The 144,179-nt window shown below is 38.9% G+C and overlaps 1 protein-coding gene and 1 pseudogene across 1 annotated transcript; one reads left to right on the top strand and one right to left on the bottom strand.

The window, feature by feature from the left end:
- Positions 1-4,330: 4,330 nt before the first annotated feature.
- Positions 4,331-5,182, bottom strand: LOC149232135 (uncharacterized). The gene has a single exon (XM_089381838.1). The coding sequence runs from the start codon at positions 5,180-5,182 to the stop codon at positions 4,331-4,333; it is 852 nt and encodes a 283-aa protein (XP_089237964.1).
- Positions 5,183-29,609: 24,427 nt separating this feature from the next.
- LOC149232134 (palmitoyl-acyl carrier protein thioesterase, chloroplastic-like) lies at positions 29,610-93,006 on the top strand (annotated as a pseudogene).
- The last annotated feature ends 51,173 nt before the right edge of the window (positions 93,007-144,179 follow it).

Raw genomic sequence — 144,179 nt, 5'->3', positions numbered from 1 at the left:
TGTTATTATTTTTTTTTTTTTTTTAACATGATCGGATACTCATATATTATAAAAAACTGATGGGACCAAGTCCTGTTACATCTGGGAAGAGAAGAGAAAGAGAAGAAGGAGGATTCCAAAATGGGTTTGCAGACCCTGGCTCCTTGTTGCTTGAGTTGAAATACAGATTGAAAAGGAAACGGCTATATTGCCTTACATATGAGCCTGCTAATAGACAAAATTTACAAGACATTAGACAAATTACTCATGCTGGTTGACCGAATCATCATACTGCAGTTCTTGCTTTGCGCTGGCTCTGGTAGAATTCTCCGCTTGCATACTTTGAGTGAGCGTTTTGATGTGGGCGATTGCCTCCTCCATGTGTTTACATTTTTCCTTTAATTCTTCAATTTCCGCTTTCTGTTTTTCCAATTTCTTTCTCTTAGATCTACAGTCAGCCTGAAAATCTTCTTTGAGCTCATTGAAATGTTTCACAAACCGGGCTATCATAAAGCAATGAGCCTTACAGAGCGTACAAGAGCTGTTCGTGATTACTCTGTCCAAGGGATTCTCGGCATGTTCATCATTTTCCGGATTTGAGGCCATCTCAGAGGTGATGTTAAGAGAAGAGGAACGGAGAGAAGGAGCTCTGAGAGAGAGAGGAAAACGAGAAATGGGAGAGCAGAGGGGATGAAGGCGGGAGTCGGCGCTAGGAGAGATCGGCCAATCTGTGAAAAGAACCAAAATACAGGACTGGTTATGATAAAGCAACCAAAGATGTGAAATGCTGAGTATACCTTTAAGGATTGCAGATGATGATTTCGCTGAAGAGATGTGCTGGAATCGACCACTGTTGCTGCCAAACTCCTGAGGCTGAATGCCAGGAGCTGTTTCTTTCCTTTGCTGCTGAAGAGGAGGTGTGAATCTGAGATGGGCAAGGAGGGGAAAGATTTGAAACTTAGGGGAACAGGACTGCTGTCCACTACTATTGCTGCGGGCTTCCGGGAGCAGAGAACCAAACACTGCTCCTCTGCTTTGCTTCTGTGAGGGCGAAAGAGATCTGGGATGAGCGAGGGGAGTGAGGAATATATAACACATCAAGGTAGGCTGAGCAAGCAGGTGGTACAGGATATGCTCATGGATTTGGGCAGGCTCTAAATCATACATAGTATCAGTGATGCAGTCGATAAGGATTGTGAAGGGACACAAACCTGAATTCCGAGAGGTGGAATCACGTGAAACTTGGTGTGATCGGGTCTCTAGTGCGAGCCAGAGTGCAGACTGGGAGAGAGATGAAACACAATTCTCGAGGGGGCGGATTGAGATCAGCTTGCCAAGATTGAGGCAGAAAAAATCTAGATATGAATGATGACTGAAGTGACTTGGTTTCAGAAGCGTACTGATGTTGCTGTTCAAAGACTTTGGCGAACAGCTTGGTCTGCTATGGGATTGCTTTGACGTAGATGTGCTCATTTTCTCTGATTTGTCCACTCTGTCTGTTGGTGGCCTTAGAGGCGTAAAAGTCCGCTTCGGTGTTGTTATCTCTTAAAACGTGCTTGAACGTCGTGTCTCCCATATTTCTGAGGTTATCCTATATCCTGAGCTTTATATTGCTAAGGGTTGCTTTATTAAATTCTGCTCCCGAGACCAAGGCTGCTCTAATGATGGTCGAGTCCCCCAAAATGATTGGATTTCTGATTCCCAGCCTATTAAGAATGGTGGTGCCTAGAAGGAGGCTATACGCTTCAGCCACATTGTTAGATACTTTCCCGAGACCCCATTCATAGCTTACGATAGTTTTCCCAAGATGGTCTTTTATGATACCCCCTGCTCCAACGTTCCCTAGGTTGTTCTTAGAAGCGCCATCGAAGTGCAGAGTAGGGTGCTTCTGGTCTAAGATCCACTGAATAACTTCTTCCTTGGATCCTCTGAGTTTCCAGTGCATCCTTTTCTTGTGTGCTTTTGTTTGGGAATGGTAGTTGTTGGCATAACTGAGGCTAAATTTATTGTACCAATCCATCTCTTCTTGATGCCAGCTTGACTGATCTGGGAGGGCGATGAGATTTGTGCTTATTGTTTCTGAGATGATGGCTGTTGTTTTAGCTAGGATACTGGCCGGATTGGGCTTTTTATTGTTGAAGACGTAGTTATTCCTTGCTAGCCAAATTTGCCAGCATAGGGTGGCTGGGATGCATTTCCACAATTTGCTGATATTATGATTGCCTTTCTTGGGGAAGGGATAACATTTCCCCCAATTTTTCTGAAGAGAGGAGATCTGGTCAAAATTTTCGCCAATTTCCATGGGGCTTATCACCTGCTTCCAGCAGCTTTGGGCAAAGGGACAGAGTAAGAAAATGTGCTGAATGCTTTCCTCCTCGGCTCGACAGAAGCAACACATTGATGGGCCCAAAATTCCTCTTTTCCTTAAATTCTCAGCAGTAAGGGTCTTACCTTTAAGAAGAGTCCAATTGAAGTGTTTGATCTTTGGGAGACACTCTGAATTCCAGACAGTTGTGTAAAGGTTCCAGTTTGCTGTTTGGGTAGTGGCCTGTAATGCTTTGTACCCCTCTTTTACCGTGAATTTTCCTCCACTGGGATCCCAGATATACCTGTCTTCAACCCCTATATTAGTGGGCGCAGAACCAGAGAGAGAGGACTTGAGATTGGACCAGAGATCTCTAAGATCGTTGGGGATTTGAAGGTCCTTCCAGTCTTGCCAATTGTTATGATTCCATATTGATATATCAAACAAGGTGGTTAAGTTTCTTTCATCCATCCAGATCTGCAAAGGTCGGAGAGCTTGGAGTAGATTTCTCGGCTTAGAGCCCATAATTCTGTCTGACCAAATGTTAATATCCTTGCCGTTTCCAGGGAGTTTGGATGTGTTTTCTCTGAATTGGGGGAGCACTTTTTTAATGAGTTTCCACACCGGGGTGCAAGGTCTTTCGGCTATTGGTTTAGAGAGAAGATTAGAGTTCGGGCCTCTGAGATATTTCCTTTTTATGACCTCCACCCACCACGATCCTTTGCCAGTAAGGATTTTCCAGATCAACTTAAAACCCAAAGCCCGATTGAAGAGGCACGAAATTTTGATGGATAGCCCTCCCTTTTCATATGGTAGGGTTACCTGATCCCATTTGACAAGGCTAAATTTCTTGGTCTCCTGTTTTCCTCCCTGCCAGAGGAAACTTCGCAAGATGAGTTCCATGTGTTTATGGATGCTGGTCGGGGCCATAGTGACCGCATATTGATAAATTGGAAGAGCAGAGAGGATGACCTTAATAAGAATCGATCTGCCTGCCAAGTTTAGCCAAGGCCCTTCCCTAATCTGCAGGAGGCCTCTCATCTTTTCTATGTGTTTGACCCAAATCTCTGCCTTGACTGTTTCTTTAGCTAATGGCAGACCTAAATAAGAGAAGAAACTCCAGTTCCTTTGCACTGGAATGTCCAGTATCAAGGATATTCTTTGCCGGATTTGGAGAGGGACATTCCAGGTATAGATCTTGCATTTTCTGTTGTTCAACTTCCCTCCTGAGACTGCTAGAAATGCATCCAACACTTTCTTGAATCTTTTTGCCATTAAGCTTGAAGCTCCCCCAATGAGTAGGGTGTCATCCGCGAAGAGCGAATGATTGATCTCTTTGGTCCCTCTTTCTATCCGTATTCCAGTGATCTCTTTTTGCCTGCGGAGGTTTTCTAGGTGAATGCTCAAAGTCTCTGCAATTATGATGTATAAGAAGGGAGAGAGAGGACAGCCTTGTCTCAACCCCCTAGAGCTTCTAAAATATTTGCTGGGGCGACCATTAATCAAGGGAGCGGTCCAAGGGTTGGAGATGCACCCATTGATAATGCTTATGAAGTTTTTTGAGATCCCGAATTTTTTGAGAACTGCTATTAAAAAGGGATGGTCGACTCTATCAAAAGCATTTGCCATGTCGAGTTTGATTATCATTCCTCTTTCTCTTCTGTTGAAGCTGCTGTGGATAGCTTCTTGGATCAAAATGACATTATCTGTTATTTGCCTGCTCGGGACAAAACCTCCCTGGTTCTCAGAGATTAAGTGAGGAAGAAGTTTTTTGAGCCTGTTGGCTAGAATTTTGGTTACAATCTTGTAAGATACATTACATAGGGATATGGGGCGGAACCGGTCAAAAGAGAGAGGATTCGCTTCCTTAGGGATGAGAGCTATGTGAGAAGACTTAGTATTTTCTCCCATCTTGTGATTTTTGAATATATTCTTTACCATGCGCACAAAGTCTTTTTTGATTGTTTCCCAATGATTTCGGTAGAAGGCGACCGTGAACCCATCCGGACCCGGGGCCTTGTCTTGCTGCATACTGAAGGTTGCTGCTCAGATTTCCTCTTCTGAAATGTCCTGATCCAACTCCTTATTTTGAGAATCTGATATTTTGCTCTCTATTGCACTAAGAAAGTCAGAGCTGTCCGTTTGCTGAGGAGCAGCAGATAGTAGAGATTTGAAGTGGTTATATGCTGCTTCTTTAATTTCTTCTTGGTCACTAATCTCTTTTCCTTCAGCCTCTATTTTGTCTATCTGATTTCCAGCTCGCCTGAGCTTTATATTGTTATGGAAAAAGGATGTATTTTTGTCTCCGGCTTTCAGCCAAAGACATCGGGATTTCTGTCTTTGATCCTCTTCCTCTACTCTATTTTGTCTAAAGAGTTCCCTGTACATTTCTTTTTCATAATCTAAGTCTTCACTTGTATATTGAATGTTCTCTTTAACCTTATTCCACTGCTCCATCTTCGTGAGCAGATCTGATTTTTTTTTATTTTCCAAAATTGCTGCTTCCTTTGCCCACTGTTTGATGACTGCTCTTAGAGATTTTAACTTTGTTTCCCAAATGTAGTAGGGCGATCCATATACTTCCTTGGCCCACTGATTTTGGATGAGAGTGCGAAATTCTTCTTTGAGATCCCATGTTTTGTTATATTTGAAGGGGAGAGGCCCCAAGTTTCTGCCTTTGTCCAGATTTAAAACCACAGGTTTGTGATCGGAGGCCGAAGCATGAATTAATTTGCTCTTAATAGACTGGAAACTTGCTGTGATTCTTTCTTGAAGTAGAAATCTGTCCAATCTCTCTTTAATATTGTAGGAGCCAGTTCTTTTGTTACTCCATGTATATTTCCCGTTGGATAGGGGAATGTCAATAAGATTGTGTGTCTGTATTATGGATTCCAGCATGTCTCTTGAAGGGTCTGCGTGGTAGTTTCCTCCTAACTTTTCTTCCACGTTTCTTATTACATTCAAGTCACCTCCCAAAATTATATTCCTGTTTTGCACGGACTGAAGATCTGAGGATATGGTGTCCCAACAGCGGCCTTTGTCCCTATAATGGTTTGGGGCATATATGTTGTATATAGAGTAGATTTCCTGAGATCCTTTGTTTTTTAGATCTGTTCTTACCCACCAGTTGCAAAATTGTGAATTAGTGATATCCCATTTATTCTTATTCCATATTGTTCCTATTCCTCCTGAGGCACCTTCTGAGCCTGTTGATACTCCTGTGAAGTTTTTGAAGCTTTGGATTTGATTTTGAAAGTCTTGTTCAGAAATTTTGGTCTCCTGGATGAGAAGAAGGTCTGGCTGCTCCTGTTTTAATAAATCCCTGATTGCTTTTATTTTTAAGGGAGAGCCCATCCCCCTACAATTCCAAGAGACCAAGATCATTATTTACCAATTGTTGGGTGAGGTCCACTCCTCTCCTTTGCTTTTTCTCCGCTTCCTTTTAGTTTGCCTAGATATGAGTCCATTGGTTGCTGTGCTCCCGTTGCCATCTCTTTTGCCGCTGTTTCATCTCTGAGCTCTTTGTTTGACTTTCGGCCAGCTTTTCTCGGGGGGTCTGTGGATTGACTAGCTTCTTTCGATTTGTTTCTGGTGAGGATTCTCTCTATGGTTGGAGGGGGGGAAGGGAGGGGGATCACACGGGAGGGAGAGGTAGCTGCTCGGGGGGAAGAGGGAGGGGAAGAAGGTTCTTCAACGGACAGAGATTCGAAGGGGTTGGAGGATGAAGGGAAAGCTGAGCTGGGAGGGGGAGGGGGGGATTCCGGAGGGGGTTTAGAGCTGGGTCCTTGGGTGGAGGAAGGTTTTTTCCTTTTTACTGGTTCCCATGCACCCTCAGGGTTTTCCTCGTTATCAGTAGATTCATTTATTTTTGACTTACTACATCTATTTGCGAAATGACCATACTCATGGCATACCTTGCATTTGAAGGGAAGCTGCTCGTAGTCCAGCTGCTGGATATGCATCCATTGGTCTACCTTGATCTTGATAGCTTCCAGCAGACATTTCCCTAGGTCTACTTCCACGCAAATCCTGGCGCACGCGTGCATGTTCTCCCTTGGCTCAGATCTGTCGATGTATTTGCTTACTGCGTTCCCTATTGCCTTTACTGATTCGTCTCCCCAACAATGAAGCGGCAAATGAGGGAGCCGGACCCAAACTGGTACTGCATTTGGAATGTCCATTTCCGGATCAAAGTTCGAAGTCCATCTATTCAAGTAAAGACCTCTTGAATCCATGAAGTAGGGGCCGTTTCTGAAGATGAGATTCTTGTCTTCTTTTGTTTCAAAGAGGAATGTGAAATAGCCTCTTCCGCAGAATCTGATGGCTATTTTCCCTTGTAACATCGCGCTTCAGTTGTGCTCTACCCATTTCTGGACTGATCTCGGAGAGGGCCAGAGGCCAGTGAACTGGCCTATTAGCCCTCTTTCCGCGAGTATTATTGTTGACTTCCTTGGAAGGGATGGAGGAAGATTAACCTCAGGGATTTCATCGAGTTTTTTGATGAACTTGGTCACTGTGGGACGGGGACGGGGATTAGCCGATTCAGAAAAGAGGGAGGCGAAAATTTCCTCATTGTTCTCAGAGTCTGGAGGGGGGGGAGCGAGCCCGACCATTCAAGAGGTGAATGGCCAGCGGGAGATAGCGTGAGGAGACCAACGCGGGACGGGAGGTAGAGGCTGGGCCCCAACGGGGGACCTAGCAGGGACCAGCAGAACAGTCCAAAGCGAGAGAGGGGATCGAGGTGTGCAGCAGCCCTGCCAGGCAGGGCCTGGGGAGCAGGAACAGGCGAGCGCGGGAAGCAGGTTCAAAAATTGCCAGAGCTCTCCGGAATCCTTTTCAATCTAGTGTGTTATTATTTCTTACACATGTAAGAACTAATATATAAAATGTAGATTCTAACAAATCTTAGTATTCATGTAGATATGTAGTTTTGTAGATAAGATATTCAAGATAATACTAACCATGGGTTTTCCTTTTATACATTTCCTTTTTCATACCATATAATCTTTATGATATAAGGTTGTAAGTTCAAGAATTTATGTTTTGAACGTCAATATAATCTTCAAGTCCCTCTTTCTCTTTCTATATATCCTTCTAGGCTTTGGTGGATGGTGAGTAGTCTCTATATATCCTTTTAGGCTTTGGTGGATGGTGAGTAGTAGTTATAGATGGGAGATACTAGGAAAGTTGGTACTTTATCAACAAGTATCCATGGGTAGTTTTTTGTGTTATTATTTTGACTCATGTAAGAACTAATATATAAAATGTAGATTTTGAATTTGTATATTCATGTATATAGTTAGTTTTGTAGATAGCATATTCAAGATATTACTAACCCCTAGGTTTTCCATTTTATACATTTCCTTTTTAATATCATATGATCTCAAGCTTGTAAGTTTTGAACCGTTAATATGTTTTTGTCATTCCCCTCTTTCTATATATAGAAATATACCCTTTTGGGCTTTGGTGGATGGTGAATCGTAGTTATAGACTGGAGATACTTGGAAAGTTGGCACTTTATCAACTTGTACCTATTGTGTTATCTTTTTGACACATGCAAGAAGTAATATTTCGTCCTCTCTCGCACTCTACTACAATCCTCCATTTGAAGCTCCCTAGGGAGCTTGACAGGAAGGTAGAGGATGGATTGGATTTTGACTTGAGCATTAGGTTATTGATCACATTCTCACAGTTGGGGTCATCATTAAGGAAGCACGATGCCGATTTTTGAAAGTTTATTATTGGTGTTTAGACTTTTAGAAAGCTATTGGTTCTGTCTCCAAGGTGGTTGTTCTAAAGACTCAATGAAATTGGCATCTCAAAGGCCTTATTGTTAGCCATCATGCCCTTTTCTAGGCAACCTTTTTTCAATTGACAATTAGCTTAGGTAAAAACAAGGCCACGATCTTTTATGGGTTGAAGAAGATCATCTTTAATCACCTCGCTTTAGTTTGTGGAATGCACTTCAACCCTGAGTCAACAATGGCTATGGGTCCTTGGCCCTTCTTGAGAGGCAACATTTCTAGAACCATTTTCAAGACATATCATCCAAGATGTCGCTCATGGGCACTCTTATTCGGCTCACAATTCTATACGATTAAAAAGTTTGGGGGCTTGCTTTACTAGATCTTTATTGTCCTTCAATAGAGAGTAAAAATCATCCTCCTTTGCTGCATCATCCTTGTAGAATTTGGTGCTTGCCCCTAGTACCTTCAAACAATGTTTGCACTCCTCTCACTTCTACATCACATTTAGCACTTTGCTTATACAATGAAGGTGTGGGACCGATATCCGTACTTGGCTTGTTGTTTATTATAGTCCATTACAACAGCTAGTTCTTTAGCTTGGTCTTGGTGTTGGTACAACGCGGTTTTAAATCTTCTAGGGTATTACAATGTACGTACACCCTCCATTTAGATATTCATTGTTTGCACTTGGCCACATCTTTAGGTCAAATAGGAGATAAATACAATCATCCAAGAGGATATCTACAAGCAATTTGTATAGGTCGCTTGGAAGATGGCCTTCTATGTTGAGCATCTCATGGTTATGAGGGATGGACTTGTTGTTTGACCCCATTGCACACTTTGTCATTGGATGCATGCTCTTCAAATACCCTTGGGTCAATTCGAAGTTGGCTCTCGTAGACTACAATTTGAGATCAATCACCATATTGGATTTGCTAGTTGTGCCATCTCCAAGAGATTGAGATCGATTATTTTGTCTTCGATTACCTAGTTTACTACAAGATTCAAGGATTGTTCCATTGTAACACTTAACATTTCAGGGTTGGCAACGGCTTTAGGTGCTCTACTAGATATGCCTAGCCCTATACATGTAAGGAGACCCTTCATCCTCGCTCTCTAATCTCTAGCCACATCCACGTCCTAAACCAACTCTCATACAATAGATCACTTCCTTTTGTTACGGTGTTCCCATCTAGGGGAACCAAGTAGTATATGGATAGAGATGATACTAGATCAGTGAGGACATAGGGTATTATTTCTACCTCCTTGAGACCCTAGTAGTGTTGCCAGAGAAGGCCTCATATTAACGGTCAAACCAATCACCAGTTGATGTTTTCTAAACCATAGTGTTAGGATCTTCCTTCCAGACAACGACACATAATTGTACTCGAGTCATAATGTAATGTATTTATAGAAAAGAAAGATTTTATTATTATTATTATTGAAGAAATTGACTTATTAAAGCATGGGTTTCATGTTTGGCTCAATTGTTTATAGGTCAAAGCCTCCACTGCAGGCGTCTAGGGTTTATATCAAGTGTCTTTGCCCATGTCATATTGTGAAATACCTTTCTTGGTCTCTATTTAGAAAGAAGAAATTTATTTTATTGTAAAATAGGTCAATTAGGCCTCCTCCACGAAGTCGACCTCAAATTGGACAAGTTGACCTAAATAGAGGGGTAGAAACACCTATATAGAGGTAAGTAAAATATTGATAAGCATGATGAAGGGAGTTATGTGAATGATCATGATCAAGATAACCTTGATATCGTAAGAAGGAATATAAGCCATGGAAGGTTCTATGATGTTATAAAAGAAGGAAGTGGTTGATCTCCCTAAACTAAGAGGGAGTCTGGATAGAAGAAAGAGTATATCTCCCCAATTAAGAGGGAGGGCATATTATGACAATGAATACTTTGAAGTAAGCAAAAGTATTATCAATAAATGTTCATGAAGTTGCCAAAAAAAATACAAATCTGAAGATGTATTTGGTGTTGTTGAAGAAATGAAAGAAGAAGAAAGCTTTCGACAAATTATATATAACTTTATGATGAAAATAGCATCAAAATGATTGAGGGCCTCGAAGGTTTTTATTTGCTTGTATGTATATTTGAAAGTTTATTATTGATTGGGGTTCGTGTTTGTACAAGTAAATCTATCCATAAAAAGGTTGAACACTTTGGAAGCATGCTTGGACAAATGGATATATCTAGTTTGATAGGGAGAGTTGAAGCACCTAATGGTGAATGTTTGGGAGGACATTTGACCAGCCTATGTGTTGATGTCCATATCTCGAAGAGGGAGGGTGGCATTGGTCATGGAGCTCTGACCTTGTATACGCACTTAGATCCCTGGGTTGATGGTTAGCTAGTAAGCCTAATGGTACCTAATGGCTAAAAGCTTTAGTCCATCTTAGTTCCACTCGAATAGATTACCCTGGTCAGGTATCTGGTCCGCAACACTGAGTTTGCTAGAACTCTTCATAGTTCATTTTGAGATCTTCCATGTACCTCTATATATATATGTAATTATAAATAACTCCTTAGTTAAGAGAGAGTGTTGAAGAATGTAACTAGTGTCAGTCTTCATAATTGTATTTGAGTCATAATGTAATGTATTTGTTGAAAGAAAGAAAAATAAATTTTATTATTAAAGAAATTGACTTATTAAAACTTGGGTTTCATGCTTGGGTCAATTGTTTATAGGTCAAAGCTTCTATTGTAGGCTTCTAGGGTTCATACCAAGTGTCTTATCCATTTCATATTGTATAAGACCTTTCTTGGTCCTATTTGTCAAAAAAGAAATTTATTTTATTGTAAAATAGGTAAATTATGCCTCTTCCACCAAGTCGGCTTAAACAAAGGGGCATCATGAACACCCATATAAAGGCAACAATTTGACCTCATTTTCCACACACACTCATCAAGTTCGATTTGCAACTTTTGGGGCCAGGAAAAGTGTGAATTTTAAGGAAAGAAAAGGAAAGGGCTAGCGAAGAAGGAGGTCCCTCTCAAGCATAAGAAGTCAAAATTATCTCTCTCTCTCTCTCTTTCACACGTGTGAAGTTACTGGAGGGGCCAAAAACTGTAGAGCTGAAGCTGGGCTGAAATTCTGTAGTTGGGGTTGAAATTTTGTAGTTAGGAAGTCAAATTTCTGGATTGTTGATGGGTTGAAGTTGTTGGATAAAAAGAGACTACTAAATCATCTTGGAAGGCTGCCTTGGTGGAGGAGGAATGTCTATTGGTCTAAGGTCTTGGTCTATCTCATTTTGAATCTACTGAAGTAAGAGTTTTTGACTGGGTTTCCCCTATATAGGGGTTTTAACCTTGGTTAAGTGCCTGCTTTTGGTGTTGTTGATTTTCATGTTTTTGATTTGATAATTACTGGATGAGAAGAAGATAAAGAAGGAACGTAAAGAAGTTAATAAGAACATAATAATATCACAAGTAATTATCAACATAAGAAAATCTTTTTGCCTTTTTGTTTTAATAACAAATCAGAGTATCCTTATATGATTAGGTACATATCTTTTTGTTGGATTGCCTCTACATTTGTGGACTTGACTCTCTAGGTTTTTATGTTAGACATACATTATATTTTATTTCATGCTACTTCCTTTGAACAACCCCATTGAACATTAATACACTTATTTTATGCCCTTTCCTGAGTCCCAATAATGGAGTTTGGTCACTCCTTGAGAACAATATTAATGTAAGTTTCCATCCAATACAACCTTTGTCACTATATTAATTTTTTTTTAACATAAATGAGTACATGTTTTAGTTTCAAATCCGTGTTTGGCTCATGGAAAATACTCGGGTAGTACAACATGGATATTTGTATCTTTGTTGTTTTCCCTATAGCAACTGTCCATTAGATTAAAAAAAAACTACAAAATTTGATAAGACTACAATACTAGCTTGTAGGTATAGAACCTATAATATTGTTTTGCACTCTTCCATATCTCAGGTAGTCTTTGTTTCCTCCTCCTTTGGAGGATTGTTCAGGTTTGGGCCCCTCATCCCTTTTGAGAATTCAATAGGGCAATGAATATGTTAATTATCTTTAACTTGATCACTGTTTGTGTTACCTTTTTTCTCTTAATAGCTTTGTTCCTTATTATTGTAATGCGAGATACATCAAACAAATACCAAAAATAATAAGAATAGTGATACAATATATAGGCTGCAAACTAGGGCCAAAACCCCTTCTCTTGAGGGGAAAACCCTTAAATCTTCTCTTCTTATAGATCCTTCAATTGATGAATACCAAGACCGTGTGACTCAGACTAATACCCTCCAAGATCAAGATCAGTCACCAACTCGACCTCTAGTTGCAAGAACTTCGACATCCTACTACAAATCAGAAATTTTCTCTCCCCGACAACTGCTGCAATTGTTGTTGCCACATTAGAAAACTTTGATCTTCCTCTTAGAGCCACCTTCCCTTCACTTTCCTTTCCTTGTGACTTGGGACTAGAGAGAAACCCTTAGTGACCTTCACTTGCCTTCTTTCTTCTCTTCCTTCCAAGATCGAACTAGAGATAACCCTTGTGCAAAAACCCTAGCTTTGTCTAGCACGTGGGAGAGAGAACTAGCCCAAAAACTAAGACTTTCTTCGACCTCTTCTTTGTCCTTCTTCTTCGACCTCTTCTTCACATAGAATGAGAGATGAGTGAGTGTTTCTTTGGAGGACGAGTTCCTCTCTTTGTATAGGCCTCTTCAAGGGGTAGACGTGGCTTTTCCATTAGGCCGAATTGACAACTTCTAGGCTGACTTGATCTTGGAGGGTATTTCAACACTTTAAAGACATATCATTTTCCTATACAAGATGGAATGTGCCCATTGGGGTCTTCAATATATGACAATAACTCTTAGAGCTAGCACAAACCCTAGAAGCACTCAATGGGTGATTGCCCTATAAAATAAAAGAACTTGAGCATGAAACCCATGCTCCAATAATAATTTCTTTTTCATTTTATAATTTAGAAGAATACATCTCATACTTATGAAGACCAAACCTAGTTACACATTTTTCAACACTTCATTTTAACTAGGGAGGTATTCATAAGAGGTACATGGTCATTTTCAATCTGAACATATCTCATAAAAAGAGTCGGATTGATAACCCATTTGTCTAGCATCATGTTAACCAACATTTTCATATAGCAAGGCCTTGACTAATAGCTCTATCTCTCCAGAAGATCAGAACACAATGTTGGCGAGACCAATGATTTATAGACACCATCATAATTGACTCTCAAGGTACATACTCCCCCGGGTGTTCACCGAGTATGACCTTCTTTGGACTATTCTTATCTTGGATAGCCAGTCCTCGAAGAATATTGTTCCACGACTACCCTTGTCTTGAATACCCTGCCACATTCTCAAAGATTATCGAATGACAGATGGTTACCCAATCCTTCATTCTTTCTTCTCAAGTGAAGATGAGAATGTTTTGTCTATCTCTTCTTCTCAATTAGGGAGGATACATCAACTAAGCCAAGCTTGTCTCTCAAGTACACAAGATTCTTGTTTGGAAGAGATTTTGTCAATATATCAACTACCTGATCATCAGTGGAGATATATTGTCGCTGAACACACCATTTTGCACTAGCTCTCAAATATAGTGATACTTGTTGTTTATATGCTTTGTCTTTCTATGAAACATTGGGCCTTCAAACAAACATATACCACTGGTGTTATCACAAAGTATCATTGTAGGGTCCATCGGTCCTTTTAACAGGTCAGATAACAACTTCCTTAACCAGACTGCTTCTCTGCTTATTTCACACGCTACAACATATTCGGCCTCAGCACTACTCAAAGAAGCTGTGCCTTGCTTTCTTCTCATCCAACAGATCATGGAGGATCTCAAATTGAAACATCTTCCAGTAGTGCTCCTTCTATCCTGCTCACTGCCTCCCTTATCGGAATTTGTATATCCCATCAAGTGGACATCATTCCTTCTATCATACTTTAGGCAATAGTGGATGGTTCCTCGCAAATATCTTAGAATATGTTTTGTTGCTATCCAATGATCATGCTTCGGCTCCACTTGGAATTGACTGAGAACATTTACTGCAAAGCATATGTTTGGTCAAGTATTCACCAAGTACATCAGTAAGCCAATTAGTTGCCTATACTTGGAAGGATCCAGAGGGCTAGATTGAGAATTCATTAGTCTTTTCAAGTTTGTGATCATCGGTGTGGTCAAGGGTTTGTAGTCCATTATGTCAAACCTCTTCAACATCTTGATCACGTACTTATCTTAACTCAAATAAACTTCATCTTCTTTCAATTCATGTATTCCATCTACAAGTTTGTCTTCGGGCCTAGGTACGATCTCCTAGACTCCATTCTTCATTATACATTATACTCTTCATTCATGGCATCTTTCCATTCATGATGATTTACAACCTCTTCAAAAGAAGATGGTTTTGCTTCAATTAGTTTTGTCATGTATGGAGCATACCCAAAATATATCTTGGGTTTCTTGCTTTCTTTGAATGAGCCTTTCACTGCCCCATGACCTTCTGCATCAAGTATTGTAGAATTCAACCAATTAGGTCTTTTCCTTGTTTCACCATAGGTTGAACATGTTCACTAGGACCTTCTTCTTCACGGTGTGATTCTTCTTCTCCCTTGTCAATTTCTTCCTCAAATACCGGAAGTTCTTCATCATCATAGTCTACGAAAAGTTCCTTTGATTTCTTGAATGCTATGCTTTCATCAAATATGACATCTCTGCTGACTTCTATGTGAGGTCTTTCTTTTATGTAAATCCTATAAGCTTTCGATGAGTTGTTATACCCAGCAAACGTTCCCTTCATATCTGAAGGATCCAACTTCTTTCTTTTGCCCTTTGGTATGTGGATATATATAGGACAACCAAAGATCCAGAGATGATCCACATATGGCTTCCTTCTAGTGAACACATCTTCTAGAGTTTTGTTGTCTAGGGACTTGTGTGGACTTCGATTTTGAATGTAAACAATTGTCTTCAAGGCTTTTCCCAATAGAAACTTAGGTAGATCTTAATTGTGCAACACTGATTTTACACTTTTCTTTAATGGATTGATTATTTCGTTCTACAACTCCATTTTGCTCAGGATTATATGGGACTATCAATGCTCTCTTAATCCCAGACCTTTTTATAGAATGCTATAATCTCCTTGGATTTATATTCTCCTCCATTATCAAATCTTAGAATCTTGATTCTTCTTTCTGTAAGGTTCTCCACTTCAGCTTTGAATTCTTGAAATTTTGTAAATACTTCGTTCTTGGTTTTCATTAAGTAAATCCAAGTCTTTCTTGAATGATTATCTATAAATGTGACATAATATAGATGACCTCCAAGTGATTTGGGAGTCATAGGGCCACATTCATGAAAGTGAATAAGATCAAAGATTTCTTTTGACTGTGAAGCACTGCTTCCAAATAGTCTCTTGGTATTCTTACCCAATGCACAACCCTTACATACTACTTCATAATCTTCTTTCAGTTAAGGTATTCCATCTACTATGGAACTTAGAGTTGGAAGGATTTTGAAATGTAGATGACCAAATCTTCTATGCCGGAGTTCACACAGACTAATTTCAATGTGAACTAGGGCTTGGGTCAAAGGGGATATTAGTATGTAAAGTCTTCCTTCTTGATTGCCAATGGCTTTAGTTTGTTCTATACTTGAGTTTTTACTCCATAAAACAACCTTTCCATCAATGAAAGTTGCTTTATCACCCTTATATTCTAAGATTGAAATGGAAAGTAAGTTCTAATGCAAATCTGGAACAAATAGAATGTTGTTGAGGTGGATGTTGCTTCTACTATTCAACTTTATAGAGGTCGATCCAGTACCCTTTATGGGATAGTTCTTGTTATCTCCAAGTTGCATTGAATAAGTGGATTTTCCTTTTGATAAGGTCTTTAATTGTTTGGAATGGCCAATCACGTGTCTTGATGCACCACTATCAATTACCCAAATGTCTTCATCTTGGAATGTGCCAGAGAGAGCCGAGAAGATACCTTCATCCTTTTCCTTGATTGATATTTTCTTTGAAGAAAGTAAGAGAATCCACGCTTTCTTGATACCTTCCTTGAGATAGCTTGCTATCTTGGAACACTTGATGAGCCTCTTCATTATAGAGGAGATCTTCATGATGCCCTGAGCTAACCTTAGTTCTGATACCAGGTCAAGAATTAAATAGGGCAATGGATATGTTAATTCTCTTTAACTTGATCACTGTTTGTGTTACCTTTTTTTTCTTAGTAGCTTTGTTCCTTATTATTGTAATGTGAGATGCATCAAACAACTACCAAAAAAATAAGAATAATGACACAGTATATACACTGCAAGCAAGGGCCAAAACCCCTCCTCTTGAGGGGAACACCTTAAATCTCTTCTCTCCTTATATATCCTTCAATTGACGAATACCAAAACCTTGTGACTTAGACCAATACCCTCCAAGATCAAGATTAGTCACCAACTCGGCATCCTGTTGCAAGATCTTCGACCTCCTACCGCAGATCCAAAATTTGACCACTGTTGCCACACTTGAAAACTTCGATCTTCCTCTTAGAGCCTCCTCCTTCCCTTCGCTTGCCTTTCCTTGTGACTTAGGGCTAGAGAGAAACCCTTGGTGACCTTCACTTGCCTTCTTTTTTCTCTTTCTTCTAATATTGAACTAGAGATAACCCTTCCGCATAAACCATATCTTTGTCTAGCACACGGGAGAGAGAACTAGCCCAAACACTTTGAAAGTCCAAGTCTTGGTTTGCCTCGCTTTCGAAGGAGGCGAAGAACCCTTTCCCACAAAAGGAAGAGGAAATTTCCCCTTTGATTAGTGGTATCTAATTATTTTCCACTCAGGTCCTTATTGTTATTGGGGAGGGCCAAATCCCCATGAACTGACCCACCAATCCTGCTAAGCGAGCTACAAGGTCCTCAATCTGGTCTCGGGGGCGAAGACTTCCACCTTTAGAATCTCCAACTTTCTCACAAATTTTGTGGGTTTTCACATCTAGAATTTGGATACATTTGCCACTTGGAGATTGAACACCTCAATGTTTGGGGCATGGACCGAGGAGGAGACGTAGGCCCACAAGAGTTGTGAAACATATCGTTGCCCTACAGGTCTGATGATCTGTTGATGTTCGCGTCAATCCAATCCCTCCCTCGCTCTATCGCGACTATGAAATGACATGATAACTCACTATATTATTTAGCATGCACTAACTTCATTGTTTCACCACCCTCCTTGCACGCTCACCATTTCTACAATAATAGACTTCTCTTCTATATTTCCAACCCATGGACTTTCACCTTTATCATTCTCCTTATCATGTTACTTTTGAAGCATATGTTTTTTTGCCTTCCATTATCTTTATGCATTTTTTCTTTACATTTCAACTCATCATTTATCTATGTCCTTGAGTCAACACTTCATTCTTTGAGAGCACTTTAATTGAAGATTGAATATTATTTAGGTAGAAGTAATAGAGTAGGAGATAGTTTGGGTAATGTTAAATAAAAACTACGTACAATGATTAAATTAAAAAAATATATTACTAAAATGAAGATGTCAAAATGAATTCTTAGTTTCAAAAGTTTTTAAAATTGATCTTAGAAGGGAAGCATGGTTGAAATTGGATACATCTGCACATAGTTTATGATAATACTTAAAAAGCAATAAATGATAATTGTATTAATTATATGTCATTGTCCTAAGTTATCAACATTGAGTTAAGTGGTGTTGAGTATTTAAATGGTCTTCAATATCATCATTATTTGGGTTTATATTTTTACTCAAACCCTAGTCTTTATGCCTTGGACAAATCATCAATAATCATGGATAATTTGCCTAAAAAGGTTTCATCAATATTTGGTACCACCATAACAATGGCCCAAAGTTTAAAGGAGAGAGAGTAACTACTATCTAACGTTTTAGTATACAACCTTACTATTCCATGTCTTTGACAATTGAGGGTTCAACATTGAGTTCTTTTTTAGCTTAACGACCATGACCGCGAAATATCTATCTTACCAAAATCAGTGAGTACTTACCCCTAGCCTTTTCTATTAGTCACAAAGTACCCTTGACTTGGCCATATAAATTGCATGAAATAATGTGGTCGTAAACAATTCTTGCATATACATCTTAAACCATAACATCTGCATTGACGTTTGTAGGAAGATTTATGATTTTAGAATCAGTATTACAAGAATGTCCATCTTATAAGATAGAATAAGCATTGTAAGGGTCAGTGATAAAGAAGGAAATTTTAGATTCAATATACTTTTCCTTTGGACAACTTGTGTATCATTAGCATTTATTATAATCAACATCCCCTGTGTTCCATAAAGGGTTAAGAATATGGTTTTCATTTTTGAGTAATTTGGAGACCATGTGTTAATGTTTAACCTTCTCAACATTTCATTCTTAGTAGCTCAACGCATTATTACGAGACAAGTTATTGAGGCTTAAGAGTGAGGTAACTAGCTATCATAAACGGTAAGAACCAATGCTCAGTGCAAAACTAAAATCCAGGACAACTAATTAGGCACCTTATATTATTTAACAATAATGTTGCCCTTGTTTTTAATATGGGTTATGACAGGGTGCCAAATTTTGCTCAATCTCCAATCATCAATCTTGTTAATGTTGGCAAGGTGTTTCTCCATTTCCATTTCCAGGGTGTTTAGCAATGATACTTGTTTTTGCAAGGCAAACATGATATATTGAATTATTTGAGTATTACATGAGTGCAAAATTTTTGTGCATCCATACGAGATGTCAACCCCATGCAAGAAACTGTAATAAACAATAATAGCTAAGACAACCACTGAAATATCAAAGTTATGGTTTATCCAATAGCTAATAAAGCCACATCTCTTAATCAAGGGATGTTGTGGAAAAATGGGGTACAATTTCATTATTGAGTCCATTAAGTCCCCAAGGTTATGAAATGAAACCATGTACCATCACCTCTAATTACCATATGTTTTAACATCACCCAAATCAAACCTCAAGCATATAGATGGGGTTTGAAAGTACAATCTCCCCCTCCAATTCACATGCTTGAATTAAACACAATCATATTTATTGAATTCTCCATTGGGGTTTAGCAGTTATGAGGTTGGCTAATGAAGTATTGCCATTATGTTATAGTTCAAACTTAAGAGTGTGGTCTCTTTGCATCGCTTTTTTTGGCGGTTTCTCTTTAGTTCTTTTGTGGTACTCATCTATAATTTTGTAAGTTTTACTTGTATTCAACTCTCATCACTCAATGCTCTTATTTCTGAACTCTAGTGATATGACTCTCTAGTTTGATCGGTCTTTGAATACATTGATATTTTTAGATTTGGTTCTAGAAATATTTGGACTTCTAGTGCCCTAGTAGTGTTGTTTGGTTTGTGGAGTATGAGGCCTTTCCCGTGTGTTGGATCTAGGGATTTCTTGCGATGGACTAGTACTAATTTGAATTCAAATTTTCCATTTTCAATCTCCTCTATTATGGGTGTACCATTGATAGATTACAGGGAAGTTTAGGAGATTGAAAGACATGAAGAGTTTGTTCAATGCAATAAAATTTCTCTTTTCTCTGTGGCCTCTATGGTTAATGAAAGTGAACATCAATGCACCTCTCAAAATGAAATAATTATGAATGCTCGGGTTTAATAAAACATAAAATTGATGTCTTGGAAGCATAATGAATATTTTAAGGAGTATGTCCATCAACCTTAACACCACTCGATTGCTTCAAATCAGAGGATATCAACCAACTTTGTTCAAGTAGATTTCAAGGAGGGGGAGATAGTACATCAAATGTTAGAAGACATGAACATTGGACAATAAAGCTCTCTTCCTTCCAATATAGGGTAGGAGGAAGCTAAGAGACATCATGTATTATATTAATTTATATCTTTTTTAAATAAATTAAAATATTAGGTGTCTTTTTAAAATAGTATACCTACAATAATAGTTGGGATGTAATAATTATGAACCTTGGCAAACTCTCTCATGCGGCTTATGAGAGTTGACAAATTTGTATGAAATCTCAGGACAATAGTGCTTGCATGTTCATTGTTTAGTTGGGATGTAATAACTATGAATTTTGGCAAACTCTCTCATGCGGCTTATGAGAGTTGACAAATTTGTATGAAATATCACGACAATAGTGCTTGTATGCTCATTGTTTAGTTATACAACAATTTTTTTTAATCTAATATTTCCCAACATTGATAAAAAAAAACAAATAATTAAACTAGACCTTAACACCAACCACTTTTTTTCCAAAGAAAATTGATCGCATTATTGTAGTTCTTCACCAACAATGGCTACAAAAGTTAATGTTACACTTCTAACTATGTTGTCATAGGGTTCATTAGCAACAATTGATTTATTAATATCAAAGGAAAATGTCAAAAAAGTAATAGATAGAAGCATATCATTACCATGCAACTCACCACAATAAGTTGTGTGGAAAATCTAATTGTCTCAAACATAATAACTAAAATGTACAATATAGGTGCATAGGGTTACAAATTGGTGTTTAGTCCTTGCATTCCCACATTGCATCACAAAAGTTGTCACTCAACAATGCTAATAACTCTTTGGTTCACTATACATTCACGTTGAAAATCTTACAAGATAACCTCTCACTCAAATTGGTTTCTTATGCCACATTACTATTAGTTTTATGAGATTCAACCTTTATGCATTCTTTGTAAAATGTAGATTGTTCTAAACAATAAAGGGTTATGCAATTTATATAAGTACTTGGGTGATCGTCTCTAACCAAGTCATTAATCCTTAGGTTTTGTGCTCAAGGGTAATTACACAACTCTAAAATAGTGATCAACTTTGACTTAGACAATAAACCTTGAAATCAATTATATACTAACAATATTGGTTTTCTCCATGTCATTATAATGTGCTTGACTCCTAAAGTCTTCCCATGTTGGCATATGTACCTTTGTGTGAATAAATTTGTGCCTCATTGACGTATGCATGTCTACACAATTATGCTCTTGATTAGCTTCTACTCACCTAAATTTTTTATTAATATTTCCAATCATGGCTTGGGAGCCATTTGGAACTAAGAACTCCACATCAATGATCTACTTATTTCTAGCCATGGCTTGGGAGCCATTTGGAACTATGATCTCCACATTAATGATATGTCTATTTGCCCGCTATATTGTTACAAGGTTCAATACTAACAACAAATTATTAATTTTGGAGGAATTTGTAAAAAAATAAATAGATGGCAGTGTATTATAACCATTCAATTCATTACAACAAGTTGTGTAGAAAATCTAATTTACTTTAACTAAAACTATAATGTATGATAGTTAATAAGGTTACATATAAGTGTTCAACATTTGCATTCTCAAATCATCTTAGAAAAGTTCTCACTCAACAATGCTAACAACTCTTCATCTCAATAAATTAAGAACGAAAAGCTCACAAAACAACTTCACTCAGATTGGTCTATCATGGCACAGTACCATCAATGCTATGATCCTCACATTTACACATTCTTTCTAAAGTGTTCATCATCTTTTATGACAAAGGCCACCTTCGTCCCGCCAACAAAATTATATAGTGTGCCATGTGTCCAATTATTTATATTTGGTTCTGAAATTTTTACTTGAGTTACTTCAGTATGTCTCCCCATATATCTGAAAAAATTCATAGAATTATGATGTCTTCTCGATTTGCTCCAAATTTCATGGTCTGAAGCATCCAAAAAAAATTATAGTGAAAATCTTGAGAAGTCTTGTTTGAAATACATTTAAGAACCAATTACAAATCCTAACTTCAAGTGCATGTATCTCTGAAAATAAAGTGAACCAAAATTTGAAATCTTAACTAGATGTTCCCCTGATCTATCTTCAATATGCTAAAAAATTCACAATTTGAAGCATCCTAGAAAACAAGTTATAGTGAAAATGTCAAGATGCCTTGTTCACACCACAAATTACAGTTGTACCCACACACATTCCTTCCAATATTTTTTCCTTTTATATACTAGCAATTGCACCAAAAGGTGCAAAGGTACACTGAAGGAATAAGAAGGCTTGATAAATTCCATCTTGAGAAAACAAAATGATTAAATATAAAATTTCTTATTTCTAAATAAAAATAAAAATTTATATTTTTAAATAAAAATAAATAATTAAAAGAACAAGGTGATGTTGGGTTGGGTCGTTTGATTAAAAATAAATAATTAAAATCTGGAGGATCATTCCTAATCATCCTCCCAAACTCCTCACATTTCTCCATGTGTTTTTTGCTCAGCACATTTGCAGCTCGACTTGAGATTCTTGTAATATGTTGGAGGAGGCTTGGGCATCAACTCAAATCCTCCAATCTCATTGCAAATGTACATCTCCTTAAATGTAGAACATATTTACATATATATATTTCACCTTGGAAAAATTCGTAATTTTATTCATATGACAAAATTACATGTTGTAAATGCCAAAAAAGCATATGCATATGGTATGTTCCTATTTTCACAGGAAGTAGACAAAAAATAAAAAAATATAACTATTATTCTTTTCTCCCTTTCTTTTTTTCCACTTTTCGCCAACCTCCGGTGTTGGGACTGGTTACAATGGAAAGCTGATGAATGGGAGAGTCTTTGTCAGAATCGAATCCTTCTGATCCATGAGTTCACTTGATGTCAATTATTTCCATTCATGTTGGTTGAGTTTCTTGGTGCTACAAAGGGTTGTTGGGGTCTTTCTCCTCGTTTGGTGTGTTGTTCTGAATCTTTTGTTCCTCCATTTCTGCTTTTCCTGCTTCTTCCTCCAGGGGGGCTATATATTGCCATCCTTTTGGCTGTTTCTGTTGCTTCTTGTTCCATTTGGGAGCTTGTTTGGCTTTCAGACATGCACTGTGGAGGTGTCCTATTTGTAGACATCCACGACATTAGAAGGCTGTATTTTTGTAGTCTAGATGTTGTGTCCACTGTGTATTATTGAAATTCAATGTTATGCTTTTGGTAGTCCCTCATTGAGATCTACCTCAACACATATCCTGGCAAAAGTAAATATCCCTCTTGTAAGTCTGTCCTCATCGATTAAGGAATTTTCCCAATGTATTCCCTATGGTGATTAAAACATTGCGATGGCAGAAATGTGACTGGAGGTTGTGCAACCTGACCGAAACTGACATGTTTGATACAACCATTATGTTGGCGTTGAACTCCGGAAACCAAGGGGTCATAAAGACTCCTTCGTTGCCCCAGAACCATGGTCCCTTATTGAGTATATGTACCCTTTCCTGTATTGTTTTGAATCTAACTATAAAGAATCCTTTGGGGCATAAGTATATTTCACAGTTTGGTGACCAGGTATCATATATCCTTTGATGCAAAATATCAGATTTAGGCCAGAACCCATTGAATCTGCATATAACTGATTTGGAATAGAGATCTGTGTACAGGTTGTTTACCTCAGGCATTGCGATGGTGAGAGTAGGATTCTTAGATTTTTGTTCTACGATGTAGGGTCCTGGTAGCTCGGGCAGTGTCGCTGTTTTGGCTTGTGCTTTTTCCTTACCTTTGACTGCGTCCTTAAAGGATCCAGCGCTTTTTGAGCCGTGTCTAGCGCATCCACCCCTTAGACGTAGATTAATCATGATGGTCGAGTCTGTGGTAATGCCATAATCCTGGAGTGTGTGGAAGTCCTGTAAACTGTGGCTTGAGTAGACTAGGTTTTGCCAGCATGCTGGTATACTGAGGTGGTTCTAGATTTTAGACCTTAGCTCCTGAATCCTCCTCCCCTTCCAGATCCTCCAACAAATAGTCTTGCCTTCCAGTGTTTTAATGAAGATTTGTATCAAATCCACCTCAGTAGGGTGTATATTTGTTAGAGGAGGGGCTCGATCTGTTGCCCATGTGCCCGGAGATGATAGATCTGAGTATATCGATGCTCTATCTGGTTCCTTTTTTGCCAAATCCTATTCTCGGTGTGGTTGTAGGTCTGTATAAGGCGCGCCCAGCCAGGTGCCCCATACCTTCGCTTACGTTTCCATGATCGTCATAGAGGGTTTCCCTTCCGCTGTTGTCGCAGGGTCTGCTAGCCAGTGGTAGGCAGAGGAGATTGGTCTGTAGACAACCAGATTTGGCTCGTGTCTGAGCCGGTCTGCTTTCTGGCTACCCTCATCATCTTTTCCATGACCAGATCTATTAGGAATGTTGTGTTTCAGGTGAGGGGAGGTCCTTCGTGTCCGTTGTGGAGGTCGTTCTGTCGGAGGGGTTTCATACCCTGATATCTGGTATCGGCAAGCGTTGAGCACCGCTGCTAGAAAGCCCTTGTTTCCAGGACCCGTGAGCTGAAAGACGTCCTTGGCCAATTCTGTTGAAAAAAACGTTATGCCAGAGCCATCACATAACAGAAAGGCGTTTAATTCCTTTGGCTCTCCACCATTATTGGTCTTTTTTGCGGGCTCTATAGTGCCTTTTAGCTATTTCCAGAGAGAGGCCTGGAGGAGCAAGCCAATCCCATCCGCCAAAATCCGCACAACCTAGTCTGTGCCATAGACATGGTTGCTTAGCTTTGCATTGGCGAGGTTGTCCAGTGTGTCGGCGACCTATTTGGTTGATGAAGGCTGGTAAACCCTAGCGCTCACCATTTCGTCTTCGATCGTGGGATATATATATATATATATATATATATATATATATATATATGCAACGGCTAATTATAATATATTTAGATAAATATGAAATTTGTTTTTGTTTTTGTTTTTTGTTTTTTGTTTTTTTTAATTTTAAATTTCCAAATAAACATAACTTAATATTTTTTAACAAATTTTTAATAAAATGTGGGGCAATTAAATTCTCTACCCATCCTTGAAAATCAATAAACTCAATTGGGAGTGTTAAAAGCCAATTGGCGACTCAAAAACATATTTTTATAAGTAAATAGACATTAGCACATAGTTTAATTTTTTTTTAAAGGTCTAGTTATTTAAATCCGCTAAACATTTTTTTTGGTCCAGTGAATTAAATTCCCCACCAATGTTGGAAATTCAGATGAATGCTTTCTTCGCTGGAGAAAGCAACTCGTTATCATTATGGTATTTTGAAGTCATGGTCCCCACCTATTTTTGGTATATTTAGTGTTTCTTTGGCTGTTGCAATATGATTCATACCATTCAGTTCTAGTCTTGCATCAATCCGTCATCATTATGGTATTTTGGAGTCATGGTCCCCAACTATTTTTTGGTATATTTAGTGTTTCTTTGACTACTACAATTTGATTCATACCATTCAGTTCCAGTCTTGCATCAATCCACATATCTCACTTTCATTTATTTTCATTTCTACAATTAGCGCAATCGTTGAAGCTCAGTTTATCTGTCTTTATCTCACTGTGTTTTAGCCTATTAAAAATTGTATTGCTTCTGTGCACGTTCTATTATTATTATTGTTGTGTTGGCTACTACAATGTCTGTAAAAACTACAAGTCGACCCTTTTTTTGTTTTGGGAGAACTTACTATATCATTATAATACTATGTATCTCGTGTTGGCCATTTCAAAATAATGGCAAGCAGTCGAAAGAACCATGTTGTGGTATGGGAACCATCACCCCCTGCACCCACTAGTTCACCTGACAAGTTGTCCTTCCAATGACTAGCTCACAAACGCCTTCCAATTTGATAGTTATACCTTCTACTATGGTATTTCAATTCGATTATTTTTAATGTTGTACAGAAGAAATGGCAGAGGCTGGGAAAAACGTAGCAGGGGCTATTAGCACACTGAAAAACACTTTGAATCTTAACACCATATCCAAAGATGGATCCATAAACGAACGTAGGAAGGTGGTTTGCGGAAGTATGTTCAAGAATTATGTTCAAGAATTTGACGCAACTATACCTTGGGAGGCAGCTTCCAGAGAAGCTCATCAACAATGTCAGAAAGCATTTTGATTCAATGCCTCTCAGGTGGGTACTCTGGTCTTCTATGATTTCACATAATTTTTGTAATTTTTATTTTGAGTTGGCAACTATGGACTGGGAAGTTATAAATTTCAATAATTGCAGTTCACCTTCTTGTAACTTTGCTTATCGTGATCCGGCTGAGCTGGGGCACTCTATAAATCACCTTCCTCCCCTATATGCATAAATTGTAAAAGGAGCCTAATGACATCTGTGAAGAGATGTAGTGTTTTTGCAAATTCTGATTTATAAAGTTGCAAATATTTGATATTTGGTGTTATCTTTTCTAGATCTTTTTCAATTGGTGTTCTTGTTCTTTGTTTGAATCTCCAGTTTTTTGCAAGTGCAACACTTGTAGTGCATATGTTTATACTGCAATGTTGCACCCCTCGTCAAAGCAAATTACAAATTCATGCTGCAAACAAGATTTCGTAGAGATATGTACCATGCAAATTGAATATCTCAACGAGATTCACCACAAAGTTAAGATCTAAAATGAAATGGTCCATATTCAATATCTCAATGAGATTCACCAAAAAATTAAGATCTGAAATGATGTGGTTTCAAAATATGAATATGTAGTCCTTTTCCCTTAATGTTCTTTGGGATTGCCAATGAGGCCTTGGTTTACTATCGAGGTCGATGAAGTATTAATCCATTCATCAGAGTTCTATTCTTGTTGTGCTCTTCCTCACCCAAATGGAATGAATTTCAAAGGGATGAGTTTGAGCGCATGTCACCTACAATGTTGGCATTGTAGTTGCCCCTCAGAGCCAATACCTAAGCCAAAGGAAATCCACTCTATGTGGTTTAGCCCCTTGGGCTGTGTTCCTTAAAATGTTTTCCTCAAATCATTTAAAAACAATGTTGGATGAGCATATGGATTAGGGTTTGGTGGATTTTCAACTGGTGTTCATATCTATGAAAATATGCAATTATTGCTAGTCCTTTGACCTCTAAAGAACCTTGTTTTATGATTTTAAAGTTAATATCTGACTCTTCAATTTTTTTGTTTGTATATTCTTTGTTTGGTCCTTCTCTCTGAAAATTTCAAATGTGCTCTTTGGTATTGCTTTTAGGCAAATCTGCAATTTTTATAATTGTTTTAACTTTTGGGAGAGGTCTTGGGCTTTGTTTTTTAACATCTGCATTTGTTTTTTACTTTTATCTCGATATCTGAATTGTGTTTTCCTTACTATCGTTTTCTATTTATGGATTTGGATGTGGGACCTATTCTCAAGCTGAATTTGATACGAAGAAAGTATTTCTTCACATTCCTTTGATAGAGCAAGCAACACAAGACCATCCTGAAGTTATAATACAGGAAGTGGAAATACTAAATATCCACCTACTGATGCATATGAATCCCCAAAGTTTAATTCTGCATTCTCTGATGATGAGCTCATCATCAGAGAATGCAGAATTAGACTTGAAGATCACATTTGATTGTAATTCCATTATTTCCTGGCCTGCTGTGAACATCCTTCAAGGAAATACATCTCTGAGTAAAAAAAATTCACATTGGAGATCATAACCATTCATTGCAGTCATGATAAGTGCTCCAAAACAAATATTGAAAGTGCCCTTAAATCAACAATTAACACATTTGGGCTATTTGGGTGTGAAGATCGAGATTCTCTTGGTCAGGGTTCAACAAGTGGAGTGGTTGATGATGGAAGCACACAAAAATAGGGAGGGGAAACAATGGAGGATTCACCCTCAAAGGAATCAGAGTTTAGCTAGGACTGCCCAGATCAGTGACCCCCTCACAGGTTACCTGAAATGCCTCATCTAGGTTCTTCTGTCCAAGATGAAGTAAATGAATGCCAAAAATTTCTTCTGGCAAAGAAGAGCTAGATAAATGGCTTGCCAACCTTGAATAGGTCGAATTCTTAGAGCTCATGAATCTACAATTGTGCTGGTGATTTGACCTCTAATGCACCTTATTTTATGATTTTAAAGTTAATATCTGACTCTTCAATTTTTTGCTTGTATATTCTCTGTATGGTCCTTCTCTCTAAAAATTTCGAATGCCCTCTGTGGTATCGATTTTAGGAAAATATGCAATTTTGATAATTGTTTTAACTTTTGGGAGAGGGTTTGGGCTTTGTTTTGTAACATCTTCATTTGCTTTCTACTTTTATCTCAGTATCTGAATTGTGTTTTCCTTACTATTTGAAGGAAGTATTTCTTCACAGCTCTTTGAGAAAAAAAAATTCACTTTGGGGATCATAACCATTCATTGCAGTCATGATAAGTGCTCCAAAAGAAATACTGAAAGTGCCCTTAAATCAACAGTTAATAAACCTAAAATAAGGAAGCTCACATTCGAGATATGTGGGTGTGAAGAGCGATATTCTCTTGGTTAGGCTTCAAGAAGTGCAATAGTTGATGATGGAAGCACACGAAAATAGGGAGGGGAAACAACATAGGATTCACCCTTAAAGGAATTTAAGTTTAGCTAGGACTGCCCAGATCAGCGACCCCCTCACGGGTTACCTGAAATGCCTCATCTGGGTTATTTTGTCCAAGTTGAAGTAGATGAATGGCAAAAAATTTCTTCTGACAAAGAAGAGCTAGATAAATGGCTTGCCAACCTTGAAGAGGTCAAATTCTTGGATAAAATAACTTTAACACAAGGGTACATACAAAGGTAAAAAGGTTGCTATGAGAAAACTGAGAGGGTGTGAGAAAAGTAGCTCTTACGAGGTAGAGTTCGGGAGAGATCTTGGAGCTCATGAATCTGGAATTTTGCTGGTGCTTTGACCTCTAAAGCACCTTGTTTTATGATTTTAAAGTTAGTTTCCGACTCTTCAATTTTTTGTTTGTATATTCTCTATTGGTCCTTCTCTCTTAAAATTTCAAATGCCCTCTTTGGTATCGCTTTTAGTCAAATCTGCAATTTTTATAATTGTTTTAACTTTTGGGAGAGGTCTTGGGCTTTGTTTTTTTAACATTTGAATTTGCTTTATACTTTTATTTCAATATCTGAATTGTGTTTTCCTTACTATCATTTTGTATTTCTGGATTTGGATGTGGTAGCTATGCTCATGTTGAATTTTATATGAAGGAAGTATTTGTTCACATTCATTTGATAAAGCAAGCAACATAAGACCATCCTGAAGTTATAATACAGAAAGTGGGTTGTACTAAATATCCACCTACTGATGCATTTGCATCCCCGAAGTCTAACTCTACATTCTCTAATGATGAGCTTTGCCTCCTGAAGATCACATTTGCTTGTAATTCCATTATTTACTGGATTGCTGTGAACTGTGCACTTGCAAATGTTGGCATCTCCTTCAAGGAAATACAACTCTTTGAGAAAAAAAACTTCACATTGGAGATCATAACCATTCATTTCAATCACAATAAGTGCTCCAAAACAAATATTAAAAGTGCCCTTAAATCAACAGTTAAGAAACCTAAAATATTGAAGCTCACGTTTGGGCTATGTGGGTGTGAAGAGTGAGATTCTCTTGGTTAGGTTTCAACAAGTGCAACAGTTGATGATGGAAGCACATGAAAATAGGGAGGGGAAACAACAAAGGATTCACCATCAAAGGAATTTGAGTTTAGCTAGGACTGCTCAGATCAACGACCCTCTCACAGGTTACCTAAAATGCCTCATTTGGGTTCTTTTGTCCAAGTTGAAGTAGATGGCTGTCAGAAAAATTCTTCTGGAAAAGAAGAGCTAGATAAATGGCTTGCCAACCTTGAAGAGGTTGAATTTTTGGAGCAAATAACTTCAACACTATTCAAGGGTACATACAAAGGTAAAAAGGTTGCTCTGAGAAAACTGAGAGGGTGTGAGAAAAGTAGCTCTTACGAGGTAGATTTCAGAAGAGATAGCTTGGAGCTCTTGACTTGTGGGCACAAAAATATTCTCCCCTTCTATGGAATTTGTGTAGATGACACACATGGAATGTGCACTATTAAAAAATTCATGGGACAAGGTTCTCTTCGTGAACTGATTTAAAGGAGCAAGAAGCTGCCACTAAGAGATGTGCCTCGCATTGCCATTGATATAATTGAAGGGATTTTATTCTTGATTGACAATTGGATTGTGCAAAGATATTTGAATACAATGAGTACAAGGAAATGTAGCTATTGCAGATATTGGACTGGTTCACCCTTGTCAGATATTGGAAGAGGTTCTTGAATATGAGACAGGTGGATACAAAAGGCTTGCACCTAAGGTTTTTCAATCCATCCTTTGGTATCTATTCGAGGGGACTGGCTATCTGAACGTTTTATGCTCTTGAACTTTTTCATTTTTTGTCTCTAGGTAGTTTTTATTGAAAGATTTGTAAAGAATCACAATGATGTGTTATTTGTTAGTTTCTTAAGGTCTATTGCGATGACATTGAATGGTGATAGACTTACAAGTATAAAGTTATTTTCTCTAATTATCTTGTTTTTTGTTTAGATTTTACATTCTTTAATTCTTGCACCTTTCTATGTTGTTGTTGTTGAATTCATTTTTGCTTTTGGGTATGCTTAGATTTTTCAGGTTTTCTTCAAATTCAATTGTTGCCTCCCCAAGTTAGGCAACAATAGTCATTAGAAAGGTTAAATTTGTTGGATACAAACTTAAAAGAGGAAAAGTTGCTAATGGATGTTGTGTGCCTAACCAATTTGGAAGTTTTGAGATTAGAAGGCTCTTTGCTGAAAGTGATTTTGCCTTCGCTTGGTTGTCTAACGAGTTTGAAGGAATTATGGCTCCAAGGATGCATGAAATTGCAATGTTTGACCAATTCAGTGGGGCTGTTGAATGAGATGACCGAGTTGAACATATTGAAATGTCGAATACACTACTTACATGCACTGTCTTGAACATGAAGAATCTAAATGTTCTAAGGGTACACTCATGTCCTTTAAGGAACCTACCATTTAAAAGGGTTCATGGATTGGAGCCTTCCAGTGACAAAGGCATCCTTCAGCTCGAAGAGTTAGAACTATACTCCACAGAAGTATCAACCTTTTGTTGATTTGTGGGTAGCATCGAATGTGATCTAGCCATGAAAATTGGTGGAGAGACTAAAGCACGTGAGATCTCCAAGACCCAGAAATGGTTTGGAGAAATTCTACCTGGTGAAGGAGATATTAAAATAATTAATATTTTTAATGGGTTCCTAAGTCTAAACTTAGGAAAATAAAAATATTAAATAAAACTGGGTTAGAAGGTTCTAAATGACATGGATCAATCCAAATCTAATCTTAGCTATTGATTAGAGATGTAATCTCGGCCATTGAAGACTCAATAGAAAAAGTATAAGAGGAGGCTTGAGGGTCAGTTTGAGATACACCAAAGTGATTAGTCAGTTCGATTTTCTAGAGCAGGGTTTGCTAAGAGAAATCGAACCAGTGATCAGAGTTGCAGTGAGGGGCAATGAGTGCAAGGTGGAGAGGCAGAGATAGTGCCGGAAGACCAACACAGAGGTAGAGAGGTAGACACAGAGCAGCAGGAACCACACAGAGGCTAGAAGGTCCTGAGTGAGTGACGCAAAGGCTGCAAAAGTGACAAAGGGCTAGAAACATTGTGTAGAGCCTCAGAGGGCTGACGCAAGGGGTTTTAGGCTGATAGAGAGGTCAGGAGGGCTGATGCAGTGCCTTAGAGAGGTGCTGGAGAGGGTTTTGTGGAGCAGAGTTTCAAAATATCTGCTTTTGAAGAGAGGTTTTACTGCCAGATTATTTTCTCTATCAGGTGAGTGAGTTTGACACCTAGTGTACTCAAGAAAAGTTGCTTAATGATAAAACCCTTAGAACTGCTGCACCAATTTTCCCAAGTTGGGTTTTTCCAGGGACCATTGTCCAAAAATAACGATGTCCCTTGTGTGTTTGTCTATTTCTTTCAGCGATCGATTTGTACATGGTTGAGATTGTATTGTGTTTATTTTAGTATTTATATGGTTAAATAACTTGTTAGTAATTAAAACAAGTAGGTGAAATAAACTAGAGAATACAGAAAAATTTCTAACGGGTAATACTTAGAAATTTCAACATGGTATCAGAGAATTGCATGTCACAAAAGAGCTGAAGGCGCCAACTGAATTGGAGAATTTGCAGCAGAAACAACTGTCTCGAGTGATAGAAGTTGTTCCTAAGTAGAAAGCAGCAAAGAAGGTGTGACGTAGAGGGCTTGCGTCATCAGTTCGAGCCAGAGAAGGGGCCAGTGCAGAAGTAGTGAGAGGCAGAAGAGGCTCGCGAAGAGCCACGTCATCCTGTTCAGCCAAGTGGGATTGACACAGTTGGCTAGTAGAGCGATTCAGCCACTGCCGGGATTGCACAAAGCATAGAGGCTCAGTTCTTCAGTTACTGGGGCATAGGAAGCTGTGGGAAGATTGTGGAGTGTGAAGCTGGTGGGGTGCTATTGCTGTTGAGGCAGAACAATACCTAATGGGACAAAACCAAGGTAGAAGGGAGTCGCTACCTAGGTGGATTTCTAGCCAAGAAATCTATATGTGTTGCAAGAGCAAAGGGGATCAGAGAGGTACGACTCGACTGTTGGCAAAAGGATTTCCAGGAGGGAAATTCAGACTCAGAGGGAGTCTAGAAGAGAACTTCCAGGAGGGAAGTAGAGACTCAAAGGAGTCGAAAGGAAGAGCAAAGATGGAAATGAACGGATTGAGGGATCAGGATACGTTGGATTGGGCATCCAACTTCGCCATCTGGAAGGCTAGGATCTTGTCTGTTCTGTGTGCCATGAGTGCTCATGTACCTTTAAAGAAGAGGTAGGGAGACATCGAGTTGTAGTCAGGGGGACTATAGGAGATGAGGGGCAGGATCCTTGAGGTACCCAAACTCTTGGATCATATCTGGCTACGGGAGCCCTGAAGTGACAGTAGCAGGATGGCAGATTTTGGTAGAGGTGGATGTGGATGGAGCGACAGAGAGTGCTAGAGTGCAATAGTCCTTGGAAGCGTAGAGAGGATTGCAACAGTGCGAGAGGCACAAAGGAGGTTGCAACAGTGAAGGAAGGAACAAAGGTGTTTGCAATAGTGCGAGAGGAAAAAAGGAGGTTGCAGCAGTGAAGGAAGGAACAAAGGTGTTTGCAACAGTGCGAGAGGCACAAAGGAGGTTATAGCAGTGAAGGAAGGAACAAAGGTGTTTGCAACAGTGCGAGAGGCACAAAATTTTTGCAGTAGCGCAGAGGCAACAAAGGGAGTACAAGATAGCAGCAGAGAGAGATTTAGCATCAAGAGGGTTTCTAACCTAAAAAGGATGTCAGTAGTTGGGTATATCAGTTACCATCGTCTCAGTAACTGAGTTGCAGTGTAGAAGTAGCAGTCGTAGTGCTATCGGCAACATGATGCAGCATGATAAGAGAGGGTTGCAATGCAGATGTAGTGTTGGGAGTAAGGACCAGCAATAACACAGATGCATAGGAAGCTACCATATAGATGTAGCAGTGGTAGTGGTAGAGCCATGGGCAGTAGTGCAGAGGACGTTGGGCAGGAAGGCCAAGCATCAGCACGGGTACCGGTGCCGGATGATCAGGGTGATGCTCAATGATGGAGCATTACTAGAGCACATTCCTCACAAAGAGGGAGTGTTGATTTGGGGTAGAATCAGATTTGCTCTAGGCATGAAAATTGGTGGAGAGGCTAAAGCACATTAGATATCCAAGACCCAAAAATGGTTTGGATAAATTATACTTGGTGAAGGAGATATTAAAATAATTAATATTTTTAAGGGGTTCCTAAGTCTAAACTTAGGAAAATAAAAATATTAATGGGTATTGATATAAAACTGGGTTAGAAGGTTCTAAATGACATGGATCAAGCCAAATCTAATCTTAGCCATTAATTAGAGATGTAATCTCGACTGTTGAAGACTCAACAGAAAAAATATAAGAGGAGGCTTGAGGGTCAGTTGGAGATACACCAGAGTGATCAGTCAGTTTGATTTTCCAGAGCGGGGTTTGCTAAGAGAAATTGAATCAGTGATCAGAGTTGCAGCAAGGGGGAGTGAGTGCAAGGCAGAGAGGCATAGATAGTGCTGAAATACCAGCGCAGAGGCAGACGCAGAGCAGCAAGAGCCACGCAGAGGCTAGAAGGGCTTGTGTGAGTGCCACAGAGGCTGCAAAAGTGACACAAAGGGCTAAAAAGGTTGTGCAGAGCCTCAGAGGGTTGACGCAAAGGGTTTTAGGCTGACGCTAAGGCCAGGAGGGCTGACGCAGTGCCTTAGAGAGGTGTTGGAGAGGGTTTCGTGGAGCAGACTTTCAGAATATCTGCTTCCGAAGAGAGGTATTATTGCTAGATTATTTTCTCTGTCAGGTGAGCCAGTTTGGAACCAGTGTACTCAAGAAAATATGCTTAATAATAAAACCCTTAGAACTGTTGCATCGATTTTCCCAAGTTGGGGGTTTTTCTGGGGACGATTGTCTAAAAATAATAGTGTCCCTTTTGTGTTTGTCTATTTCATTCAGCTATTGACCTGTAGATGGTTAAGACTGTATTGTGTTTATTTCAGTATTTATATGGTTAAATAACTTGTTAGTAATTAAAACAAGCAGGTGAAATAAACCAGAGAATGCAGAAAAATTTCTAACAGGTAATACTTAGAAATTTCAACACCTTCAACATCTTATGATCCGACGTTGTAATATTCTGGAAGAGGTTGGAGCATTGCTAACATCTCTCACAACTCTGGATTTGAGGGATTGTCCCGCCTTGAAGAATATAGTAGGGATTTATGGTCTTGACTGACTTAGAACGTTGAATATGCCAGGTTGTACTAGATTAAAAGTAAAGGAGTTGCTAGTTGGTTTGACATATTTTGAAGATGGCTACACTTTCGACAGTCACGCAGAAGAGGCGATGAATTTTTCCCCATAGTAACTATGCCACAAAAAGAACCTCTAGTTGGAATGGGGCACAATGAATCCCCAGTCTTAGGGGGATCCAATTTCTCATGAGAGTTGGTACACAAAATACTCTTGACTCCATGGATTGCCCTAGATCAGAGAAAGGGATTCCCCCATATTAGAGAAATGGAGCAAAGAACTCCTCTTGATAAGAGGAATGGAGTGGAGACGAGCGGTAAACACATGTTACAGGGGAATGTTTACAGGAAATTTCGATACTCTGGAACATGGTTTTCAGTTTTTTTTACTTACATTTGTTCGGTCCTACACTTAGATATATGTGTAGTAGACAAACTTAATGACATAAATGAGAATGACAATGCCCATAGTTATGCGGATGTCGTATCCAAGATCCACCCTATTCTTGCTAGACAGAGTCTAGGTCTAATTCCCTCCCATTCTGAAAAAATTCAGAAGCCACAACTGTTGATAGTTGTCCATGATTCAACCTAGAGCCTGATAAAATCAAAATCGAATCTATACCCAAAGAATTAGATGCCTCGCAAAGTACTCTGCCTCCGAGAGAAACATATTCATGAAAGCTCTCAGCTTAAACTCACAGAGATAGGCGGAAAGCTATCATGCATTTTATAATAAATAAAACAAATAATTCCAGACCAGACCAAAGTTGATGCTTCTTTTCTGGCAGATCTGCTTCGGAAGAGAAGGCGAGGGAAAACATCACACAATTTTAGAGCGGTATACCATCCACACAAGCCATTGGCGCGATGATAAATAACCCGAGCTCATACACCTTCGTTAGTCTCATATAACTTTTCCATGTGTCAAATTTTCACTTGATGGAAGGACGAAAATGGTACGTTGATATTGGCTTGAATGAACAATATTTTCCCAGCCAACTCCTAGAGAAGGAACACCATCGATGTAATTATCATAACCCTTCAAAGGACATTTTAATTCAAAAAGACATGTCAATTCATTAGTTAAATAATTAATTTTCGTTTTAAATAATTAATTCCCTTTTTTTTGTAATAGCAATGTTGTTTGGTTTGTTGAGTAGGGGTGGTTGTTTTGTGTGTTGAATCTAGGGCTTTCTCTGCTAGTACTTTGTCATTTTCAATCACCTCTATTATGGGTGTACCATTAGTAGATTACAAGGAAGTTTATTAGATTCGAAGACATGAAGAGTTTATTCAAATGAACGTAATCTGTCTTTTCTCGATGACCTCTAAGGTTAATGAAAGTGAACATCAATGAACTTCACAAAAAACAAGGTAGCCTATCAAACAAGAACTGTACAGAGTTCTCACTTTTTTAGAGTTGCAAAAAATTATTCGATTTTGAAAATTGTTGATTCAAAATACACAATTTTTTTCGTGGAGCATATTTTTGACATATCAAATTTTCTTATGTATCGAGTACGTACATTTTTTTAAAATGTTAGTGATTTTCAGGTCAATTTTCAAAAGTGTTGATGCAACATCAACCCCTTTTTTGCGGGGTTTATTTTTGACTTTTTATATATATTAAATATGGATAATTTTCTTAAAATATTGGTGATTTTCATGCAGATTTTGAAAGTAGCATCAACTTTTTTTGGACATATTTTTAATACTTTAAATTTTCTTATGTCCTAAGTATGCACATTTTTTTTTTAAATATTGATTATTTAACCATTTTTCAATTTGTCTTATTCCTCTTTTTATTTTTCGTCCTAAGATGTTTGTTTTTTAAGAGTTTTTCAAACTTGTGTTTTTTGTTTTTCTTTGCAATGTTTTTTTAAATGAGCTTTTTAATTTTTTTTGCAAAGCTTAAAAAAATAATAAAGTTAATATTTTGAAGTTAATTTTTTATATATATTTATATGTCGTTAATGAAGACTTTAATACATGTAAAATAATTGTCACGAAAAATTAATAATTTTAAACACTAGACAAAAATATACATTTTGCATATAGATATAATTTAAAAATACGTATTTTGAGACAATTTCGCTAAAAATAAAATGTTAAATAAACAATTTTTTTGAAAAAATTAAATAAAAAAATTGGAAAAATAGCAAATTTTATGAATTTAATATCCAAAAATAATGACATTTGAAGAGTTTTATTATTATTATTATCATCATCAAAAACATGATTCAAATAAAATTTGAAGTAAAAATAATAAAGAAAAATGTTAACATACAATTAAAAAAACTTTAAAAATAAAAATATACAATAAAAAAACGACATTATAAAAAAAATGAAAAACATTAAAATTAATATATATATATATATATATATATATATATATATATATATATATATATATATAAAATTAAAACTATGTATCAATTTGATAGTTGATTTTAAAGTTTTCCTTATAATGGATCAAGTCTGCTCCCACAATGTGTTAGTTTCATGGTTGATTTTAAGATTTCGTTGCAATGGGTTGAGTTCATCTACATTGCATGTTAATTTAATGGTTGATTTTTAAATACTTGTTGCAATGTGTCAAGTTGTCTTATGCTAAGATTTTAAAATAGCTATATTTTTAGCATTTAAAAAGAAATTACTCTTGGTATAATGACTCTTTCATTTAAGTGTTCATTTTTAAAGTTTTGTTTAGTCATATAAATTTCCCATATTGCCAGGGTTGAAATATAATGAAAACTTAAGATTTTTTTTAGTCGTGATATTTGATTTTAATTTCATGGTTGAAAAATTGTCAAAAATTTAAGGTTTTTATGAGTCATGATATTTTATCTTTAATGTTATGGTTGAAAACAATTATAAATATTTTCTCTTTAATGCCATGGCTGAAAATTGTTAGAATTTTAAGGATTTTCAGAGACATGATATTTTATCTTTAATGTCATGCATGGAAATTGTTGGAATTTTAAAGTTTTTCAGAGTCATGGTATTTTATCTTTAACGTCATTGTTAAAAAATGTTGAAAATTTACCCCGAAAACAAAGTGAGAGATGTTATTCTAACATCAAACTTTTTTGTTTTCAGATTTTTTTTGTTTTTAGTTTTTTAGTTTTTTGTTTTGTTTTGTTTGTTTGTTTGTTTTTGTTTTTGTTTTTTTTTGTTTTTTAATTGGTTTTCACTAGAATTTTTAAAAAATGTTGAAGATTTAAGCCCCCCCACCACCCCCCCCAAAAAAAGAAAAAGAAAAAATGTCATTCCCCTAGCTTTCTTCACCTAGTGAATTACTATCATTGAGTCTTCAAACATTGAGACTTTCATAATTTTCTTTCAATTGCCAATTCTAGTCCTTGCCAAAGCGCAAGATATTCAACTTAGTTGTTTTTTTATACCCCCAAGCCCTGTTATCTAGGCAATCCCTTCTACAGAAAGAAGTGATCCCTCTAGTCCAATGAGTGGATCTAGTAACAACTGAAAAGAATAGATGCAAAGCTCTGCTAGTTTAAATCAGAATGACACGAAAGAGGAAATATGGCCTACCTCACTCCTATGTGGTTGCTTTTCGATGTCAACATCAATATCCTTACTTCCAAGCTCGATCCTCGCTATTTTTTTAAGAATGAATACATGCAAGAGAGATCAAACAAAAACAACAAAGGAAAAACATAGCATATGAATTCTAATGTAAACCATATGACAAATCAAGGAGCATCATATTAAGCAAGTAGTCATTTACACGCTTATGGAAAGTAAACATGCATTCTATTAATAATAATCACAAGAGGGAAACATACAACCATTGCCTTGATGTTGGAAGCCTCCTTCGGGATGGGTTTCCAAGTCCAAGCCAAGACTTCTCAATATCTCGTTTCTCCTTCACAAATTGGCAGCAATTAGGCACAATTTGACAACAACATGACCAATCTAGTATGACAACCATTTGAGGGTGTAAGGGAATGCATTTATAGGGGAGGAGAGGGATTTAGGGATCCACAAAAGGGGGAAGAAGGTCCACATATTAAGGGGAATATCCCTAAAGGTAGGATCAAGGACTCAAAATGGGAGAACTTGACCATATCCTTATTCAACAATAACCAGCTCATCGTTCTCAAGGCTTCTAGTAAGAGAAGCTTATGCTGCATTTTTGGAGAAACTGCATGAAGAGGATTAGCGCAGATTTTCCTATCCCAAGTCACGCTGGCAACACTAGTCACTAGTTAGACCAAAGGGTACCAACACAGGTTTTCCTATTAAAAGTAGCATTGGGCTTGTAAATAGGGCTTTTTGATAAGCTCTTCCAGAATTACTCCAAGGCATTTTTTCTTATTTTCTACAGGGATGCTCTAAGTAATGTTTTTCATGGTGAATTCATTGACAACGTTTGTTGCTTTGTGACGTTTTAGGAAAAGTTCGATAGCTTAGGGTATGAGACAGTGTTGAGGGCCCCAAAATTGGGTCGACAACAAGGGGGATACCCACCCGGTCGGGAACTTGGTTGGCGGCTCCTTGCCCGTTTGGTGTAGCGGGTCCGATTGGGGATAATGGGACCAGCTTCCCAATCTAAAAGATGTGTGTGTGTGTGTAGATTTTGAAGATACTAATCTAAAGGTAATTTTAAACTAATTTAATTCTAGACTCTAACTGGCTCTATGCTACTGTAATCTAGCAAAAACAGCACATCTAATCTATACTAACCCGGGGTAAGATTCTTTCATTATGCGATCTAAAAAGATTTCATATAACAACTGGTAATAAAGATCATTCAGCTATCATAAGAATATAAATCAATTAAGATGAACCATTCTGCATAAGAAGTTAGGCAAAACAGTTGTGAACAACATATCGCATAATCAGTTATTCATATTTCAAGCACAAACAAATGATTCCACTGTACAAAAGTTCCAAATGGTAATCCAGACATTCATACATTAACATATAAATAAATCAGCTGTATATCACTCTAAGAATATGAGCAGAAATTAATCAAGAGATAAAAGTACCATTTATGACTGATTTTCACTCACAAACTTCAAGCAATAACGATTTATCTCTACTTACTTCTAACATCTACTAAGAGTACAGAAGTGCAACATCAGTAGCAGATATTAAAATGCAAACATAAATAAATCCCGATCCATCCATTCACCAAAAACCACCTCCGAGGGTGCAAAAGTGCATGTTCTGAGGACAAGTTTTTTGACAAATTTCCGGACCCTTCTCCAAATGCCATGAGAAGGGTTAAATACTACTAAATAACTAATCTTAATTACACAAATTTAGGGAACGGCTTCAAATGACCGCCCTTTTACTAAAGCAAATTTATTTCTAAAAATTGAATCTAATTTCTAACCGTTTCTGTATCTGCTCCTTAGTGCTGTAAGCAATGTGAGGTTCGCTTGGAAAGAGTCGACTGGTTCTCTTTTCCTTTTGCTCGGGCGATGAAAGTAGAAATAACAAAAGCTGGCACCTCTTTCTGACAAACTAGAAGATATTTTTGAAAATCTTCCTCTGACTGGGTGTTTTTTGCTGTGCGTATACTTAGTATAACCCAGACTTCTTTCAAACTGATTGTGCTGTTGCTATTTCGGTTTCCGGCCGTGTGAATGACTCAATGAGTTAGGGATTTCGTTGCCTGAACAATCTTACGTATTGAAAATTGCTTCCATTCTTTGTTCCAGGCTTTTCTGAAGCATCATCCCTTTTCAGCGTTTTTCTTTTTGCTTTATCCAATCTGAGCTTCAGGATCTTTTGCAAACATGCTGCTTTTGTGCGCCTTTGACTCTGAGTCTTGGATAGTTTATTTTCATCAGTGTCTGTGGAGTGATACTCTGGAATCCGCGGTTCTGCTGCATGCGGTATTCATTTGCGAAGGCATCTCCTCTCTGTTCTTCAAGTATTGGCGCTTTCCCCTTTTCCTTGGATGTTTCCTGCATATGGATTTATATTAGTTGCTGCCTTATAGTTTACGCAAAGGAAAAGAGACATGACGAAAAGATTGACATGAAAGCTTTAAACTCTAATGAATGCATAATCACGACACTCATAATGACTTGACTCTTCGAAAAACGCAACACGATCATCTTTGGATACTCAGGCGTGCAATCATTAATTTCCCTTAAGGTGTGCGCTCGATTTTGGGTTTACAGATCATGCCGAAGAAACTTCGCGATGAGTGGTTTCTGCGATTCGTATCGCAACAATTAATAGTCTCATTCGTCGCAGATCGCAAATCGCAATATCGCAATTTTCATTTGCTCGTCGTGTGCTGTTTAGGCGACGTTGCGATATGCGACGTCGCATATCGGCCATCGACGATTCCGTAGGCTTTTCTTTTTAAGGGCGCTTTCAGAATATGCGATGCGATGAATGTTGCATCGCTTCATCGCAGCTCACTTACGTGCATAGGAAAAACGCTTCAATTTCTCTTTGCGATGCGATATAGCTTTTAGGGAGTTAAATACAAAAATCTTGATAAAAATATTTTTGAGATTTTTTGTTAAGGGTCCCCCTTTGCTTGATATTATTGCTAATACTAAGCAAAGAGGGGGGTTGTTGGTGACCACAACAATGGCGATTCACTGTGAAGAACCAGTTATCTCTGCTTTTCTATTGACATTTCCACTTCCGAAACAGAAAAATTTTCATATGTCTAAATTTTGTTATGGACAGATAGAGTAGATTACCCCTCATCCTGTCAATGATACTTTTGTCCCAACCCTTCTTTTATTCCAATTGTCTGCTTCCCTAGGCTTAGTTCTTGCATTTATACCAGACATTACTCGGTCCTTTTTAAAAGATAAAATAAGGTCTTCTCTGCGTACTGGCTTTAAAATATGCTCATTTGTCGTAGGTAGAGCCTCTGCTGCCCGCAAGCGTCCATAGCCTCGACAGGGTTACCACGTTATCCAGCAATGATCCTTTTTCCTGCTTGAGGTTATTTACAACATTTCAGAGAAAAATCCTTTTTGGCACTTTTTCCTTTTTTACTCTCTAAAGAACAATGTCTTGGTTTGGTGGCCAAATTATGACACAGTCATTCACTTGATTTACACTCTTGCTGAACAAGCTGGCTCGTGATGAGACCCCTTGTCTTTTGATTGCAACAATCTTGAGTCGTTGCCCTGTTTTGATAGACAGTATTGGCAAAGTCAGCAAGTTATAATATCTGTGATCATGATAAGCCGGCTCGTGATGAGACCTCTTATTCTTTGAGATATAGTGTTTTCTTGGATTGTTTCTCTGAATGCTGCGGTTTCCTTTTGCAGGGAGGAAGTCATTGTTTTTCCTTAAGAAAACTCTGGACGACAATAATAGAGCTTGAAAACAACAGTTTTACAGAGAATATTTATTTTATTATTGATGATACCTTTCATTGTGCTGACACAAAACAATTTTTTACCAAAGGTTGCTTTCATCACAGTCTTTTGAAAGGTTGAAACTAATATCATTATTCAAGCCAAAGTTAACTCTATTTGTCAATAATAAAAATCAGATTTTTCGAAAAGCTTTGCTATTTGTACAAGTGAAATCAACATCTGATAGAGAGTTAGTGTGCTCTTTCATGAATCCTTTTAAATGATCATTCACAACCGATTTTATTTATAAGAAAGAGAAAAAACAAAATAAAAGAAACTAAAACTATCCTACAAAAATAGAAGAATGATCTTCTTATGGAAAATACATTTTAAGAATCTGTCCATTCACAGGCAAAGAATCTCTTCTTCCTGTCAAATCCTGCAACACAAACGTCGATGGGCCTATGACTTCTACAATCTGAAAAGGACCAAGCCACAGCTTCTGAAATTTCGTATGTTTGCCCTTTTCTTCATGAGCCTTATCCCATTTCAAAACTAAATCTCCCATCTGAAAGTTCTTTCTGGTTATGATGGCTGAGTCAAAAGAAGATTTTATTAGCGCTTGGTGGTGAGCATGGGTTTTCTTAGCTTGTTCTCGGCGTTCTTCTAGTTTGATTATTTCCATTTGTCTTAATTGCAAAGATGAAGTAGATACTTCATCGATGTGTTGTACTAAAGACAAAGAGGGAATGACTAAGTGAGTTGGAAGAACCACTTCTTTCCCATAAACTAAATTAAAGGGAGAAGTGCCGATTGAAGCTTTCTTCGTAATTCTGTCTGCCCATAAAGCATTAACCAGCGCTTTGTGCCAATTCTTTTGGTTTTGGTCGACTGTTCTTTTGATAATCCTGATTAGGTTTTTGTTTGTTGATTCAGCCAACCCATTACCTTGTGGATAGTAATTAGCAGAATATTTCAATTTGAACCCTCTTTTTAATGCGAACTCAGTCATTGCATTTCCAGAAAAGTATGATGCATTATCAAACATTAAGGCCGTTGGCAATCCAAACCTAGTGATGATAAATTGATCTATGAATTCAATAATGTTTTCAGAATTAACTGTCTTGAGAGGAACTGCTTCTACCCATTTAGTAAAATAATCTGTTGCCGTGAGGATATACCTATGCTGCTTAGAAGAGTGAGGAACGATCTCACCTATTATGTCCAAGCCCCATTGGTTGAATGGTTGCTCGATGTTGACCGGCTGTAGTGGCATGGACGATTTCCTTTGTTTCCCTGCAGCAGTCTGGCAGATTTGGCATTTCCTTACGTAATTGTAAGAGTCTTTGAACAGCGTGGGCCAATAATATCCTGCACGTAAGATCTTATGCGCAGTGGTCTCTCCAGCATAGTGTCCACCTGCTGGTCCATCGTGGAGTTCCTGCAAAACCTTTTCAGCTTCAGTTTTCTCAAGACACCTAAGAAGTACAGAATCGTAATTCCTTTTAAACATAACATCATTTATAAGCTGGTATTGTTTAGCTTTCAATCTTAGAGCTCTTTTCTTGGTGTGATCCAAGTGTGATGGAGCATACCCGTTCTTAAGATAATAAATGGTGTCCGCATATAATGATTCTGCGTCGTTTAGGCTTACCTCATATGTATGTACCTCTTCAGATGATTTCTCAGGAATTTGCGATGCTCCAGCTAACATCTTACAGACGCCTTGACCTCTTACGATGTTTGCTGGTTTGATCTCAAGATCGTATTCTTGTAAAGTGGTAATCCAATTCGCCCTCTTTTCGCCCACATCCTTCTGTACCAACAAGTTTCTTACCGCTGGAAACGGTACGACGACTTTGGTATGGGCTTTAAGTAAGAAAGGTCTGAAATATTTGATCTCTTTGAAAATAGCATAAGCCTGTTTCTCCACGTCTGAGTAATTGAGTTCAGCACCTTGTAAGTTCGAGCTAAAGAATGCGATTGGAGCTTCCGCCTTCTCTTGATTTACTTGAGTCAAAATCGCGGCATAAGATTTCTCTGAGGCAAAAGTGTATAAGATGAAAGATTCTGAAAAATTTGGGGTAGCTAAAGATGGAGCGTTGATGATAGCTTGTTTGATCAAGTTGAATGCTTCGTGCTCATCTATGCCCCATTTAAATATTTGAATTCTTTTTTATCATATTTTGTAAAGGAGAAATAATACGTGAAAAATCTGGGACAAACCTTTTTACAAAATTGATTTGTCCAAGGAAAGATTGCATGGCCTTTTTGTTATGGGGTATGGATATTTCGGAAATTTCTTTGATTCTGTCAGGTTCAATGTGAATACCAGATTTCGACACTATGAATCCGAGCAATTTCCCTTCACTTAATGCGAAAAAAGATTTCTTTGGGTTAAGTGAAATTCCATACCTTAAGCATCTTTGAAAGATCTGTTTCAAATCTTTGAGATGGTCGCTTCGCTTCTTGGAGTACACTGTTATATCATCCAGGTAAATCACTACCGATTTATTGACTAAACCTTTAAATGCGATGTCCATGGCTCTCTGAAAGGTAGCACCGGCATTGATCAGACCAAATGGCATCTTCCGATATGCGTATGTGCCCCACTTAGTTCGGAATGTGGTTTTTAACTGACCATCGGGATGTACCAGCACTTGATTGTATCCTGAAAATCCATCCAGGAAAGACATTAATTCTGAGCCTGCTACTGCCTGTAGTATTTGCTCCATAGGTGGGAGGGGAAAATCATCTTTCTGACAGGCTTTGTTGAGATTCCGGAAATCAATACAGATTCTAATATCTCCGTTTTTCTTCCTAACAGGCACCATGTTGGATACCCATTTGGAGTGTCTGACTGGGAAAATTATTCTGGCTCTCAACAATTTATTTAGCTCAGTCTTTATCTGATTTTCTAAGTTGGGGTGGATTTTTTTGAGCTTCTGCTGGACAAGTTTTTCATTGTCAATCATAGGGATAGTGTGTTGAATGATAGAAGTGTTGTATGTTTTCAGCTCTAGGTTCACTAATTCATAGTTCAGAGTTGAACTGTAAAGTTTAGAATTGGCAGACCTTTTAAACCGACTCTTCAAATCATATAAATCTTCTAACTTAACCACCGATTTAGGTATAGCGTTATCAGTGCTATTTTGCTGAATTTGGTGATCATGATGGTCTTCGTCAATTATTTGATTTGAGTAGGCTCCTTCAGAAGTGAGGAAATTTACAATGTCAGGGTCATCGTTGAATACTCTCCAGTTGGTGATGTTGTCAGGGATGGATGGTTTAAAGATTAATTCTATTGAAAACCTATCGGGACTAAAATCTTCGGAGGGAATCAGTCTAGAGGCTACGTTAGCTAACAGGTCTGCGCTCGCATTTTGGAGTCTTGGGATTGACGAAATATTGAATGCTATGAAATGTGAAGTCAGATCTTGTACTAAAGATTGATAGTGCTTTAAATGACTTGACAGGCAATGTATGGTGTTACGTACCTGCTTGACGACAATTTCAGAATCTCCAAAGACTTGAAGATACTTAACATTCAAGCCGATTGCTTTGTATAGGCCTTGCACCAAGGCTTCGTATTCCGCTGTATTGTTCGTGCAATCGAACTCAAGTCTGCATGTGAGCATGGTTTTGTTTCCGTCTGGGCTAATCAGAACGCATCCTGCTCCTGCTCCCTCGTTAGATTTAGAGCCGTCAAAATATAATTTCCAAAATAAAGATGTATTTACAGAATTATCTAAAAAATTAAAACACTTTGAATCATCAGTTTGGGAAAAATTTTCAACTTGGGACACAACTGAATTTTCTAAGTAAGGTGAAGTGTGAGCATTGAAATTGCCGAGGAAAGAATCTACCGAGTAATTGCCTATGATACTGTTGTTGTATGCTATTGCTTCGTTCTCCCCTTCCAATTCTGTCACTATGTACTTTTGGTGCAATTCTCGTTCAACCTTTATTTGATTGGGTTTACCGTTGTAGGGTAACCACATGTGCGACCAGTCGGTCGAGAAATATCCGTGGAGTTTCTCGGACCAATCCCTGCTAAGAATTAAACCATAGAATTCAGGGATATCAGCTACTAGAATGTCGATAACCTGACATACTTTCGGGTTAGACGACAATCTTATGGTCACCTGGTTAAGTTCACCAATCACTTCGACTTGAGATCGATCAAGTTGAACTATGCGCACTGCAGATTTCTGAGGTTGAACATTCAATTTGGCACATATTGATCTGGGTAGAATATTCGTTGAAGCACCAGAATCAACCAAACAATTATGCACGTTTTTATTGAAAATTTCATAAGTGAGGAGAAAGGGAGGAGTATGAGATCTTGATCTTCCTCCAATCAAGGCAATGTCATTCGGATCAATCTTATTGATCATGTTGGTTGAAGGTCTTCCCATGTTGTGGGAAGCTACAGCTGTAGGTAAAGATGTAGTAGGCACGGCATGTAATTCTTTCATCATTATTTTTTGTTGATGTTTTAGTTTGCTCAATTCGTAAAGAGTGATATTAGCCCTAGTCTTTTTCATGTCATCGATAATGTTATACTCCATTTCATCCGACACTATCAGTGTTCTTGATGGAGGTACTTGATCTGATTGGGCTGGGCTAAATTGGGTCGCTCTAGCAGTTGTTTTCTTTGTTGCGACCTTATCTTTTGTTGCGGGGCTTGCGCCCTTCTGTTTAGGGGTAATTTGGGGAGGATCAAGTTGATTTTTACTTCGTGTGCTAACCGGAAATGCTTCTTGATCCTCTTCTTGTGGGAGGATGAAATCCCACATTCCTTGTAGTTCCACAACTTCTTCATCATCGGTCTGCCCTTCAGTGGTATTCTCTTCTTCTTCTTCTTCTTCAGATTCGACGTTTGAGACAGCATTGGGTGGTTTAACCTCCATGGGAAGATTTCTTTTAAAAGATCTGTAGGGCTTTTTTGAAGAAGTTTCTGCTACTTGCTTTCTTATGTCAATCATCTCATTAGACATGGCCTTTAACACTTTTTGTAATCCTTCCATATCGAAAGGATCTTTCGTTTGCTTCTTCTTGGTGTCTTCTTTGAAAGAGATTTTCTTAGATTTGTGTTCTTCTATTGCAGATCTCTTTTCTAGGGCAACTACGCGTTTTTCTACTACTAATGCCTCAGTCAAGTTTTCAACTAGGGTCGTCTTGCCTGCCCTATCTACGAAGATGGCCAAGTTTGATGGTAAGGCCGTGATGTACCATTCACATCTTACTTCCTCGCTGGGTTGAGAAGCAGCGGGAATCTTGTTGAGGATCTTGTTGAACCGTAAATTGAAATCTTTAATGGGTTCTCTTGCCTCAGCTTTAAGATTAGATAGGTCATTGATCAATGTCGCTGTTGATCTGTCATCGCCAAACTTGGTGAGGAATTGACTTTGAAAAATGTCCCAACTTGTGATGGACCCGGAAGGTAACGAAAAGTACCATGACCCGGCTGTTCCTTGCATTGTGTAAGGAAAAAGTCGGACGACAGCATCTTCGTTGGTAACTCTGTTGAGATTTACAGAAAGCATGAAATTATTGATATGCTCTTCAGCTAGCATGCCTGTTTCTGGATTGAATTTAGGTAGCCACTTCTCAGGATGGGCCGGTATTGGGATCAGGGGTGGAGGCATTAAAACCGCCCCAGGATTGTTCCATGGAGACTGGGCCATCGTTGAGCCGCTAGTTAATGAGAGTGCAGAAGACGGTCCCTGATGCTGAGAAGATGCAGGTATTATGATCTTTGATGATTGAAGAGGAAGTTTTGTGGAAGATGGATGAGTGATTTGGGATGAGGATGTGGGTGGTTGACTTCGCGGTGAGGGTGTTGAAATGGACGAAGTGGATGAAAGAGTCTCACGGTCAGACTCTGGTGGTGCTTTCCTTGCTCTTTTCTTAGTAGGGAGAGGGATTTCACTTGGTTGAATACCAAATCTTTCACTCTTCAATCTGGTCAGAGGATGAGCAGGATTGTACTGCGAAGTCACGCTGCTGTTAGATTTATCAGACCTATGAGAAAAAATAGAGAATCCCTGGAGTTTACGAATCAAAGTTTGAATTTCAGGGGGTTCAATAATGAGTTGGTCTGATATATTGGAGTAGGTAGCAGCGGTGGATACTCGAGCGACTTCTAACTCCGGGTTTAATCGTAGTGGAGAAGTTGGGGGAGTTGATGAGGGTGATTTACTCTCAGAATGGCATTTAGATTTTGACTTAGTTGCCATTCATAGTTCGTGCCCTCCTTCTAGCGCCAAATATGTTGTGGGCCCCGAAATCGGGTCGAAAACAAGGGGGATACCCACCCGGTCGGGAACCTGGTTGGCGGCTCCTTGCCCGTTTGGTGTAGCGGGTCCGACTGGGGATAATGGGACCAGCTTCCCAATCTAAAAGATGTGTGTGTGTGTAGATTTTGAAGATACTAATCTAAAGGTAATTTTAAACTAATTTAATTCTAGACTCTAACTGGCTCTATGCTACTGTAATCTAGCAAAAACAGCACATCTAATCTATACTAACCCGGGGTAAGATTCTTTCATTATGCGATCTAAAAAGATTTCATATAACAGTTGGTAATAAAGATCATTCAGCTATCATAAGAATATAAATCAATTAAGATGAACCATTCTGCATAAGAAGTTAGGCAAAACAGTTGTGAACAGCATATCGCATAATCAGTTATTCATATGTCAAGCACAAACAAATGATTCCACCGTACAAAAGTGCCAAATGGTAATCCAAACATTCATACATTAACATATAAATAAATCAGCTGTATATCACTCTAAGAATATGAGCAGAAATTAATCAAGAGATAAAAGTACCATTTATGATTGATTTTCACTCACAAACTTCAAGCAATAACGATTTATCTCTACTTACTTCTAACATCTACTAAGAGTACAGAAGTGCAACATCAGTAGCAGATATTAAAATGCAAACATAAATAAATCCCGATCCATCCATTCACCAAAAACCACCTCCGAGGGTGCAAAAGTGCATGTTCTGAGGACAACTTTTTTGACAAATTTCTGGACCCTTCTCCAAATGCCATGAGAAGGGTTAAATACTACTAACTAACTAATCTTAATTACACAAATTTAGGGAACGGCTTCAAATGACCGCCCTTTTACTAAAGAAAATTTATTTCTAAAAATTGAATCTAATTTCTAACCGTTTCTGTATCTGCTCCTTAGTGTTGTAAGCAATGTGAGGTTCGCCTGGAAAGAGTCGGCTGGTTGTCTTTTCCTTTTGCTCGGGCGATGAAAGTAGAAATAACAAAAGCTGGCACCTCTTTCTGACAAACTAGAAGATATTTTTGAAAATCTTCCTCTGACTGGGTGTTTTTTGCTGTGCGTATACTTAGTATAACCCAGACTTCTTTCAAACTGATTGTGCTGTTGCTATTTCGGTTTCCGGCCGTGTGAATGACTCAATGAGTTAGGGATTTCGTTGCCTGAACAATCTTACGTATTGAAAATTGCTTCCATTCTTTGTTCCAAGCTTTTCTGAAGCATCATCCCTTTTCAACGTTTTTCTTTTTGCTTTATCCAATATGAGCTTCAGGATCTTTTGCAAACATGCTGCTTTTGTGCGCCTTTGACTCTGAGTCTTGGATAGTCTATTTTCATCAGTGTCTGTGGAGTGATACTCTGGAATCCGCGGTTCTGCTGCATGCGGTATTCATTTGTGAAGGCATCTCCTCTCTGTTCTTCAAGTATTGGCGCTTTCCCCTTTTCCTTGGATGTTTCTTGCATATGGATTTATATTAGTTGCTGCCTTACAGTTTACGCAAAGGAAAAGAGACATGATGAAAAGATTGACATGAAAGCTTTAAACTCTAATGAATGCATAATCACGACACTCATAATGACTTGACTCTTCGAAAAACGCAACACGATCATCTTTGGATACTCAAGCGTGCAATCATTAATTTCCCTTAAGGTGCGCGCTCGATTTTGGGTTTACAGATCATGCCGAAGAAACTTCGCGATGAGTGGTTTCTGCGATTCGTATCGCAGCAATTAATAGTCTCATTCGTCGCAGATCGCAAATCGCAAAATCGCAATATCGCAATTTTCATTTGCTCGTCGTGTGCTGTTTAGGCGACGTTGCGATATGCGACGTCGCATATTGGCCATCGGCGATTCCTTAGGCTTTTCTTTTTAAGGGCGCTTTCAGAATATGGGATGCGATGAATGTCGGATCGCTTCATCGCAGCTCACTTACGCGCATAGGAAAAACGCTTCAATTTCTCTTTGCGATGCGATATAGCTTTTAGGGAGTTAAATACAAAAATATTGAGAAAAATATTTTTGAGATTTTTTGTTAAGGGTCCCCCTTTGCTTGATATTATTGCTAATACTAAGAAAAGAGGGGGGTTGTTGGTGACCACAACAATGGCGATTCACTGTGAAGAACCAGTTATCTCTGCTTTTCTATTGACATTTCCACTTCTGAAACATAAAATTTTTCATATGTCTAAATTTTGTTATGGACAGATAGAGTAGATACCAGGACAATCTCGAAGAAGGTGGTAAGCCTTACAAAGCTTGCAAAGAAATTTCACTTTATGAGGTCGATTGGAAGGTTTCTCAACATCAAATGCATTAGTAACATCAACTACTTGGTTGCCCATTTTCTTATTTTTGTTCTTCTTATCCACCTGGTTACTAACTTGCATGTTTTCACCAGTCGATGAAGAAGAAGAGGAAGAAGACCAAACATGCAAAGAAGGCAAAGGGTCAATTTTAAGATTAACTGGAGGTTGATATGGTTCAGGTGGATGAGAGACTGGTTGAGGAGCAGTTTGGATATTCGGAACCAGGGGGGTCGAAAATAACCAAACTGAAAAACCGATGGTGAATCCAGGAAGGGATAACGTTTCCATATAGGGAGCACCAACATTTCCAAAAGAAGGAAAAGGACAAGGATTCCCATCAAAGGGTTTTCCTTGGTTGGTAGATGCAAGAACTGTTGCCATTAGTCTCAACCTAAGATCTACTAAGGAATATTTCCACAGGAAGGATATTATTCTGTGGTTAGTTAGTTTAGAAATTAACAACAAATAAATAAAAAAAGGGTAACTGGGCATAAAGGTTTACCAAGCAACCTTGAACTGCAATATACACTTTGGCGAACTAAGGACTTAACGTACGACAACCAATCTCCCCTAATGTTGTGTTCGGTGTATCACGACATACAAGGTGGCAGACTCAGTTACCTATGGATGGATAGCAATCTATAGGGGACTCCCAAAATATACGTGACGGTACTTGGGAGTGCAGTATGTGGTAGTGTTGTCTAATGCATAACCGTTCTATGAGAGTGTTCCCATATACTTACTATGCATGGAGCACCTCCGATATACCCGAAAGTACTGGAGAACGGTCCTATACACTTTCGTACGTGGAACGATATTTCACCCATGGATGCAACACTAGAAAATAACAACAACTCCTACGTTTAATGAAGCTAAAACATGTCTATAGCCTATACCTCTAAATTTTTGCGTTAAGTTCAAAATTCTCCTTAGGTTAATTGAGGTAAATTTTAAGTTTATCTTCAATTAAGTTTCGGTTTTAAGGCTCAAAACGATGTCACCTGAACACCTATGATGCAACTATCATGAGAAACAGATCTTTTCCATTTCCATGAAATCTAATCTAGTAAGGGAAGGGATTCAAACAATGATGCAACAACGAAGAACACAGAAAACAAAGCTTTCCTACCTATATCTTTCACTTTCATTTTCCAAATGCAACCACCAAAAGCAAAATGATTTCAATTTATCTTTCAATGAATGAGAATGCACTCGATGCAATTTTAGTTTTGAATCACTAAACAATGTAATCTATGTCTAATGATAAATATCAAAAAATGACTTTTCAATACAATGTAATCTAATGCATTTTACAAAAAGTAAATTATGAGATGAAAACTAAAAGAATGCAAAATCAATTTCTTTATAACTGAAAAAGAACTACTACTTCTCAATCAACAGAAAATCAATGTTTTCCCACTCATACAAGCAACAAACAAAGATTTTAATTGACTCAAAGAATCAAATACTCAACCAAAATTTACTTCCACCTTTTCAAACAATTTGAGGGACCTTTGTGTTAGCTACCTATATCAATAGGTTTCATATTTCATGATTGGCAAAGAAAGGTCCAAATATGCTCTACTTTGGTGATGCAAAGATCCCATATTTCCTAGAGAAAACAATGTATGAACATAGTTCTTTGTTGACTCATTTTGTGGGTGATCCAAAAGCCTAATCTGGATCATGCCATGTTTCAATTTTCTGTTGTAGCATAGAGAAAAGAAGTCTGTCCAAACTGTTCAATCTTGGCAGACCAGTAGCTTAGGTAGAGAATTAAGGTTCCCAACTGCTTAATCTGGGACCTTGGAAGCAATAAGGGTAACATTAGATAGAAAGTCAAAAGGAAAAAGCCAAGGAAAAGAAAAGGGCATATAAGGGTCTGCAAGTCTAAGTGCACCCTCCATGAAGAAATAAAAAAATGATAGGCAAATAGAGGGGTAGGCAGATGGGGTTGCAGAGGTATCATTCTTTACAATTGAATGTGGGCTAAACTATTCACAAAGGAAAATCAATGGTTTGAGAAGAACTTCTTCTCCGTTATGTTGCATCAAAGTAAAGGAGCATGTCTAACTTCCAAGTTTCCCTTTTAAACTCCCACTCCTAACATCCCTTCATCATTTGAGATTCATGGAAGGATTTGTGGTTTTATGATGGTTCCTATTCCTTTAAAAGCCACATTTCTTGTCTAAATTTCTTTTCATTTTGATCTACTCCCTAAGCTAAGTGTTTTTCAAATAAACTTAGTCATTTCACCCCTCATTCACCTTTTCCACCCATATTAACCCCTAACTTCTACTATCTAAATCCCCTATGTTACCCTTTCCCTACTATTATAACACTATGGTGTATAAACCCCAAGCATTTTATAAATATCCCTCCCCTGGCATTATAGCCATATGCTCATGGACAGGGATTAAATTGGCACCAGGCCAGTTTAAGAACCTTAAACCCTACCCCTTTCCCCCTTTTCAAGAAGTCATTTGACCCATTTAACCCCTTCATATGCTAAAACCTTATAAAAACCCCATTACTATACCCCTAACCCGCCTTGTTTGCAAAAATACATTGAAAACCTACTTTTTCCGCCTTATCCAAAGTATGGGCGCGATATATATTTTCATTTGAAAATAAAATGAAACTATGAAAATCCGCCATTCCCCAAAGTTTTCACCGGGCGCAAATCCCAAAATAAATATTATTTTAATCTCACCCGCGCCCATATCGTCCAGCCACCTCGACGATCCGTCAACCGTCGGATCGGGCGCCATTGATCGGACGGCTTGTATGCATATCGGGTTGGGCCCGACGTCCGTAAGATATCACCCGAGAAACTGTCAGAGGGAGACGTCAGGCATCTGCCACGCGTCGCCCTCACAATTTCTCGGGTCGCCCTCTGACAAAACAGCGTCCGTATCCAAGGCGGTCCGAGGAAAACCATTACCGCTTCTGGTTTACCGCCGGTCCCGCTGTGCCTACGTCATCACCACGTCATGCCCACGTCAGTATCACCTCGCCGCTGCGTCAGCACCATTGTCCGCCACTGCTCTGATCTGTATGCCACCTCACCATCCCAGTGGGCCACTCATAGCTTGCCACATCACCCCGTGACATCATGCTGACGTCATCCGACCCTGACCCCACCTGATGACGTCATGCGGGCGTCATCCAAAAAACGCGCCAATATTCCAAAAATCCATATTTTAGCCAAAAATTCGCGTTTTTCTCACCTTTTGCTAAAACTACTATTGGTCTCCTTGCATGCATTTCACGACCAGAACAGCGCCAACCTGCACAATTCGATTCAGAAACCGTGGGCGCATCTGTCATACCTGCATTGGCAACTGTTACCGGCAATTTCCAAGGTATTTCTCGAATTCATTCCCCCGCACCTGGTTTTATCCGCATTCATATAAAAAACTGGCCTAAGAGATTGTTAAACACTGAATTCACCAGCAAATATCCAGTGACCAGTACCCATTCCCAACTGGCGGATAAAAAACCTTCTCCAGAGCCTGCATTTGGCAGAATTGACATAAATTTACAGTTAGTTCGCGCAGTCGTGAACTAGATACCTCAAACTGCATAAATTCACCATGGAAACACTCTTATCAGTCCTGGTACTGGCTTCATTAGTCCTTTGAGCAGTATTTCAATTGCTGTTTCTACAATTTACCCGTTATTCCTTGCAACTCACCTCTATATTGCAAAGAAACCCCTCTGTGTTGCTCTCTCACTCAAACCAGTGGAAATACAATTCAGAAGCCTTATTAGCCATGGAAGCACCAATAGCCCTGAATATTCAGCCTCTGAATGCCCCTCAAAGGGAGTTAGAATGGAAAGCCCTGGGAGATTTAGATTATCAGATGATAGACTGCTTCCCAATGAAATCTAAATTTAATATTCACATGCTAAATGAGTTGAAAGCCCAACACCTTAGTGGAGCTGATATATTAGGGATTTGGGACTCAAATTTGCCCATTTACAACCTCCCTCAAGTCAATGCCCTTCCAGACTTGATCCATAGGTGCCAGGAGTGCTATGATCCATGCCAGAGAGCTATTCTCAGTCCTACAGGCTCAGTCTTGTTCCATATCACCCCAGAAGCCATAAATGAGATGCTGCATTTTCACACTGCAAGACCATTGGCCCCTCTCTCCATGATCGACTTGGTCAAGAAGGGGAGTAATTTGTCAAATGCCCAGATCACCAAAATCAATCAGTTATTCATACAACCAAGCTCCGAAACTATAAGAACTCCTCCTATTGGATATCCTTACCTAAATGACTTGGGCAGAATGCTGGTGGATTTGATCAGCTATGTCCTGGGGTACAGGGGAGTTGAAGATGTTGATAACACCATCATGGCAATGCTGTCCATATTTTCTCCTGGGAAGCCTCCAGCTGTACACTATGACTATGCCACATATATTGCAGAAAAGATTCATGAACAACTAATGAATCTACAAAGGGAAAGGGTGTTCAGATACACCTCCTACATCTACCATCTGTTCTTATTTTATCAACCAGACAGCTTCTCCGTTCCCCTCAGGAAACTTAATGTCCAGGGAAATCCAAGGTCAGTTGTGTTTTGGTCTTCAGTTTTTCACTATGCTTCTGAATCACCATACACATACTGTGAATTCATAGACCTGTTCATTCACCCAGCTATGACATTGCTGTATGGTGTGCCTCCTCCAAGGTTGACTGATGACATGCAAAGGATTCTCCATCTCTCCAAGCTCTACAGCATTGGTGATTGGTACTTTTACCAACACCACACAGTAATCAGAATATATGGCTGTGAGTTGACCCCTTATAGGTTGCCAAGATATGTCCCTATGAGACTTTTTGCCTTAGAATACTTCAGGCAGTTTGGAAATGCCGACTGCTTCCATTTCCAAAGTAAGAACAAGAAGGTGCAGCTGAAGGTAAGGAATCAGCTAGGCCCTTTTCTATACAATAAAAGAGAGGAGGGATGGAAGGAAGCAGATATGATCCTAGAGGGCCTCAAATTGGAAACCAGTTTCAAATGGATACCTTATGACCCTAATCACTTTATTTCCCTCAGGAGGATAAGATACAAATTGGGTAATTATGCACATGTAAGGATGCCTGAGGTTGAAAAGTATGCCAATTCTTTGAGCTGGAAAGAGGGCACTCTAGAAGAGCAAATTACTAGAGAGCAAATGCTAGAAAAAGAGGCTAGGAATATTCGAAAAGAGGCTGACTTGGAAACTTGTGAACAGGTTTCCTTCTCATATCAAAGGCATCTGGAAGCAGCTGCCTCATCTTCAACAGCAAATCAGCAAGCAGCCAAAGCCACTGAGCAAACATCTAGCAAAGGCAAGGAAAAAGAAATGGAACCAGAGCAGCCACCTCATGTGGAGGTACAGCAGCAACAACAACAGGGACAGCAGCAAGAAGAGGGGCAGCAAGAGAAAGAGCAGCCCTTACAGCAAGAAAAGGCAGCTGAGGCCCCAATTCTCACTGAGCAGCAGGCTCAAGACATGGTGCCTCCCAGGCAAGAAACTACTATTGAAGCCTCAGTCCTCCAAACTCCACAAAAGGAGGATATAAGCAGGAAAAGGGACAGAGAGACTCCCCTCACAGAGTCCACCAATCAGGGAGAAAAAAGACACAGAATGAATCCCCTATCAGAGGAGGAAATGCCAATAGGACAGTCTCTGGGCATGGGCCCACCTAGTAGAGAAGCATCTGCAAGTTCCTTCCAACAGGGACAAGACAGAACAGGGGGAGGAGAAGTCAGCTCCTCAAGCCACCAAAGAGAAGGTGAACTGGGCATAAAACAACAGTTCATTGACATAAAGAGGAGAAGTGAGCCAATAAAAATACAACTATATAATCATTTGTTGAAGATGGCTCCTACTAACCAGCAAAGACTTATGTCCGCCTATGATGTAAGTGAGGGCAAGATGATCATGAGTCACTTCATGCCCACTGCACTGCAACCACAGTCCCCTTCAGATTACTTAAGGACCAATCTGGAAGTCCTTGCCAAGGACATCCACCCAATGGACAAAATAGAATTGCATAAGCAAACGGGTGAGATGGTGTATGCCTCCTTGGCAGACAAGACCCTGGATAATTATAGGCTAGTAAATAGCTTAAATAATACAGCTGCTCAACTTGAGTTGGAGAGAGCATCCTCTCAAGCAAAGGACAACAGGGTCAGGTCCTTAGAAGATATAATCATAGAGATTGGGCATGACCCCAAGGACATCAAGGGCATACAAGAAATATTGAAATTGAGGGATGCAGACATGGCAGCTTTGAGGAGAAAAGCCAAAATCCCAGCAACAATTCACCCTCAAGCAGATGAAGTTGCCCAGCAAAGACATGATCAAGATGCTTCAGCTTTGCTAGTGTCTCTATACAAACAGCTGATCCAAACACAAGAGAAGCTGGGAGAATCAGAGGCTGCCCAGGCAGCATTGCAGCAAAAGGAAGGAGGTCAAATTTCTCAGCCTCCTCCTGAAATAATTAACCTTGAGGAAGCTCCTCAAACCACTGCTCCTCCAAATCAACAAACAGAGCAGGCACCACCATCCACCTCAGCAGCAGCGCCAACAACAGACCAGGCTTCAAGCCTGGACATGCAGAAACTAAGGAATGAAAGCCAAGCCCTGGAAGCCCAAATGTCAGAGTTAAAAGAGGCCAGGGAAAATTTGGTCAAGTTAAATGAGAGATATGACAAATCTAAGCAGACTGTAGCAGAAAAGGGCAGGGAAATAAAGGCCCTTAAAGACAGGATTAAGGAGCTGGAAAAGGAACTCACACTGGATAAAGTGACAGCTGAGCTCAAGACAGTGCTATGGGCCAACATTGGCCAGTCCATCACTGACCAATGGCAGTATATTGAGACAATCCATGAGCAGATTGAGCTCATAGCAAAAGCACAGAAGGAAATCCAGAGATCAAGGGCAGCTCTAGGCAATATGCCTGAGGTTGCCAACAGAATGATCAATGTGCTTAACAACAGAACGAGTGCTCAGTTAGCTACTATGGGAATCTCCAGCAGAACTGAGACCATCCAGCTAATCAAGAGGGTCCTAACACTGAAAAGCCTAGTGCAGACACTAGAGAGAAGGACCCAGGATATGCAGACCGAGGTAAATAGATTCATGGAAAAATTTGTGGCTTTGCAAAACAGAGGTCTTCCAAGCTTACTGAATAACGCAGGAAGACTACTTTCCCATGAAAACTATGCCAAGAGGGTGAACATTTTTGCCACAAATCAGATCACAGAGAAGGCCAGCACCTCAGAGGAAACAGGGCCAGCAACAGGACAAAGTCTCTACAATAGAGTAGAGAACTTATTTTTTATCATGGATGAGATTAAGCATCTGTTTGAAGTGCCTCCTAATTTCTATAAATATACAGAGGCAGATGAGACATTGGATGCAATTTTGAGACACCAATTGCCCACACAGGAATACTGGACTAAAATGATACAGCTGATATTGTAAGCCAGAGCCTGTAAATCAAGTTTTGTTATCTGTTATTCAAAAAATACAAGTGATCATGCACAGGAAAACTTGGAAAGATCAGCATGCATGAAAAGGTAAGGTCTGAGCCAACTCAGCAGAACTATTCGGCCAACAAAGCACAATTGACAGCTAACAGGTAGCAGGGCCGAAAATTACAGCACGACATGCCATAAAGACGCATTTTTCAGAGTTAAAGAGGAACGGTCAGACCGACTCAGTGGCCTCTAAAGGCCAAAATATCTTCTGACAGACATAAAGAGCATTTATGTTGTATTAAAGGCAGTAATGACTTCTTATCTACTGTTCTGTACAAAGTTGGTGAAAACATTCATTTCTCAGATGACTCAACGCCTTAGATATTTTGTATAACCGCTTGTATATATTCCCCCTTGGCATAAGCCTGCAGGGGGTTGTTGATCACTCTTCAAGAGTTCTTTTGCTGTAAATTTTCAGAGTTTAATACAAAGGCCGATGGAATTTCCAAAGTCTGTGTTGTCTGAGGGATTGTGATGCGATTTGCTGAGTGCTACAGGATTCCTGCATGTTGTCATGATTCAATAAGTTTCCTTTGAACTTTCGTTATGTTTCCTTCTGTTATTTTTCATAACTCATCCATGTTCTAGATTTCACAATTAATGGCAGAGAAAAAGACTAATTCCAGGATTTATTCATAGGATACCCTGAATTCAATCTATGCTATTGCAAATGTTTTCTTCAGTTATGGTTATAAAGGTGTGATTCTTAATTGCTGCACCTCTACACTGTATCTTTCACGGAATTTATTGTTTAGGAATTCAAGTCTGCTCCTTCACAATACATCTCTTTCTTACAACCCAGCTTGGTGGAAAATTCTTAATTGCTTTTCACTGGTTGCACACATTTCATCACTATAATATCAAGTTTGCTTCATGAGATATTCAAAAGGCCCTGCAGTTTCAGCAATCCTAATCTACTCCTCAAACAACCAGTAACCAAAGACTCCATTGCCCAATGAACTAGAGTTATCTGAAGGTTTACACCTTGGGTACAGAAGACATCCCTCAACCAAAACATAAAACCAAACCCTGAACATCTAAGCTAGCCTAAAATACTGTCAAAACAGAGACAAATCACAAAGAGAGAGCCCTCTCTGATTACAGTTGGCTAGAAACTGTAATCCAAAGATTGGTTAGTGGTTACCCCGGCCGTATTCCCTTGGGAGTCATAGGGAACAACCTGGGTGTTAACATAATTGGCGACTCCACTGGGGACTCCTTAACATTTTCTAATTACTGTATATCTCCTAAATCTGCAGATGAGGTCTGAATACCAGCCAGGAAACCTTCAGGACTGTTTCTGTTTTACATTAACAGGTTCAGATAAATGCTGTTTCAGTCAATCCTCATGTTAGCTTTGAGAAATATACAGCCAGTCCAAAATCTTGCCTAGTCCTTACAGATATAAAAATATTCCAAAAAACATACTCAAAAAAGAAGTTCAGAAGCTGGCTCCTAAAAGGGAAATCAGACATACTAGGTCAAACCCTGACCCAAATCCACCAGTAGTTTTTGACAATCCTAATACAATCCCCAAAATAATTAGGAAACAACAAAGGCAGGAAAATCCTAGTGATTTGAGTCCTGAGACAGCTCACCCTGAACCAGTTCCAACTCCTATCAAGGTTCTATTTCGGTCCACTCCTGTTTCCCCCAGTTCACCATCTACATCTCAAAGCCCTCCTTTTACATCTTCACCCACTGCACATATCCCTTTGACCAACACTCTAGCTGCTGCTACACCTGTTACCCCTGTGGTACACATCGTTCCTTTTATCCCAGTTGCTCCTCCAAATCCCCCTAACCTTGTGAATATGGCTAACAGATATGCCCCCTTGCAGCTACCAGCTAATGCTGCAGCTTTACCCCAAGACTACCAAACTAAAATTTCATATTTTGACTCCACTGGCCCTTTTTCAGCTATTCAGCATGCCAAAAGGATGCAAGACCATTTTGAGACCTATGAAATAGATGATGACAGTGTGAGAATGAGGATGTTTGTTCAAAGCCTGACTGGGGATGTAAGAACTTGGTTTAGATCACTGAATGCAAATTCCATAACAACCCCTGATGAGCTTTATCAAGCCTTCACTAACAGATGGGAGAAAAAGAAAGATCCTCTGCACATACTCGGTGAATATGACACTATCAAAAGAGGTCCCCAAGAGACTGTTTTGGAGTATTGTGCAAGATTCAACAATGTATATAATGCAATCCCACAAAATTTAAGACCTCCCCCTGATTTGGCCTTGTACAAATTTCCTGATGGTTTTGATCCTGATATGGCCTATCAGTTGAAGGAGAGAGCTCCTGAAACACTTGCAGATGCTCAAAAGGTTGCTGTCACAGTGGAAGCTAACCTGATTGCCAAGAGAAACAGAGCAAGGTTGGAAAAGAGAACCACCTTCAAAGAAGAACCCTCAGCCTTTGATCAAAAACTGGATGCAATACTCACTGGTATGAAGAGACTGGGTGATAGAGTGGAATCTGTGGAGAGAAAGTCATCATGGGAAGCACCACAAAACAACCCTCCTAGGAACCCAAATTTTAGGAGAACTCAAAATCCAAACGTTGGCAAGGCCAGTTCTGACCCAGACATAAGACCCCCTTTCCAAGAGAACTATGCTGAGACTTCCACTTCAAGTGAACCCAATGAAGATCCCCACATTAATTTAATGGGTTTGGATGGTGAAAGTCAAGTTTTTTTAACACAAGAAGATCATGAGAATGAGGAAATCAAGCTGTTCCAAACCAAATCAGGTGAGTCATTTGACTTTAAGCAAGGCTACGACACAGCTGTTTATGAAGTCCATAAACAATACAAGCTAAGGAGTAGAACTGTAAATGTAACACAGCCTGAAAAGATAAAGGATAGCCAGCAGCCCAAAAGAGCCATAGTCACAGAGCCAAATAACACAACGGAATCACTTGCAAAGGAAGTAACCATTGAAGAAATCACTGAGCCATTGTCTTCAAAGCAACAGCCCATGGCTACATCATCCTTGCACCCTAACCCAAGTGTCATTCCTCAAGAGATGAGCAAGGAGGGAAAGCCTCAAGATCAAGATAAGAATCAAGAGGAAGAGATATTGAACAAGGAAAGAACTGTCGTCCACAGCCAAAAGACCCAATCTGAAAAACCCTTTGACCTAGAAACTGAACTTAGCAAATTGAAGGTAGCTGTTCCTCTTTCAGAACTAGCCAAGCATGACATTTATAAACAACAAATCAAAAAATCCCTTCAACTTACTAACAACAAAGATGATGTCAATGTGCTGGATGATACCCCAGAATTGCTGTTCGGCCCAGAAGTGGATGGAAAAACAGTAGTCACAGGGATCCTACCTTTTTATGTCAGTTTACATGTTCATGATAAGATATTACACAATGCAATGTTTGACTCAGGTGTCTCTCACAACCTCATGCCAAAAGCAGTCATGGAAAGACTTAATCTAGATATTACAAGGCCATATAAGGACCTATTCTCCTTTGACTCCAGCCAAGTCAAGTGCTTAGGTCTAATAAAAGATCTGTGTGTATCTCTTGTTCAGTACCCAAATAAAACAATTCTAATGGATGTTGTAGTTGCTGATATCCCACCCAAGTATGGGATGCTATTATCAAGGTCATGGGGGGCTAAACTTCAAGGTTCCCTACAACTGGACATGTCATACGCCACCATCTCTGTTTTTGGGCAACCAAAGAGACTATACAGAGAAACACTAATGAAATACATGGTCAGCAGTGAAGAAAAACCTCAAAATTTTCCTATATATGCTGTTCATTCTGATATAGACTCATACATTCTCTTCAATGACAACACAGGTCTCACAAACAATGATGAAACCAAGGCACTCAAACAGGAGCAAGACATTAATCAACAAAATGTTACTCTAGAAATAATGACTGGTCAATCATCAAACAAAGTTGCTGCTCTAGAAGTCAAATTGATCCAATCAAGAGATGAGACAGTCATAAAAGACAAACCAGATGATAAACCAGAACTTCAACTTACAACTCCGGCTCATGAAGAGGTCATCAACTTTTCCCTAGAACAAAATATCCTGTGGTTCCTTGAATTTGATGGGTCAGTAAACAAATTAGGGGCAGGAGCTGGAGTTTGGATACATAATAAACAAAACAATCATGCGGAAGGCAGGGCCTATAGACTAAATTTCAGATGCACCAATAACATGGCAGAATATGAAGCTCTCTTACTAGGCCTTAAACTAGTAAAGTCTTTACAAGCCATAAAGGTTTCAATTATGGGAGATTCAGATTTAGTCATCCAACAAGTAAAGGGAAATTTTGTCACTAATGACAAAAGATTGAGGTCTTATAGGACTGCTGTTGCTGAAATACTAAACTCCTTCACTGAATTTCAGATTACCAAAATTCCTAGGACCCATAATCTGAATGCCCATAGCTTGGCCACATTTGCAAGTTCCTGCAAGCTACCTTTTGAGCCCCACCATTGCTTCACAGCTGAGGTAAAACACAGACCTTCTGTCCCAAACAATGTTAGGGACTGGCAAGTATTTGAAGATGATGTACAAATAAACAATTTCTTGACCTTGCAACAAGAATTTGTAGGACTAAATATTGACACTGACAGAGCAAGTCAATCACAAATACTTGACAGAGCAAGTCAATCACAAATACAGTTTGAACAGAATAACCACCCAATATCACCCAGGACAGCAAAACAAATACTGCGTCCAACCATTTTCAACAAAGAAAACATACAACAAATTCAACAAATTGGTTGTGAAGAAATGACTGATGCTGAGGCTGAAGTTATACAATTGAAAGATAACTTTCTACCAGCAGGCCTAGCCCCACTTGAGGATATTTTTGATTCAAATGATGTCCCTAGAAAACCAAAAATGCAGCCCCTTAACTCTGTCATTGAAGAATGCAACATTGGAACCATGGAAAAGCCCAAGATAATAAAGTTATCTGCATCCCTTCCTCCTAATCAGAAACCCAAATACATTGACCTCTTCAAAGAATTCCAAGATGTCTTTGCATGGGGTTATGAGGACTTAAAATCCTATGACACTTCTGTCATTCAACACACAATTCCTCTCAAGCCAAATCAAAAGCCTTTTAAACAAAAATTGAGAAGAATAAACCCCATGCTCCTCCCTGCAATTGAAAAAGAGGTACAAAAAATGTTTAAAGCTGGTATCATAGCACCAATCAGGTTTTCTGATTGGATTTCAAACTTGGTGCCTACAAGAAAGAAAACTGGTGAAATAAGACTTTGTGTTGATCTTAGAAACTTAAACCAAGTATCCCTCAAAGACAATTACCCCCTACCTAAGATGGATCAGATTCTCCAAAGAGTGGTAGGAGCATCAAGGATCTCATTACTTGATGGATTCTCGGGCTTTAATCAAATCCTAGTGCACCCTGATGATCAAGACAAAACTGCATTCACAACCCCATGGGGAACTTTCAAATATGTTAAAATGCCCTTTGGATTGAAAAATGCAGGGGCAACATTTCAAAGGGCAATGGACATTGCTTTTGCCAAAGAGATTCATGACTTTCTTGTCATTTACTTAGATGACCTTACACCTTTCTCAAAATCAGACCAAGAACACTTGAAGCACTTAAGGCAGATCTTCCTAACATGCAGGAAATATGGAATTTCCTTGAATCCAAAGAAGTCCCTGTTTGGTATGGAAGAAGGAAAGCTCCTAGGGCACATCATTTCAAAGGATGGCATCAGAATTGACCTAGATAGGATACAAGCGATCCTGCTAATGCCCCACCCTAGAAACATCAAAGAATTGCAAGCCTTCTTAGGGAAGATTAATTTCTTAAGAAGGTTTATCTCAAACTTAGCAGAACTGATCAGATTACTGAACAACATGCTAAAAAAGGATTCAAAGGTGAAATGGACAGTGGAAGCAAATCAAGCCTTTGAAGGTATAAAATTAGCCCTTACCCAAACCCCAGTCTTAACAAATCCTCAATTTGATAGAGAGTTTATCATTTTTTCTTTTGCCTCCCAACATACTATTGCTGCTGTTTTATTACAGAAAGATGACCAAGGAAATGAAAAGCCCATTGCTTTCTTTAGCAGAGCTCTTAGAGATGCACCTCTGAAATACCAAATCATGGAAAAACAAGCCTATGCTTTGGTCAAAGCCATTAAGGACTTTAGAATTTATATCCTTTATTCCCATGTTATAGCTTATGTGCCAAGTCCCATTGTAAAAGACATACTCACCCAAGAAAACTTAGAGGGTAGAAGAGGAAAATGGATTGCCAACATCTTGGAATTTGACATTGAAATAAAACCTACAAAGCTGATAAAAGGGCAAGGCTTGGCCAAATTAATGACAGAATCAAACTTCCAAGCCTTGGACATAAACCAACTGGACAATGAACCAGAGCTGGCGACTCCAAAGATCAATATAGCCTTTGAACAATCCCCTTGGTACTCTGATATATGTTATGTGTTACAAAACCTGTGTGCTCCCCCAGGATTGTCCAGAACTAAATGTAGGTTCTTAAAAATGAAAGCCTCAAGATTTTGTGCTATGGAAGGAAATTTGCTTTGGAAAAACCATGAAGGGATATTGCTAAACTGCTTAATTGAGAATGAAACTAACAATATCATGAAAGAATTTCATGCAGGTGACTGTGGTGGACACTTATATTGGAAGTCCACTGTGGATAAGATACTAAGGGCTGGTTACTACTGGCCCACCATGTTCCCTAATGTCAAGAAATTCACCACCTCATGTCATAAATGTCAAGTGTTTGAGGGAAAGAGAAAGTTACTGCCACTTCCCTTGAGGCCTATTGCAACTGAGAGACCTTTTCAACAATGGGGCTTGGATTTTATTGGGGAAATTCATCCCTCATCCTCAGGCCAACATAGATGGATTTTAACAGCTACAGACTACTTCACTAAGTGGATTGAAGCTGTTCCATGTAGACAAGCAAATGATTCAACAATTATTCAGTTTCTGGAGAATAACATACTGGCTAGATTTGGTTGTCCTGATAAAATAATAACAGACAATGCTGCTGCTTTTAGATCTAAGAAAATGGTGAATTTCTGCCACAAATTTCACATTACCTTGGGCCATTCAACTGCATACTATCCCCAAGGAAATGGCCTTGCTGAGTCGTCAAATAAAAGCCTGGTAAACATTATAAAGAAGGTGCTAGAAGAAAACAAAAAGAATTGGCATAAGAAGCTTGTGAATGCCTTATGGGCAGATAGACTAACAACCAAGAGATCAATTGGGACCAGCCCATATGAGTTAGTCTATGGATTAGAAGCTAAATTCCCTTCATCACTAGGGATTCCTGTCATGAAACTTCTTCAAGAAAGTCAAGCTGAACCAAATGATATGCAGAGAAGGATAAATCAAATAATATGTTTACAGCAAACTAGAGATCAAGTGTACAACAGAGTTCAAGTTTTGCAAGAAAAGCTAAAGAAAGCTTTTGACAGAAGAACTAAGGCAGAAGACTTTAATGTGGGAGACAAAGTCCTCAAGTGGGACTCAAGAAGAGAGGATAAGGGAAAACATGGAAAATTCGATTCCCTTTGGACAGGACCATTTGCTGTTCAAGCAGTGCAAGGAAACAATACTTATTTCCTCAAAAGTCTTGATGAAACTGATTTGAATGAAGGTCCTGTAAATGGCAGGATGTTGAAGCACTATTTTGACTACTATCCATGAGGGCAGTTGTGTTTCCATTGTACATATCCAGGTGTATATATTGCTTTCTTTAAAAATATGTAAAAATGCAGTTTCTCAAGTGTTATAAGGTTTCAGGCAAAGGCAAATAAGTTCAGACATTTACCATGATGGGAAGAGCACAATTTTGGCATTTCAAAGCAGCATCCTTCAAGTTTGGTAAGAGCAGTCAAGGGCTAAGGCATTCTGACCTGTTGTTCTTGGTCTTTCAAATGAAAAACCATCCCCATGTGGAGCCACTGTTAGCTACCTATATCAATAGGTTTCATATTTCATGATTGGCAAAGAAAGGTCCAAATATGCTCTACTTTGGTGATGCAAAGATCCCATATTTCCTAGAGAAAACAATGTATGAACATAGTTCTTTGTTGACTCATTTTGTGGGTGATCCAAAAGCCTAATCTGGATCATGCCATGTTTCAATTTTCTGTTGTAGCATAGAGAAAAGAAGTCTGTCCAAACTGTTCAATCTTGGCAGACCAGTAGCTTAGGTAGAGAATTAAGGTTCCCAACTGCTTAATCTGGGACCTTGGAAGCAATAAGGGTAACATTAGATAGAAAGTCAAAAGGAAAAAGCCAAGGAAAAGAAAAGGGCATATAAGGGTCTGCAAGTCTAAGTGCACCCTCCATGAAGAAATAAAAAAATGATAGGCAAATAGAGGGGTAGGCAGATGGGGTTGCAGAGGTATCATTCTTTACAATTGAATGTGGGCTAAACTATTCACAAAGGAAAATCAATGGTTTGAGAAGAACTTCTTCTCCGTTATGTTGCATCAAAGCAAAGGAGCATGTCTAACTTCCAAGTTTCCCTTTTAAACTCCCACTCCTAACATCCCTTCATCAGTTGAGATTCATGGAAGGATTTGTGGTTTTATGATGGTTCCTATTCCTTTAAAAGCCACATTTCTTGTCTAAATTTCTTTTCATTTTGATCTACTCCCTAAGCTAAGTGTTTTTCAAATAAACTTAGTCATTTCACCCCTCATTCACCTTTTCCACCCATATTAACCCCTAACTTCTACTATCTAAATCCCCTATGTTACCCTTTCCCTACTATTATAACACTATGGTGTATAAACCCCAAGCATTTTATAAATATCCCTCCCCTGGCATTATAGCCATATGCTCATGGACAGGGATTAAATTGGCACCAGGCCAGTTTAAGAACCTTAAACCCTACCCCTTTCCCCCTTTTCAAGAAGTCATTTGACCCATTTAACCCCTTCATATGCTAAAACCTTATAAAAACCCCATTACTATACCCCTAACCCGCCTCGTTTGCAAAAATACATTGAAAACCTACTTTTTCCGCCTTATCCAAAGTATGGGCGCGATATATATTTTCATTTGAAAATAAAATGAAACTATGAAAATCCGCCGTTCCCCAAAGTTTTCACCGGGCGCAAATCCCAAAATAAATATTATTTTAATCTCACCCGCGCCCATATCGTCCGGCCACCTCGACGATCCGTCAACCGTCGGATCGGGCGCCATTGATCGGACGGCTTGTATGCATATCGGGTTGGGCCCGACGTCCGTAAGATATCACCCGAGAAACTGTCAGAGGGTGACGTCAGGCCTCTGCCACGCGTCGCCCTCACAATTTCTCGGGTCGCCCTCTGACAAAACAGCGTCCGTATCCAAGGCGGTCCGAGAAAAACCATTACCGCTTCTGGTTTACCGCCGGTCCCGCTGTGCCTACGTCATCACCACGTCATGCCCACGTCAGTATCACCTCGCCGCTGCGTCAGCACCATTGTCCGCCACTGCTCTGATCTGTATGCCACCTCACCATCCCAGTGGGCCACTCACAGCTTGCCGCATCACCCCGTGACGTCATGCTGACGTCATCCGACCCTGACCCCACCTGATGACGTCATGCTGACGTCATCCAAAAAACGCGCCAATATTCCAAAAATCCATATTTTAGCCAAAAATTCGCGTTTTTCTCACCTTTTGCTAAAACTACTATTGGTCTCCTTGCATGCATTTCACGACCAGACCAGCGCCAACCTGCACAATTCGATTCAGAAACCGTGGGCGCATCTGTCATACCTGCATTGGCAACTGTTACCGGCAATTTCCAAGGTATTTCTCGAATTCATTCCCCCGCACCTGGTTTTATCCGCATTCATATAAAAAACTGGCCTAAGAGATTGTTAAACACTGAATTCACCAGCAAATATCCAGTGACCAGTACCCATTCCCAACTGGCGGATAAAAAACCTTCTGCAGAGCCTGCATTTGGCAGAATTGACATAAATTTACAGTTAGTTCGCGCAGTCGTGAACTAGATACCTCAAACTGCATAAATTCACCATGGAAACACTCTTATCAGTCCTGGTACTGGCTTCATTAGTCCTTTGAGCAGTATTTCAATTGCTGTTTCTACAATTTACCCGTTATTCCTTGCAACTCACCTCTATATTGCAAAGAAACCCCTCTGTGTTGCTCTCTCACTCAAACCAGTGGAAATACAATTCAGAAGCCTTATTAGCCATGGAAGCACCAATAGCCCTGAATATTCAGCCTCTGAATGCCCCTCAAAGGGAGTTAGAATGGAAAGCCCTGGGAGATTTAGATTATCAGATGATAGACTGCTTCCCAATGAAATCTAAATTTAATATTCACATGCTAAATGAGTTGAAAGCCCAACACCTTAGTGGAGCTGATATATTAGGGATTTGGGACTCAAATTTGCCCATTTACAACCTCCCTCAAGTCAATGCCCTTCCAGACTTGATCCATAGGTGCCAGGAGTGCTATGATCCATGCCAGAGAGCTATTCTCAGTCCTACAGGCTCAGTCTTGTTCCATATCACCCCAGAAGCCATAAATGAGATGCTGCATTTTCACACTGCAAGACCATTGGCCCCTCTCTCCATGATCGACTTGGTCAAGAAGGGGAGTAATTTGTCAAATGCCCAGATCACCAAAATCAATCAGTTATTCATACAACCAAGCTCCGAAACTATAAGAACTCCTCCTATTGGATATCCTTACCTGAATGACTTGGGCAGAATGCTGGTGGATTTGATCAGCTATGTCCTGGGGTACAGGGGAGTTGAAGATGTTGATAACACCATCATGGCAATGCTGTCCATATTTTCTCCTGGGAAGCCTCCAGCTGTACACTATGACTATGCCACATATATTGCAGAAAAGATTCATGAACAGCTAATGAATCTACAAAGGGAAAGGGTGTTCAGATACACCTCCTACATCTACCATCTGTTCTTATTTTATCAACCAGACAGCTTCTCCGTTCCCCTCAGGAAACTTAATGTCCAGGGAAATCCAAGGTCAGTTGTGTTTTGGTCTTCAGTTTTTCACTATGCTTCTGAATCACCATACACATACTGTGAATTCATAGACCTGTTCATTCACCCAGCTATGACATTGCTGTATGGTGTGCCTCCTCCAAGGTTGACTGATGACATGCAAAGGATTCTCCATCTCTCCAAGCTCTACAGCATTGGTGATTGGTACTTTTACCAACACCACACAGTAATCAGAATATATGGCTGTGAGTTGACCCCTTATAGGTTGCCAAGATATGTCCCTATGAGACTTTTTGCCTTAGAATACTTCAGGCTGTTTGGAAATGCCGACTGCTTCCATTTCCAAAGTAAGAACAAGAAGGTGCAGCTGAAGGTAAGGAATCAGCTAGGCCCTTTTCTATACAATAAAAGAGAGGAGGGATGGAAGGAAGCAGATATGATCCTAGAGGGCCTCAAATTGGAAACCAGTTTCAAATGGATACCTTATGACCCTAATCACTTTATTTCCCTCAGGAGGATAAGATACAAATTGGGTAATTATGCACATGTAAGGATGCCTGAGGTTGAAAAGTATGCCAATTCTTTGAGCTGGAAAGAGGGCACTCTAGAAGAGCAAATTACTAGAGAGCAAATGCTAGAAAAAGAGGCTAGGAATATTCGAAAAGAGGCTGACTTGGAAACTTGTGAACATGTTTCCTTCTCATATCAAAGGCATCTGGAAGCAGCTGCCTCATCTTCAACAGCAAATCAGCAAGCAGCCAAAGCCACTGAGCAAACATCTAGCAAAGGCAAGGAAAAAGAAATGGAACCAGAGCAGCCACCCCATGTGGAGGTACAACAGCAACAACAACAGGGACAGCAGCAAGAAGAGGGGCAGCAAGAGAAAGAGCAGCCCTTACAGCAAGAAAAGGCAGCTGAGGCCCCAATTCTCACTGAGCAGCAGGCTCAAGACATGGTGCCTCCCAGGCAAGAAACTACTATTGAAGCCTCAGTCCTCCAAACTCCACAAAAGGAGGATATAAGCAGGAAAAGGGACAGAGAGACTCCCCTCACAGAGTCCACCAATCAGGGAGAAAAAAGACACAGAATGAATCCCCTATCAGAGGAGGAAATGCCAATAGGACAGTCTCTGGGCATGGGCCCACCTAGTAGAGAAGCATCTGCAAGTTCCTTCCAACAGGGACAAGACAGAACAGGGGGAGGAGAAGTCAGCTCCTCAAGCCACCAAAGAGAAGGTGAACTGGGCATAAAACAACAGTTCATTGACATAAAGAGGAGAAGTGAGCCAATAAAAATACAACTATATAATCATTTGTTGAAGATGGCTCCTACTAACCAGCAAAGACTTATGTCCGCCTATGATGTAAGTGAGGGCAAGATGATCATGAGTCACTTCATGCCCACTGCACTGCAACCACAGTCCCCTTCAGATTACTTAAGGACCAATCTGGAAGTCCTTGCCAAGGACATCCACCCAATGGACAAAATAGAATTGCATAAGCAAACGGGTGAGATGGTGTATGCCTCCTTGGCAGACAAGACCCTGGATAATTATAGGCTAGTAAATAGCTTAAATAATACAGCTGCTCAACTTGAGTTGGAGAGAGCATCCTCTCAAGCAAAGGACAACAGGGTCAGGTCCTTAGAAGATATAATCATAGAGATTGGGCATGACCCCAAGGACATCAAGGGCATACAAGAAATATTGAAATTGAGGGATGCAGACATGGCAGCTTTGAGGAGAAAAGCCAAAATCCCAGCAACAATTCACCCTCAAGCAGATGAAGTTGCCCAGCAAAGACATGATCAAGATGCTTCAGCTTTGCTAGTGTCTCTATACAAACAGCTGATCCAAACACAAGAGAAGCTGGGAGAATCAGAGGCTGCCCAGGCAGCATTGCAGCAAAAGGAAGGAGGTCAAATTTCTCAGCCTCCTCCTGAAATAATTAACCTTGAGGAAGCTCCTCAAACCACTGCTCCTCCAAATCAACAAACAGAGCAGGCACCACCATCCACCTCAGCAGCAGCGCCAACAACAGACCAGGCTTCAAGCCTGGACATGCAAAAACTAAGGAATGAAATCCAAGCCCTGGAAGCCCAAATGTCAGAGTTAAAAGAGGCCAGGGAAAATTTGGTCAAGTTAAATGAGAGATATGACAAATCTAAGCAGACTGTAGCAGAAAAGGGTAGGAAAATAAAGGCCCTTAAAGACAGGATTAAGGAGCTGGAAAAGGAACTCACACTGGATAAAGTGACAGCTGAGCTCAAGACAGTGCTATGGGCCAACATTGGCCAGTCCATCACTGACCAATGGCAGTATATTGAGACAATCCATGAGCAGATTGAGCTCATAGCAAAAGCACAGAAGGAAATCCAGAGATCAAGGGCAACTCTAGGCAATATGCCTGAGGTTTCCAACAGAATGATCAATGTGCTTAACAACGGAACGAGTGCTCAGTTAGCTACTATGGGAATCTCCAGCAGAACTGAGACCATCCAGCTAATCAAGAGGGTCCTAACACTGAAAAGCCTAGTGCAGACACTAGAGAGAAGGACCCAGGATATGCAGACCGAGGTAAATAGATTCATGGAAAAATTTGTGGCTTTGCAAAACAGAGGTCTTCCAAGCTTACTGAATAACGCAGGAAGACTACTTTCCCATGAAAACTATGCCAAGAGGGTGAACATTTTTGCCACAAATCAGATCACAGAGAAGGCCAGCACCTCAGAGGAAACAGGGCCAGCAACAGGACAAAGTCTCTACAATAGAGTAGAGAACTTATTTTTTATCATGGATGAGATTAAGCATCTGTTTGAAGTGCCTCCTAATTTCTATAAATATACAGAGGCAGATGAGACATTGGATGCAATTTTGAGACACCAATTGCCCACACAGGAATACTGGACTAAAATGATACAGCTGATATTGTAAGCCAGAGCCTGTAAATCAAGTTTTGTTATCTGTTATTCAAAAACTACAAGTGATCATGCACAGGAAAACTTGGAAAGATCAGCATGCATGAAAAGGGAAGGGCTGAGCCAACTCAGCAGAACTATTCGGCCAACAAAGCACAATTGACAGCTAACAGGTAGCAGGGCCGAAAATTACAGCACGACATGCCATAAAGACGCATTTTTCAGAGTTAAAGAGGAACGGTCAGACCGACTCAGTGGCCTCTAAAGGCCAAAATATCTTCTGACAGACATAAAGAGCATTTATGTTGTATTAAAGGCAGTAATGACTTCTTATCTACTGTTCTGTACAAAGTTGGTGAAAACATTCATTTCTCAGATGACTCAACGCCTTAGATATTTTGTATAACCGCTTGTATATATTCCCCCTTGGCATAAGCCTGCAGGGGGTTGTTGATCACTCTTCAAGAGTTCTTTTGCTGTAAATTTTCAGAGTTTAATACAAAGGCCGATGGAATTTCCAAAGTCTGTGTTGTCTGAGGGATTGTGATGCGATTTGCTGAGTGCTACATGATTCCTGCATGTTGTCATGATTCAATAAGTTTCCTTTGAACTTTCGTTATGTTTCCTTCTGTTATTTTTCATAACTCATCCATGTTCTAGATTTCACAATTAATGGCAGAGAAAAAGACTAATTCCAGGATTTATTCATAGGATACCCTGAATTCAATCTATGCTATTGCAAATGTTTTCTTCAGTTATGGTTATAAAGGTGTGATTCTTAATTGCTGCACCTCTACACTGTATCTTTCACGGAATTTATTGTTTAGGAATTCAAGTCTGCTCCTTCACAATACATCTCTTTCTTACAACCCAGCTTGGTGGAAAATTCTTAATTGCTTTTCACTGGTTGCACACATTTCATCACTATAATATCAAGTTTGCTTCATGAGATATTCAAAAGGCCCTGCAGTTTCAGCAATCCTAATTTACTCCTCAAACAACCAGTAACCAAAGACTCCATTGCCCAATGAACTAGAGTTATCTGAAGGTTTACACCTTGGGTACAGAAGACATCCCTCAACCAAAACATAAAACCAAACCCTGAACATCTAAGCTAGCCTAAAATACTATCAAAACAGAGACAAATCACAAAGAGAGAGCCCTCTCTGATTACAGTTGGCTAGAAACTGTAATCCAAAGATTGGTTAGTGGTTACCCCGGCCGTATTCCCTTGGGAGTCATAGGGAACAACCTGGGTGTTAACACTTTGCACACCACAAAGGAACTAACACAAATCAAAGAAAATTCGAAGCACACAGAGCAAGAGGATGACCTCAGAGATAAGGACACACTAGGATTTTTAGCCGAAACCCTAAAAATTCCCAATTTTAAGGATCAACACTACTTTACATAGAAAAATTTGCGCTGCCAGGTTCATCAACGCTACTTTACATAGAAAAATCTATGTTGGCAACACTACTTTACATAGCAAAATCGATGTTGGATGAGAAACTGGTCAGTGCGGGCAGACAATGGAATATAGGGTTTCCAACGTGACTGTACTGGGAAAAATCAGCGTTGTCAATGTGACTATGTTTGAGAAAAAGGGTGTTGGGCGAGAAAAGCTTAGGAGAAACAAACAAATTTTGAAAAAAAACCCAGACCTAATACCCTAAAACACAGACTACTCAGAGTGCAGACTTAAACACAATCAAAACCAAGGATCATTCAATGGTTCACCAAATTGAACAAGAAAGATAAATGCAAAAGGAGGGCTGATTGGGCTATAGGGTCCCCAGTAGATTCGCCAATTTATTATCTAGGAAATCCCTTCTGCGGATAGAATCGATCCCTCTAGTTCAATGAGTGGATCTAGTAACAACCGAAACAAATACATGAAAAATTGTCCTAGTTTAATTCAAAATGGCGTGAAAAAGGAAAGATGGCCTACCTCACTCCTATGCAGTCATTTTCTGATGTCGATCCTCATCTTCTCACTTCCAAGCTCGATCCTCACTATTTTGTTGCGAATGAATACCTGTAAGAGAGATTAAACAAAGACAACAAAAGAGAAACATAACATATGCATTCTAATGTAAAACATATGACAGATCAAGGAGAATCATACTAAGCAAGTAGTCATTTACACACTTACTAAAAGTAAACATGCATTCTATTAATAATAAACACAAGAGGGAAGCATACAACTACTTCCTTGATGTTGGAAGCCTCCTTCGGGATGGGTTTCCAAGTCCAAGCCAAGGTTTCTCAAGCTTTCCTTTCTCCTTCACAAATTGGCAGCAATTAGGCACAATTTGGAAACAACATGACCAATCTAGTCTGACCAGCGATTTGAAGGTGTAAGGGAATGCATTTATAGGGAAGTAGAGGGAGTTAGGGATCCACAAAAGGGGGAAGAAGGTCCACATCTTAAGGGGAAGATCCCTAAAGGTAGGATCAAGGACTAAAAATGGGAGAAATCAACCATATCCTTATTCAACAATAACCAACTCACCGTTCTCGAGGCTTCTAGTAAGAGAAGCTTCTACCTAATTTTTGGAGAAACTGCCTGAAGAGGATCAACGCAGATTTTCCTATCCAAAGTCGCGTTGCCAGCGCTAGTCACTAGTTAGAGCAAAGGGTACTAGCACGAGTTTTCTTGCTAAAAGTAGCGCTGGGCTTGCAAATAGGGTTTTTTGACGAGCTCGTCCATAATTACTTTAAGGCATTTCTTCTTCTTTTCTTATGGGATGTTCTAATCAATGTTTTTCATGTTGAATTCATTGACAATTTTTGTTGCTTTGCGACATTTTCGGAAAAGTTTGATAGCTCAGGGTATGAGACAGGGAGTGCGGCAAAAATTGTATAATAGGCCCTAAGCAAATTGAGTCTCTATTTGTTCATTAAGGCAAAAGATAACTCCTCCCACTCCTGCCACCCCTAGATGTTTTACAAAATTTTAAACAAAATAAACTAGAAAATGTATATTTGGAAAGAGACCAAAACGTAGAATAATAAGACTACTCTAAATATTTTAACCATAAGAATTTATTTTTTATTATATATATATATATATACATACATATATATATATATATATATATATATATATATATATATATATATATATATATATATATATATATAATATAAAATAAAACCCAGAATAAAACATGCTCAGTTTATATTAACTTCTCAGGTAATTACAGACATCCAAATATGAGAATAGCACTCCGTGATCCAAGCAGATCGAGAAAACTTCTCGCAGATGCAGAGCAGGGAGACTTAGTCTCAGACAGACTCAAGAGACTCAAATTAACATCACAGACTTTAGAGTTAAAACTCCTTGGTGCAAGCAGATCGAGAAAACTTCTCATAGATGCAGAGTAGGGAGACTTCACTCAGACTCAAACTTCTCAGACTCTCTAAAACTCTCCAAAAAACTCCTCCCCAAATGAACTTACAATGCTAGTATTTATAATATCCTAGCAGGTCATCCAGTGAAAACTTTTACCGGGAACTTGAAACCAAACGAATCCAACTTTCGTCTATAACATCATGCAAGATGTCTATCACGAAAGGACCTTGTACAAAAAGTAATGAACAATTCTAAAGATTCGGGCAAGTGGGGACAACCACTTGTTATCTCGTCCCTTGGAGGCTAGGCCATATGGGGACCGAATCATGATATATCTAAAAATGAAAAGATGGCCGGAATCTAGGACATCGGCTCTTTTACAAAAGTAATTACACAGTGGAGATTTTATTCGGACTAAATCCCACGGAAACCAGAAAACAATATATGTACAAATAAAGCAGGATATGGAAGGATATCATCTGACAAAATTAATTACACAGTGGAGATTTTATTCGGACTAAATCCCACGGAAACCAGAAAACAATATATGTACAAATAAAGCAGGATATGGAAGGATATCATCTGAGTGATCCTTCCAATCAATCACTGTTAGCTCTGTCATCATAATCATGTGCATGAGTATCTGGGACAACTGGATCAATATGACCAAGTCTGGTTTGGTCAAGTTCTATTAATTCATTAATTAGTTCTTCATTATCTGGAGCAAGCACTTCATATGGTACAGATTCATCTAGCCAATATGGTGCGGCATCTCTGGTACAACAAAAGAATGGAAATGTGTACATGAATGGAGGTCTGTCTTGCTCGTCTACTGATATCAATCCTCTAAATCTGACGGAAATCTTAAAGGACTCATGTTCTTCATTTGGAATGACAATTGTGTGGTGGTGGATGAACTCAAACTCTATGACATAATCATTCTGGACAGCTACATGCATTTCCCAATGGAGAATTCTGACAAACTCAGCAAAAGTCCTCTCAAAAATATTTTTAGCTCTAAGCAAATACCTAAACATAAATAGCTTAAACCATGGACTCCACCAATTGTTAGTAGGGTCTATAGCTGTTGCATAAAATATGACCTTAACCGAACCATGTATCCTAGCTCTCTGATGAATAGAGAAATAGTCTGACCATGTCCAGTCAGTATTTTGAATGCATCCAAAATAAACAGGATCTGGTTCTCTAAACAATGCATAAGAAACACGCCATGGCCTAATCCTATATGGTAACTCTTTTGTATATGACAATCTAGACTCTTCAGAGTCAAACCATTTTTGCAAAATGATCTGTCTCAGGCATAATGGTAAGATTAGGAACTGTTTTGAAAGACATTCTAGACAAAACTCATAATGATAGTTACTAGAGACTGTGACATACGTGCTCTGCTAGACTTGACATGACTGGACTGACTTGTAGAAGCTTCATGCTGGTGAAGAGGTCTGAACATCTTGATCTCTTTGATTTCTTGGGCACCTTCTCTGTTAAGCATGTTAGCAAGATAATTTTCTGCACCAGACTTGTAAACAATATCAAAATCAAAACCCTCAAGCCATAGTGCCCACCTCAGCACTCTGGTACTGCCTTGTTCTAACAATCTTTTGTTTTCCAGCATCTGTTTCATATGCTTTAAGTCTGTTCTGACAATAAATTTAACACTTTTCAAGAACAAGTGAAATCTATTTATTCCTCTCTTTACTACAAGTATTTCCTTATGAGATGAAGGATACTTTTTCTCTGTATCATCAAAAGATCCTGAGGAATAGGCACAAACCAGTTCTTTTCTTCCATGCTTTTGTAAAAAAACTGCAACCCAAGTGTGATCAGAAGCATCTATCTCAAGTATAAAAGGAAGATTAGTATCAGGAAGCTTAAGTTTTGGCAAATCATTAAGCTTACTCTTAATACTAATTACTGCTGTTGTCATCTCATTTGTCCAACTGACAGATTTCTTCTTTAGTCTGTTCAGCAATATCTTTGTGTCTTCTGATTTCTTAGCATAAAAATTCCTTATGTAATTCAGACATCCAAGAAATCTCTGCAGTGTTTTCACATCAGTAATAATATCAGGAAATTTCAATAGATGGGTTAGCACATGTGGCTGAAGTTCTACATGTCCTTTTTCTATGTGTTAACCCAAGTAGTCAATCTTGACTTTCCCAATTTGAAATTTTTCTTCTTTATCTGAAAGTACCAAGCCATGCTTATATACAAGTTGGTAGAACTGTTCTAAATGGACCTTGCGCATATTTACATCTTTACTAAATACAAACAAATCATCAATATATATAATAATGTACTCTACCCAACCAAAAATGTCTTCCATTCTTTTTTGGAATTTAGATGGAGCATTTTTCAGACCAAAGGGCATCACAGTCCATTGATATTGGCCATGAGGAACAATGAAAGTTGTTTTATGTCTGTCAGCAGGAATAATACCAATCTGTCAAAATCCACTTTTACGATCAAACTTGCTAAACACATTAGCATTAGCAATCTTAGCAAGTAGCAATTCCTTGTTAGGCAGAGGATATCGAATAGGAAGAAGAGCATCACTCAATGCTTTATAATTAATCAAAGTCTTTTCTTACCTCTTTTCTGCTCACTGTGCTTATTGACATAAAAAGCAGGGCAAGCCCAAGGGGTCTTATAGGGTTCAATAAGCTTCTGTTCTAACAGTTGTTTAATTTCTGCTTTGCACAATTCTTGCTCTTTTGGACTCATATGATTTGCACTAGCTTTTTGAGGCCTAGGAACATATCCTTCTTTGTAAGGTAGTGCAACAAAATACTTTTCCCGTACCCAAAAGGCATCTGGCTTACCGGAAGTACAATCTGCACGAAGCCTATCAGAAATCTGTTGCAAAGTCTTGGGACCATGTAACTCTGCATTTTTGACAATCTTATTAATCTTGGTCAGATCTTGTAGACTATACTGGAGAGGATCCTCATCTTCAGGCTACACATTGATTTTGTAGTCACTGGAAGCAGGGACTGTGATAGGACCAATAGTGGTGGAGAATATAACATAATCTTGCCCAAAAGTGACTAGCAAATATTTCTTCAGAAAATCTTGTCCTAACAAAATGTCAGCACCAGTATCAAAACTATACAAAGTGACAAAAACCTGTACATCATTCAAGAAAATGGGAAATTTAGGAGCTATGTGAGTTATTTCCATTAAATCGCCAGTGAGAGCCCTGAATTGGTGTTTAGTAGGCTGCCAATAATAATGTGGAATGGATTTGTATTTGCAGCAGCTACTCATAGCACCAGAATCTATTTGAGCATCCAAAGTATAAGGTTTAATGCTAGGGACTTTAATTCTTATTGGAATAACCAATCTATCTCCAATGCCCATAACATTAAACAGCTCAACATTTTTCTTTAATAATTCCAATAGTCGATAAAAAGTATATGATATGGACGTGGTCATCCTCCATGAGCAAGCCTTATAACGGCATACAGCCCAACAATCCCCACTTATCTCAATGATATTATATATAAGAAAAAATTTGTCAAGAGTGAGTTTACCAACCAAACTTCATAGCCATTCTTTGATGTTGTATCAGTATGGAGATCAAAGCTGGGTAGAAATCCTCCCCACTAAAATAGTTCAAAGCTATGAAATTCATAGAGGATTCTAGCCACAACAAACTTCATTTACCATCCATATAACCGAGGACAGGGATTTGAAGCTGCAACATAACTAATTCGAGACAATACATATATAGAGCATGTATCATCCATCTTGACAAATTTTACCTACACTTGCTCAAAACCTGCATAAACCTTGGCTTGTGTTATTCTATGCCAATTTCCTAATACTTCGCTCCAAACTCGGCCCTCAACTCCTGCTATGGAAGATGTGTAGATGACTCTACTTCCAATTTGTAGGAACCCCTAACGCTCAAATTTTGGCCATCAGCTCCATGAGGCTCCATTCGAGGCTCCTAGAAGACATGTAGTTTACATGGTAGTTAAATGGTATACACTTAGACAACCCTATGGTAGAGGGCCATCAAACCTTGGTTTTGGTAGTAATCCAACCATTCGTTTAGGAGATCCAAATGCCAAACCAGAGAACATATTGTTGGATGAGGACTTTTGTCCCAAGATCTCTTATTTTGGCCTGGCAAAGCTAATGGAGAGAGAGCACTGCCTGAGCATGTCTAACATCAAGGGGACTCTTGGATATTTGGCAGCAAAATATTGGGTTCGGGAAAATTGACCTATTACTTCAAAGTGGATGTATACAACTTTGGGATTGTGCTTCTACATATTGTAAGCAGAAGGAAAAATTTATGCTTTAGTCAATCAACTACTGAGGGTAATGAATATTTCTTTCCAAAGAAGGCTTTTGAGTGGGTGGTTTTAGAGGGGAATATGGAGGAGGTGGTGGACAAAAAAACATTGTGAGTGCAGTAGGAGGTGATCACCTTTAGCTGGAGGTGATTGAGAGAATGGTGATGACAATGTTTTGGTGTATTCAGAGCCGACCATAGGACATTCCTTCCATGGGAAATGTTGCTAAAATGCTCCAAGGAACCCTCAACAATGTAAACTTTGTAACGAGAACTGATATTGTTACCCGTTTCGTAGAGATAGCAAAAAAATGACCTGATTTTCAAAAGTGGTGATGCAGAACACACATGTTTTTTTTAGAACATAGTTTTTGGAACTTTAATTTTTTTCATGTGCATTAAGTTTTAGAATGGTAGTGATTTTCATGCTGATTTTAAAAATTGAGTATTCTGCATCACACCCTTTTTTTAAAAGACCTATTTTTTGACTTTAAATTTTCTAGTGTAAGAAATGTAAATAATTATTTTCTAAATTTGATAGTTTTTGAAGTGGTCATTTTATTCATATTTTCTTGTTCTCTATCTTAATTTTTTTTTTTTTAGTGGGGTTTTTATTGTTTTGCATTTTTAAATTAGAAAGTCGATAGTTTGAATTTTAGATAATCTACATATTTATACATCCTTAATTAATTTTTCAATCCACATGAAATAATTGTTTCTAAAAAACAACATTTTTTAACAATGGACATAAAAATAACCATTTTTAACATAAATATAACAAAAAAACTAAACGTTTTGATAATTTTTTGCTAGAATTAACATGTCAAAATCACAATTTTTATACAAAAATATTAACTAAAAATGGTCAAATAATAGTTTTTTTTTTATGAATTTCATGTCAAAAAAATAATAATAACAACTTTTTTTCAAAAAATAATAATTAACTAAAAAATCAATGCGAAAATCACAAATTACAAATATTGAACACATAAAAACTTTAATTCATTGATTATTCTTTTCATGAAATGTCAGAGTCAAAACATTGCAAAGCTTGATTTCCAGGTATAACTTAAATTTAATCAACAATGTCACGTAATCCAAACTCTTCGTCCTCTAGAGTTTCATCATTGTCATCTTCCACAATATTTTCTGCTTCCTTTTGCACAATTTCCTCTTTTAATGGGTCTTTGATGTCTGCAAATATCCCAATATATGTCTTTCCAAACATTCCATGTAATGGTGGTTGGGGTTCCTTTGCCTTTTTTGCCACACGTGATTCACTAAAGTCCCCTTTCTTCAACCCAATTTCTTGCATTGCATCTGGAAGAAATTGAAGAGCATTAATTCTTTGCTGAATGAAATTGCATTGTAATGGATCTTTCTCAATTGCAATGCAATTTCTTCCTTTTTGAAGGTAGCATGCTAGTGTTGTACCTAATTATCAAGCACAAAAAAATAATGAAGTAAATTAGTACAATGACATATTAATTAAAAAAAAGAACATATTGAAATTCAATTCCATGTGGGAAAACCTACCCGAGTCAGAAAATAAATCCAGAACCCAATCTCCTTCATTTGAACATATGTCTATAAGATAGTTAATCAATAATTGTGGTTTCTGATAAATGTTAACTATCTCTCCTTTCGTTTCTTTGTCTTCATATGTTAGTTTTCTCACAACAACATCATAAGTCAGTATTTGGCTATGACTCTTTCTGTCCACCCGATTAAAAATCATAGACATATGGCTATCATCTTTTGCCCAACTATCAATATGAATGAACTCACAGTCATTTATAAATTTTTGATCTTCATTGTTAACAAGATTTGACTTTTGCCTGTAACATAAAATAGTAAAAGTTCAATTAACTTGTACATAAATGAATTTTTCAACATTAATCAAATATACCTTTAAACATCTTACCATGTAAGCTGCATCCTTGAATTTGTTTTCCCCTTGAAGCTTGACAATACCATTGCCAATTGTGTGTCTGAATGAAATGTCACAAATCTCCATAATGGTGATGACGTCACTTCCATAAATCCCGCCACCACTTTATTAAAAGTTTGATAAGTATAAGGGTCACTATCATAGTAAATGTTTGGAATATTGAAACCATGGGGAATATATGCAATAACCAGGGCATAATCCCTTTTTGGTACGAGTTTAGCAATGTCTTCACAGTCGCCTTGTATTACTTGATATTGAATAGTGTCTAGCCCATTCCAAATGAAATGATTAAGAGTTGGATCAAGTTCAACATTCTTAATACGTTGCTTTCTCAGTCTTTCAATCTTTATTTTTTCAATAAAAGTCTTGAAACTGTCTGGTGCTCCATTATCTTCTTTCCTCACCTTTTACCAAACAAACAAATGTATGTGTAAGTTTTAAATTAAAAATAGTACACAAATGATTAAAACTGAATGTATAAATCAAGTTACCTTTTTAAATGCAAGATAAAAAGCTTTTAATGTTGATGTAGAACTTGAATCTGGATAGTTGCGTACAACATCATCCCAACTATCTTCATTCAACAACCATTTGTTCCTGAATTTTCATGTAAACTTTGTGTCTGCATAGATAAAGTAAGAAAAAGTTAATATAATGATATGTATAACAAATTCTACCAATAACAACATGTTTTATTTAAAAGATAACTATAATCCTGGAAATAAGTAAAAATAATTCAACAAACTTACTTTTGAAATTCTTCAGACATTTCTTCCAATGATAATTCCCCTGACCTCACACGAGATAATATTGTTTTGACAATTTTTTCATCTTTCACTCCTTGCATCGCCCTCCAAGGCGTGATGGTCATATCGTCTGGAAGTTGCTTCAGTTCAGGAGATGATTTATTGTTGCTACATATCAATGGCTTAGACTTTTTGACCCTCTGGTTTTTAATGCCAATGTCTTCCCACATGCTAAAAATGTCATCAATCAACTTCCAAATATCTCCAGTTCTAAATGCCAATTGGAAAATGTTATCAACACCTCTGAATAAATCGCTATATCTGCTGTCTTTTCCACCTTTTGAATTGGTTTTCTCTTCAATTTGATAGCCTATTTCCATACAACATTCCTTTCGGAAATCTGCAGTAATATTCATCCTATCCCCACCACATTTTTCTAGGAATTCACTATGAATAAATCTAACCCTTTGGATGAAAGTCATAGACATCCTATATTCATTATCTGAATTATGATCCCATGCCACTAACTTTGCTTCTGTTTCATTTAAACTAGCATAAATGATACATTTCATTGTTTCAAAACGTGGGTTATTAGGATATTCCTCCATCAATTGTCTTTGAGCTTCAACAGAATGGTTCCCCCCAAGCACATAATAATTGTATTCAAAACATTTTGACTTATCAAATGCTTCTTTGTTGGGAACTTGAAGTGGATCAACAAGAAGCACATAACTAACCACATGAGCATATGGATTGTACCTCATCAATGTCTTCAAGTTGTGAACATGCAGATGATGTGGCTTTCTGACTTGATATTGGCATTGTCCTTCACTTGCCTTAGAGGTTTGTCTGGCATTTAACTGAAATGTACGACCACCATCAATTAAGTTTCTCTTTGTCAAATTCTGTCGATTAGCATTTTGTTTTGTTTTGATAATGCCATCATCTAAATCAACTCCTGGTGTAATGATTTCTCTGTTTTCTTTTGAAGTTTCACTAGGTTCTTGACTACTGGTAATGACTACTTCAAGATCTTCAACTCTACTTTTCTTTGTCATAACATTCTCAAGAGATCTATTCTTGGGCATTGTTACTTTTGGTCTTTTACGACCTTCCTCAGTTCCAATGTCATCTTCAGTAATGGCAACATATGCTTCATTTTCAATTTCAACTTCATCGTCCTCAAAAGTAACTTGTTTACCCTTGCTAGATTTATCCACCAGAGGCCTTTTTTTCTGATTCTTTGGATGTAGTTTTGTAGCATCATCAATTACTACATTTTCCATGTTTTCCATATCTTCTTCTGACACTGAGTAAAAATGGCTGACAACTTTCATGATATCATGCTCTATGAAATGAATGCCTCCCAACCTAATTGAACAGCTTTCAACAAAATTCTGCCAAACAAAATATCATATGTTAATATAAACAAAGTTAAAAAATATAGCGAGACACTTTCAAAACGCAAAATAAAAATACAAATAACAATGCTTACGATGTTTTGTGTCATCTCATTTACGATTTGTTTACACAACTTTGTAGATACCTCTCTCGTGTCATATAATGAATATAATAGTCGGTATTTAATCCTTTCATGTGACTTGGGCGCTTTTGTAAGTACGTAAACAACTTCAGTGTTTGGTACCGAACACATATCTATGACTCTTCCCATCACCTCCAAATTTTCATGATTATGGGGTATATCAATGTATAGATATATATTCACATTTGTGCTCTATCTTTCTTTCACATACCAGACTCTTGATGGAAATTTCACCTCTTTTGAACTTTTCCAATTTGAGATTATCTTCTTATCACTTAAGGCATTTGAAATATTTGTAGCCATGAGCTCAGGTGGAGTTCGTTCACCAATGTTTTTTGAAGATGCACCTTTAAGAGTCTTTGGTCCAGAAAGATTCACAGAAATTTTCCTTGACACCATTTTCCTAAAAAATAAAAACACATAAATTAGTAAATAAAAAAAACATATTAACTTAAATTAACAACAAAAATATACTATAAATTTTTTATTTGTATAATCAGAATTGCCCAGCCACCTCTAACAGGCAGGTGGGTCGATGGGTGAGCGAGAGGTCAGGTGAGGGATGATGAGGCTAAGTGGACATTTAGGCAAGTATGGGTGAGCCCCTACCCACGTGCCCCCCACAACCCCTACCCAACCAACCTATCCCCTACCCATGCCCTCCCCTCTACCCCCCATACATATGCCCCCCTCTACCCAACTGACCCCCAAGCCCCTTACACATGCCCCCTCCTCTCAACCCCCTTACCCATGCGCCCCCTACCCATGTGCCCCAACTCTCCACCTCCCCAAAACCCCCTACCCACGCCCACACCTCTACCATCACCCTCACCCCCAACCCCCTCACCTCTCGGCCCTCCAATCCAACTCGCCCCCCTCTCCTCCCTTTTCCCTCCCCACACTCCCCGCACCCCCTCAGCTGCTCCCCTCACCCCACCCTCTATACCTCCCCCCCCTCATTGGCCGCCCCTCTCCCCTCCTCCCCTACCCCCTTCGCCGGCCTCCTCCTCCCTTCCCCCTCCACCCCCGCGGCCCCCTCGGCCGCCCTGACCCCTTCTCCCTCCCCTCGCCCCTCCACCGACCTCCACCACCCGCGGCTTCCCCTCCCCCCACCTCTGCCGGCCTCCTCCTCCCTTCGCCTCCTCCCCCTTCGCCCACCCCCCCCCCCCCCCCCCACCCCGGCCTACGCCCGCGCCCTTTCACCCCCCTTACCCACCCCCCTGCCGCCCCCCTTCCCTCCCCCACCCTCCCCTTCCCACCCCCCGCGGCACCCCCCTCCGGTCCCTCCCCCTACCCCACTACCCCCCCGGTCGCCCACCACTTCCCTCCCTTCCCCACCCCCACGCGGCCCCCCCTCCCTTTCCCTCACCCTACCCCCTACCGCCCCCCCACACCCCCGCGCCCCATCCCCCCTAACCCCCCACAACCCCCGCCCCCCATACCCCCTAACCCCTCACCCCCCCAACCCCCTCCCCCCATCCCCCCCATCCCCCCGCCCCCCAAACCCCCGCCCCCTTAACCCCCTACCCCCATCCCCCCAAACCCCCTACACCCCCCACCCCCTCCCTGCAGCCGCCCCTCCCCACCCTGCGCGCCCACCCCTCCCCACTCCGCGCGCCCCCCGCCCACCCCTCCCCACCCCACCCTTCCCTCGTCCACCCCCTCCCCCTCCCCTGGCGCCCACCCCTCCCTCCCGCCGCCCCCTCCGCTCACCCCTCCCTCCCGCCCACCCCCTCCGCCTCCCCCGGCCCCCTCCGCCCACCCCTCCCTCCCCCGGCCCCCTCCCCCTCCACCCACCCCTCCCTTCCCCGCCCCCTCCCCGGCCCCCTCTGCCCACCCCTCCCTCCCCCTGCCTCCTCCACCTGCACCGGGCCACCCTCGCGGCGCCCCGCCCTGCCCGACCGGCGGCGGGTCAATTCCGGAATCGACCCGCCGCCGGTCGGGCGGGGCGGGGCGCCGCGAGGGTGGCCCGGTGCGGGCGGAGGAGGCCGGGGGAGGGGGCTGGGGGGAGGGAGGGGTGGGCGGAGGGGGCTAAGGAGGGGGTGGGGGAAGGGAGGGGTGGGCGGAGGGGGAGGGGGCCGGGGGAGGGAGGGGTGGGCGGAGGGGGGGCGGGGGGGTGGGCGCGGGGGGGAGGGGCGGCCGCAGGGAAGGGGTGGGGGGTGTAGGGGGGATGGGGCGCGGGGGGTGGGGGGGTAGGGGGGTAGGGGTGGGGGGATGGGGGGGGGGGGGGGGGGTAGTGGGAATGGGGTGCGGGGGGTGTGGGGGGAGTAGGTGGGGGGATGGGGGCAGGGGTGGGGGGGCGAGGTAGGGGGGGGGATGGGGGGGTGGGGGGGTGGCCATGGGAGGGGGGTATGGGGGATGGGGTTCGGGGAGCGAGAGGGGGGTATAGGGGGCAGCCGGAAAGGCGGGGGGGGTGGGGGATAGTGTGGGGTGCGGCGGCCGGGGGGGGGGGTCAGAGTTAGGGTGTGGGGGTGCGGGTGGCGAGGGAAGGGCGTGGAGGGAGAGGGGGCACGGGGAAGGAAACAGAGGGGGAAGGAGTTAGGGGGTGGGGCCCATGGGGCCGACGTTAAGGAAGGGGGGGAGGAGTTGAGATTGGAGGGGAATGGGAGTTAGGGGGTGGGCTTATGGGGAGGAGAGTTGTGGGGTAGGGAAGGAAGAGTTAGGGAAGGGGGTGCATGGGTGGGTGAGTTGGGGGTGGCAAGGGCTGGCGCATGGGTAGGGGAGTTGGGTGGGGAGCGGAATGGGAGTTAGAGGGGGGCGCATGGGTAGGGTAGTTGGGTAGGCGGGACCACATGTGTGGGGTGTAGTGGGGGCCCGGGTTAGAGGTTGAGGGGGCGCATGGGTTGGGTAGAAGGGGGAAGAGGGCATGGGTGAATGGGAAAGATCGGTAATGGGTTGGGGGAAGGGGGCACGACGACGGCCTACCCACGGTTATTGGGTGATTGAGTTTGATTGGGCCCACCATGCTCACGATTGACATAATTGTTATTTTGGCTTGGAAAAATTATTATTAAAAAAAAAAAATCTTCTTCGTTAAATTAATTTAATATGAAAATTTTGAAAAAAAATTGAACTTACCTTTCAATTGCGATAATTCTTCATTGAATATGTTGTTGATAGCAATATAACTGCTCCACAAATTCACAAGTCTTTCAACGAACTTCAGAAAACCTGGATGTGAGGTGAGTAATAGTGATAACGAAATTTAATATATAAGTGAAATTACGAAGATGTTTTTCTATACGATTAATGTGGGATAATTTGTTTTAAATTATTATAGAGCGAATATTGTAGAGTTATTTTACAATGGATTGAATGTGGGATTAATTTGTTTTAAAATATATTATAAAAATTAAAAAAAATTTAGTTGTTTAGTAAATATTATATACTTTAACTATTAGAATAATTAATATACAAGTTGTAGTTTACAATTTGAATTTCAGTGATTGATTTCATAAAAAAAACTTAGTTTATGTTTTTCAATCAATTGTAGAATAAAATAATAAAGGTAAATAATTCTAACAAACTTTTGGAGGGAAATATTTTCGCGAAAATTTTTGGAGGGAATATTTCATTCTTTAAGCTATATAATATTCTTAGGAGACTCCATTTGTATCATTCAACATCTTCTATTTGAAAGGGATGGATTGTTCTGATGGTGAAGTTTCGATTTATACACCATCAACATCTTCATTGCGTAACAACTCTATTCATATTGATGAATATAGCGGGAATTCTTCCACTATGAATAGAAAGTCAATTCTTCCACTTAGTCCCGATTCTAAAGACTACGAGAGTAGCACTGATGAAAGAGGGGATGGAGAATTTCAAATTAATAAAGAGTCACAGATTCCACTTAGTCCTAATTATAAGGACTATGAAAGCAGCGGTGATGAAGAGCATGATGGTGAAGTTCAAAAGAATGGAGTGTCACGATGTCCACTTAGTCCTAATTCTGAGGACTATGAGAGTAGCAGTTTTGAAGAGTGTGATGGTGAAGTTCAAAAGAATGGAGTGTCACAGTGTCCACTTAGTCCTAATTCTGAGGACTATGAGAGCAGCAGTTTTGACGTGCATGATGGCGAATTTCAAAATAATGGAGTGTCACGGTGTCCACTTAGTCCTAATTCTAAGGACTATGAGAGCAGTAGTGATGAAAAGTGTGATAATGAATTTCAAAAAAATGGAGTGTCAAAGTGTCCACTTAGTCTTAATTCTAAGGACTATGAGAGCAGCAGTGATGAAGAGTGTGATAATGAATTTCAAAAGAATGGAGTGTCAAAGTGTCCACTTAGTCCTAATTCTAAGGACTATGAGAGCAGCAGTGATGATGAGTGTGATAATGAATTTCAAAAGAATGGAGTGTCAAAGTGTCCACTTAGTCCTAATTCTAAGGACTATGAGAGCAGCAGTGATAAAGAGCATAATGATGAATTTCAAAAGTATGGAGTGTCACAGTGTCCAGTTAGTCCTATTTCTAAGGACTATGAGAGCAGCGGTGATGAAGCGCGGGATGATGATTTTCAAAAGATTGGAGTATCACAATGTCCTCTTAGTCCTGATTCTAAGGACTATGAGAGTAGCAGTGATGAAGCGCGGGATGATGATTTTCAAAAGATTGGAGTATCACAATGTCCTCTTAGTCCTGATTCTAAGGACTATGAGAGCAGCAGTGATGAAGAACAGGATGATGCAGTTAGTCCTAATTCTAATCAGTATAAAGGTAGCATTGACAAAGGACAGGATGTAGCATCTTCAATAAGTAAACAACCACATTTTCAATGTAGTCCTAATTCTATGGACTATGAGAGTAGCACTGACAATGCACATGAGGAAGAATATCCATTAAACATCGAGTTAGATTTTCCATTTAGTCTGAATTCTAAGGACTATGACAATAGCACTGAAGAAGGGGAAGATGAAGGGTATCCTCTCAGTCAAAATTTGAAAATCAGAGCTGGTCCTAGTGTGGATAACATTCCTCTTAATGATGATGAAAATCCTTATAAAAATGATGATCCAATGATGGAGATGTTGCCAAGAAATATTGTATCGAGGAGTAGGAGCAGACCTTTTCGTATCAATGCAAGCTATTCTAGTTATACAAGGGGTAGAGTAGAATATCTGACGAGAAGAAGTTCTATCAACGCTCTCATTTCAAGTGAATGATGGCAAAAAAATTGCTTGAAACATATGGATTTCACATTTGCATTAGAAAGCAGGAAGAGATATTTGTCAATGAATAAAAGCATGCAAAACTCATATTTAGTTGGTTGCATGCAATCTGCATTGTCAGGTTATGATTATCATATTAGGAATTTATTATTGTGTAGAAAAGCTTTCAAAATGTTTCATTCAATTGGGAATTTTCGTCTCTCGAGAATTCAAGAAAATTTGGAAAAGGATCCCACGTTTTATTCAGAAGTACGTTATAAAAGACAGTTTGGGCCATTATCAAATACTGCAATGTCATGGATGAAAGATTTCTTTTCAAAGCATGGAGAGTGTATGCCAAATAGAGAGACAATACATATTCCAGATAATTTTTCAAGACGAGAAATCTACAACTTATACAAATAATATGCAGAAAGTGTTGAGGGACAGGGCCAATTTATTACATATCAATATTTTGTGAAGATATGGAAGAAAGAATTCAATAATGTTCGTATTCCTAAGAAGACAAGGATGGGGATTTTCAGTACATGTGCTTCTCTTAAATAAAAAAGGGACAAATGTGAAGGCTCAGAAAGAGGTAAGCGTTCATAATTTTTACTTTTAAAATTGTATAGTCATCAACTATGAAAACATATTTCTTAATGAATTTCTTTTATGTTGTGTAGATTTAATTGTCAAAGAACTTCAGGAGCATCGCGAACAACAAACAAATGAAAGGAAGAAGTTGTACAAGCATCGAAAGAAGTGTTATGATAATCCAAATAAATATTTGGGTTTGATAATTGATGGTATGGACTAGAAGAAAACACTTTTACCACATTTTGTTCGCACACCAAAAAATTTACAAGAGGAAAATTTTATTCAGTTTCACTTGGTCGGTTGTATGGTCTTCAATGGGAAAATGTTGCCAAGGGTGTACTTCACAGCTCCAAATATTCATAATGATGCAAATCTGACCATAACCATAATTCATGATGTGATTTCTCATTGGTCTGGTAATATTCCTGAAGTTTTGTATCTACAATTGGACAACACTTGCCATGAAAACAAAAATCAGGTTGTTTTTGGGTATCTGAACATGCTTGTTGAATTGAGAATTTTTCAAAAGGTAAAGGTTGGTTTCCTTCTTGTTGGGCACACTCATGACCATATTGATTAGATGTTCAGTCGTTTTTCAGTCACATTGAGGAGGAAGGAAGTTGGGAGCTTGCCATCACTAATTGAATGTATTAAGAAATCATACATGCCAGAGCCTGCTTTTGAAGTGTTGGAAGAAACTGTTGACATGCGAAGGTTTATTCTAGGATCATATGGTGAGGGGAAATGCATTGAACAACTTAATGATATTAGCTTCCAACATCAATTTCGTATAAAAAAAAATTGATGGAAAACACTAATATGGGGCAAGAAGTTTTCAACTACTACAGAATGGGCACCGTCATCAGGTTTGCAATTTTTGAAGTTCATTCCAGATCGTCCAATATTTGCATCAAAAATATTATTATTACAATCAGTTGGTGAAGTTCAGAATGCACGCAGACAGAATAGACATATAAATTATTCTGATTGCCTAGAAGAAATTAAAAAATGTATTAGATATACATATGAGTACTTTGACATTGCTGATTCAGTTTGGTGGGAGTCATTTTTCAATAATCAAAGTGATATCATTTCAACAACAACCAATGAAGATATACCTTTGAAAAATCCATTTATTTGGCCACAAAATGTGTCGAATGAACAAGAGAAAGTAAACATTGTTGAACAACAACAAACTCAAGGTATTATTAATTCTTCACAGGCAATGGAAAGAGAGATGTATATTGGTTCCAGAAGATCTCGTGCACAACGTGAAGCCATGGAAGACCTTTATAGGGGTTCAGTACATGATATTAAGGAGGGTTGCATGCTTGCAGTGTGTTAGACTCCGTCTTCTCAAAGTCCTCTGTTAGAGTCAAATTAACAGGTGGCTGTCAAAGTCTCGGTTTAAATATGCAGGCCAATGACAATCAGCTTCACCAAACACAGCTTAGATGTTTGCATAGCTTGTTCTCAGAGTGTTTCAATGACATGTGCAAGCCAGAGGAAGTTTCAGTGAGTTAGTATTTCAGGAGTTTCATGATTAAAAGGATAATTCTTCTCCAAAACCCTGTTTTGGAGAAGAAATTGTCAAATTAGTTATTTGTAATAAGTATATTTTCAAGTCTGCCCTCACGAAAAATGTCAAATGTAGGCCCTGGTTACCTTGCCAGGACTCATCAGCTCCAATCCCTGCAAAAGACAGCAAAGTCATCAGTCCAAAATTCAGAAAAGCCATAGAAAATGCATTGTATTAAATGACCGAATGTCAAATGCCAAAACAGGGTCATGAACCAAACAAAAATCAAAAGGGAGTCTTCATAAAGCTATTTCATGACATTTTCAAATTATTTTGCATGCCAAGAGTGAAGAACATCGTTCCAAGGCGAATTTGTGAGTTGGTGAGAAGTTGGAGCAGTTCCAGGGGTGCGCTACGCATCAAGGTGGGCACGCTACGCACCAGGGGCGTGCTACGTATTAGGCCACAATTTGCAGTGTTATTTTGCACGGGTGAGGCGCATCAGGAGCGCGCAGCGCGTTGGGTGAGGCGCGTGGCGCGTTGGGCAGGGGCGCTACCCACACAACAACAGAGCTCAGAAATTTGTTGCTCTTGCATCCAATCCCATGCCCATACGCTTCAATTGCAAGCGCGCCATCATCATCAATATCAGTTATAGGATCTTCAAAGCATCCACATTTGAGAAGTTGTGTATCAAAATCTCTATGTGGAAGAAACAAGACCCTGAAAGCGATTGTCAATATTCAAGAAACGCCTGCTATTATCAATGGCTCTAAACTGCAGGAGAAAGATGTAACTCACATAGCCAAGACTAATAGTGTTGCCGGATTGACAGATGTATTCAAATTGGGGAGGCTTGTGCAAGGGATTTAGTTTATAGGCCGAATTTTGCTATCAGATCCTACGAGGTTGGGGCGGACATGCATGGATCGATTGAAACTATTATGAATCATCTTCAGGAAACTGCCCTGAAACATGTTTGTGCTGCTGGAATTAATGGAGATGGTTTCGGCTCCACACATCAGATGACTCGTCTCAATCTCATTTGGGTGGTTACCCGCATGCAAGTTCATGTTGAGCAGTATCCTTCTTGGGGTGATTTGGTGGAAATTGATACTTGGGTAACTGGATCGGGGAAAAATAGCTTAAGTCGTGATTGGCTTGTTCGAGACTACAAAACTGGCTATATACTTGCACGAGCTACCAGCACCTGGGTTATGATGGACAGAGTGACCAGAAGACTATCCAAATTTCCAGAAGCGGTAAACGAGGAGATATCTCCATATTATCTTGAAAGCCCAGTGATTGACCAGAGTCATCATGAAAAATTAGACAAGCTGGTTGATGACAGTGCTGATTACATACATTCAGATTTAACACCAAAATGGACTGATTTGGATGTAAACAGGCATGTCAACAACGTTAAGTACATTGGTTGGATTATGGAGGGTGTGCCAGTCTCTATTTTGGAGAATCAACAACTAGTAAAGATGACTTTGGAGTACAGAAGAGAATGTGAGCAATTCCATGTCCTTCAGTCACTTACAAGCCTAGAGAAGAACGGTGGTGATTCTATAGATCCAAATTTCTCTCCGAGCTATTCATGTGCAAGTGTCCGTTCTTCAAACGCGTGCAAACACTTGATTCGATTGCAAGAAAATGGCGCAGAGATGGTGAAGGGGAGACAACATGATTAGGCAGTCTATTTATGACTTCAGTTAATAATCCAAATGGATCTGCGCTCTAGTGTTTATCTCTTAATTGGCCATCAGAGGAATTCAAGGGAAACGATGCTCTGTTTTTAGGAAAAATGGATAACTCTTTCTATTCTTGCAATTATAGTTGAAACAACTCATTATTTTTCATCGACCTGTAGGGGAAAGGTTTTTGGTCTATTTATTGTATGTAAAAATGGTTTTGTTTCAAATGGTAACGTGGCTTGATTTGCAATGCGCTTGTCAAAAGGCGACCTCCACATTTCAATGATATTTTGGTCTAACAGCAAAAGGAAATGGAAAGTATAACGTGGCAGTCCAGGTCAAAGACAAAATTTGAAAGAAGACATCGATCATGAGCAGAAAAATAGGAACAGATTGCTTATCCTAGTCTTCAGTTATGATTTGGAGGGTTCACACTACAGCTTCCGCATTTGTATTGGTCACAGAAAATGTAGCGCTGTTCTTTAGGAACCGATGAATGGCTTTTTACTATTTTTCATAATGTCAGTTGAAACAGTTCCATCCTTTCATGGATCGGTTTTCTCCTGAGCTTTTTATTGTATTAAAAAACATTTGTAGGTTAGAGAGAAGGGAGAGTTCTAAGAGGTGTGTGTGGAGGAAAACAGAGTTTCATTGTACAACTTTTTGACAGAGATTTTAATGAAAATACACAGCTCTGGCTTCTGAGATTCCTGTGGTATGAAATTTAACGTTTGTCTTTTCCTATGTTTCATGTGTATCTTGTAATGTTTTTAATTTCATTCCTAACTCATTTCTGTTGAATACTTTTAAGTGAGAAAGGCAGAATTCAATTTACTTGCTCTGTTTTGAGGAAGTATTCATAGTTAATGTTTTCTTCTGTTTGACAAGGATCCATTTTCTATGCCCTTGTCGACTTCTCAGCAGTCTTGCCATTCCGTTTATCTCAATTTAATTGTTAAATTTCTTGCCTACCTTTCCTCGGGAGATAATCCGTGTTTTGATTATATTTCTTTGTTCAAGCTGTTTCTTTGCCCCATGCAGCGCAGAAAATCCCACCATCCATTAAAACCCCTTTTCTTATCAATTTATTAGCCTAAAATCAGTATTCCTTATTGGTCATCTCAGCCCCTTTGAAAACCTTTTGCCGAGATAGACCCGGAGAGAGCCCTCTCCTGTCCTCGTAGGGCTAGCTACAAGGCTAAGCATGGTATGATGTTGCCTCGAGTTTTGCCTTCCTCAGCATGAGGCAAATTCGAACGCTAACATAGTGGCGACCATACTGGGGAAGATGGTTTGCTGTTGATCTGACATTCGACTTGTTGATTGTCTTGTCCCAGTACATGAAATCAAGTTGCAGATCTGATGCTGATGGTGGACAACATTCAGACACATATGCAGGCTGAAACATTCACCTGGCGACTCCAACTCGATCCAGACATTCCGGTGCTCGCTCATCCATCTATGCAATGGTAGGGTATGTGGCAAACCCTGCACTTTGTGAAGCTGTAAAAGAGGTTAGAAATTGGTTAACAGATATTGAAATTAATGATGAAGGATTTTTCATTGCTATGTTTCAATGTTTGAAATCTCCAAAGTTCCCTCTTGAAGCTAACACTGGTTTTTGCGAGTTAGTTGTTGAAAAGTTTGAGAAGGAGATTCAGTTTTTAGATGAGCAGATCCAGTCATATGATTTCCAAGACCCTAAAAAGTTCTTGGAAATCCTTCCTCCTTCGAAACAAGAAATAATAGAATTGCCTACAGATGTTTGCATTGAAAGTGTGCAGCTAGAGGTATGTATTGCAGAGTTGGGGCAGCCAACAGAGTCTGGCTTCCGCGATCCAATGGCAACATACATGGAAATGTTTTTCAGTTTGATTGATAGATCAGCCTGTTTTTTACGTGACCAGGCTCATTACGTGCATGAAGGGCTGCCATCAATTACATCTGTGTCCTGGTGGAAACATTCTCAAGCGGCATCATTCTCAGGTTTACTTGAATGGTTGATCTGGCACTTCAGTATTACCTGATCTATTGTGTGTACAACAGAGTAGGTTAGATTTTGTAAATAAATAAGCAGCCAAAGGGCAGCATTTCATTCTGAGTTTCATTTACAGTTGTAGTGTGAAGTTTGCTGAGCAAGTTTTTCGATCATTTCAGTCAAGTTTCAGTCCATAAATGAGTCGGAAGTCTCGTGTTGTCTGTTGAAATAATGACTCCATTGCCCAATGGACGGAGGCACTGTCTGCTCTCCCAAAGCTCTGCGGTTCTTGGCACCTCCAAGAAGTGGCAGCTGCCATCCCCATTAGAGCCAATGTTAGACTCCGTCTTCTCAAAGTCCTCTGTCAGAGTCAAATTAACAGGTGGCTGTCAAAGTCTCAGTTCAAATATGCAGGCCAATGACAATCAACTTCACCAAACACAGCTTAGATGTTTGCATAGCTTGTTCTCAGAGTGTTTCAATGACATGTGCAAGCCAGATGAAGTTTCAGTGAGTTAGTATTTCAGGAGTTTCATGATTAAAAGGATAATTCTTCTCCAAAACCCTGTTTTGGATAAGAAATTGTCAAATTAGTTATTTGTAATAAGTATATTTTCAAGTCTTCCCTCACGAAAAAAGGTGGGACATTACAGAGTGATCTATCTTATGCCACTGTCTCGGTGTTTGGAGGAGAAATCAGGAGATTGTATAGAGAAGCACAGTTGGCGTACATCAGAATCCTACAAATCATCCCATATATGCAGTGGACACTGATTTTGGAGCATGCATTCTCCAAATAGAAGAATCTGAGAAGGCCTCAATGCAGATCAGGAAACCAATTCAGGCCAAACAAGAGCAAGGAAGTCAAGTTTGGGAGATATTCTTTGATGGAGCATGTTCCAGGGAAACTGCAGGAGCAGGGGTGGTGATGATATCTCCATAACAAGAAAGCATTCAGTTGTCTTTTAAGCTGGTTTTTCAAGTCACTAATAACATAGTAGAGTATGAGGCTTTGCTGTTGGGCCTTAATGCAGCAAAAGACAGAGGAATAAAGAATATAAAGGTGTTTGGAGATGCTAATTTAATCATTCAGCAAGTAAATAAAACATTTCAGGCAAAGCACCCAAGGCTAAAATCATACAGAGATGTGGTATGGAGAATCAAACATTCTTTTGATTATTTCTGTATTTCATATATTCCTAGAGCCCAAAATCAGCTTGTTGATTCCCTTGTTGTTTCTGCTAGTCTATTTGTCCCTCCCATGCCTCCCAGACTAGTCTATGAAGTCCAAATAAAGTACAGACCATCCTTGCCTGATAATGTCCAGCATTGGAAAGTTTTTGAAGATGATGATGAGATAATTAGGTTCCTTCAAGTCCTTGATGAGTTTTCTGAAATGCAAATTGATAAAGAAAATGAAGCCTTGCAAGAAAGCCCCAAATCCCAGCTTAGAAATAAAATAGGCAAAAATAACATTGTCCAGCTTCCTAGTAATCATATTCCTAAGGGTCTAGTTCCTCTTGAAAGACTGTTTGACCAAAATGATGTGCCTTACAAGGCTGCCCAAAAAGAAGAGCAATCTGCAGTCCGTAAGCATGACATATGGAGTCCAGGTCAGCTTAGATACATAAATTTGTCTACTCATTTGTCTGCTGATCAAAGTGCTGAATATTGCAATTTAATGAGGCATTTTGTTGATGTGTTTTCCTGGGAGTATAGTGATCTGAAAACATATGATAAGAACATAATCCAGTATAAAACCCCTCTGGAGAAAGACACCATTCCATTCAAACAGAAGCTGAGACCAATAAATCCTATGCTTCTTCCTCTAATTGAAAAATAATTAAGAAGTTATTGGTTGCCAAGATTATAGTTCCTTTTAGATATTCCAAATGGGTAGCCAATTTGGTGGTAGTAAGGAAGAAAAGTGGAGAATCAAATTGTGTGTTGATTTCAGAAACTTAAATAAGTGCTCAAAGAAAGATAACTATCCTTTACCAAAGATGGAGCATTTGCTGCAAAAAGTCTCAAGAGCCAAAGTAATGTCTTTCTTGGATGGTTTTTCAGGCTTTAATCAGATTGTTGTGTACCCAGATGACCAAGAGAAGACTGTATTTACCACTCCTTGGGGCACTTTTATGTATGCCAAGATGCCTTTTAGATTGATGAATGCTGGAGTAATCTTTCAGAGAGCTATGGATATAGCATTTGTGGGGGAGAAGGATAAATTTGTCCTTATCTACCTTTTGAAATTTCATTTATATTTTTTTATAATATTTTAATAAAATTTAAATAATTGATAATTTTAAGAATTAACTTTTGATTTATTTATTTTCAAAACTATGATTAAGCAATATGGCAATTTTTTTTCTCCATTAAAATATATTATTATCACTACAATCTAATATTTAAAATATGAATATATATTACTATGAGACTTTATTTCAAATATTCATTTCAAAGTTTTCCCCTGTAAAGATTCTAAACCTACTATTTCTCTAATAAGACAAGCATCCATTATGTTAGAAAGTTTGTATTGAAATCATTATTTTCATTGAGATTCACGATATTTTCATTGCCATCTATTCCATTCCTTGTTATACATTTAGGGGAATTCCATTCCTTGTTATACATTTAGTGGAGTATAATAATGGTTGGGAAAGGTTATACATTTACTGGAGCATAATAATGATTGGGAAAGGTTCGCATAATTTTCTTCAGCTAGAAAGTTGAAGACAACTTCCTTCCATGTCACAGTTTATATTGAACGATTGTACAATAGTTTTCTATTTTTGAAAAAAAATGTAGTTAATGGAAAACAAAAACGGGTTTGTTGAAAGTGGGTCCTTGCTCAAGTACGTAACCTATTTATTCAATCGTTGTTGTTCTGTGAAAAAGCTACAACAATATCAAGAAAACCAATTATGATCCCTTCCTATCAAAGAGTTAACAGAGTTTTCATAGCTTGGATAGGTGATGATAATTTCTTTCCTAGCCATTTATAATGAAAAATCATACATACAGTTTCCATTTTTTAAATATGTAGATTAAAAAAAGCAATTGGTTTAGTAAAACTCTTCATTCGTCAATTTGAAAAGCCGAATAATAAATGCAATCACTATTACTAACATGGCAATCATTCAGTGAAAGAAATTCATAGTGTAGATTGTTCTTATGTTTAAAATACTCTATCAAAAAGGCTACAACAAATCTAAAAACAAACACAAATTATTATTCATTTTACTCTATACAATATCAAGAAAACCAAGTAGAATCCACTTCTGTGATTGTAATAAGAGAAAGTTATTAATTTACACGGTTTACATTCATTTGCTCAATAAAAGCCTCTCTAATTTCCGTATTGATTTCATGCTCAGAACATTACATTACATTGAAAGCTAAAACCATGTTAAATACAATTACTGGAACCTAAAGAGTTGTGGATCACTTAGTGGCATGTGCTATATTGTAGGGATTCTTTCAATGAGTTGATAACAAAGTAATAAACCAACTGGACCTTTTAACAAACTTCAAACTTAAAAAAAATCACCCACGATTTTATAGATTGAGAAGCATTGGATGAGAGAAACCTATTTTCTCAAAACCACCCAATTGTTTTAAGTGGTGTTCTTGTGCATCCCCGCTATTCATAGAAAATGGGCATGATTTCATTGAAGAATTCCCTAGGGTTAAGGACCCGAACAGAAATCTTTCACTCAACGTTACCTCAAAGTATTACATTGTATCACAATACTGAAGCATGTTCCAAGGTTCTGGGTTGTTGTAGAGATGTGATTGCATTGCTATGTTATATATTTTTGATTAGACAGAATTATGGTGAGGTAATAAAATTTATAAATTATTATAAAGTTGTTTTACGCAATAACCAAAAACTGGATTGAAACTCTACCCAGGAAATAATTTAGTGTTATGATCTAACCTGAGAAAATTATTGAATTGTCTTTGACAGAGTGAATTGAAATGGCGAGTTGGGTTACTAGCTAATAAATTAACCCTGTTGAGCATTGAGGATTGCTCTCAAATTCCAACATGAGATCTTCAATCTTCCAGGGAGCACCAGAGCTGCATGTCCAGAAAGAAATATCCAAGCCAATTAGATGACAAGGATTTCGTTTAGGTGAGATTAAGGCAACAACTTGCAAGAATAAGCCTTGGGGTAATGGCCAAGGCAAGGACGAAAGTGTATTACCTCGATGACACATGAACATGCCCATTGTCTATTTCTTCCTTGCCTATAATTGTACTTCCTCCATTCTAATGGATGGATCATGGAACAAAGCCACCATTCCATTTTTGGGAAATCATGCAGATGGCTTCAAATTCATGGAGATTGTTCACAGATAGTTGTCACTAATCCAGTTGTCAATGGCCTGGACAGTGTGAAAACGATAGTGAGCTTGCTGGCACGCAATTCTTCGCATGTGGGTGACGAATAGTTAATATTGCAATTTGCAAGTCTCATCAGATTAGGTTTAGGGTGGCGTCAAAGCAAACCTTAAAACTGCATTCGTCTCCAACAGTACTCAGTAGTTAATGGTAATGGTTGCATTCGTTTCCGACTCTCCATTGAGTACAAACTAGTAGTTAATGGTAATGGTAGCTCGAGATTAAATTTGCACATATCATTTTTATGGGCAGAGTTGTAGATGGTCACTAAGAGAGTTACTCCTATTAAGTACTAGCTTATGGTCGCTAAGAGATATACTATTATTAGGCACTAGGCTAGTAAGAAGTTGGATGCTGGAGCATTTAAATAGCATTAAATATTATATTGTGTACTGGTACCAAGCCCCCAACTCCCATGAAATAAAGCTATCATAGTTTTTGATGGTTTAACTTTGAAATTAAACGTCAAAACGACGGGTTGCAGCTGTATAGGACATGTCAAATCTGACGTTGAGAAATTTTCAGCCACCATCAAACGCCCTGGAACTCAAAATAGGTCTTACAGAACGTCAAATTCCAAACGTCCTAGAACTCAAGATAAATCCTACAGAACGTCAAATTCCAGACCTGCTCGCCCTGTTTCATAGTGCGACACTTATTTTCCGGGGCATAGGGCCCATTAATGCGGTCATTCAGTAAATGCCCATTGCCATATTTATACTTGTTTAAATTTAAAAGTTAGGTATATACAGCGGGCCGCATTAATAAGTCTATAACCACTGCTAAATTTATATTTGTTTAAATTTTAAGATCAAGCCCCAACCGCATTAATTAATGAGTCTATAGCCTGTTATGTAGAACCTTGGCAATACCCTATTTTTTTTTCATTGATTCTGTTATGTTGAACCTTGGCCATACCCTGTTTTTTTTGCTGATTCTGTTACGTTGAACCTTGGCAATTCCCTGTTTATTCTTTGCGGATTTTGATAGCTTCATATTCCATGGTTCGTTAACAGTTAATTGGAGTGTTATTTCTCTTCTGGGATGTAGTGACTGTCGTCGCCGATCCAGACGCTAATCTTGTGAACTCGGGATATAGTACGGTCAAAAGTGTTGGGAATTTTCTGTTTAATTCCAAAACAAAAATAGCTTGAACAGGACATAGAATGATGCTTTGTTTTACACAGCGGAAACTAAAATTGTTTGCTGAAGACAGAGTTTTTCACACACAACAAAAAACTTTTCATTCATTAATAATACTGCTGTTACAAAAACATTCTTCCTCCAACAGAGGGATTCTCTGAGACTTCTTCAGATGCAGTTAAAAAGAAAATTACTCTATTTCACCTTGCAAATCTTCACATTGTTGTGTAAGAAAATTTCTTACATTTACTGTTGTAAAGAAAAATTTCTTATTTCATTCACGTTGCTGTATATTTCATTTCTACAAAAAAAACTTTCTCTGCACTGTTGTGCATTGCTTAAAAAAAAAATTACATTTACACTGTTGTGTATTTTTCACATGGGCACTGTTGCGTGCCTCTCACTACACCCTAAAGAAAAAAACAACAATACATATTAACTATACCATACTCCCATGAATATTAAAAAAACAATAAAATTAAAATCTTACCAACGTTTACCAACCCACAGTAAATGTAATTTACTGTTTTACTGACAAAACTGGCGGTAAATGAAACTTTTACTCCACGTCAATTTCATGTTGCAGGCCTGTACTTCAACCATTGAATTATGCGATTTGCGATCCGATCGCATCGCAGAATCGCAATCTGCGAAAGAGAAAAATGGAGCATTATCGTATGGGTGCGATTTGCGATCGGATCGCATCGCAACATCGCAATCGCAAAAATCACAGGACGTAGCGAAAGGTAACAGGGTGTGTATGCGATATGCGATATGCGATAAGATCGCATCGCAAGGGAAAAATAATGTTGTAGTTGAAATTATCATTTCAACACTCCCCTTTAATTTCAATTGTTGGGTTATCAGTCATACCGAGACATTTCCTCAAAAACTCAAGGTTTTTCTGCCCCAATGGTTTAGTCAGAATATCCGCAACCTGCTCCTGAGTTCTGCAATGCTTTAAAATGATTTCTCCATTGTTTACCAATTCCCTAATGTAATGAAACTTTGTGTCAATGTGCTTCGTTCTCTTGTGAAACACCGAATTCTTGGATAATGCAATAGATGAGCTATTGTCGCAAAAAATCACAGTTCCTTTTGCTTGTTCTTGGCATAAGCTCCTTAACATCCTTCTCATCCAAACTGCTTGACATGTTGCTACTGTACCTGCCACATATTCTGCCTCTGCTGTAGACAATGCTACAATAGGCTGTTTTTAAGAAGCCCATGAAATGGCTCCTAAACCTATGTTAAAAACATAACCGGATGTGCTTTTTTGATCATCTACACTTCTAGCCCAATCACTATCAGTGTATCCAATTAAATCTGAACATTCTGAGATAGTATATAAAATGGCAAACCTTTTAGTACCTTTAACATACCTTAGAATCATTTTTGCTGCCTGCCAATATGATTCTTTTGGCCTCTCCATGAATCTGGAAATTAAACTAACAACATACATTATATCTGACCTAGTTGCAGTCACATACATGAGGCTGCCAACTATGCTCTTGTACAAACTAGGATCAAAATCCTTGCTGTTGTCCTCTTTGCTGAGTTTTAATCCCATCACTGTGGGAGTGATTGCTGCCTTGCTCTCTTGCATATTAAATCTTTCCAACACTTCATTAACATATTTTGCCTGTGAGATAAAAATCTCATTTCCATTTTGTTCTACTTCTATTCCTAAGAAGTATCTCAGCGAACCCATGTCAGTCATTTCAAATTCTTCTTTCATGACTGTTTTGAAATTTTCAATAAGGTGATCATCATTACGTGTGAAAATAACATCATCAACATATAACACAACAATTATAATTTTACCATCATTTTATTTGATGGTAAAATTATAATTTTACCATTCCTTATAATTTTACAAGGAATAGCTATTGGTTTAGACATGTATTGAGAGTCATACTTCAACCATGTATAGGCTTCTAGTATCATTGATGTAGCCTTATATATCATGTATTATCTCTGCACTATCTCATTGTATATCATTGGTAAAAGTTGTGTGGATTCAATGGTCAGACTTGGAGTATCCTCTTGCATGTGAAAAGGAGGAAAAGGCCACAGCTAAAGGCATTGTACAACAACATGGGGAGATGTTTGCAACCCCTAACAACTATTTAGGGGGAGCATCTTTAGTGACAGAATAACATGGTGTTGGCAGAGAGGCTTATTGGTTGCATGGAGGTAACATATTTCTTGGTTCCTCGTGATTACTTTGTAGGTGTTGGAAATTGATCTGATTTGATCAACAAAAAATTGGTATCAGCCAAGTTCATTGGTTTTAGCATGGTGAATAGTGAGTATGGACCACCCTTTGCCGTTGATGTTAAAGGGGGAAAGTGATACAACGTTAAGTGAAGAATAGGCCAACCAACTAGAAGTGAAGAAGATCAATTTGGGTGACATTGCTGAAGGTTTTCATTAGTTCCAAAGGGGAAGAATGTTGGTAGCATGGTGTTGGCATTGATGTCAACCATGGAGCTAGTTAGTAAGCTTGACATTGATGTCAACCACTAACGGATTATTTACATGATGATATATTGATTCCAAAGGTTTTTTGAAGGGTATTGAGGTGTGTACATGTTTGGCAAGAGGCTTGAAGCAAGTGGAAAAGTTTTGGGTAGAGAAAATGTGTTTTTCCCTATGTTAGAGTAGTGGCATGGTCTCTTAATGTCACAAAGAGACACTACATTAGTGCTACACTATGATGGCTCTATGTCAATGCATATTTCCGCATGGTGGCCATTCTCTGCCAGTGCAACTTCTATAGGTGAAGAACAGGAAATAGCATGCACTTAAAAAAGTGAAATTACGCATGGTATTTTTTGAGAAGTTTTGATTGACTTAGTTGCAACATCTATGTGTGAATTGGCCACCAAAGGAATATGAATGCATTGATCGGTTTCTTACGATATTATTGGTGTATTTGGTCGAGCAGTTAATCATTGGATTAGGTCTTCATAAGTTAATGTGGAGTGCGTTGTTATTGTAGTGATCAATATGGTCAAATATGGTGCTAAGTGTTATTGTTAAATGGCCAAGTGTAGTATCAACTTGGGTTTAGTTAGTGTGTGGATAAGTTATGCAAATGGAGAGATAGCCATAATGTGTGCATTACAGAACAATGGAGAGATGATATGAGATAATGTCTTAGTGTTCATTAAAAATGTTAGACAAAGAAATTCATGTAGATATTAGATGTTGTATTATGCATATGGATAAAGTGACAGAGCTCAAGTGACCTACACACACAAGGAATTTACTCAATGAAACTATGACATATCACGTGCATTCATGGCATACTAAACAATATCCCTAATTTGAGTACATATTGGAAAATACCTCTAAAAATCACATTATTTAACCCTTATCAATACGAACCTTGTACACCTTCCCAATTTAAAAAACACCTACTTTCACTAGATATTGTATGTATCCATTTTTTCATTAACATTTTTTATACCCCTTTATATTTTTTCATTAACTTTGAGCTCCATTTTTTATACATGCCAATATAAAAACCCTTTATCCCATATTATATGCTCAATATATTATGTCATTTTCCCCTCAATATATATCCCCCAATAGGAACACACATGGTAGGGTATTTCTCCCCCAGTGAAGCCCCTGTTACTATGCATAAGAGGTTAGTGAACAAGGTGTGTTGAAGCAAGCATGGAGAGGTTATATTATGAAAAAATTTTGCACACATGTACCAGAGCTTATACACACATGAACATAGTCTAACACATGTATTTGATTGTTGGAAGAATGATTATCATGTGTATGGAGCATGGAAGATCTGTCTTGTATGCATAGCTTGATGCAATGCATTAAAGAAAAAAATATATATGGAATTGGAGGTTGTGCACATGGTTAGTTCTTGGGTCAATTTAGTATGTGGAGATCAAATTGTTCAAGTGTCCATTGAGTATTCTTGAGGACTGCAGAGTTAGTATTCCATGTATCTATCTAAGTCAAAGGATGTAATAGTGCATTGGACTATAGTTTGAGTGGCAGAGTGTGGACAAAGTTTAGTTTTGGATGAGTGTGCATGGAGAGAGACAAAGACTATTAGTTGTGTATTTTTTTTGTCCTAACAATGTTGTTGCAGGGCTCATTGTGCTAGTGTTATGCTACTAATGTATTAAGAAAGGTTAATGGTTTGAGTTGAAGTGTTGAAGTCATGTCATAGTGTCTATATGGCTATAACACTTATGAAGAGTGTGTATGGATAAGTGTGAGCCAATGTAATGACGTCAAGACCATGTTCATTGTGTAATGTACTAATTTATAGAGTTGTATGTATGCTTCTAGTTATGTTGGTGTATTAAGGGTTTGATGTTTCTAATGTATGTGAGTTGAGTGAGAGATGTTAAGTGAGTTGTTGTTGAGGGTAGATTGATTACGAGTAGAATATTGTATTGATGAGAGAGGGTTGAATGATCATGAGTGCTTATTTGTAATAGGGAGAGAGATTGTATGAGAATTTTTTTTGAGTCAGTTGATGAGCTTAGTGTTAGTGTGGGTCCAACATGAACAGTGGGATGAAATGTGACCCATGGTGTTTGATAATGTTGCAGGTGGATCTTAGTCTGAAATGTTGTGAGACATGGTCCACAGGAGCTTGAAGGTTGGGCCTTCAATGGGGCAAGGGGTGACTTGAAACTTCAGAGTGTAGTGACATCATTTAGTTAGTGGCTTCCTTCTAGGGGTGGTTGGAAAGACTCTTGGGTGTTGGGGCATCTACCATGTCGTTCCCTGCATAGTTGTGAGAAATGTGGTATGCAAAGTTTAGAAAGCGGTGGCTACCGCCATGTAGTGGTCTAGAGAGAGTAATTTCTTGCATGATAGAAAGTTTTGGCTTTCACACTAGTGGTGGACATTTCATATGATGTAAAATAAATATTTGGATAATAATAAGAAGAAGCAAATGAAGACAAACAAATGGTAGTTTTCTTCTGGAAAGGTATACACCTTACATTTGGTGTCTTCATGTGCATGACGATGTTTATGTGGTGCTCATTAGTGTTCACATGATTTACTTGTGATGGTTTATGTACTGCTCACAGTTCATGTTTATCTTTAAATATTCTATTTATATTGTGTTGTTGATGATATATTTATGATTCAATTAATTGTGTAAAAAAGGAAAAAATTGGTACAAGTTGAATCATAGTGCACAATATTGATTCACCCCCCTCTCAGTATTATCAAGCTTCCAATAGAAAAATAGGAAGAGCAAGAGGACGGGGGAAGAAAAAGAAAAGGGTAAGAGAAAGAGGGAGGAGGAGTGGAAGGAAAGGAATAGGTAGAAAAATAAGGAGAGGTTAAGGGAGAGAGGGGGAGGAAGAGGAGGAGAGGAGTGGAGGGGGAATAAAAATAGGAGTGGAAGATGGGAAGGGTGAGAATGAGGAGTGGAATGAGAGGGAGAGATTTGGGGAAGAGAAAGGAAAACTCAAAACCCATATCTAAAACCTAAAACCCATTTGAAAAACTAGTTTCAAAAATCTAATTTCCATTTTCAAAACCCACATCACATTCTATTTGAAATATACAAATTAAAAAAAATGACAAAAATATTACTTATGAATCCAAAAGATATAGTGATGCCCTAGAAATCTTCCTTTCTTTCTTCTATTAATAGTCCCCACAAATCTCTTTAATATACAAGCTCTACCCCTCCATCATGTGAAAATGAAATAAAATGAAGCTACTGAGAATGAATCCATTTCCTGATCAGTTTGCAAATGTTTCTTTCATAGAACTCCTTATTGAAAACATGGTTAGTGAAATATTAAAGTATTCAAGTTAAGTAGAATAAAAGAAAAAGGTTTCATCAATTTTGATTATTATTTCTTTTTTCTTCTCAAGAAATAATAGATTAAAAATACCATAGGATAAAAGAAGGTGGAGTAAATTTTAAGGGAGTTTCCATCTCTAAGAGAGGACAAAGCAACTTATTATGTCTATCAAAGGAAGTTTTAAGAGGATAAAACCAATCAACAAAGAATTCGAAGATTACAATACTAACATATGAAGTTAGCCGAGAAGTGGAAAAGTAGAGACATTGATGAATAAAAATATGTTCCCTGTAGGCCTAAATCCTTAGGGAAATGAACGAATATGTGTTGAGGATATCTAGAGCTCTTATCAATGCTACCAAAATAAAATAAGTTGATAGGGAGGAAATATTTAACATGAATTTAGACTAGGTGGTTTGTGACAACACCAATTACTTAACAACAATATGAATAGTAATTGTTTTTTTCTTTAGTGATAAAACATAAGAAAATATCACTAAATTCATCCGATAAGAAATTAAAATATTGCACTACTAATGGAAAGTTGGGTAGGAAGTGAGAGAGTGGAGATACTAATGGTTCAAAATTGTGTTCCAGGCAAACCTGATTCATTGGGGAACTAGAATATTGTAATTTAAGGATATGTCAGTCATATCAATTTCACCAAAATCAAATAAGTTAGGTAAGAATCCTTTAACATGAATCTACGCTAGGTGATATATCATAATATTAGGTAATTAATGTTTGGAATGTGACATTCTTTACATGGTACATATTTTTGATATGTTTTGTGGTTTTTTTTTTACAAGGATTTTTTTGCATTGTGATTTAATCCCACTCGAGGGATTAGAGTTATAATGTAATTCAAAGTTAACATATTAGGTTTTCAGATTTCACATAATACCTAAATGCTATGTGTAGTGAAATTAACACAATGAAGAAGATAAAGGCTTGACTCTAAGGTTTGTTGATTTTCGTAATTAAATATTTCTAAAATAAAATTATATGTATGGTGTGTATACCATTAATATTTAATTTTATTTTCCTTATTTATAGTTATTTTATCGTTTATATTAATCTATTAACCAGAATTTTGAAAAAAAGAGAATATATGTTTATCTAAATGCTATTATACTTTTTCCATTAGATTTTTATAATATTATCAAAAATCAATTTAAAATTAAAAAAAATTAATATAACAACAATTTTATAACCCATAATATTTTTTTAAAATATATTTTAATAACAATAATACAACACTATTAATATATTATACATCTACATATAAATATACTTGTATCAGTAAAATGTTGTATATTTACATATAAATAGGCTATTTTGATATAACACAACTCCTCTCATGTGTGACAAATTTCATTAACGTAAAATGGATGCAAAAATTTACAATATTACAAGTCAAATACTTGACCAGACAAATATTTATTTATTTTATGTTTTTAATTTCATGGACTTACTTTAAAATAACATTGTAAAGTCTAAATACTTAAATAAAAATTTAAAATAAATAAATTAAAGAATGCTACAGTTTTTTTTAATATAATGTCTATCGATTTTCTCTTTGGAAAATTAATAATTATGAAATAAAATGGATTGTAAAAAATATTAAATAGTGTCATGCATTTTCATCTGAATGTAAACTTATATGTAATTCTGAATATTGACATTAGTGATACGTGCAGACTCATATTGCAAGGAGTTGCCACATGGTGTCAATGAGTCAAATTTCGAAGGTTCACTTGTATATCTTAATTTTTTATTTTAATGGTCTACTTAATCATATTCATGAACTTCAACTTCTTGTATCCTGTCAACTCTGGAACATCGTTTAGCTAGAACAACCATAAACAATGTGGACGTTGGAAACTTGAACAACCTTTTTGGATATAGCGATTATTATCTCGTTTAAAAAAATTATCAAAAAAACATAAAAATAATAATTTTATCAAAAATTAAAAATTAATTTGATTTTTGAATTAATTTTATTAAAACAAAAGTGTTATTCAACTTTTTCTTTTTTATTAAATTTATTAAGTTAATCAAATTAAATTTATTAAAAAAAAAGTTATGGGACAATAAACTAATATTATTCTAATAAAAGCAAAAGTGTTATTCAACTTTTTTGTGTTTTTTCCTCTTTATTTAACCCATTAGGTTAATCAAATTAATTTTATTAAAAAAAAAGTTATGGGACAACGAACTAATACTATTCTAATAAAAACAAAAACAAAAGCTTAATTCACTTTGTTTAATTCATTATGGATCACCGAAGCTTGAATACAAAACAAAAGTGTTGTTCAACTCTTTTGTGTTTTTTCCTCTTTATTTAACCCATTAAGTTAATCAAATTAATTTTATTAAAAAGAAGTTATGAGACAACTAAATAATATTAATCTAATAAAAACAAAAGTATTAGTCAACTCTTTTGTGTTTTTTGCTTTTTATTTAACCCATCAAGTTAATCAAATTAATTTTATTAAAAAAAATTATGGGCAACGAACTAATATTATTCTAATAAAAACAAAATGTTATTCAACTATTTTGTGTTTTTTCATCTTTATTTAACCCATTAAGTTAATCAAATTAATTGTATTGAAAAAAAGTTATGGGAAAACGAACTAATATTATTCTAATAAAAACAAAAGTGTTATTCAACTCTTTTGTGTTTTTCCCTCTTTATTTAACCCATTAAGTTAATCAAATTAATTTTATTAAAAAAAAGTTATGGGACAACGAACTAATATTATTCTAATAAAAACAAAAGTGTTAGTCAACTCTTTTGTGTTTTTTGCTTTTTATTTAACCCATTAAGTTAATCAAATTAATTTTATTAAAAAAAAGTTATGAGACAACAAACTAATATATTCTAATAAAAACAAAAGTGCTATTCAATTTTTTTTGTGTTTTTTCCTCTTTTAAACCATTAAGTTAATCAAATTAATTTTATTAAAAATATATATATAAGACAATGAGCTAATATTATTCTAATAAAAACAAAAGTGTTATTCAACTCTTTTGTTCTTTTTCCTCTTTTTTAAACCCATTAAGTTAAAATGGTTTTTATAATATCGATTTTCTCTTTGGAAAATTAATAATTATGAAATCGATAGACATTATATTAAAAAAAACTGTAGCATTCTTTAATTTATTTATTTTAAATTTTTATTTAAGTGTTTAGACTTTACAATGTTATTTTAAAGTAAGTCCATGAAATTAAAAACATAAAATAAATAAATATTTGTCTTGTCAAGTATTTGACTTGCAATATTGTAAATTTTTGCATCCATTTTACGTTAATGAAATTTGTCACACATGAGAGGAGTTGTGTTATATCAAAATAGCCTATTATATGTAAATATACAACATTTTACTGATACAAGTATATTTATATGTAGATGTATAATATATTAATAGTGTTATATTATTGTTATTAAAATATATTTTAAAAAAATATTATGGGTTATAAAATTGTTGTTATATTAATTTTTTTTAATTTTAAATTGATTTTTGATAATATTGTAAAAATCTAATGGAAAAAGTATAATAGCATTTAGATAAACATAGAAAATGGATTGTAACAAATATTGAATAGTGTCATGCATTTTCATCTTAATGTCAATATTGTCATTTTAATATGGTGTGTCAAAGTTAATGAATGAATTTATAAAAACCATTTTAACTTAATGGGTTAAATAAAGAGGAAAAAGGACAAAAGAGTTGAATAACACTTTTGTTTTTATTAGAATAATATTAGCTCGTTGTCTTATATATATATTTTAATAAATTTAATTTGATTAACTTAATGGTTTAAAAGAGGAAAAAACACAAAAAAATTGAATAGCACTTTTGTTTTTATTAGAATATATTAGTTTGTTGTCTCATAACTTTTTTTTTTAATAAAATTAATTTGATTAACTTAATGGGTTAAATAAAAAGCAAAAAACACAAAAGAGTTGACTTAACACTTTTGTTTTTATTAGAATAATATTAGTTCGTTGTCCCATAACTTTTTTTTAATAAAATTAATTTGATTAACTTAATGGGTTAAATAAAGAGGGAAAAACACAAAAGAGTTGAATAACACTTTTGTTTTTATTAGAATAATATTTGTTCGTTTTCCCATAACTTTTTTTCAATACAATTAATTTGATTAACTTAATGGGTTAAATAAAGATGAAAAAACACAAAATAGTTGAATAACATTTTGTTTTTATTAGAATAATATTAGTTCGTTGTCCCATAATTTTTTTTAATAAAATTAATTTAATTAACTTAATGGGTTAAATAAAAAGCAAAAAACACAAAAGAGTTGACTAATACTTTTGTTTTTATTAGATTAATATTATTTAGTTGTCTCATAACTTCTTTTTAATAAAATTAATTTGATTAGCTTAATGGGTTAAATAAAGAGGAAAAAACACAAAAGAGTTGAACAACACTTTTGTTTTGTATTCAAGCTTCGGTGATCCATAATGAATTAAACAAAGTGAATTAAGCTTTTGTTTTTGTTTTTATTAGAATAGTATTAGTTCGTTGTCCCATAACTTTTTTTTTAATAAAATAAAGAGGAAAAAACACAAAAGAGTTGAATAACACTTTTGTTTTTATTAGAATAATATTAGTTTATTGTCCCATAACTTTTTTTTTAATAAATTTAATTTGATTAACTTAATAGATTTAATAAAAAAGAAAAAGCTGAATAACACTTTTGTTTTAATAAAATTAATTCAAAAATCAAATTAATTTTTAATTTTTGATAAAATTCCTATTTTTATGTTTTTCTGATAATTTTTTTAAACGAGATATTAATCGCTATATCCAAAAAGGTTGTTCAAGTTTCCAACGTCCACATTGTTTATGGTCGTTCTAGCTAAACAATGTTCCAGAGGTGACGGGATACAAGAAGTTGAAGTTCATGAATATGATTAAGTAGACCATTAAAATAAAAAATTAAGATATACAAGTGAACCTTCGAAATTTGACTCATTGACACCATGTGGCAACTCCCTGCAATATGAGTCTTCACGTATCACTAATGTCAATATTCGGAATTACATATAAGTTTACATCCAAGGGAAACCCCAAATTTCACCTTTACACTTATAAAAATTCACTTCCTGCACCCGTTGCAACCTGGGCAAAGTCACCTGAAGTGTTGTTCAACTCATCTATCTTGTGCATGGCTCACCCATTCACCAACGCCTTCCACCGTTGCACGATTCTTCATTTTGTTTGACCCGGGCGCATTTCACCAACTCACCCTTCGATCTGAGTTGGTTCACCAACTCACTCTTCGTTCACCATTCACCATTGCACATTTATGCCCGAACGCCCGCCACACATTCTATTCGACCCGTCGTTCAACCAAACACCCTCTCGCACCCTCGCCTGACTTCTCGAACGAACGCCCTACAGTGCCCTCGAACGACTCTTCGCACAAATGCCCTCAAATGATTTTATGAACAACCGTTCATCTAGACGCCCTGCTATGTCCTCGAACGACCCTGCATGAACACCCTCAAACAACTCTACATGAACTCCCTCGAATGACTTTCCTGAACAAACACCTTCGAACGACTTTCCTAAACGGACGCCTTCGAACGACTTTTCTGAACGAACGCCTTCGAACGACTTTCCTAAACGGACGCCTTCGAACAACTTTCCTAAACGGACGCCTTCGAACGACTTTCCTGAACGGATGCCTTCGAACGAATTTCCTTTGTTTCAGCTTGGTTGCTTTGGCCCTGCACTCGTTTGCCTGCACCTTCGCCCGGATTTCAGACCAACTCACACTTTCACCTTCATTCTACCTTGAACGCTCTGAACTTGTTCGTTTCTCCTTGATTGTTGAATGACCTCTCCACGCCATCCGTATATATGGCTTGCCCCCTCCATGAATTGTTGTGACTTCATGTTGGCTGACCCACCATACCTCCGTTTCATCTCTTGAATGAGTCGTCTTGCCCACCGGCTGACCCAAGTGTCATGTCTCCACGTTTGGCCTCGCCCGCCCGTCGGCTCGCTGGGACCACCCATAGCCTATTTACCCAAATGCCCTCCACAACACTTCGCACATTTTCTTTGTTCTCTGACTGTTTCATTTGGCTCGCCCAAACTTCCTCATCATGTGCCTTCGCCCAAACTCACCTGCAGCTCATGGGTGTTACATTCTCCCCCACTTGAAATCATTGTCATCCTCGACAATCTCTCATCCCAGCAACCATATATCACCAAGATACCCATACCAAGGCATATAACCCACCGGTATGTCATACATCGGAAAGTCTCCTCAATCCATGATCATCAACCACATCCGTCGCAATCTCCACATGCTGCTCCCACTATGGAAAGCTAGTCCCTCCAACTCAAGCTACATGCTTAATGCAACATATTATGTCATCCTCATCATGTATTGTCATCATGTGAACTGCCGCCATGATACTCCAACATAATGCTAACACATCTCTGTACACTGTCAACCCCCATTACTTGAATTAGTCGGGTAGCTAATCCAACTGTCACACTCAAACCATGAGAATGCACATTCTCATGCCATCATCAGTGGTTTCTCAGACAACATCAACTCGATCAAGAATCCATATCTATATAAGTAAGCCATGCCCAGGTCCATGAAGTAGTCCTCATCTCATCTGCAACATGCTGTCCATGATGTTCGGTATCAATGTGCTACATGAAATCAATCGTATCTATCCAACATCATCATCCATATGTGTAAAATCCATCTCCTCAATATGAAGAGATCCTCTCATCAAACCCGACTCTCAATGTGCCACATCTAGCTCCTTGAAGCAACCTCCATCATATCTATAATGTGCCATCCCTCAAGTCTGCCATAGAAACAAGTAAACACTTGTCTCATCTTCCATGTGTCAAAAGTTGTTAAGTCTCGGCTCAACCCATACCCAAGTGTTTCCACCAAGGCATCATCATCGCTGTAACTCCATCACTCCAAAGTGTCTCATATTGATCTTCCACATCAATTCACTCTTTCAAGCACACCCATACATGTACTCAAAAGTATGCACCCCATCCTGCATCAAAGTCTCTGACCTCAGCTCCTCAATGCATCAAATCCTCTAAGTCCACCATAATATGAAGTCCTTAAAAGTCACAACCTCATGTCGTCATGAGCTCCATGAGTCATCTCCAACCATCACCCTATAAAGCATACATGTCTTAGCCCAAAGGTCTCTGCAAGATGCCTCAGCTTTCCATGTAGTAGGAATGCTCCATAGTCTGTTCACAAGTCCAACCAAGTCCATGGCCATGTTGTACTTAACTGCACAACATCCCCCATTGGCTCATAAATAAAACATCTCCTAGTCACACCAGCAAGTCCACTTGCATAACATCTCTTCCTTGGCACTCCTCATTGGATGCCCATAAGTAACACCTCTACAAGTTCTCCTGCATAATGTCCCTGCATAAGACTGCCATGCTCCATGTCTCCAACCTGATGTCCATGACTCAAGTTGCCCATGTTGTCTAACTAAGTAGACACATCACAACAATCAATCATCCTCATCCAATTTTGCAATCCCGGTTTAGTGAACTCGGTCACCTAACCATCTCATCTCATGAGTCTCTTCCACCATGGCTCCCCCACTAAAGGTTCCAACAGGACTTCCTTTTGATCTCGGCCATGAGAAGTCCACCCAAGTATCATCATACTCAAGTGTGTGCCCTCCTCCGATCTTTCCATGAGTCATGCCGGGCACTTAGCCAATTTCTCCATATGGCTAAAGCATGACCCATTCCTCCGCAATGATCATCATGTTCCTCCCTTGTCACGGGCCTTTGCACCTTCTACCATAAGGTCACAAACAACCCCAACAAGTCCTGCAATAGTCAATGGTCCTTGCCTCTCCATATAAGGTTTCATCATAGACATCCATGGAAAGATCCTCCCTTGCATCGGCAAACTGATTTTGCTCTTTCCTGCATACCGTTCATCTTCCAAAAGTCTCACTGAAACACAAGTATCAATAATACTTACTTCATCATGAGGTTCCTCCATGTGAGTATCCTCATCCACCAATGTCTGCAAACTACACGATCCTGGTCCAACTTGAACAATTTCAAGTTCCTCTTCCATCGTTGTCATATATGCAACATCCTCAAACATCACGCTTCCTCTTCTTTGTCATTGCAATCTGTAGCTACATCTTGCTCCATTGCCCAACCAAGTTGAAGAAATTCGTCTTCAACATTCTTTTCCAAGACTTCAAATTTATCTCGAACCCATGGGTTCTTTTCTTTCATCCGCTTCAACCTGTATAAGGTCAGCAAGAGCTTCCTTTCATATTCTTCCAAACCTGCCATGTCTTGTTGTTCAACTTGGCCCAAGCACGAAGCTTTACCCCTACTAAAATTGTCATGAAGTATTACACTTCCTTTCTGCAAACCTGAATCACCCTTCAGATTTCTAAATCAGCTTTGATACCAGCTATCACGCCCCTACACTGGTGGTACTCTTCCAACTAGACTATAGGAGGTGCGGCACCGCCGACCACTTTCTTTTCACCAATACTTGCGATTGTGGGCTACGCCTACTTTCTATACTTAGTTTATTTTTCAACAGCTAAGCATATCTTTCGTTAACACATTTATCATATTAACATCATTACCATTTAAATACATAGCGGATTATCATGGGAGGGGAAATTCCCTGCAATATGAGTCTGCTCGTATCACTAATGTCAATATTCAGAATTACATATAAGTTTACATCCAAGGGAAACCCCAAATTTCACCTTTAAACTTATACAAATTCACTTCCTACACCCATCGTGCAGCCTTGCCCAACCTGGGAAAAGTCACCTGAATAGTTGTTCGGCTCGTTTGCGTTGTGCACGGCTCGCCTGTTCACCAATGCCTTCCACCGTTGCACGATTCTTCGTTTTGTTCAACTCAGGCACGTTTCACCAACTCACCCTTTGACCCAAGCTCGTTCACCAACTCACTCTTCGTTCACCATTCACTGACGCACATTTTTGCCCAAATGCCCGCTACACATTCTATTTGACTTGTTGTTCAGCTGGACGGCCTCCCGCGCCCTCGCCCGACTTCTCAAACAAACACCCTACAACGCCCTCGAATTAGTCTTCGCATGAACGCCCTTGAACGATTTTATGAACGACCATTGGCTCAGACGCCCTGCCGCGCCCTCGAATGACCCTGCATGAACGCCCTCGAACAACTCTGTACGAATGCCCTCGAACAAATTTCGTAAACGAACGCCTTCGAACGACTTTCCTGACGGATGCCTTTGAACAACTTTCTTGAACGGATGCCTTCGAATGACTTTCCTGAATGGATGCTTTCAAATGACTTTCCTGAACGGACACCTTCGAACGAATTTCCTGAATGGACGCCTTCGAACGAATTTCCTTTGTTTCGGCTCGGGTGCTTTAGCCCTGCACTCGTTTGCCTGCACCTTTGCCCGGATTTCAGATCAACTCGCACTTTCACCTTCGTTCTACCTTGAATGCTCTGAACTTGTGCATTTCTCCTTGATTGTTGAATGACCTCTCCATGCCATCCATATATATGCCTTGCCCCCTCCATGAATCTTTGTGACTTCATGTTGGCTGACCCACCATACCTCCGTTTCATCTCTTGAATGGGTCGGCTTGCCCACTGGCCGACCCAAGTGTCATGTCTCCACATTTGGCCTCACTTGCCCGTCGGCCCACTGGGACTGCCCACGGCCTATTTACCCAAACGCCCTCTACAACACTTCGCACATTTTCTCCATTCACTGACTGTTTCATTTGGCTCACTCGCTTCCTCATCATGCGCCTTCGCCCAAACTCACCTGCAACTGGTGGGCGTTACACGTAGGAAGCTGCCATTTTTTTATTATTGTGAATTAAGAGGATCTATTATTTTATGGATGATAGGTATATTCAAAATAATATTTTATGTACTCGTGCTTTTTCTTAGACAAATATATATATATATATATATATATTTCTGTGGTTATTTAATTTATAGATTAAATTATTTTTTTCACAACATGTTCTTTGGTTAATTTAAATTAAAATTTAACAGATATTTTTAAAAACTTAAGTTTAAGTTATTTAATTTACAAAATTTTAGTGTTTTAAGAGTTTTTGGGTTGAATTCATTTATGCATTCAAAATTGCAATCTAAAAACAAAAAACCACATTCTTTCTTGAAATTGTTTTGCTCAATTACTTTGAAAAAAGCTATTTAGTCTATAAATTAGACTAGGCCTTTAAAATATAAAATGTATTGGGATCAAAATTTATTATGGTTTTAAATATTTTAATCTAAAAAATTGATATTTAATAAATTTAAAAATTAGTTATAGATATATATTTTAGAAAAGATTTTAATACTTTCTCTATTTAGAAAAAAAAATTAATAAAAATAATTAATTCACTCTATATATATATACATGATTTTGATATATATTTATCTGGTTATATTAAATAGTTGATAAATATTAATACACATCCATTCATAGATTTGATTAATTTTCTTCTCTACGACAACAAAATTAAATATAATAATTTAAAAAATTAAAATAATCAAATAATAAATTAAATAAATAAATTTTTTATTTAAACATTTTTCTATATTTAAATAATTATTTTATTAATAAAAATTATAATTAAAAGAAAAACATTTACCAAAAAAATGGCAGACGATGCTTGGGCCCCTCTCTTCCGCATCCTCGTCCATACCACGTCGGAGGGTTTTTTCTGTTAAGAACTACGGTGACATCCACGTGTAGTAGTTGATATGTTTTGAACGGCGAAGGCGAAGGCAACGACCACTCGTACACCGTCCGTAAACTGTGTCGATTGAACTTTTAGACTTCCAGACCATTTTACTTTGAGTAGGAAGAATAATCTGAGTATAACAAATCTAAACTATACAAACGATTTTTAATATTTTAAGAATTAAAATTCTAGCAACCCTATTCCCAAAATATGAAGCCTATGAGAATAAAATAAAAACATATCTACCCATTCTAAATTTATTTTAATTTTGAATTTAGAAACCATTCACTTACAAATTCTCTCCAAACCACGACAATCTACAAATTCAAATCGAATGCTCGAAAAGTTTAATAAAAATACAAACAACTAGAATCTACAAACTATAATCGAATTCTTACAAAATTGATAAAAATATGACCAAATAAGGAGAGAGCAGCTTAAAATGTAGAAAGCTTAAAGCTTAGACGTTCTTTGGATAATTTTTAAGAAACCAAGATAGATATAATCGAATTTTGTTTCAAGACACAAAAACAAATCTCAAGCATGGATAATAATTGTTACGGTCGTTGGAGGCGCAACGGTGATTTTAATTATGACATTCATCTCCAGACGTTATTTTTTCAGATTATACACTATCCCCTCACAACAAAGGCAAGGTATGTTGTATTTTGTAGCTGTGACTATAGTGTATTTTTCTGAGGATATTAGGGACTATCGAATATTGCACTCAGAATTTCCCTTTATGACTGTGGCTTTATGTTTGGTTGCAGACTTTACATCTAACTCTTGGGAATTGTACAACAGTCAACACTCTAGTTGCAACGGAACTCCAAGGACCTGTAGACTTTGATTTCAAAATATTAAGAGATGCTACTAATAAATTTGACACTGAAATAAGCTTGGAGAAGGAGGGTTTGGTGAATTTTACAATGCGAGTTATCATCATTGTTGTGATTTATGTTGATTTGATTGTAAATTTTAAGAATATTATAAAAATTTAAACTATTGACTTCACTCTCTTTTATTAAATTTGAAAATATTCATAGACAACACACTTGCCTGTCTTGTACTAAAGTTTGATTTGAAGCAGTGTACGATGAGGAATGGGAAGGTGATAGCAGTGAAGAAACTATCTTTAGTGCAATCTTCCTGCCATATCTGAATTTGACGGCGAAGTGAAGCTCATTTCAATTGTTCACCATCGAAACCTGGTACGCTTATTAGGATGCTGCAATCAAGGCTCAGAAAGACTGCTGGTTTATGAGTACATGCCAAACAGTAGACTCGACAGAGTATTATTCGGTTGGCCCCCTCATACTGAATCCCTATGGATCTTCTTTTTTTCGCCCAAGAGTTGTTCTGTTGTAGCTGAGATATATATAACTGTAATTCATGTGTCAACAGGAGAAGGCAGACAGAGTTTGAGTTGGGAAACGCGTTTTGGCATCATATTGGGCACTTCTCGCGGCCTTGCATATCTGCACGAAGATTTCCATGTTCGCATCATTCATCGCGATATCAAATCCAACAATATATTGCTTAATGAACATTTTTGTGAAAAAATAGCAGATTTTGGATTGGCCAAACCTCTTCTTGAAGATCGGAGTCACCTCAGTACTAGAGTTGCGGGAACCCTGTAAGAAAAATAATCCTTTATACGATTGTTCTGATTGTATTTGCATTTAGGTTGTTTCGATTATATTTGCGGTTAGTGTTGAACATAATTAAAATCGAGTTAGTCAATTCTCATAGCAACATTATCTCCTTACAATTCAGCATAGTCCAGCCTCTGATCACTTAGATGAGTAGTAGTCAATTTATAGGGAGATGAAGGAGGTTATGTCATAAATGGTGGTATTGAATGGCCTTCCATACTTAAAATTAGTTCCATGGAGGAAGGGATGAAAGGATAGGATGCATCTTAACTCATTCCTCATCTATTTTGAGCTCATAGGAGTTGATAAGTAAGGGAAGCTTCTAGATGACTCCAAAAGATAATAAAATTCCCCAAACCCTATGTGAATTTCGCTCAATCTTGCCCAGCACAGATGAATGAAGGCCTAAGTGCTCTGCAGAGCACCCTGGCATCGACTCATCTGCTCTGCAGCGCACCTTTACATAGGCCTACCTACGATGGTCCCTATAGAGGTCATTTCAGGATGTCTTCAAGTCATGAAACTGTCTGGGAAGTAGGCATTTAAAAGGGTGACTTGTTTAGGGCATATAACAACTAAAATTAGGGTTTGATGAGCCCTAAAACATTGATCTAGATGATGGGAGTGATGTGCCCAAATGGATATGTAACAGTTGCCCCCTAAAGCATGAAGTCAAAAAAAGCAAATGTCGAATGAAATGCTTTACGATGTGATGAGGAGGTTTCAAAGTGGAAGGTGACCTGCATCAATTACAATACATATATCATGATATTTTGATTTTTACATGAATTTGCTGAGGGAATGCATACCCATGCTTAGCTTATAAACTTTCATTACATGTACATAAACAGTCGTCTACAGAGATAGACCCATGATGGGAATGACCATCAATGTAAAGCCATTGTACATATGATTTAGTACTCCTGAAATTGTAGCCCCAATGGATGAAACTAGATCCGAGGTCTTCTATCTCATCTAATCGTTCGATCAAGTATGAGTCTAACCATGTGAATATGTGATCTGAAGTCGAACATGGGAAGTCACCGTCTAATTACCAGTTAATGATGTAAGCTGTTAATAAACACGAGAGAAATCCCCGATAATGAACATGATCCTCAAGGTATTGCAGTACATTCTGCATGTTGTGAATGGATGATTTGATGTCGAAAACCATACAAAGTCTTTCTGTCAAATGCCATTGATGTCAACCTATCGTCGGAAGCGAGAAACTTGCCAATGATGCATGCAAACCTCAAGGTATTGGAAGGGTGTTTCTAAGTCATCTTCTTGGATAATGTGCTGATGTCAAAAAGAAGTGACTCGTCGCAAAAGGGCCTTGATGTATCCCACACCAACAACACGAAACAAGTGTGGTGATTTTGGAGATGGAATTTGGCTGACGACACAAGGTTCAGGAATGGCGGTCATGAAAATGAAGGTTTATGGTATTGCAAAGGATGAATTTTGATTGGATGACTTCTCTTGAACATGTTGGCGACACTGAAATGAATTGGTAGCATTGACCCAAAACAAAGTGATGGATGGTATGATAGACCAACGGTATGATAATCATCAAGGTGATAACCCAACCCAAATAGTCATGGTGATGGAGTGAAAGTGTCATGTTCAAGAGCGACTTGCTGCCATAAAGCAGTTTTCCCCTTTTTCCATTTTTCCTGAGTCATTGCTGACCAGTACCTCTTTATTCTTATCAATCTTGAGGAGGATAACATATGCTTGTTGTATAATCCCACCCTTTTGGTGAATCCATCGCTATTTGATGTTTTAACAAGTCTAGTGAAGGTGAAACTCAGTCTTGTCTAGATGGACACGTTTGTCACTATTTGATGCTTTAAGAAGTTTAACGACAAAGATAACTCGGTCCTTTTCATGTTTAGAGAGTTTGAAAAGGGATAGAAAGAAAACTTCACAATTTCTTTTTCGTAGATTTGTTTCTCAAGCCCGAAAAAGCGTAAAACAATACGAGAGAGAACCTATTGAACATGTTCGGTTAACATATTCCTTTTTCGTAGTTAATCTATCTCAGCCCGAAAAAGGATTAAACTTATACTGAGTAGATGTCGTTTCCAATCCGTTAACAAGCTAAAAAGGACAAGAGCTTGAAAATATTTTCATGTTTAGAGAGTCTGAAAAGAGCTTAATGAGGACTCCAAGGGGGTTTCTCTTTCATTTTTAACAGAGCTCGAAAAAGAGATAAAAGTATGCTCTATAGTTAAAGGTACAATTAACAATTGAGCACGTCAAATCCTGTAAGTCAGCGGTAAAAACTGCTCAAAACATCACCAAATGAATTAAAAATACTTATTTCATAGATAAAAATAAGCAAATACTAATGTTTACTCAATTAATGAAAATGAAATAAACATAAAACAAGTTTTTACCATGACATTTTTACCATTTGAAACTTACCATTCAATTTTATGCTCTGGGCTAGTTTTTTACCTTGAACTTCATCAACTAATTGCGAGAGATTCCATGGACCATTTCTCGTGTCGTCCAGACCAAGTAGGAGATATACCCCTCCTCTTTATTTTCAGGTTATTATTTTGTCATTTCATGCAATTTTTAGGGTTTTTTGGGGCCTCTAAGGTTTCATTTTCTCGCCCTGGGATCAACACAGGCTTTTGTTAGGACCCGAAATTGTCCATTTTTGACCTTTACCTTCCTACCTTTCACTGTACCTTTTTGCCTCAAATATGTCTTATCCCAAGATATGCGTCATTTATTTTTGTGTCTATATTCTTTATTGGTTATCTTATTGATCCGAATCGGATCCTTAAACCCTCTTAAAGTTACCCAAACTCCATAAAGAAAGTCATGCCGAAGTTAAAAGTCTTGTAGATTTCGAGCTTATCAGAAATAACCTTTGAATAATGGTAATTTACAGCCAACATGGAGCAACGAGGACCTTCGGTCAAAGCGCTTGACCGTTGGCCCATGGAGATTGTGCATGGCACAAAAATGGAAGTTGGAAAGCTCAAACCCAGAAACGAGGGCAAAACCCCTCGAGAAGGAAAAGCCCCAAGCGCTCAGTCACAAGGGAAACCAGAAAAACCATGGGAAAGCACTAGAACCAATAGGCAAGTCCCGTGCTCAAAACCGACGGAATATCGAAGGCATTTCAGGCAGTAAGCGGGTTTGGTCGAGGACCTAGCGATTCCATACACTAAGTGATGCGTGTCCGGTAGGGAGAAAGAAAAACCGCTTACATCGCGGACTAATGGTCGAGCGACTCAACCGCGTGATATAAATGAAGACCGTAGGATTTGGGGGTCCCAGATCAATGGCAGAGGTTCCACCCGATGGATGACCGGACCCGAGGGAGAAATAAGCTACAGTGCATAAATATTTGAAGTCCGATGGGGATGATGAGTTGGCAGAAATTCATGTTTTGCAGGAAGGAGTAAACTGAAATAACGGTTGTTTCAAATGATTAAGTGTTTTTGGTGAACCTGACACTTAACCGTTACGGATAGGTGGCCACTTCCTTGTGAGGTGTGATGCAGTGACTGTAACAGCCGAAAGAAGGGATTCAAATAGATAGAGGCAGGAAACGGACAATTAGGAAGAAGATGGCTTAAAGCCATAGACTTATAGAGATGGAGAGGGGGGAAAGAAGAAGAGAGGAGAGAGAATAGTGAGAAAAAAATGAATGCACAGAGAGTCTTTGGAGTCACTCGGAGGTCGAGTGAAAAGCCAAAGAGCTCAATTGATAGCAGCATATTGTTGTTGAAGTTGCTTGGAGGTTGTGTGACTCACAAAAGCATGCAAAGTCCGAGAGAAAGAGCTTAAAGAAGCTAGAGAAGAGAGCCGCGAGCCATAGCTAGAGCCAAGAGCCAGACCGAGCACCAGAAGCGAGAGTTGAGAGCCAAAACTAGAGCCCGCGCCAAAGAGCCAGAACTAGAGTCAGAGCCAAGAGCCAGAGCAAGAGCCAAAGCCAGAGCCACGAGCCAGAGCTAGAAAGCCAAAGAGCTCCAAGAGCCAAGGGATAAGATGGTGTTCTGAGCCCAATGTTTCTGTGTAAAACATTGGAGTTGAGTGGGGAACTTGTAAAAGAACTGTTGCCATAATCCCAGGGAGCCTAGTCAAGTTGACTAGAGCTCAAGGAGATCTAGCCCAAGATATCAGGGTGAACTCCATATTATATTGTTGTCATATGTGTTTGCTTTTACTGCTGCTTTAACTACCGTTATATGCATTTATATATCAGTTAAGCACATTCCCATATCAGCACAAACAACAGATTTTAAAGTACATAATCAGCTGAAAACAAATACAAGCATACACCTTATTTTCAAGCATTTCTTAATTCTGCATTGGTTAATCATTAAAACTTGGGAAATTTAAAGCTTTAGAAGTGGGAGAGGTTCTTTTGAGTTAGACAAGAATCCCGAGAGCCCCATTTTCAGATCAGGTGGTATCAGAGCTTAAGATTGATTAACCCCACCTTCAAAGAAGGTTGTATCAGAATGCTTGATTGACAGGGCAAAGATTGCTTGTCCAAAAGGTGTTTGGGCAGTCACGGATTGATTGTCTGATTGATTGTATGCTTGTTTGCAGACTGACTATTGATTGAGTTTGCAGAGGTGAAGGGAAAGCTATTGATAGCTCAGTCCAGGAGGGACAAGAAGGAAGAAGGGCTGAAGGCATTCTTCTTATCCCCAAAAGACCTCAAAGCAACCCTTGAAGCACAAGAGGTTTGTTGCATAAGGTTGCTTGAGTAAGCTCTTTATTAATCTTGTTTGAAGTTCTCTTTTTCATTAGCATAATGACAAATTCTACAAGTGAGTCCTCAAATTCTTCTTTCTTCACAAGAGTCTTTGATGAAGATATGAAGCAAGAATTGTCCACCATGATGGATATGGTGAGAGAAATGTATGAGGATGGTAGGAAGAGCAACATACTTAGACAGCAGTTGAATTTTGTGGAGGAAGAGAAGCGATTGCTTTCTGACAGATTGCAAGAAATCGAGAGGCGACTTCATATTGCAAATATGAACCTGAAAAGGATGCATGAGTTGGAATCACAACTCTTTGTTGCAAAAGAAGCCTTGGCCAAGTATCAACTTGAAGAAGAGGTAAACCATTCCTGTTTGTCTTCAAATTCTTCTAAGAATGCTTATATTGGTTCTTTTGAAAAACATACCAGAGGCATAGGTTCCAAGCTAATGTCCAAGATGGGCTATGAAGGAAAAGGATTGGGCAAACATGCACAAGGTATTGTTGAGCCAATAATGGTTGAGGAAAGGCCTAAGTATTTGGGTCTTGGTTATGGACAGTCTTATGGAGAGAGTTCCAAAGCTGCCATGAAGTCCATTGAAATAGTTCCCAAAAGAAGTTTCATTGCAGGTCCTCTACCTCAAAAGTGTGAGGATTGTATTCAGGAGGAATGCAATAGTTCGAAACATCATTCGCATGATGCAGGTGTTCAGAAGCACATACTTGAACCAGAGGGTTGTGGAAACTCTGACAACCTTGAAGAAAGTGATAGTGTTCCAAAGGGAGCTACTTCTTCATTTGTCTCACCTCCTCATGAAGGCAATAAAGGTGAAAGAGGCAGGTATAAATCTAGTTCTAAACACATTCCTTTTGATTTTGTAAAGCATGGAAAAAGAATTGCATGTTCCTTCTGTGGTTTGGATAACCATTATGTTTTTATATGTTGGAAGAGGATGGCCACATACAGGAAACTTTTGAAGGAAAAGAAGCAAGCAGCCAAAGGTCCACAGGACAAGGCAAATCATGTTGTCAAAAGGATGCACGTGTTGCACTTACTGCCATAAGCAAGGGCGTCTTACTGAAGGGTGTTGGACTTTGAATCCAGCACTGCTTCCACCAAAGCTGAAGGAGAAGGTGGAAAAGGAAAATGGCAGGGATGGAAATAAAGATTCTATGATTAATGTGGTTTAGGATGATTCACATATTGATGCTAATGTGCAAACAAAAGAGGCACCTTTGAAATGGATTGGTAAGAAATGGTTAGAATTCTTATCCAATTAAGTCTGCATGTCCTTTGATGCATCTGTTTGCATTTCTTTATGGAATAAATGCAAGTTGCAGGATCTTACCAAAATGGTAAATGAAAAGAAGTTTAGTAGGAAACTCACTTTATTGTTGCAACAGTATGTTCATTCCAGCTTCGAAAGTATAGTGTACTTAAGCGAAAGTTAAAAGATGGAATGCATGCATGAGCATGAGATGCAAGTAATGTTGGCTTGGGAGGAGTTAACTTGGTCTCCAAAATGGAGATAATGATGAAGTGTTTCATCTTTTGGAAAAGAGTCCTAAAGGTATTTTTCTACATGCTTGACCTGAAGGGTCATTTGTTTTAAAGGCATGTTTTATTGGCTTGTTATCTAGTCAATCATTTGTATGTAGATATAAGACAAGGAATGGTTCACAAGATGTGAAATATGTTTCTTTGTTGAAGTAGGAGTTAGTCCATCCAGTTGTTGTCTGTATACCTGTTGTTGTTAACAGTTGTTGTTGGCAGCTTTTCAAACAGGTACAAATGAAAGTTTTGTGGAGCAGATGTACTTCACATTCATTTGAGCCACCTTGGATCAAGGATCAAGGCAAAGAAGTTCAAACTACCTTTTGTAAACTTCACAGCAGAAGTTCTACATGAAGTCAAGGAGGAAAATAGTTCTTCCCAAGACGACCAACCCATCCAAGAAGGGAAGTGGTTAGAGATTGTGGTTCAGAGGAACTATGCAAAGGAAAATGTAGGGAGGCTGAAATAAGAGGGTGTTGTTACTCTCATTACTACTCAGATCAGTATATCAGTGTTTTAGTGGACCAAAAGTTCTTTTAGTGGGAAGGCGTGATTCAAATTGGATCCTTAAACCCTCTTAAAGTTACCCGAACTCTATAAAGAAACTCATGCCGAAGTTCAAAGTCTTGTAGATATTGAGCTTATCAGAAATAATGTTAGGGTCCCACCCTAACCCCCTTACTTATGTAGTAGGATCAAGTCATAGTTATAGTTAAGTAAAGAGTCAATAAAGCCCATATTAATAATTGTAAGTGGTTAACCCGCAATTAATGACGGGATCACAGTTAGTTGCAAATGGGCCATTGTATTAGATAGATGGTATTAATAAGAACCATGGTATTGATCCATGGTATTGCATGTATGAGTCATATATAAAGGATAGATAATCCTTGCGAGGAGCATCGTGTCTTATTTTGTAATCGAGCTCTGCTCTATTGGAGATTGCCCCCTCGAAGAGGCAAGTGAACATTGCTTTCTGAATAATAAAATACTTGCTCTCATTTCTAACTATTCTATGTTCTAGGTATATTTCTTCGCATATTTGGTATTCTGGTAATCGTCTTGCCGGGTTAAGAGCATAACAAGTGGTATCAGAGCACTTTCTAGGGTAGGTGGGATCTCCATTTCTTAGAATTTTTTTTTTGCTAGATACGTGTTCCGGTGTCTTTAAACCATGGGATCTGTCGTTGAGCGCATAAACCTGTGGCTTTGGGGAGGCATGCACACAGGAAATACAAGAGGTGGTCACGCTTGTTAGACTCCCTTGTAATCCCTGTGGGTACCCCTTCGAGTAGTAGCGCATTAGACAGAACCGCGCACGGACTGTCTTCCAAGTACCCTCTAGGTATATCGGAAGCCCCCTAGCTCCTTTGAAACCTTCCCATAGATAAACTGTCGGCCATCTTGTTGCTACAGTACACCGAGAATAGCACTTAGAGAGATTACTCGCCCGTATGATAGGGTAGTCGGGTTGTACGGCTAAGGGTACGGTTGATCCTCCTTAGTTAGAGCCCTGAAACATTGGGCTGAGTACTACTGTCAGACCCTTATGTATATTGCGATCTGTAGCACCTGACACTCCTCGAGACCATAGTTCCCTTTTCTATCTTGGGATCACGCATAATCTCTGCCATATCAAATCTCGCAAGGGGGTTTGCAGCAACAACAGACACTAGTCCCACAGTTCCGAGTTAGCAGACCAGCCTTTCCGATCTATTAGATCCATCAGATCCGCAGCAGCAATCTTTCCACCGATCAGAGCTATTCGATCATCCATTCAGATCTCTCAGATCCACCAGATTTGAGTAGTTGTGTGGGGTTCCTATACCAGGGCATGATTTTCGCCGGACTTTTGGCAGCATTGACATTTTGAGGATTCGGCTACTATAGTATTCCTAAGAAAGGAGTAAAAATCCGTTAGGAGTTTTCAGAAAAAAAAAAAATAAAAATAAAAATAAAATAATAATAATAATAATAATTCGGGCGGTCCCAAATTTCAAGTACATCGAATCTATGCATGGTAGCAACTAGAGCTTAAGCTATGGCCAATGAGAAGATCGACAAACTTGACATCCAAGCTCAGCTTGACAAACTAACTGACGCACTCTCTAAGGGCAAGGAGGAAGCCCGCGAGGAGGCGTATATTGGAAATGGACACAGTGAGGGTGATTCTAGCCACCCTCTTCACCTTTGGGGCACCCACCAACAATCCCATCCACGACCTCCCAAGCTGGATATGCATAAATTTGATGGTTCTCACCCGGCCACATGGGTAGCACAAATGGAGCAGTATTTCAATCTGAATAACATCTTAGATAATGAGACTCAGCTTATGGTGGGGATCATGTACTTGGACAATGAAAAATGGCAATGGTGGGAATCGCATCAACGTTGCAATGGAAGTTTTTTGACTTGGGCCACCTTCAAAAAAGCTCTTACAGAGTGCTTTGACCAGGAATTTGCTTTTTTGGGTCGTATCAATAAGCTCCGACAGACTGGCACAGTGGATGAATATGTTACAGCTTTTAAAGCCTTAGCTTTCCGCACTAGGGATCTCCCAAATGCATTCTACATGGAATGTTTTATCAATGGTCTTAAAGAGGCCATACAAGCCCACGTCCGACTACACCACCCTCCCACATGGTCAGAGGCTTGCAAGGTAGCTCATAACGTGGAACGTGCATTAGCAGCCCAGTCCATTCGCCCAAATTTCACTGCCAAGGGTTGCCCCCCACAGGCTCACAACACGACTCAAACACTTAAGGTTCAAAGGTGTCATCTGCAGAAATGGCCGAAAGAAGAAAGCAGGGATTATGTTACTACTGTGATGAAAAATACTCCCCAGGTCATAAATGCAAGGAGCCCAAATTTTTTCAAATTAATGCCACTGATTACAGCTCATCAGAGGAAGCCCCACCACTTGAGGAACCGGAGGAGGTAGAAGAGGACAACCAGAAGGACAATGTCCCTGATGAACCAGTTATTTCGCTGCATGCTTTAGCAGGGATTTCTTCACCTCAAACTCTCAAAATCAGAGGTTTTATTAAATCGCCCAGTAGTAGTCTTGATTGAGAGTGGAAGTACACATAATTTCATCCATCAAAAAGTTACGGAAGCATTGCATTGTTTTGTACGAGTAGTTTCTAACTTCCAAGTCCAAATTGTAGATGGGGGAACAATGAAATGTGAAGGCCACTGTGAAAATGTCAAACTTCAAATGGGGGATTATTAGTTGAAGACCCACATGTTTTCCATACACATGGGAGGGTGTGACATTGTCCTCGGTGTTGAATGGCTTCGCACTCTTGGGCTAATCACAATGGATTTCCAGGAGTTATATATGAGCTTTAAGTAGGACAACTCCACACATACCCTCTGTGGACTCCAGGCGGGAGCTCCCTCTATCATTAGCTCACATAGGATGGAAAAATTGCTAAAAAAGGGCCATCATGGAGTTATAGCTCAATTTAATGCCATCCAGGTCGTCGAACCCAATTCTCTGCCGATTCATTCTGAGATGCAACAGATTTTAAATAACCATCTGCGAGTCTTTGACAAGCCTCATGAGCTTCCACCCTCGAGAGGGGAACATGATCATAGCATCACCTTGGTTCCAGGGGCCCAACCACCAAATGTGCGCCCATACAGATATCCGTTTACCCAAAAGAATGAAATAGAAAAAATAATCAAGGAACTTTTGGAAGCAGGTGTCATTCGTCCGAGCATTAGTCCTTATTCATCACCAGTGGTCATGGTGCTCAAGAAAGATGGGGAATAGCGGATGTGTCAAGACTTCAGGGCCCTCAATAAGTTGACAATCAAAGATAAATTTCCCATCCCGGTTGTTGATGATTTGTTGGATGAACTCAATGGGGCTCAATTCTTCACTAAGTTGGATCTTCACTCAGGCTACCACCAAATTCGCATGAAGGAATTCGACATTCCAAAGATTGCTTTCAGAACTCATGAAGGCCATTATGAGTTCCTGGTCATGCCATTCGGTCTTTGTAATGCCCCATCTACTTTTCAGAGCCTTATGAACCACCTTCTCAAACCATATCTCAGGAAATTTGTCCTTGTCTTCTTCGATGACATCCTCATCTATAGTTGCACTTGCGCCGCACATCTTTAGCATGTAGATCTACTATTGCAACTACTCCACAAGCATAAATTATTTGTTAAGATGTCCAAATGTTCTTTTGGCATGGAAGAAGTTGAGTATTTGGGCCACATTGTGGGGCGTGAAGGTGTCAAGGTGGACCCCAAAAAGATCCAGGCAATGCAGGATTGGCCTCAACCTAAGACCTTGAAGAGCCTGAGAGGATTTTTGGGTCTCACAGGCTATTATCACAAATTTGTCCGCAATTATGGTTGCATTGTGAAGCCCCTCACTCAACTCCTCAAGAAAAAATCATTCTTGCGGAATGATGATGCACAATAGGCATTTACAGCTCTCAAAAATGCCATGTGTTCCACTCCCGTCTTAGCATTACCTGATTTCACCAAATCTTTTGTCATTGAATGTGATGCTTCGAGTATGGGTTTTGGGGTGGTCTTAATGCGGGAAGATCGACCGTTGGCCTTCACAAGCCAACAACTAAGTGGGAAGAATCTGGGACAATCTACCTATGAGAAGGAAATGATGGCCATATTACATGCAGTAGATACCTGGTGACCTTACTTACTGGGGTGACGTTTCCAAATCCGCACAGACCATCACAGTCTTAAATATTTTTTGGAGCAACACCTATCCTCCCCACAAAAAAATAAATGGCTTGCCAAAATGCTGGGATATGATTATGAGATCATTTACAAGAAAGGGCGCGAAAATAGTGTAGCAGATGCATTATCTCGCCAATTTGAGGAGGAAAGTACCCTGCTCGCAATTTCCCTTCCCCTTCCAGAATGGATTGAAGAGGCTCGCAGGGAATGGTTTTCACATCCCTAGCTCTCCCAACTCATTACTCAATTGCAGGCGGATCTAAATTCCACCAAGGGCTACTTGTGGCAAGACGAGATTCTTCGCTACAAGGACAGAGTCGTAATATCACCAACATCCACCCTCAAAAGCCGCATTTTGGCAGGATTGCACTCATCCCCCATTGCATGACATTCAGGCTTTCAGAAGACATATGCTCGCACTAGAATATCATTTTTTGGACAGGCATGAAAAAAGACATCCTTAATTTTGTAGTGGAATGCGATGTCTGTCAACGCCACAAAGGGGAGACAGTCAAAGCACCAGGCACATTACAACCATTTCCCATCCCGGCATCTATATGGACGGAGGTTTCTATGGATTTCATTACAGGTCTTCCAAAGTCAGGAAACAAGTCAGTCATCATGGTGGTTGTGGACTGACTTTCTAAGTATGCTCATTTCTGCACCCTACCCCACCCGTTTACACCAACTTTGGTCGCTCAATCTTTCATGGATTAGATCTTCAAATTGCATGGCATGCATGTTGAAAAGTGTGCAACAAGATGATGGAGCTTAGTGAAAAGAGTCACCTTCACTAAGTGGGCCCGCAGGCAAATTATGGCGCAAGTTCTATTTTTTATCATAGTGTGGATGATCACAGTGTGGGTGATCACAGTATGAGTGATCACAGTGTGGGTGACCACAATGTGAGTGATCACAGTGTGGGTGACCACAGTGTGATTGATCACAGTGTGAGTGATCAAAGTCTATTTTTAGATTGGCTGTCAAAAATAGAAAAGTCTAATATTATTGTCTCATAATAATATTTGGACTATAAACTTGATCTTATTCTCTTGGAGCACTTCAGGATGAGCTACGGATGTGGTACATGCAGATCCCAGAAGGAAATACGTGGTTACCTATGGGATGACTAATATTTGCATGCAGGACTTCAGTTAGAACTCAAGTGAGTTGAGTTTAGTGGACTAGAGGTGCAGTTGATGGAGTTGTGTTCAGTTTAGCTTTGTTAAACTAGTTGTATTTAGTCTAACTGATCAATAGACTAGAGATGAGTTGGGTGAATTAGTTATTAATTAATTCACAAGTTATTAACTCATAATGAAACTATAGAATACATCGGTTAACTCAGTTGCATGTCAGTGCATGTTCAGTTCAGCAGGGACAGGTGTTAGAGGATCAGATTGCTATCAGTTGTGACTATAGATGTGCATGATGATTTGCACAATCAGAGGGATTGAGTATGCCAATGAATTGGCCAATACCAAGAATTGTAGCCTGTGCTCACGTCCAACAGAGTGTGAGTGATTATTTGCAAGTCAAATACGAGTTTGGTAAGCCATTCTCATCAGTTCTTGAGCAGGTATTGAGCTGGAGAGGCAGGCAAGCAGTGGAATAGATTTGGAGATCAGATCTGAGCTGTATTGTGTGTAGCATATAGAGATAGTACTGAGTACTTGTGAGGAGTATCGTACTATGTATTGTTACATGATTCAATCACTATAATATACAGATAGTTGGGGTTTTTAGCGAGATGCTTTCCCCGGGAAAATATTGTGTTGATATGTTTGATTGATGCTTCTTTGTGCGCCTGTGAATGTTTCTGCTTCTGTAAATTGATGATCAACGTAGAGGAGGTTATGTATTATGCATGTTTTCTGCAATAGTGTATAATCGGGATAATCTCTGTTGAATAAGTGTCATATTATTCAAAATTTCTACATGGTATCGGAGCTGCTTGATTTGTAGAAGAGATTTTTACAGGATATCAAGCGAGGATTGATCATCAGATCTATTATTCAGAAAGTGTTTACATTTTATTTCTTCAGGCAGAGTCTGTAATCAGGCCAGGTAGCCTCTGGATTCATCCTTCTTTTTGAAGGTGAGATATCTGGTGAATGCCCATACAGTCGATCTCTGTACGAGAAATACTTTGTTCTCACGAATTCTAGATCAGAAGTGGTTGAGTTGGTTGCTGGTGGAATTCGAATTTGCAGCAGTGTTTTCTTGGTGACAATGCAGCAATGTCTTTCAACGGATTGCGATTGGAGTATGCTCTTGAGGGCAGCTCAAACTATATTTCATGGAAGGACAGGATGGAGGCAGTATTGGATGATAATGGGCTGAAGGAGTTCATAGATACGGATGTCCCGAAGCCTACTGATGTTACTCAAGCTGATGCATGGAAAAAGAAGACCGCAAAATGTCGAAGGATTCTGTTGGAGGGCGTGAAGTATCACATTGTGTCCAGCCTGCATGGAAAGAATTCTCCATATCTGATGTGGAAGGCTTTAACAGATCTATTCCAAAGCAAGAGCAATCAGAGGAAGTTGGCGCTCAAAGATAAACTCATAAACATCAAATGTGAGAAGGGTGACAGTATGCCCAAGTATTGCATGAACTTCACCCAATGCCAGGATGAGCTGGGAAGTGTGGGGGTGAGTGTCGGATGAGGATGGTGAGTCTAGCACTCCTTGACCTTCCTAAGAGTTGGCATAGCTACCAGGACTCGGTGAATGGAAGGGAGAAATTGCCAGGATGGGAGAGACTTTGGTCGGATCTTGTGCAGGAGGAGATTAGACGGAGCACCAGAGACGGTTCTTCATCCATGCAGGATGAGGAGAACTGTGCCTTAGCGAGTAAGGCGAAGAAGGGGAAGGGGAAGGTTTCTCTTTCCAAATCCAATTCTTCCAATGATGGGAAGAAGGTTGACAAGTCGAAGGTGAGATGCTTTCGTTGTCATGAGATTGGTTCATGGGTCAGGAACCTGTATGCTCTTGAGGTTCAAGATGCATGCAAAGCCTTGAGCAGCGAGGCAACTGATGGAGACTTGGTGGTTGAAAGGGAGGGTATATTACCTCTCAACATGCAGAGCCAGAAGAAGTCTCAGACGATTGTGGAGGAGCCACGATTGGTGCAGCAGCTTCAGGAGGTTGTGGAGCAGCTACAACAAGGGAAGCTGAGAGGATATTGAGTAGAGACATCTACTCATCCAGAGACCTACAGTAGGGGGAAACTTTGAGCCAGGTGGGCTGAGGGATCGCATGCAGCCATACCTCCAGGTAGGAGGTGGGGTTATGTGGATTGATCGTCCCAAGGAGGAGGGGCAGGATCCCTGAGGTACCCAACCTCTTGGATGAGACCTTGCTACAGGAGCTCCGATGTGGAGTAGCAGGAACTGACTGATTGGGTAGAGACAGATGCAGATGGAGCGGCAGAGAGAGCGACAGTGCAGGGAATCCCAGGACAACACATAGCTAGTAGGCTGCAGCAATGCAAGAGGCACAAGTGTTTTGCACAGTGCTAGGTGGCACAGAGAGGTGTGCAATGGTGCAAGATGCATGGAGATGTTGCAGTAGCATAGATGTCAGAGAGGGAGCACTTGTCAGCAGCAGGTAGAGCTTTAGCATCAGAGGATGTTTCTAGCCCAACAGGGAGGTCAGTTGGGAGGTGCAGTGCAGATGCAATGCTGGGAGATAGAACCAGCAGTAGCACAGATGCAGTGAGAGATCAAAATGACAGAGGCTAGAGCAGTCAGATACTGAAGAGCACAGATATGCATAGTTTTCACTCAACAGAGGCAATAGCAGTCAGAGACTTTGATGATAGAGCAAGTGGACTGGCCAAATGTGTTGCATGGAGAACATTCCAGAGTTACAAGATCGAGTTTGAGAGGAAGCCTTTCTTGTTGAGAGGGAGTGTTGAAAAGTGTGCAACAAGAAAATTCTTGTTGAAAGTGCAACAAGATGATGGAGCTTAGTGAAAAGAATCGCCTTCACTAAGTGGGCCCGCAGGCAAATTATGGCGCAAGTTCTATTTTTTATGGATGATCACAGTGTGGGTGATCACAGTATGAGTGATCACAGTGTGGGCGACCACAGTGTGAGTGATCACAGTGTGGGTGACCACAGTGTGAGTGATCACAGTGTGAGTGATCAAAGTCTATTTTTAGACTGGCTGTCAAAAATAGAAAAGTCAAATATTATTGTCTCATAATAATATTTGGCCTATAAACTTGATCTTATTCTCTTGGAGCACTTCAGGATGAGCTACGGATGTGGTACATGCAAATCCCAGAAGGAAATACGTGGTTACCTATGGGATGACTAATATTTGCATGCAGGACTTCAGTTAGAACTCAAGTGAGTTGAGTTTAGTCGACTGGAGGTGCAGTTGATGGAGTTGTGTTCAGTTTAGCTTTGTTAAACTAGTTGTATTTAGTCTAACTGATCAATAGACTAGAGATGAGTTGGGTGAATTAGTTATTAATTAATTCACAAGTTATTAACTCATAATGAAACTATAGAATACATCAGTTAACTCAGTTGCATGTCAGTGCATGTTCAGTTCAGCAGGGACAGGTGTTAGAGGATCAGATTGCTATCAGTTGTGACTATAGATGTGCATGATGATTTGCACAATCAGAGGGATTGAGTATGCCAATGAATTGGCCAATACCAAGAATTGTAGCCTATGCTCACGTCCAACAGAGTGTGAGTGATTATTTGCAGGTCAAATACGAGTTTGGTAAGCCATTCTCATTAGTTCTTGAGCAGGTATTGAGCTGGAGAGGCGGGCAAGCAGTGGAATAGATTTGGAGATCAGATCTGAGATGTATTGTGTGTAGCATGTGGAGATAGTACTGAGCACTTGTGAGGAGTATTGTACTATGTATTGTTACATGATTCAATCACTATAATATACAGATAGTTGGGGTTTTTAGCGAGATGCTTTCCCCAGGAAAATATTGTGTTGATATGTGTGATTGATGCTTCTATGTGCACCTGTGAATGTTTCTGCTTCTGTAAATTGATGATCAACGTAGAGGAGGATATGCATTATGCATGTTTTCTGCAATAGTGTATAATCGGGATAATCTCTGTTGAATAAGTGTCATATTATTCAAAATTTCTACAATGCCCACTTCTATTGTGTCTAATCGTGACCCGATCTTCACCAGTAATTTTTGGGAGGAACTCTTTAGGCTACAATGCACCCAACTAAAACTCAATACTTCCTATCATACACAAACGGATGGTCAAATTGGAGCCGTCAACAAATGTCTGGAAACCTACCTTAGGTGTTTCACTTCAGAAAAGCAACATTTATGGGTATAGTGGTTGCCTCTAACTGAATGGTGGTATAACACCAACTATCATGCCACCACCAAAGTGACTTCCTATGAAGCAGTTTATGGTCAACTCCCTCCTTCCCCTACTTCTTATATCAAGGGGTGCTCAAAGGTACAAGTAGTGGATAAACTCCTACAAAACCGCACAACCATGCTCGCCCATCTTAGAGAGAATCTTCATCAAGCTCAAAACCGCATGAAGCAGAAGGTAGATCAACATCGCTCAGAGCGCCAATTTCAATAAGGGGATCAGGTATTTTTGAGGCTGCAACCATATAAGCAAACTTCACTCAAAGACAAGGGTTGTCATAAACTATATCCAAAATTCTACAGACCATATCAAGTACTTCAGCGCATTGGAGAAGTGGCCTACAAGCTAGCTTTGCCACCCACTGCAAAAATCCATCCAATTTTCCATGTCTCATGCCTCAAGAAAGTGATTGGGAACAATTGCAGAATTCAAACCAGTCTACCTGAATTGGATGAAGAAGGGTCAATCTGGCTCCAACCTGAACAGGTCCTAGACACACGAGAATGGCACCTGCATGGCCGCATGATCAGGGAAGTCCTTGTCAATTGGAAAGACACCTCTCCGAAAGATGTAACTTGGGAACTAGCCACTATTCTTTAGCAGTTTCCGTAGCTTCAGCCTTGAGGACAAGGCTATTCTTAAGGGGGAGGGCATGTTAGGGTCCCACCCTAACCCCCTTATTTATGTAGTAGGATCGAGTCATAGTTATAGTTAAGTAAAGAGTCAATAAAGCCCATATTAATAATTGTATGTGGTTAACCCACAATTAATGACGGGACCACAGTTAGTTGCAAATGGGCCATGGTATTAGATAGATGGTATTAATAAGAACCATGGTATTGATCCACGGTATTGCATGTATGAGTCATATATAAAGGATAGAGACTCCTTGTGAGGAGCATCGTGTCTTATTTTGTAATCGAGCTCTGCTCTATTAGAGGTTGCCCCCTCGAAGAGGCAAGTGAAAATTGATTTCTGAATAATAAAATACTTGCTCTTGTTTCTCACTATTCTATTTCTGGGTATATTTCTTCGCATATTTGGTATTCTGGTAATCGTCTTGCAGGTTAAGAGCATAACAAATAACCTCTGAATAATGGTAATTTATAGCCAGCACGGAGCAACGAGGACCTTCTGTTAAAGCGCTTGATAGTTGGCCCATGGAGATTATGCATGGTGCAAAAATGGCAGTTGAGAAGCTCAAACCCAGAAACAGAGGCTGTTTCTGATACGCGATTAGCACAAAGTGTATCGCTAGGCAAAACCCTTCAAGAAGGAAAAGCCCCAAACGCTCGGTCACAAGGGAAACTAGAAAAACCGTGGGAAAGCGCTAAAACCGACAGGCGGGTACTGTGCTCAAAACCGGCAGAATATTGGAGGAATTTCAGGTGGTAAGCAGGTTTGGTCAAGGACCCAGTGATTCCATACACTAAGTGACGCATGTCCAGTGGGGAGAGAGAAAAACGGCTTACATCGCGGACTAACGGTCGAGCAATTCAACCGCGCGATATAAGAAAAGACCATAGGATATGGGGGTCCCAGATCAACGGCGGAGGTTCCACCCGATGGATGACTGGACCCGAGGGAGAAATAAGCTACGACGCATAAAGATCTGAAGTCCGACGGGGATGATGAGTTGGCAGAGATTCGTGTTTCATGGGCATTCTTTGTGTAAACGGAAATAATGGCTGTTTCAAATGATCGAGTGTTTCCGGTGAACCTGACACTTATCCGTTACGAAATAGGTGGCCACTTCCCTGTGAGGTGTGATGCAGTGACTGTAACAGCCAAAAGAAGGGATTCAAACAGACAGAGGCAAGAAATGAACAGTCAGGAAGCAGATGGCTTAAAGCCACAGACTGACAGAGATAGAGAGGTGGGGATAGAAGAATAGAGGAAAGCAAACATCGAGAAAAAGTTGAATGCGCAGAGAGTCTTTGGAGTCACTCGGAGGTTGAGTGAAAAGCCAGAGAGATCAATTGACAGCAGCATATTGTTGTTGAAGTTGCTTGGAGGTTGAGTGACTCATAGAGGCATGCAAAGGCCAAGAGAAAGAGCTTAGAGAAGCTAGAGCAGAGAGCCGCGAGCCACAGCCAGAACCAAGAGCCAGACTGAGTGCCAAAAGTGAGAGCTGAGAGCCAGAACCAAAGCCTGTGCCAAAGAGCTAGAGCTAGAGGCAGAGCCAAGAGCTAGAGCAAGATCTAGAGCCAGAGCCAAGAGCCAGATCTAGAAAGTTGAAGAGCTCCAAGAGCCAAGGGATAAGATGGTGTTCTAAGCCCAATGTTCTGTTGATGCCTCGAAAATCGCTGCAACAACATTGGGGGATAACCACCTGGTCTGGACCTTAGTACAGCTCCTTTTCCGTTTGGAATGGTGGCTCCGACTGGGTATAATGGTACCAGTTTCCCAGCAATGAATAAACGGGATGAATGGATAATTGATTGACTAATCTAATGATAGGCGAATAGCTAAATTATCAGCAAAATAAAAGAGCTATTACTTATCCCGGGAACTATTCTACTTTGAAGTGTAGCGCTTGATGATCTATGTCTATGGACAGGCATATAAATGACTCCATCTAACAGACATGGACATTAATTCATTCAAGGATTACTTTGCTTAAATAGTTAAGCAAAGCGATTAAAGCAATATTACTACACTTGTCATTTATATCATCGACACATATATGATTAAAAGAAAAGCACACCATAAACATCCAATAGTGGAAGGAATACATAACTGTTGTTAAAGCACATACATATATTCGATAATAGCAAAGATAATCAAATAACAATTCATATGAAAAGAATGAATTCAGACATAGATAAAAGTACCATATGAGCTGCTAGACACTCCCAATATCAATCGCTACTTGAGATTCTTCCTTCAACGCAGAAACACTTTCAAACAAAGACAATAGTGCACAATTGCATAAAAGCTTCCTTGTCAAATTTAGAATAACTGGTCCAGTTTCATAAAAGAATATGGCTGAAGCACAATAGTGCAACTTCAGTCTTTAAGTAAAGTACAAAACTTTACGACCCTTTCCAAAAAAATGAAAGGGTCTATAAATACTTAATTAATCTAACTATCTACGAAACTGAAATCCTACTTAATTGGTATCAATTGATTTTGATCCTATTTTCTTCATCAATCTGGCAGTCGGCGGCATGAATAATCAAGTAGGATGTTTGCCTTTAAATCTGAGCTGACTTATCGCAAGCATCAGCTCCACTTCGGGTGGTCTGTTGAGGCGAGAGCTGAGCTGGGCGACATAGGTGGCATCCTGAATATCGGGGATAATATACCCGATTGCATCCATAAGGCACTTGAGGGCGGCTCTCTGTGTGTATGGTTTTACCAAAAAGAACCAATAGGTGTCCCAGGTTAAACTGTTAATCCCAGCAATTAATCTCCCCTTTTCCTCTAGATCTGGATAACATGATTGCTCCAATGTTTTCATCGTTGTCAATTTTCCTGGTGTGCATTGGGAAATCATGTTTGATAAGTAGAGAGTGTTATTGACTAATTCAACTAAATTGCTTGAAGTTGATTTGCATCTTGAAACTGCCCTCTCTGCTTTCATTAATTGGGACTGCAATTCTGTAAAGAGTATATCTTTATGTGACTCTAAGATTCTTGGTAAATTCGCTGCTTGTCCTTGATCAATATCTTGCGAGTCGATAAATGCAGCTATCGTTTCTTCAGCTTGATCCAATTCAGTCCTAGCCTTGTCTACTTTATTACTTATGGATGCTGTTAATTCACATAGTGGCTCTGCCTGGGCGATTTGTTGACATAGAAGCTTAATTTGGGCTATCAATGCAGTATTTATTTGTAGTGCTTCTACTCTGAATTCAGCTACTTTTGGAATGCCCTTTGTCTTTTCAATCTGTGCTGATAGTTGAGCGATTTGCTCATCTTTTGATTTCAGCATTTTCTCATTCGCTGCTTTCAATTGGGCCAAGGCCTCTAACAATTCTTTCTGCTTTTGGATTGCGCTGTGGTCAATCCTTTGTTTTTCTACCTGCAATTGTTGAGTTAGTTGACTGTTTAATTGCTGTTGCGTCAACAATTGCTGCTCTGTCTGCTCCGCCTTCTGCTTTGCTTCAGTCAGCTGTGCCTGTAACAAGAAAATTTCCTAATCCTTTGTTTTCAGTAAAAGACTCACCTCCGATGCCTTATCTATTGTCGCTGCCGAATAGACTCCATCATATTGTGACAGTTTTGTCAGGTCATCGGAGGGGTCAAATTCCTCCTTCCAAACCACATTGCCCGTGACCGTATGTTCTGGGAAAAGGGAAGGTTGATCGGGCCTTCTTCTTTTCCTCTGTCGTTTTACTACAGCTTTATGTCTTGGGCTGTAGAAGACATCCAAGGGAGGAATCTCTTCTACCTGCAAAATGATTTGATCGGAGGGGTCCTTTGGTATTATCTCTACCTCTTTTGAAATGGGTGGGCCGCTGGTTCCACTTAGAACCTGTGGTGAAGTGGTTTCCTGTGTGTCTGTTGCCTTTGAAGTTTCAGTGTCCTTTGAACATTCCAGACCACTGATAATGGAATCAAATTGCCGCCATTCCTGGAGCAATTTCGGGTCAATATGAGTATCCACGTTTACTTCAATGGTGGTCTGTTTCTGCTCTTTCATCTGGGTCTCCTCCCGCACTTTTTCATGCTCTTTCTTTTGCTAATTTTCATCCTGTGGCTTCTCTTGTTTTGTTGTTGTAACTGTAGGTTCCTTTGACTGTTGCCGTTCAGGCTCGCTTGAGGATGTTGTTGGGGTTGTTGCTAATAGATCTAGAGGCAGAGTTTGCAACCTATGTTCTCTAAGTCTGTTAAATTCAACCAACCCTTCATCTTGATATTTCATTCTGGAAAATGCCTTAACCTACATTATTGACTCAGCGGAGGAGAACAGGTCATCAAACATATCTTCTTTATGATCAAATTTTGACAATTTGGCCTGTTCTAGTGCATTATAGGCAACTTTGCTTGGATCAAATTGCCTATTAGGGAGAGTTGCTAAAGTTAATGATTTAATCTTTGTAGCTTCTTTTTCTGCATGTTTGAGATCATGCAAGGTATAGACACCGCATCTCAAAGGAAAAGAGGGCCAACCCTGCTTCTTATTTTTCTTGAGAGTCTGTGTAACACTCTCAGCAATGATCTGGTAAGTGATTTCCCTTGCCAACAGTTTATCAGGTATGTATAAAGGGAGGACATGAGGTTCGGATTGGCTACCGAAAACTCTTATATAAGTGAACTTCTCCTCCCCGAACCATCTCCCTACTGCTATTAAAGCAATCCCAGCTTGGTAGAAAATCTTGGGAACAGGTTTATCAAAAATAGAATAATAAATAGGCAACATAAAGCCATTGCAGACTTGATATAAATGGTGCTTATAAGAGGATTTCCATAATTTCTGATGGTATATGTGAATAGGCATGGGGTCTTGTGGCGTCCACCTCCAGCCGAGCACGGGAAATTCAGAATTAAAACACAAGGTATCTAAAATATAGGCACTGTAATAGAATGGGGGAATTAGCCTTTCAGTAATGCAGGTCTTATTCCTAAACTCAAGAACAACTGTGGCTAGTTTATCTGAGAGAATAGTGGCCCAATCCATTATTATACTGTTGCATGCCGCTTCCATTAAGGGAACCATTTCTATAGTGAAATTAGAAGAGTCGTGCAGTCCCCACAATCTACACATCATTATTCCAGCGTAGCAATAAGGAGAAGCCAGGGAATCAACCGAGTACTTACCGGAAGATTCATGTTTGTGCTTTGCCGGATTTTGTCTCCAATCCCGGATGGGTTCGGATTCAACTTCGTTCTCATTTCGGAATTTCTCCAGGAGCGCCTTATTGTATTTCTTCTCTAGCTCAGGCAAATGATACATTTGCCTTAAATCATCAGCCTTGAATGACCCGAAAATTCTCTCGTCTCTGGTGCTGAAGGTTCTATCCATGATTGGGATTTCCTCAATTGCCCACCGCACTACATCTGTATATGGGAGAATTTGTTCCCTAGCTGCTATCCGATGAAGGAAGGAGTCAGCTAAGTCCTTTAGAGTACCATCAGATTTCCGAGTTGAATCTGCAGTAGCTTGTACTGTTGTCACTTCAGGTTCTTCGGCTTCAATCAAGTTGTAGGTACTTTGCCAAGTAGTTTTGCCGAGACCAGAACATGTAGTATCCGAAATCAATCCTTTCTTTTTGTTTGTGGGATCAGCGACAGCTTGTCCTGTGACTGGCACAATGGAAGCGGCTGTGGTTTTCTTAGATTTCTTCCCCATTTTGCTTGAGTTTTCTTCTTTGGATGAATTCTGCACAAAAGTGAAAATAAACGTAACACAAAGGAATGATAATGAAAATCCAATACGGTGAGATGTATTGATCAATGCGTGATGAGATAAAACTTTTACAATGGCCGCGGATACAATCCATAGGAAGATTTTAGGACTTACAATTACATTAAATGGCCGTTTAAAACCTGCCAATCCTCAAATGCCCATTATATCATTAATCGGCTGAATGATTCGTTTAAGCGTGCTGTAGATGTTTTGGCGGTTGAGCGCAGGTGAATCATTGTTGGACAGATCAAGCTTTTAATATGAATTGATCGTAATATCCCTCCATTTTAACGGCTTTTTTGAAATCTGCACTTTATCGCAATCGGCCATCGGGGAAAGCTTAACCTCTTATATTGACACCTTTTGAAACCCCGATCGCCGATAGCGATATCACATTGCATCGGGAGTATTGACATTATATGAGACATGGATATTATATCGCCGATTGCCGATAGCGATATCGCATCGCATCGGGGGAATGGCCTGGGCACTTTAAGAATGTGCATAGAACATTGCCGATAGCCGATAGCGATATCGCATCGGCGGAAACCAATGTGCCATTTACTTATGTTCCTTATGTCATTGCGATATGCGATCTTGCGATCGCTTTATCGCAATGATAAAAGATTGATTTATTTGATCAAAATGGGTTTTTCAAAAAGGTTTTTTATAATGTTTTCATTTGATTTTCGGACCTTTTTGAATAATACAATATTGATACCAATCAAAATCTAAAGGGACCCATTTCATATGATAGTTTTGTGAATAATAATGATATGAAATGGGGGGTTTGTTGTAGAGCACAACAATTGGCGATTCACTGGAAGAAACAGTTATCTCTGAAAAGTATAGAAATACTTAAACTTTTTCAAAATAGAGTTCTAATCAAAGGGGAAAATTCTAATATAACTAGGTATATATGCATTCCGAGTAAAATGAAACTATTTTTTGCTAAGTTCCTCTCTTTTTAAGAAAAATAGATACATTCTAAGTTTTAAATAGGTCTCTATTGGTTTATAATGATAAAACAGAAAACCTTTCCAAATCAGCTTTTATAGTGAACTCGTCTGTCATAGGTAGAGCCTCTGCTGCCAGCAAACGTTCATAGTTTTGACAGGGATACCTTTTAACCATGTTATTGTCCATTGTCCCATCCAATTAAGAGTGTGATTAACAGAATGAATTCAAAATATGATTTCATATTTTGTATTTCTTTTTCTTCTTTTGTTATTGATAAGATAAAAAGCCATTGTCCTGGTTTGGTAGCCAGCTATTGACAATGCTATTCATTGGTAATAATCTAACCGAACAAGCTGGCTCATGATGAGACCCCTTGTCTTATAATTCTTAAGCCATTACCCTGTTATGGTATGCAGTATTGGTAATGTCGGTTAAACTATTTCCCTATGATCATGGTAAGCAGGCTTGTAATAAGACCTCTTATCTTTTATATCAAAATTTTTAGAATTACATTCTGAGTAATCATAAACTTTGGTGAATGGGATGGACAATTTTCTCCTTAAGAGTAGATGGATGACAGGGTAAGAGTTGAAGATGCTGAAGTTGGATTAGCTTCTATCTTGATATTGATAACCTTTTGTGACCAATTTGAAAACAGAAAATGATTTACAATACTTCTAAACTTTCAGAGGAGTTCACAAAACTTGAAGTGTGGTTTCAAAATACAATGATACCTAGTTTCCTAGAAATTATCCCTTTTGGTTAAGACTTCTATTATTTTAAAAGCAAATATCATACTACTTCTGTGGATCAAGTTTTCAAACACAGCAAAGGTCAATGGAAGATACCTTACAACTTTATTTTCTAAAGATCCTACAAATTACAAAACTCTATTAAACTAAAAAGGAGAAGGGGTTACCTCCTCAATTAAAGAATTTCTTCAAGATAAGGCCATTAACAGGGAGAGAATCTCTCAAACCTGATAAATCTTGCAATATGACGGTCGAATGGCCTATCTTCTCATAGATCTGAAATGGTCCAAGCCACATCTTCTGGAACTTGGTGTGTTTTCCCTTGTCCTCGTGGGCTTTGTCCCACTTCAGAACTAAATCACCGACTTGAAATTGTTTTGAACCGGATGAGATTGAATCAAAAGCTGCCTTGATGATTTGCTGATGTTTGGCATGAATAACCCTGGCTTTTTCTCTTTCCTCTTCTAGTTTTAGAATTTTATCATGTCTTAGCTGAATAGAAGAAGAAGGACTTTCCTCAATGAACTGAACTAAGGCTAGAGAAGGAAGAACAAGATTTGTGGGTAGTACTGCTTCTTTTCCATACACAAGGTTGAACGGAGAAGATCCTATAGAAGCTTTCTGTGTTATCCTATCAGCCCATAATGCAAACATTAAGGATTTGTGCCAGTTTTTATGATTCTGTTCGATAGTTCGCTTAATGATTTTGATCAGATTTTTATTGGTAGACTCTGCTAAACCATTACCCTGGGGATAGTAATTAGTAGAATATTTCAATTTAAATCCTCTTTTAATAGCGAAATCAAACATAGCATTGCCTGAGAAGTAAGATGCATTATAAAAAACAAGAGCATTTGGGACACCAAACCTGGTAATGATGAATTGATATATGAATTCAATGATTGCTTCAGAATTTGCTG

Source organism: Pinus tabuliformis, chromosome J (genome assembly GCF_031772625.1).
Source record: "Pinus tabuliformis cultivar Carrire ecotype Pingquan chromosome J, CPIR1, whole genome shotgun sequence".
In the NCBI taxonomy this organism is placed as follows: Eukaryota; Viridiplantae; Streptophyta; class Pinopsida; order Pinales; family Pinaceae; genus Pinus; species Pinus tabuliformis.
This window is presented reverse-complemented; position numbering and strand designations above follow the sequence as displayed.

Bases quoted from the DNA above. Each gene is read 5' to 3' on its own strand.
- LOC149232135 (XM_089381838.1), bottom strand. From the start codon at position 5,182: ATGCTGGAATCCATAATACAGACACACAATCTTATTGACATTCCCCTA.